Source organism: Psammomys obesus, unplaced genomic scaffold, assembly GCF_907164565.1.
Source record: "Psammomys obesus unplaced genomic scaffold, mPsaObe1.curated_primary_1811, whole genome shotgun sequence".
Taxonomy (NCBI): domain Eukaryota; kingdom Metazoa; phylum Chordata; class Mammalia; order Rodentia; family Muridae; genus Psammomys; species Psammomys obesus.
This window is the reverse complement of record NW_026590681.1, coordinates 338,038-458,524: the sequence shown is the minus strand read 5'-3', so window position 1 is coordinate 458,524 and position 120,487 is coordinate 338,038. Positions and strand designations below refer to the sequence as shown.

The window sequence follows — 120,487 nt, the reverse complement described above, 5'->3', positions numbered from 1 at the left end:
GCTGGACCACTCACACAATGCTGGTAGGCATGCCCACAGCTGGACCATTCACACAGAGTGATGGTGGGAATGCCCACAGCTGGATCAATTGATTATACAGACTGGAAAGTATCTTGGCTGCGTCTTGTGAAGCTCAACACAGATTTACCCAAATGCTCAGAATGTCTACTCAGACGTTACCTTTAAAAACAAAGTGTTAAGCATTTTAAAAGATGTTTTTTAAAAACCCCATGATCACGGTGTATTTATTCATTACTGCCCCCAACTCAGAAAGAGCAAATGAAGTTGCTCTACATTTACTACGCTTGGTGTCCTCTGGTGTCTGGCATTAATTTGGGGAGATTTTCAGTCATCAGCGCTCCCAACATTTCTCCCTCTCTTCTTCCTGGGGTTCTCATTTGTAGATTAACATCTCTCCAGGGTGACCCACAGTGTTCAATTGTTCTACCCCACTGATTCCCAGGTTTTTTTCTTCTTTGCTTTGGGTTGGGGAGTCCATAAACATACGCCAAAGCTCATTGACTCTTATACATCTTGTATACTAATGCTCCCATCAAAGGCAATCTTCATTCTTCAGAGCTGCTTCCCCTTCTGCTTCTTAGACTTTCCATCTCACTGATCACATTACCTACCCAACCCTGCATGTCTATGCTCCCCTCCCATGTGAATCACAATTATTTAAAATTCCTAGTCTGATCTCTTCAACACACATGCTGTATTCCAGCTGGAGTCTGATGCATGCCTGCTCTGTCTTTCTAAGCCTGTTTTGCTATGAATATAATATGCCTTGCTTTTGTTGTTATTGTTGTTACAAGCCAACTTTGATGTGTTCTGGTTAAAATAATTCCATTTTGATTTCCATGGAAGTTTCTACTCATGGGATTTTTGCTCCGCTAAATAGTGGTGCTGTTTTAATCTACCTGCCTGTCTCTCCAATTTGAGGTCAGCAACTGTGATCTCAGTTCCCTAGTGAATGCAAAGTGAAATATTTAACTCAAGTTGTCCAGCTTTTTATATGTTGTTAAGATGGAGTGTTAGATATCAGGGTAGAAGACCAATGGGCATGCAGTATGGCCACAGTGTAGCCACACAATCAAATCTACTCAGTAGTAAAAAGTAACACACCATGGATTCAGCAGCACGGGTAAGTCTCAAATGCACTATGTGCAGAGGAAGAAATCTGACATGAAAGACTGGCCTGTTGTATAATTTGATTTATATGACAATCTGGAAAGGTCAAAAGTTTGGGATAAAGAAAAAATTAGTAGTTACAAGTGATTAGGAGCAAAAGTAGATGTGACTATAAACAAAAGCACAGGACAGTCTAGGTTCATTAGAGGAACAGAACTGATATAATAAATATGAATATTCAAGGAAAGTTTGTTAGGTTGGCCTAATGATATGGTCCAGCATTCCAACAATGGCTGTCTCACACTAGAGAGATGGAGAATACAGTAGTTTCTCAGTCCACAGGCTCATTGCCTCAGTACTTCCAATCTGGTGCTGCTATCAGTACAGAAATGCAATATTGGCAGCCAACAGGATGGAAGAACTTGCCAGCAAAGAGAGAAGGAAGAAAAGCAAGTTTTCTGGTTCTATCTCCCTCTTATCTGGCAGAAGGGACCATCCACAACAAGGGTGGTTCTCACTCCAAACAATCCGATCTAGAAAATTCCTCACAGATGTTTCCAGCAGCTTCTGTTTTAGTTGATTCCAGATCTAGTCAAGTTGACAACCGAAGTTAACCATCACACGAGTGGTGGTGGTCATTTGAGTCTATGCATTCATTTAAACTCATAAAATAATACATCAAAAGGCATATGCGGTTAGATATATATTTTAGATTGCTGTTTCATACTCTATCTGCGTTGTTGCCAGACCTTACCTGCAGGTTTCCTCTGATGAAGAATTCACTGCTTTTGAAGATTGTAGATCCCACTAAAGTAGGTCTCCCCAATTGCACTGCTGGAAATGGGTTATAGATGCCAAGCTGTCCATCTTTTCAGCCTCAGGCAGGGGAGAGCCACTGCATTGCTCTCCCACAGTGGGCTTTAAAAAAATGTTCCATTTTTCTATCACTGTTACACAGTGGAAAATGAATCATTTCCCTGTACAATAGCTTAAAATTTTTCTTTTATGTTAAAATATAACCAACTCATCTCCTACTTACTGGTTTTAGTTTTGTTTTGTTTCCCCCCGGAAAGAGAGTTTCTCTGTGTAGGCCAGGCTGTCCTGGAACTCACTCTGTAGACCAGGCTGGCCTTGAACTCAGAAATATGCCTGCCTCTGCCTTCAAGTGTTGGGATTGAAGGTGTGTGCCACCACCACTTGCCAGTTTAATTTCTTTTCTTTTCTAGGTTTATTTGTCTATGTATTTCATGGATGAGTGATTGGTCCCCATATGCACCTGCACACCAGAAGAGGGCATCAATTCCCGTTTATAGATGGCTGTGAGCCACCATGTAGTTGCCGGGAATTGAACTCAGGACATCTGGGAGAGCAGTCAGTGCTCTTTATCACTCAGCTATTTTCTTTTAGTCAATTCTCTACAGTTCCACTTTCTTCCTTGAAAGAAATTTATTCCTTCCTTACATATGATGGTTCATTAAATCTTAGAAAATTTCCTGTAGGTTTCATCTCCACATCTTCTCTGAGTATACAAGTCTGGTTCTTTTTCTTCCATGTTAAGTGTCTAAGATTATCACTCCCCAGAGTATGGCCTTCATTTTCAACATTTCTTCTCAGTCACCATAACAGACTATGATACTTTATTTCCAATTAGCTTAATCTTTACAAAGATAGGTTTTGTTATTGAAATGGAGCTACAGTTTCTGATTTCACATGTCTAGCAAAGAACGCATAGTGAAATCTTTCTTTGCAGAAAGCCGACATTACTGTCAGCTTTTGTGGTCAGCCTCTACTGGCACCATAGGTTCTGGGCATTCTTAGAGAGCTTGGAAAGTCTAGGATTGGAAGACAATCCACAACCCAAAGGAATTCATAGACCTGAAACATTACCGAGTAAATCAACAATAACTACCACTCAGCTCCTACCACTGTATCTCAGCAGCTATAAAAGAATCCACAGCTATAAAAAGATAAGGCGGTTGTCACATGGCCTGCTCAACCTCTTCACCGAGTGATCCTGTGATCGTCATGACCACTTTCTCTCAAATAGGTGAAGGCAAACTCCTCTCCTCTTCCAGGAATCAATATGTCTTTCTTCTGTCTCAGCTAATCTCAGAACAGCATTCCTCACTCGCATAGCTTCTCACTGTCTTGGCAGTCACACCCCAACTGGTAGACATTGTACAGTCTATACACTCATTAAGAAATACACTTGACCTTCTTGGTTTACAGGCCATCTGTTGGAATCCTTTGGCCTGTGACATAATATATAATACAATAGATTATATATTATAGAAATAGGTTTAAAGTCTGCCAGCCCCAAGATATCTAATCTCAACAAACTTTTGAAACATATTCTAAATAATTGAATTTGATCACAAGTAATTTATGCCTTCTGCTTCCTAAGTCAAAGAAATATGAACAAAACAAAGTCGAATTTTAAAGTATGAGTGGTGGCTCACACCTTAGTCCTAGTGTCCAAGAGGCCAAAGTAGGAGGATTACAATAAAGTCAAGGCCAGCCTGAGCCATGTTTAAAGCAAACCTGAGCTACAAGATCAAGATTCTATCTCTAAAACAAAACAAAGAAGCAGTAAAACAATGGCTATATATGTGGTTCAGTTGGAAGAGCATACAAGGCGTCCTAGGCTTGATTCCTAGCACTGCATAAATTAAGAAATGGTGGCACATGTTGATGACCTCATTTTGAGGTCTTTTGAGGCAGAGGCAAGTGAATTAGCCATTCCAGGTTATCTTCAGCTACACAGTGGATTCCAGGATATCCTGGTCTACATGAGACCCTGTCTCCAAAGGAAAACTAACAAAACAAAAGAAAACAAAACTTATTTTAATAGGTTATGAGGATATTTCGGGGTGAGGTTTTTGCTAAGGGATAAAAGGGAAATTTTGCTCCGACATGTCCACTAAAGATGAGCAACTTTGTAGTGTTCTGCAGCAGATACTCGAGAAAACATGAAGACAACACAGCCTGGGCGAAAACGCTTCCAAAGCACAGCTTCCAAAGCACACCTGTGCTAAGTTCAAAATGTACAAACAAGTCTCAAAATTCAACAATAAAATGAACAGTCCAGTTTAAGGAGAACAGACAAAAGGCTAGAACAGACACTTCGAGAGAGAGATCAGACAAGAGCAAATGAGCACACAAGTAGAGGCCCTGCATCCCATGTCCTTAGAAAAGTACAAAGAAAACAACGTGAGATCCACTGCATAACTGTCAGAATGGATGAAAACGAAAAATGCCAGCAATGCCAAATGCTAGTGAGGATACGGCAGCAGCATCTTTTATTGATGGTGGGAATGCAAAATGGTACAGCCATTCTGAAGACAGTTTGACAGTTTCTTACAAAGCTAAATACAATATATTCTTACCATGTGATCCAGTGGGACTCTTTTGTATTTACCCAAATGAGTTAAAACTTGTGTCCACACAAAAACTTACGTTCGTACCAAATGAGTTGAAACTCATGTCCACACCAAAAAATATGATCAGTGTTTCTAGAAACCTTTTGCACGATTGCCAAAACTTAGAATCAACCAAGATGTCCTGCAGTAGTTTAATTGATCCATTATTTGCAGCACATGATTCAGCTTTTCAAAGAAATGGGCTATCACCACCTAAGAAGACTCAGGGAGCATTCAAAGTGCAATGCCAAGTAGAAGAGGCCAAGATGGCTGGGCTGCATGCCACGTGGCCAACCACAAGACACTCAGGGGAAGGAAACGCTGTGAAAACAGTACAAAAATCAGTGTTTTTCATGGGCTAGTGGGGTAGGCTTGGGTGGGATTAATAGAGCACAACAAATTTTAGAGTCAGAAAACTCTAACAATGAGGCTCACAGCAGAATTGAGTTGAAGTCACAGGATTTGTGTATGTCTCCTGTCTCTTCACTCATTCTCTCACATGGGGAAAAAGACATGAGTGTGTATCCACTCCTAGGCAGGGACGTATGGAAACCCTGAGACTTTACCCAGTTCTGCGGTGAACCTCAATATTTACTAAAACACAAGGACTACTTTGAAGAAACGGAAACACCAGGTATCTTCTTTCATGGGAAGGCTGTCACAGTGTCCATTTGGAGCCAGAGGCACAGTGACACTCACTGCTCTGAAGGTTTTGGCTTTAACTGGGCCCATGTCATTTTTGTGCAGCTTTTTAGAAGGATCTGAGTTTTAAACTCAGCATCTCATAATCTGTTTCATCATCAAGGGCTTGTCAGGTGTGACAAGTGTAGTCTATCCTCCATTTTGGACCTCATGGATCACCATATATGTACATATGTGTGTGTGTGTGTGTGTGTGTGTGTGTGTGCATCTATGAGAAAATACACAAACACACACACATACATACAAGTTTTACTAGGAAGTCCTGGCTGGCCTGGAACTCTCCTTGCTGGCATTAGGCTGGCATTGAACTTATGGTAATCCTCCTGCCTCTGCCCTCTACCCTCCCCACCCCCAAAAGCTGGTATAAGCCACACCCTCAGTTTAGCGGAACTATTTCTGAAGACTTCCTTTTCCTTGGATTGTTACCATCCAGTTCTAAAGCAGAAGCTGCTCTAGCAATACAGGAAATGGCTATTTGCTGGGGGCTCTTGCTTTTACTTCCATCCATATGAAGAGCTCTCACTCCATAAAATACTCTGTGCCTTTCCTAATACCACATCTTATTAATAGGGCCACCAAAGACACGGGTGTTTTTAATAACAATGTGGTCTGATTACCCCTGTTGAGAAAGGTCATTTACACTCCACAGGGGATAAAGGATTAGTTTATATCACTGAAAAATAAGGTTGATCAAATCATAGACTTAAAAGAAGCCTTGGACTTCTTCTCAGCGAGTGTGAACACCCCACAGATAGTGAAACTGGAAAGGTGCGAGGTTAATAGTAGCAAAACTTGGAAACCCATAGCTGAGGAGCTAGGAGTGTGGCTTAATGGCAGAGTACTTACCTAATCAATCCAAAGCTCTAGGTTCTGTTTCTAGCATGGAAAAAAATACACAAAATAGCTGTCCATTCTAGTTGAGAGTTTTTGCACCACCAGCACAGCACACACTTAAGTAAAGCCAATAAAAGACCTCCAGCTGTTGCGAAAGCTCACCACTTTGGTGTTTTAAGTGAGGTGACTATACCCGTAGGCAACGTTCTTGACTGAATTTCTACTTTATTGGTTACTGATTATCTTAGATATGGTGGGAATTTGGCTCCTTCAGGTCACTAAAAATCTGGCCCAGTGAGATGGCTCAGCATGTGAGGTGCTTGCTGTACAAGCCTTTTGAGCTGAGTTCCATCCCCAAACCCTGTGTAATGGTGGAGGGCGAGAACTGACTCCCCAAAAGTCCTCTGACCTTCACATGTACACATGTGTACCCCTATATATACCTCACACAGAAAATAATAATAAATTAAATTTATCAAAATCATTCAGTTTATATATATATATATATATATATATATATATATATATATATATATACACACTTATTGTGCCTTTTTGCAAGGGAGGTACAAAGTTTTTCTATGTAATATCTCAGGGTGGCCTCAAGTTCCTGATCCTTCGGCTTTGACCTCCTGAATGCTGAGGTTATAACAACAACAACAACAATTCAAATAAAAATTTCTAAATACATGCTAGGTATCAAAACCAAGGACTCTAAGATCACTAAGCTCCTCCTAGCCCTTAATAACCTCAGCTAAAAGTTCCTCATACTGAAAACCATACCAAAAGAGCACATCCCACCTGGAAAGGGGCTGTGAAGGCCCTGGGCAGAAGCACTACGTGAGTTACTTTCTGAAGGATGAGGAAGATTCCACTGGGGAGGACGTGAAGGTGCAGGACATTCCAGGCAGAGCACAGAACATGAGCAAAGCAGAGAGGCATGAAAGCCCTGGCTATTTTTGGAGAACTGCGATTAGACTGGAGAGGCTGGAAGATAGGGTAAAGGAACGATTGAGGAGAAGCTGGAAAGCTGGTTTGGAGTAAGATGAAGAAACTCAAATGCCATGTTAAATTTTTGAACATGATCTCACAGCAGCAGGGCACTAGCACAGGCCTTCCAGTTCAAGGCTGCCTTTGTCAGATCTGCTTCAAAGGACTCTGGTAGATGTGCCAGATGAGAGGGAGGTGGGAAAGCTCTGTGAGGGCTTCCAGAAAAGGCTAGCAAGACATCTGAATGATGGCGAGGAATACAGAAAGAGAAAGAAGGGATGGGTTCAAAAGACACTGAACATCTCTTGTTGACGTAAGTGACTAGAAAGTGTCTATTCAATCCACTAAAATATCTTCTAAGACAGTTTCATAGACTTAATGGTATTCCCTTGGTTTACCCTGGCCATTTGGCTAGCTTGTGGTAGACACATCAGGGACTGTATTGCTCAAAGATACTCTTAAGGATATCAATACAGGAGCATCCTCTCCTGACCCGGAAAGACTAAGCAACTGAGAATTGCTAATCTCTCAGCTTAAGGTGAAGTTGAGTTTGTACTTTCTCTGTGCAGGCATAACCCCTAGAGTCCTCTCTGACACCTGGATGATACCACTTAGTGAAAATTTCCACCAAGCCATGGCCTTTGGAATGGAAGACCTTTCTTTCAAGCCTTGATTTTGCCATTGATTAGCAGCATGATTGAACTTCTCAAGCCAGCTTCTTCATCTGCAGAAAGGGGGTAATTGCATCTACATTCTCCCTTTGCTTCAGAGAAAGAAAACCAGAGATAAAAGGACAGAGAGACAGAGATGAATCCCAGAAAACCACATGCAACAGAGAACTCTTGAGCTGAAGAACATTATGTAAGAACACTGTTATCACGGATTTTAAAATGTCCAGATAATGTGAACAGTTGAGCTATTTGCTTTATCCAGACTCAGGGCCTTTCAGTAAAAATGACAGCTTAGGTAGAAACAACCATAGTGACACATTCAGGTGTCCATCTGTCTACCTCTGTGCCTTTCACAGACAAGACATAGGACCAGGATCAACCTCTGAATGAGAGGTTAGAGTTAATTCTCTTTTGGAAATAAGGGCCAAAGATAAATGTCAGACCACTGGGCATAGAAATAGCAAAAATCCCTAGTTACTTAAAAAATGTGGCTGACACTTAATACATCAGTCCAATTACATTTCTTTTCAGAGGAGTTTGGATGAAAAGATGGAAGCAGTTTCCTAGGCTGAAGATTCTTATTTAAAATATTCCATCTTTTGATTTCTAAAGCCGGGAATGCTGAGCGGCAACCGGAGGAACGTGTGAGGTAATTGAGTACAAGAATAAGAATTAGAGATTTTAGTTTATGTTTTTCCATTTCAGTGCATAGCTTTAATGTGCCTCCTAATATGCATATTATGAGAGTGTGTTAATAACTTAGATATACATAATATATACATATGTAAATGTGAGAGTGCATACATGCACATGTGGTATGTTGCTGAAAAATGTTCACTGAACAGTTCATGATCAATCTAACCTAAGGAACACTGTGTGAAGGGTTTTGGAGTTAGAGCAGCATTTAAATGCCTTTGTCCCTTTGTGACCTGTGTGTTCCAATGATTTGCTAGGCAGTAGCTGCTCCAGGGCGCCCAGGAGGGGAAGGTATGGATTCTCAGCCCAAGGCTGCCAGACTCACATGTATGTTGGAGGACTGACTTAAGGAGCTGTATATTCACTGCTCACTAATTCAGTGCGAGGAATGCTTTTTCTTTCTTGGCATAGTTATTGCGAGGACTAAATAAAGATGTTATAACACAGTGCTCCTTCTTTTCTGATTTCAAGTAAGATGGTATTATTTAAGATATATGTCCTAGACTGTTCATTGTATCGTCCTCTCTCTGACTGACTCCCATCATAGCTTGTCTCCCTTATGGTGGCTTACTCTTACAGCTTACTCTCTTATGGTGGCTCTGGCGTATCAATGCAGCAGAAGCAGCAGCAGCGGGCTCCTGTCTTAGCCTTGCCATCCATTCACTACTGAGCGAACTTTCAGTTCCTGTTGTTCAGGCTTCCTGCTGTACATCCCAAGCATGCTGCATATTTTCCCCACAGCACCCCAAACAGGACGTGGGTCCTTCTGCAGTTTCCACATGGGAAAACTACAGCAGAAGAGCCAGTAGAACTTCCTGTAGTGGTGGGCCTCTCCCCATCCCTGATACCCTCCGTCTGCAGGCCTCGACCCGTGGCCACTGAACGCTGGCAATGACCAAGAAATCACACATTATTTTATCTTAAACTATTTTGATCTGAAGGCGGCTACCTGTTACTGGATCGATGAATATAATTTAAAGATTACCAGCAGGTTCCAGAATTCCAGAAGGAGATTTAGTAGGAAAAAAAAAAAAACATAAATAATAGTGAAAAACAGAGAGTTTCCATGAGACGGTAAGAAATAAATAGAAGTTGTGGATTCCTGAAAAAGGAGGGCCTAAGCATGTGGCAGAGCCCTGCACTGAGATGGTGGGTGCTCTGGGGACACTTTAAGATGGAAATCAGTAGAAACATGTGAGACTCTGAGGATCACCGTTATAATGAACAAGGAAACAGATCCAGGGCCAGTGGCCCAGGTCTACGGGTGTCAGGAAGAGTGAGAGAAGTTCGAAATGCCTACTCCATCCCTAGGTGACACAGCACAACAGTGTTCAGCACGATCCACCCCTACTCGACAATTGAAGGGAAATTTCATTCATTGCAAATGCTATCTACAAGGAGGTGAACAAACAGGAATTCTCAGAATTGTAAACAGACATCCAAGAACCCTGAATACATTAGAAAACCAGCACTACAAGGAACCCTAAAGTCAATACACATGAGAACCAATAACTAAGAAAATAGAATAGAGAAAATAGACTGGTCCTCACTAATATCTGTACAGATTCAGGATGATATGCCAACCATAAAGGGAGACTGGGCTGGGCAAACAAAAAGGTAGATGTGCTAAAAATTATATGGAGCAATTGTGGTGGTCCTCACCTGCAATCCCAGAAATCAGGAGCTTAGGGCAGGAAAAATTTGAGTTCAAGCCCAGTCTGGGCTACAGAGTGAGAGAAAACTTTGAAAAACTTAGTGACTGAATAAGTGGCTGAACATCCTCGGACGAAATGCAAATCCATTCCAGGCCAGAGGCTCTAAGCTCCCTAAGGATGCTGTAACCCTTTAGTTCAGATCCTCCTGTGCTGGTGAACCTAAGCATAAAATTAATCACTCTTATTTTGCTATAAATTATAATGTAAATGTCTTTGTTTTTTGATACTCTTAGGTGACCCCTTGGGTCAGAACCCACAGGTTAAGAACCACTTTTCTACCCAATGTTGAGCTAAGAACATTTTTGAATAAATAAAAAAAGAGAACATTCTAATTTCTAATTGTTATTAGAGGAAAAAATAATTTAAAACATTAAAAATAATTTAAATACATTATTTAAAAATAATTTAAAACATTGAAATTTCCTAAAGCTAAAAAAATCAAAACCAAGCAACCAGCCAACCAAGCAAACAAAAAACAAAATAAAACATGAGTTTTCAGGCTGAAATGACCCACTAAATGTCAAGTGATACAAATTTGAAGACAAAATTTTTTCTAGCACTCAGGAGGCAGAGGCAGGCAGATCTTTATAATTTCTAGGACAGTCTGGCTACAGACTGAGTTTCAGGACAGCCACGGTGGTTGTACAGAGAAACCCTGGGGTGGGGGTGGGGACAACAACAAAAATCATAAAATTTAAGAGATCATAAAAGTTTCTAGAGGGATCGAATTAAGTTAATAAAGGAACAAGAATAACCTGACACTCCTGGGTGATCAGAGACAGTTCCCTCCAAGTTCTGACTAAAGATGATTTGAATATGTAAGTATGATAATCACCCAAACAGAATGTAAAGTGAAAATTGAACCCGGTCCCTCTAAAGTTCACATCTGCATCCTAACCAACCCCAAAATCAGAATGTGGTACTGTCTTTGAAGAGAGGGGCTTCAAAGAAGAAACTGGATCATATTTGTAGACCCTAAACCAATATAACTAACTGGTGTCCTTATAAGAAAACATGGGACCACACATACACAGAAGGAAGATCATGCGAAGACATAAGACTTGTCTACATGCCCAGGGGTGTGGCTTCAGAGAAACCAGTGTCATGGAGTCATCACCTGGGACACTTAGCTTTGTCATAGCTGACACCCTTTCAGTTATGTAAGTCTTTAGAATGAATTCACCAGGAATATATTCTACTGCCTAGATTTTTAAATGTAACATTAAAAATTACACAAGCAGTGTGGAGCTCCTGTTTTATTGATTTTATGTGCTGACATCCCATTTAACATTAAGTATGATTAAAAAATGTTGGTGTCAAAGAACACAAAAGTTTAAAGGGTTTTATTATATTTAATTTTTTTTTGGTATGTTTGTTTTTTGAGACAGTCTTATGTAGCCCAGGATGACCTTGAACATGTTATATGGCTGAAAATAGTAACTTCTGATCCTTTAGCTGCCACCTTGTGGACTGAACACACACACACACACACACACACACACACACACACACACACACGCAACTTTAAAAGCTGCCATCCTGCAAGTATTCTTAAGATCCATTAACCCCGCAGGCAGTCATCATTGCCTTGTGCCTTGGATGAACAAGCTGTGCTGTTCTCTGTGATAACACAGATGGAGCATATTTCATTTAAAGTAATGCTATGCCCCTCTTTGTGAAATTACGCAAGCCTTGGTCTAAGCCACAGAATATTCCATTAATCAATAAAGTGACTCAAACCTTGAGAGAAAACGTTTCTCCACTAGATAAACAGGCCTCTGATGATCAGCTGATCAACTGCACCTCCTTTGCAAGCCTCCTTGAGGAGATTAGCTAAGTGTGTGCCAGACCCCCGTCACTCTAATTTTAGCTCTGAGTTCCTCTCACAAGTGCGGTGACCTGGGTCTCAGAATTCCAGAGGGCTCCAAGGCATGGCTCAGGATTCATTTGCAGGTACCCTGCTCTGGTTTTCAGAACAGGCAGGGTTGGGGGAGGGGATGGGGTGTTCAGAAATGGTTTAAAATATAAAACTGTTCTTCCAAATGTAAGTCTTTGGTCAGAAACTGTATACTTCACAAATGCATCCCTTGGTGCCTTAGGCAAATGGCAATTAAAATAGAACCCAACTGATATTGTTCTCCAAGAGGCTCCCGGCTGGCGTAGGGGGGAACACAACTAAAGCCTTTGGTCACGGGCTATTTTTGGCAATTGTGTTACTCATGTCTTATTCACCCCCTCCCCTCAGCCTCCCTTCTGCCCTTCTCTCAGTAAGCCAAGGCTGGTGACAGCCTCTATATATTTAAAGAGGGCAAGAGTCCCCTTACTCAGTTGAGCTGACAGAGACCACACAGGCAGGTAAGCGGATGGAAACAGGCCTTTGGGCTGGGGTGGTTGACTGATTGGGGGGCCAGACAGCACTATACGAAGTCCTACCAAGTAGTGGTATATTTTACAACTGAGTCTCAGCACCCACTCTGGCCATATATGAGGAGGGTCAAGTTATCTACTTGATCCACACGTGGATCTAGCAGTTGTTTTAAACTTCCTAAAAGCATGATTAGTATTGGGGGTTTGGGGGAGCATTATGAAAGTCTGGATTTGATTTTCTGGCATCATAAAAACAAAAAAAAAATTGGGAACCTCTCAGAAAGAGCAAAGAAGTAGGGATTAATCTGAGTCCAAATTCATTGTCTTAACGACATGGCCCAGTCCTTTGAGTCAGATGGCAGAAAAGAGGAAAACAGAGTTCAACACAGTGGAACTGCTGTCTCATAGCTGTCACATAAGAACCAGAGGAGTGGCTCTAAGGAAGTCCCTGCCCTTGGGGGTCTTGGTCTCTCATGCTTTGAGGGTTTGATACAAATATAGTGACGTTTCCCCAAAGCACTACACAGTTACAAAGCAGGCATCATAGATAGAATAGGACAGAGTAGAACCTTTCCTACCTCAAATATTTGTTGCTTTCAAATATTTGGTGTGGGTGGATGAATGAGATTTCAGGATTGTGGCTTTAAAGTAGGTGTTCAGCCACAGGCATGCTTCTTACTCATTTAAAATTAATCAAAACTGGTCCAAAAAATATAAAGACACTGATGCTGAAAATCCATTAAAGGCTCGCATTTGATGAGAAGATTAATTCCTTGCTTGTGGTGAGGGTGATTCCGCCAGCATTTCCTTCAGGTCTTAGTCAAGGATTTCCTTTCAATATCCAGTGAATGAGAATGAGAAGTGGTTTTAAGCAATGGCCTGGGCGAAAATGCTGTGCAGATCAAAGCTGCCACCTCTAATTTCTGTTCTGGCCCTCATCCAGGGTGATGACCCTCCACGGCAGAGCTGGGTGCCATTGGAGGGCTTGTCTAATTGCAGTGTGATGTGATGCCAGTTAATAGTGGCATGGCATGCCTCCTACCTCAGGGCTAGGGCAGATGGAGACATAAGCCATGAAAAAGAGTAGGGAAATGCGGGTAGTCTGTGTCCTCAGCTTACTTTGGGAACTAAATGTTAAGAGAAAGGATATAAGATGAGCATGCTATGCTGTTTGTTTGTTTGTTTGTTTGTTTGCTTTATAAAACAAGGACCAGGGGTATCTCATGGCCGCCTGTATGAAATTACCACACCCGTATCAACTATAAAACGCTCCATCACTCAACCAGTTTATTACAAAGTGTGCAAAGCTGTTTTATTTCCCAGAAAATGTGGAGATTTTCCTGATTTGGCTTTGGCTCCCTTCCGACTTCTCTCATTTGTGCTCAGTGTCAGCAGCCCCACAGTTGGGAGGAGGTATAGCTGAGCCAGGGCCTGGTGCCTGCCTGGACATATAAAATATCTCTCAGAGGCAAGAGAGCACACTGAACAAAGTGAGAGGCTGGGCAGGGTGCGAGGCAGCATGGGGGGGCAGGGCAAGAGGAGCAAGTAGCAGCACCCAAGAGCCTCACCCAGGAAATGGAGACAGAACCGTGGTAGATGCAAGTCCCTAACTCTGGGGAATCACGAAAAGTAAAACAAAGTCAACAGAATCATAGGTTCAAATCATAGCTCTGAATATCCTTTAGCTTGCCAGTTTTCAGTTTTGGAACAGTAAAATGCAGTGGTGCCCACTTGCCTCTAGGAGATTTGTGTGGACTTCATAAGATTCAGGGAAGCACTTTATGGGTTTAATACAATTGCATGCATAGATGAAGCCTTTCAGAAGGGGCACAGGGCCTTCTATGGGTTAGAAAGGATGCCTCGTGATGTCCAAGATGCTGACAGCAGTCCAGTGCTCAGAGTGGCTAACACACTGGCCAGTAGTGAAAGGTGATTGATGTGTTTGTCAAGAGGAAGGATACAGGCCTAGGAGTATAGTACACAGGAAATACAACTCCAGGAGGCAGGCTTCCAAGCACAAGTTTGCTGTCCAGATGTCTGTGAGTACTTACTGCATGGAGGGTTGGTAGTCATCTCCAAAGAGAAACCTGATAGGTGAAAACGGAGCATCTGTCCCAGGGCAGGAAACAGCGAGGGATGCAGGGGTTATTTAGGAGCCATGAAGCACAGGGCTCATGCAGAGCTCCCCTGAGGATATTGCTGAGCACAATGATCAGTATCTAAGGCTGCTTACACACTCGCTTGCAATCTCAGAGCAAGTGTGGGCTTATTTAGAGTCTCAGAACGTCCTGGAAAAGTCATTCTTTAGGAGAAGAAATTAAAGTTTAAGGGACTGCAGCCATCACACAGGGCCACATGGCCAGAAGGCAGCAGAGCCAGGGTGTGATCAGGGTACAATGTGGTCTTTAAAGCACAAAGGTCAAAGCAGAACCAAGAACGGCTTCCAAGAGCGGAAGTCAGCGATACTACAGAAATAAATTCAGAGCAGGGTACTGCAACTGTGTGCTACAGTCTCTCTAATCACATGTCCACTGTGCCTGAGAGGCAACATTCATAGTTATTTCTAAGGACTGAGTGCTTTCAAGGTTTTGTGAAAGGTGGTGGTGGAGAGATTTTTGTATACCTGGTTCATAAGATCAGGAGGAAAAAAAAAAAAAAAGCTCAGGAGGAAGCCACACACCGCCCATGACTCTTACTCTCAGAGCAAAATCGATGTGCCTTCCATCAGCCTCAGGGACTCTGTATGCTTCCCTTCAAAGCCCCAGTGATTGGCAAGGCAAGCTCAGTGAGGTCTTCAGAGAGGCAGGGCGGGCCTGAGGGCAACCCAGCCAATGGTTCAGGCTGCCTGAGATGGGTGCTGACCCTGCCTGTGCTGGCCACAAATGGGTGGCCATGATTCTAAAGAACAATTGAGGAACAATTGAGTTGTGGTCTGAAATGAAGATCCATGGAGAGGAAAAAAAGAGAGCTTTGCTTGCTTTGAAAAAATAGATTTAAAAACTGTACAGCAAATCATGCCATCATAATAACATAAAGGCAACAAAAAATATCATTGGATTCCTCTGTGCACCAAGAATGTATATGCAGTGCACGAACTGTTATTACCTTCAGCCTTCTGGGACAAACCTGCTCGTTTTGACATGCACTGGGCTGTACTCAGGAGTCTAAACCATGTCCGCCAGATCAGACTGTTAGTGTTCTGAATGTGGCTTTGGTCCTTTCCAAAGCCTGGGCCTTTTCACACTTTGTTGTCAGCCTTGCTGAATTAAGAGAGGAGATGGCACTTGAGAGGGGCCACTGCTGAGCAACATTTTCATAGAGAGGCTTCGATTGTTCAGGTCCTTGAGTTGGTCTCGGGGCTTGAAGGACTTTAGAAGATGCATTGCTGCGTTGCAGCCACTTAGGTGTTCATCCCCATAGGCGATCGAAGTCAACAGTGAAAGAGACTTCCAGCTCTAGAGGAGCCCATGTTTGAACACCACTGATTCCTGGGAGGACCCTTATGTTAATAAGCTGAAGTCCCCAGGACTCCTTTCATGAGTGCTCTCTGTGCTCCATGAAAAGGTGTTGGAGTTTTCAGATCTCAATTCCCACCAAATGAGACACTTGGTCACTGGAAATGCTCATTTATGTGTCTCCTGTAAGATATGTTTCTGTAGAAGCTTACTTAAGGGTCAAGTTAACTAGCTTCTGAAATGCAATTGTCCCATTTGCTGGCTCTGTGATCTTGGTCAAACTCTAGCTAGCTAGCTTTCTGGATAGTTTTCTCATCACCAACTTAGAAACAACACAATTTACTGTGTTGGACTGTTGTAAATATCAAAGATAATATATGAAATGTATTGCTGTAAACATGAGCAGTGGCTGGTATTAGTACGGGAACACAGCTCTGGAGTCAATTGGAGTTCCAGCCTAACTATGTGATCTAGAACAGGGATGTAAATTCCTTAAGTGCATGTTTCCCCCACCTAAAAAGCTGGTCTCAACAGCATTTGCCTGGAAGGGTTAGAATATTGAGTCCAGACATGAGAGTTTAGAGTGGTAGCAAAATCTCTGAAAACTTACATTCTGTAACTGAGTACCACACAGGTTACAGTGCAGCAGCTCCTGAGTAGAAGCAATTCTCTGAACAGGTGCTAAAGAGCACTCATTTTGGAAAGGATACTGAAGGTCAAAGAGGTTAATGGTTTTCCTGGACCACACAGCTTTAAGGGGGTTAAAGAGGACTAGATTGTAGGCCCAGATCACTGTCAAGATTTCCCACATAGTGGCAATTCTCTTTCATAGTACTATTATTAAGACGCTCATCCAAGGCCATTTCTCAGTGGGCTCAGGATAGCCAAGACTGTCCAGTATGGTCCCAGCTGGTATGGTAGGCCTCACCTTTAACCTCATCCTTATAAATTTTTGTCTCCCTTTTCAACCCTGACCTATGACTTGACTATGATAACAGCAACTTGAGGGATTATCCCAGAAAGCGGTGCCAGGTGGTGTGGTGGTGACCCAGATGATAGATAGCACTGACTGACAGTCAAGCCTATATTTGGTGTCCCACCTCCAATGACCCTTGACAGTCCCAAGCAACACTGATAAACAAATGGCCCATCTCTTGGTACTGTGCCAAAGCAAATACTCATCCTAAGCCCAGCTCTGGGTGTTGAAACACAGCTATTCCAAAACAATGCAGAAGCCAAAAAGGCTATTTGCAAGCCAGGACCGAAATGTACTTTCAAATTTCAGTGACTTAATTAGCACAGTGGTAGTGTTTGATTAACCTGCAATAAAGAAAACAAATAGCTCAAACTGCTATAAATTTCCACCATATTTCCATGACCTTCACAATGGTCCTGTGCACAAGACAATGTTAACATTTATTTTCTGCAAGTTCAAATGATAAATGACAGTCAGAACCCACGCTTTCTGGCCTGTGAGCACTGGAAGAGAAACCAAAGACTTTCCTTGCAGAGTTTCCGCTGCTGTGTTCCCTGCCTCAGGTAGGAATGCACAGATATTAGGCAAATTTTTGTGTGTTTCTATTTTGGGTTTTGAATCCTGATATATGTAAGGCATAGAGTTATGATCACTTACAAATGAGGTTGTTGAGATGCATTAGGTGATAAGGAGATATTATATATATGTAATCTTATCCTCATTTTGAAAAGTATGCTTAGGATATACATACATGCATACACGCATGCATGCGCACACATGCACACACACATACACACACACAGATGCACACACACACACACACACACACACACACACACACACACACCTATGCTCTCCCATTAAACTTTCTGGGCATGCCGATGAAATTACTGACAATATGAAATGAGAAATCTGACCCGAGGTTGTTTTCACTAAAAGTTTCCACATCATTAATTCCACAAGAGTCACTGTCGTGTTCTCAGTGGAAATGTATTATGTTTCTCCTGTTTGTATTATGTTGAAACTCAAGATCAAAATGACCATAAACAAAATTATGTGATTCCACTCTTTTCTGAAAATCATATTATCTTTTATAAGGGAAGGACAGAACTGGGAATAAGAAATTAGCTAAGAATTAACCCTAGATGTTTGCTTTTAATGTAGCCATAAAATGAATATGCTAGACAATTTGCAAAATTCATTCTAATGCAAGTCTATAGTTTGAATGGAATCCAATAGAACTATTTAGGCTGTTTTCTTGAGATATGAAGTTATTACGCCCTTTTGCTTACTTCTTTAATCTTCCTGAAATGTTCCCCCACCTTTTTTTTTTTTTTTTTTTTTTTGTATATGCTGGACTCCTGGACTCCTGCTCTCCTTTAAAAACTGTCTGAATATGGTCTCTTCTGTGACCTGCAGCTCACTGCTGTTCTCTTGTCTTAGTTACCAGAGCACTCTGGTCCATGGTGTTCTGGCTCCTGTCTGCTTTCCTCACTGGAACGTAGGCTTCTCAGTGCCGCGGACACAAGTCACTCATTCTTCTATGTTCTTGCCTTGATCCACTATTTGGTACTCAGTACAGTGTACCAGATAGGCAGGTAGTAAGCACTCCGGTGAGTGAGTGAGCGAGTGAGCGAGTGAGTGAGTGAATGAATGCAGAATTGATTTTACACTTTCATTCCACTCAGTAAACTGAATGGCAGAAGAGAAAGTTCTACAAAATCTTTCTTTGTTTTGAAGTTGTTTCCCAACATTTTTCTAAATAAACAGAGAAGACAGAAAGAAAGCATGGGCTGTTCAAGACGACCTCTGAAGGGAAAGGCATTTCAGGGGATGCTCAGATAGGCACAGTCCCTTCAGCCCAGTGTCAGGTTCAGTGGTATGTTTTCTGTTTACTTTTTGTTTCTAAGGAAAAACCATCCTTGTTATGAGACTGTGAGACTCAACTGGGAGAGCTGACCCAAGAGGGCTTAGTGCTAATTGCGACTGAGGGAAGGCCAGGACAGCTCTTAAGAGTGGCCTGATAGTGTTTAGTGTCCGTGATATCATGACGCATCAAGCTTCCAAAAAGCCAAAGGATCGTGGGTCCATGAAAACTGTGGCTTGCTCTTTATTAGCAGTTCTTAAACATCATCCTCCAGTGAAAAGCTGGGGGAAGAGAGGTGTGGCTGCAGGCAGAATGTGTCTCAAGGGTGCACGGGAACAGGTCAGCACTGTCTCTCATGAGCCCCCTGAGTTCTTAAGTCCCTTCCCACACACTGAAACATCTGGTGCCCTAAACAACACTGTGACACCCTGAGAAAAATGTGGGGGATGAGATGAGGTAGGAAAAAATTCTGCAGCTCCTCTACATGCTCATAGCATGCTGAGGGCAGCTGAGAGCACAGTCTATCTTCCCGGATTGCTGAACTGCTACAGTGCCGAACTATATGGCCCACAATGGTGTCCCTCAATGGCAGACATGAGGAGCAACACTCAGCAAGAGAATTTACATATTTTGCCAGCTGGATAAGCTAAAACTCTAAGCCACTATTCACAGCATCAATACTGCCTGCTCTGAGGTATTCCAAACCAGAACCTCACTGTATCCAGATCTGAGATGGGCTGGGGAAAGCTGAGCCAGACAAGAGCACATCATGTTCAGAAGCTAAGCCTACTTCCAATGAGATAACTTTCAAACTTTAGATGACAAAAAATAGTATTGGCATACAATTTTATGTACATAAGACTATTGATCTATTCCATCCAGGAACCCTGGGAGATACATAGGGACAGATATTGATGAAATTTAACTAAGCTGACTCAACAAATGGATTTCTCAAGACCTCCAGTGTCAGAGCTATTTGTAGAAGGTAGCCATTTGCTGAGTGAGTGAATGAGTGAGTGACCGAATGAATCAGGCTGTCCCTTGGTCCTCAGATCACTGTAGTTCTAGGTCAGTTTACCCTTAATGTCATCTAAACCTAAGGTATTTGCTTGATATCTTCTTAGATTGACCTTGGCCAGAGTCTTCACCATGCCGAACTGGGGCGGAGGTGCAAAATGTGGAGCCTGTGAAAAGACAGTTTACCATGCAGAAGAAATCCAGTGCAATGGGAGGAGTTTCCACAAGACCTGTTTCCACTGCAGTGAGTTGGACATATCCCCATGAGGGGACACTGGTGTCTCAGAGGTGGGGGCGGGATCTGAGTTCTCACGTAATCCTAATACTGCCTGTCAGTGTTTCTCACAGTGTGGCAGCATGAAGGAGCTTGATCAGGAAGCTGTGAGAAACAGTGCCTGTGGACTCTACTTGAAGAACAGTGCTCCCTTGAGCACTTTCTCAGCCATGCACCAACTTAGAGGTGCTTTCACCAAGCTCAAAGTGTGGACAAGTGGGCCTGGCCCTGATCTCTGAGACATTCGCAAAGTATGACTTGGCAGAGAAAGGAAACTAGCAGTTGTCTGGAGCCAAACTAGATTTGGCTTTGTGTGGCCCTGGTCTGTTGTCACTTATGCCAGCCGTGGCTGGTCTTCCTAAGGACTGAGGTCAGGCCTTGGGCAGCACATGCTATTTCTGTATGTTTCAGGCTTAGGCATCAGAACTTCATAAAGGAACTCTTTTACCATCAGGTGCCAGGCAGATCTGCAAATGCACAAATTGAGGGAGCTCTGCGCTAATGTGATCTTCCTGAGGGTCTGTTGCATGGCTTTGGTGAAGTCATTTCTCATCTCTAACTCCATGTGGCATGTACCTGCATCAGAGTGAGGGCTACATCCTGCACTTTGAGAATCCCACTCCAGTGCTCCTCGACATCACTTTCTGCAGTTTCCTAGCACGTAGTCCTTTTCTGGGAGAAATAGGCCATGGCTCTGAGATGGCTACTTCTCTGCTTCTAGGCTAAAGCAATGGCTCATAGGTTAGCTTTTATCAGCTACCTAGCTCTATCAGTTCTCACCCTCACGCCCCACCCTAGTGGTTGCAAACAGAATTTCAGTGCGCATGTTTCAAATGTGAGGGCTGAGTTGTAACTCCAATTGTATCTGTAGAAACAGTGACATGTTATTTTCTCAGTTGCAGTTTCTTGGTTCCTCCCCTCCTCAGCAAACATATTTATAGGGGAAAAAGTGACTCTTCTGGGTGATTAAGTTGACAAAATCACTGATGCTTTTGGTTTTAATGATGGTCAATATTTTTAAAGTCATCTTCTACATCCCTCATAGTCACCATTGTTCATTTATGATTATCTAGAACTTACTCTCCATTCCACAGCCTTTGGTGTTTCTCTAAAAATAGTCAGTGTTCTTTAAAGCGAATAGAATTTAGAAAGAATACTGGACTTAGACAAGAAGTAAGCTTTGAATCTAGGCTTTTCCATTCACTGTGTAACTTGGGAAGTTGTTTTACCATGGTGGGCTTCAGTTTCTCTATCCACAAGATGAGCATGGTTTGTTATAGGAGAAAACTGGGATCCCACACCTGGAAATCCAGTCTTCCAGCTTTGTCTTGCTTTTATTATTTAATGTTGATGTCTGTGTAGGACAGACATGGAAGTTTCCCACTGGGCGTTGTCTTGCCTTCCCAGTGGAAGACTCTGGCTGTGCTCAGTGGGGCCACAGAAGAGTTTTCCTGAGCACTTGGTAGCATATCCCATTTGACCCAGCTCATGAGTTGGATGAGAGCTCAGAGAACGGGCTTCAGTTGTGTGGACAGGGGCCTCTGGAGAGAGGAACACATTTATATATTTTCTCCACAAAATTTGCTGGACTCCAGCCAAGCTTCTGGTGGCAGGAAAGAGGGCCAAGCGGGGCAGCTCGATCCCAGTTTATTCTACCGGTGTTGTTCTGACTTTTAGATAAACTCCAGAGCTGATTGAGCTTTCCATTTCAGTCTATCCAGAAGAAATGCATGTAAAGCATACATGTAGCATTCCACGGAACTTTTCATCACACAAACCATCCATGTAACATTCCACAGAACTCTTCATCATGTAAAGCATACATGTAACATTCCACAGAACTCTTATCATACAAACCAGATTGTAACATTCCACAGAACTCTTCATCATGTAAAGTATACCAATAAGAGACTAGGTAAAATCATTTTTGAAATATCTCATTGAACGCAATATGTATGAGACACAGGTCCAATCGGTACGTCTCATTACTCATGAGATATTTTACATTCTCTTAGTGTTTGCACTGTTTGAAGTTGGGTATGATTTTGTGAACCTATAAGCATATCACATATGGCCGGCTGCCATGGTACTGGATAGCACAGTTCTCTACTGCTGTGAACAAAAGTTCCTTGGGTCCAGCAAGATGACCTGAGTTCAATTCCTGGGACTCATATGGAAGAGGGAAAGAAACATTTCCTGCAGGTTATCCTCTGACTTCCACTTACATGCTATCACACACACACACACACACACACACACACACACACACACACACACTCACTCACTCACTGAATAAAGTATAATTTTTTAATAAAAAGCTCTTTGGAAGCCAGAATTGGCCAGGACTTGTGAGGTATTCTTCACAAGCTGTCATGGTGAGCTGAGAGTGAGAACTAAGTCACAGGAACTGAGATCAGCGACAGCTCTGGAGCTCACAGCTGAGCAACAGAGGAAGTCACTGCTATTTAACAAACAGTAAATTCACTCAGCCAGTCATTCACCAGACTTTTGCAGCACCGGGCCCTCTGTTATGGTCTGGAGATATTAAGGTAGACTGTCTTAATATCTGGAACTCAGCATGTAAACCATCAGCAGATGTGTGAGCAACTGTGGAGGGTGCTAACTGAGGCCAACATGGGTGTCTGCCTCCTATGCCCAGGGTAAAGTGTTTCCCCTAAATTATTCTTCAAATAAAATTTTATTCTCCCCCCCCCCAAAGATTTATTTATTATTTATATAGTATTCTGCCTGTATGTGAGCCAGCAGGCCAGAAGAGGGCACTGGATCTCACTATAGATGGTTATAAGCCACCATGTGGTTGCTGGGAATTGAGTTCAGGACCTTTGGAAGAGCAGCCAGTGCTCTTAACTTCTGAGCCATCTCTACAGCTCCCAAAATTTTGTTCTTTCTTCAAAGCATTTTAAGGTTTCTTGTGCTATTGGACACCCTCTCAATGACTTAATTTGTTTTTGTTTTGTTTTTAGCCAAGAGTTAAAAAAATTATTTATTCACTTTATATCCTGATTGCAGCCCTCATCCTCTCCTTGCAGTCTTCTGCTCGCAGACTCCTTACTCTACTCTCCCTTCTTTTTATCCTCAGAGATCGGGGAGGTCCTCCATGGCTACCAACCTTCCTTGCACATTAAGTCTCTGCAGGCCTAGGTGCATCCTCTCCCATTGAGGAGCAAATGATTTTTAACCTTAGACACTTGAATAAATTCTCTCCCATACTTCTGTCTTCCAAGCTTCACAGCCATTAGCCTCTGGCTCATTCTACTTCATTCATAACCTCAGCTTCTTCTTTTACGCCTGTTCCAATTACCTTATTTTTTAACAACAAAACGCCACTTCAGAAGGCATGTTAACCTGCAGCAGTCTCATTTACGTCAGATCGCTTACACAGATTAATGGGTGCAACTGCTTTTTCTTTCTTTCTTTTTTTAAAGAAACAAATAAATTGAATGGACATGTCTTATTATTTCTGAGGCTATGCTCTCATTTAAAGATTACCAGTATAAACATGTAATTATCATGACTGTAAAGCACTACAGCATTTTGTTAAGTTGTGGAAACTCTTTACACTGTACACTGCCTTAGTGTTATGGTAGTTAATAGACTCTGTATTCTGAGACTGTTTTCATGTTGTAGCCTCCTTGTCAGGGACCAAACAAGGGCTTCCTGCTAGGGGCCCAGAACAGACCTAAGTGAACATGAGCTGTTCGGGGAAGCTAGTTACAATCAGCTGTCCCAAAAGGGAGTGGTTGGGAGTAGGATGCAAAGGAAGAATGGGATCCCCGAGTTTGTGTTAGATTATGAATAAATAGCATCTCCAAATTTTTGGTGTGTATTATTAAATATTATAAGATGATTTGACAGTTTAATTTACATCTTTTAAAGTTCCACCCTCAGGATTGCTTGTGTAACTCAGCAATAAGTAGCTTGGTTGGTATGACTAAGGCCCTGGTTTAAATTCCCATCCCCATCCCCATACACATGCAGGTACGCAGGTATGCATGCACAAAGCTTTTCCAAGTTTGAAAAACAAAACTTCTTGTAAACTTTATCTTTGATTAAGTTAGCTTATTTTTGGAGACAAATGACATGAGGTGAGTAGTATATAGTAGCAAGGCAGCTCGAGCCAATGGGAAACTAAGGGAAGCAGTGAGCCACTGTGCTCCTTCTGTTCCATCCGTGATTCCAGAACTGGACACAATATTGAAGTGCTCTTCCACAACTTTGATGAAGGGCAGTGGTGGCACATGCCTTTAATCCCAGCACTTGGTGGGCAGAGGCAGAGGCAGGAGTATTTCTGAGTTTGAAGCCAGTCTGGTCTACCGAGCTAGTTCTAGGACACCAAGGCTACACAAAGAAACCCTGTCTCACAAAACCACAAGCGAATAAACAGACACCTTGGCTGCCAGCCCAGACTTCCCTGATGCCATTCAGCATGATTCATTAGTTGGTCAGGAACACTGTTGCTAATCAGGCCCAAGACCGTGTACTTGGTTGCAGTGCTGACTGCCAGAGGTATACCCTCTTCCAGCTGGGTATACCAAACATACCACTTCTCTTCTCTGAGCCCCTTTCCTTATCTGCAAAATCAGGACTCTCCGGGAGTGACTCGAGACAGATGCTCCACGTATGCCAGTGATCATAGCCATGTCCTCGGCCGGGGGCTCTGAACATAGCATCAGGTGCAGAACAGAGAGATGGAGAGAGGTCGAGCCGGACTCTTTCTTTCTTCTGCAGTGGCCTGCAGGAAGGCTCTGGACAGCACCACTGTCGCAGCTCATGAGTCAGAGATCTACTGCAAGGTTTGCTACGGGCGCAGGTACGGCCCCAAGGGGATCGGGTTTGGACAAGGCGCCGGCTGCCTCAGCACCGACACTGGCGAGCACCTCGGCCTGCAGTTCCAACAGTAAGTTACCGCTGTGCTTCTTTCTTCTCTGCTCATCTCCAATTATTGAGACAGTTCATTCTGTTCCCATAGCAACATTTTCTGGAAGTGGGAGAATGGACTCCATTGTTGACTTGCCAACAATAGGAATATTCACCGACCAAGGTCCTAACAATGTATTGTCTCTGAAGACTTTCTTTAAATTATCCACCTTTCTAAAGGCAATTACTTTTACATGATAGTCCTCAGTTTGCATGTCAAGAGAAAACCAAGAATGTGCAGATGTTACATTATTTGACCTTTGCAAACTGTATGAACTCTCTTTTCTTCCCCTTCCAGAGCTTCTGTGTAAATCATATAAATGTGGCAGGAAAGCAATGGTCATTCTCTGCGTGCTTGTCATTAAAGATTTCTTTCCTAGGTTGTAAAAAGAGCAACATCTGCAATGCTCCGGGGAGGGTGTGAGGATGACGGTTTCGTGGGTTTCCCTGGCTGCCTGCTGCCCACACAGCATCCATCACAATCCTAAAGGTGTGGGAAATCACAGCGGCCACTGCCATCTCAGTCTGCTCCCCTGGCTTCACTGTTGATCACCACTGACCATGAGCCAGAACTGAAAGCAGTCTGACGGTGGCTGGTCCGCAGCTGCTGTCTGGCCAGCTGGTATCTGTCTGGACTCAGCCCTGTGGCGATTGGCCAGAAAGACTAGCTGAACTGAGCAAGTCCATCAGAGAGCAGTTTGTCATTTGGTCCCCTAAGAAGAAAGTCATCCACCACAGAGCCTGGACAGTTAAGGGATGTGTGCTCACATGTTAACTAGGGCGGGGGGGGGGGGCTTTCTGTTACTCTCCATCCCAGCAGGAGACCTTTTGTTACAGACAAGGAGGTGATGCCAACTGCACACTCTGACTTGCCTTACTTAAGGCCTACTTTCTGCCATTGGGAAAAGAGTGAAAAGCCCTTGGAGACCTGGGTTTCTTCCCAGCTCCACCAGCAGGAGATGCCTAGTCTTATTACTGTCTGGTTCTGTCTCTTTTCCCACTATCTATATCCACTTCAAACACTGGTAAGGTTTAGGAGATACCAAGTATAAGGGAACATCAAAGACTAAAAATGCAAGGAGCTGAGTCTTGGCCTCTATTTTGGATATTGCTCTTGAGGGGACAGGCGACTTTGGGAAGAATGACAAGGGGTAATAACAAGGCGTGGATGAATCTCCTACAGTTTTCACCACTCAGAAAATCATCTGGCTTCATGATAGTACAGAAAAATCTGAAAGAAAACAACAACAACAACAAATCAATAATAGCACAACCATAATGACACATGAATGTGTACAGAACTCTCACTAAGTTGTGGCAGCAAAGGCATAAAACCTTTAGAGTGAACACACTTTTGCCAGTCCACACTAACAGGTGCTAGATAAAGTGCTTTAACACAATCATCATACTTAACCCTCTCAACAACTGAGCCAGGCCCTGTGATTACCCCCATTTTCCCGATGAAGAGAAAGAGGCACAGTGGAGTGAGGTAAGTCATGTGAGATTCAATGTTCACAGTGTGTGCCAAGGTAAGTCTTCATATATGTGTCCACCAGATCCCCAAAGCCGGCACGCGCAGCCACCACGAGCAACCCTTCCAAGTTCTCTGCAAAGTTTGGAGAATCAGAGAAGTGCCCGAGGTGTGGGAAGTCGGTCTACGCTGCTGAGAAGGTTATGGGAGGTGGCAAGGTGAGGATGTCTGGTGAGCCAGATAGCAGATTCCCATCTCCACTGGGAGAAAGGAACACGGGGACTGTGGGTGGAGGTCAGACCCTTCATCCTCCTTAGCTCCCATGTGTTTAGAAACCACACATGACCTCCATTTCTCAATTTTGTGATTGTTACCTAGTGCCCTTTGACTACAACTAGTGCAGTTAGTCACAGTAAGAATTAATGTATTGGGGGGAAGGCATGCAGGATTCAAAAGTGTGTAAGTGCCTCTTCTGCCTTCCATAATTCTGTGTGAAATCCCTCTAGAGAGGTATCAGCTCTGGAAACCCATCACCCTTGAATAACTCAATCTGATTCTGCAACCACACAATTTTACTTGTATGTGTCCTGGCTCATGGGAAAGTCATCAAGTGTATACAGAAATGTGCAATGTGCTGATAATTCTGTTTCAAAAGTTCACCAAAGGGAACTGGACCCAGGCAAAGCAAAAATGTTTTAAATATGGAGAGGAGGAGCCTTGAAGAAATCTAACTTGAAACTATGTGTGGGCTGTGCCCACACATAGATCAGCCCTTTGTAGGAATACCAAAACCAACAGGCTGTGCTTAGAAGACAATGATGTGCAAGAGAGAGGTGGCTTTTTGAAAGCTAAGCCTGGCACCTCTGTGGCATCATAGTTTCAGAGAGTGGAAACAAGGCTGGTTTGCCTGGGTAATTGCCTACTTCCTCATCTTTTACCTTCTTGAATTTTGTATGCAGTATAAACACCACCACTAGCCTTTCTTGAGTAGTTTGTCCTCTGGATATTGTCACTCTGGGGAAGCCCTTTTCTGCTGAGTTTATTCTGAAGATAAACATACATGCAAATCATTATTATAAATCTATTAGCAGAGTTCTAAGAAGTGCCATTGCATCTTATTTTCTTGAAACCCTGCCATTATTAGTTGAGGGTCCTCTTACATAAGAGAAAGGCCAGGGTAATGGCATTGCTTTATGTGCTGCTAGTCAGTGGACTTGAAGTGGAACTACAAGGTGATGTTTGCCCCCCTGATAAGTAACCCTTTTGTGACTCCCAGCCTTGGCATAAGACCTGCTTCCGCTGCGCCATCTGTGGGAAGAGTCTGGAGTCTACAAACGTCACTGACAAGGATGGGGAGCTTTATTGCAAAGGTAAGTGGTTGCACAGACTTACTTGAAGCTTGTTTTCCCAAGGACCCAAGGGACAGTGAAGCTGTGCTTAGAGGCCTGCCTGTGTCTGCCAGGAGCCAGGGTGCTCAGCTTGGCAGACTAAGCTCTTGGAAGGAAGCAAAACTGCCCAAGGGTAACGGTGCAGCCACTGGCCTCAGCTCTGGGCTTCCCCATTGGAAGTTTGCAGATGCTCAGGAGGTTCAGGAGCACAGCTACCCTGAAGAGAGATGAGGAAGAATGGTGTCCTGTCTTAGGCCTAGATAAAGCATTATAGTCCTTTCTGAAAACCCAAACATCTCTCTTGTGGGAGGCGGATACCAGTGCCTGGCTGAGGGGAAGATCGCCCTAGCCTCATCTGTATGCCTCCCTCTATTCCTGATGTTGGCTTCTGATGTTACAAGTCACTTGGCAACCACAGGGACAGAACGGTCTTTTGTCCTGCCCTTGCAGCTCTGCCCCTCAGCTGCTTCCATAATCCTGGTCTTGTGTAGATGTCGAAGCCCAGCTCCCTCCTGACACCAAGAAAAGAAAGGACACACTAGGGAGCAATAGGTCCTCAACCCTGCAGCATCCCATCCCTATTCTGCAGCTCAGGGCAGTGTCATCATCTAATGACGGTGTTCAAAAAGCTTTAGATGCTTGTAGTGGAGGGGGATGAAAGAGGGACTGCTAATGTGGAAGCACACCTGCAATCCCCATCCCTGGCAGGCAGAAGCAAATAAACAGCAAGTTCAAGGCAGGTTTTTAAAACTGCTTCAAACAGACCCATAGACTAACAGATTGCCAAAGCTTTCCCCATGGTGACGCAGGACATGAATTCACTTGCTGTCTGATAGGCATAAGAGATATAGGCTTTCCATAGAGGAAAGGAATCAGTGGGGATGATTCTGAAGACATAGTCTTCTAGGCTTAAGGAGTGATGAAGGCTTGGGAAGGGTCATTCCAGGAACAACCTGGAGCAACCTCCTAGGAGGGACATTACAGGAACTTCAAGCACTTCTGAGTGCCTGGCAGGTATGGCAGGACTGAAGACTGGGCAGCAGCAGGGTGGAAGGCTGGGCAGCTGGCTTATGTGTACTATTTTACGAGAAAGCGTCAGTAAGACTGTGAAGTGCAAAGACATAAACAAAGATTATTAGCAAATCTAAGTACAGCTTTGTTTCTTTAAAAGTTAAATTTACCAAAAGGCTACCACTGGCAAGTAAAAGTATGATATTCAGGCAGGACCTAAAATAGCAATGCTAATCAATATATTCTATTTCATCTTCTCTTTCACAGTTTGCTATGCCAAAAATTTTGGCCCCACAGGCATTGGGTTTGGAGGCCTCACACAGCAAGTAGAGAAGAAAGAGTGAAAAGGTGTGCTTTCTCACAACCCTGCCAGCCAACACCAGTGCCAAGTAATCCCACAGATGTAGAGTTTGTCCCAAACAGCCTCCTTTGTAGCTGGACAGCATTTCTCTTCTGCAGTAGTCATAGGCTGCACTGAAGTAACAACAGACCTCTGGAAGAAAACATTGGAAATGTAACAGGCAACAGATGCTTCATTATTTACTGTCCTTGGGGTGGGGCAGGCAATAAATGTTGTAGTGGTGCTGTCTATCTCTGTCTTCTTTGCAGAGAGGGGAAGGTGAGAGAGAGAGAATTTCAGTATTAACCATGAAAAGAGGTAAAGGAAGTGTCTGGTATAGAAACATCTTCCTCATAACTGAGGATAGAGAAAAATAAACAAACAAACAAAAAAAACCCCCACAAAAACAAAAACCGGAGGTCTGAGAAAAGACAGCATGTAAGCAGATTCTAAGAGGAAAACCAAAATTAATAAATGACTGAGCAGTTGATCCTTTTGCCCCGTCATGGGCTTTGCAAAATTGTGGAAACTGAGAAATAACAAAAAGCTTGGCATATGGTTCTGTGTTACAGATGACAGGATGGTTTTCTCTTATTCTGCAATTCCTTGGGGCTTAGTGATTTTTAAAACTTTTCTTATATCAAATTGCTGGTCTCACTAATGAAACACAGTCAACTAGACACATTTTTCTTTACCTCTTTGGTGGCTTAAAAATATTTATCTTCTTTAAGCAACCACATCATTTTTTCTACCTCTCTGCAATTCCTTAATTACTGTCTGGAAAGCAAACAGAAATCTCTTGATTAAAGCTATGAACAAGTTCCAAGTTCCAAGAATGGCTACCTTTAAAACAAGCAGTTATGCCGTGGTGATGGTGGTGAGTCCCTTTAATTCCAGCACTTGGGAGGCAGAGGCGGGCAAATCTTTGAGTTCAAGGCCAGCCTGGTCTACAGATTGAGTTCCAGGACAGGCAAGGCTACACAAAGAAATGCTGTCTCGAGAAACACAACAAAGGCTCTTGCACTCTCTCTGCTTTGTTTTTTCTCCTGGGGGGACCACCACCATGCTACTCTTCTCTTTCTTCCTACTCTCTGTTTATCTCTGTCTTTTTCTCTCTCTATTCTCATGACCCACTCAGGCCCTAACTTCTCTTCCCTTTCCTCCCCCCAAATAAATCTCTTCATATATCTATATGAAGAGATATATATCTATATCTAAATCTAAAATCCCTCAAACTAAAACAACAATGAAAACCAAGCAGTCATTTACCTTGTGTGCTGCTTGTAGATTTTAAGAGCAATACACTATTTTAGCTTGTTATAGACTCCAGGCTTGCCCAGGAGTCAGTCACATGTATGCCATAATCACAGGAAAACACAACCTCCTCTTTTTCTGCTGCGTTTCAGATGCCAGCCCCACCAAGTATGTATCCAGGAGACAGAAGCTAAAACTCAGTCACCCATTAGTTTTGCCCTGTCCCTCATCCTCTTTCCCTACTCCTTAAGCCTCTTTGCTTCTGACTCAAGGGGACTTCTGGAACACATCACTCCATTTCCTTTTAGTCTATGTATTAGTTCACGAGGGCTGCTGTAATACAATCAAATAGACTAGGTGGCTCAAACAGAAATTTTCTCCTATGTTGGAGGCTGAAAGTCCATGATAAAGGGGTCAATATGCAAGGCTTGTTTTGGCTTACATCTCATTCCTTAGCTTATCCAGGCAACCTCATGTTTTCCCACAGTCTTTCCATCCAGCGTGTCCTATAGCTAGCTTTTAACTCTTAGGATAGTAGAGTAAATCAAGACCTATCCATATGATCTGCTCCAACCCTAGTTACTTCTTTAAAGGTTTTTTCTCCAAGTATAGTCATATTCTCAGGGACTAGACGAGAGAACATGTGAATTCTGGGGAGGCAAGTCCATCCATTAAAAACCCATTACATGAGGACTGTTACAAGCTGGCCTTGCTCTGGTCCTCCAGCTTAGCCTCCACATGCCCAGTATGCTATGTGCCCACTATGTCTTTGCTGATGCTCTTCTTTCTGCTTCACACTCCTGGAAAATGGAAAACCCTTCCATCTTTATTCTTTAACCTAACTCCTTAACTTGGTAAATGCCTATCCATTAAGGCCCAGGTCAAATGCTTTACAAAGTACTTTTTCCAAGTACTGGAGCAGATGAACCCACCTCTGTACTCCTGCAGCAGGCATATAATCTTCTTGCACCTAATTTTGAATTTCCATTTACATCCTTGTTACAGTGTAATGCCCTTCCATTTTTAACACACAACAAACAAAATGCATTCCAAAAACACTTATAGAATACAGTGGAAGAGAACAAAAACCAGACAAAATATAGGGTGTTCTAGAAGTGAAAAGACATGAAATTAAAGAAACCTAAAAAGAAAATAAAAGAACCTCATGGTGGATTGTAGTTTGCTACTTCCTGCGTACCCAAATCTACATTTCCCAGACTCCTCTGTTACTGTCTGGAACAGATGACAAGGTTCAGCCAATGGAGTCCTATCTGCCAAAGTTTCTTGGAGTCTTCATGCTCTCTCCACATCTCTAGACACAGAAAGTCCATTAGATATGAAAACACTCAGTAATGGTGAGTCTCTGAATGGACCCGCTGAGAGCTAGGTGGTGATACAAGAAATGAGCCTTAATGCTGTATTTAGACACCAGTACTGAGGATATTTAAAGCCATTGAAGAGATAGTTATTATCACATTCTCTTGACTAAGGCACACTTAAAGCACCAAATTTACTACAACCAAATTACCTTTCTTCCTGCTTGTTGCTTGGGTGCCCACCCTGTCCTTTGTAATTAGTATCACTCATAATCCCTTGATAGTATCCACTGAGCCTCATCTTGACCTCTGAACTCTAATGTCCTATTTGTATTCATCTGAATGGCTTTTAATGTTTTCTACCTTATTCTATAATTTCATTCATATTAGCTTTCTGTCTTTTACAAAGCTCATGATTATAATAGCTCAATAAATCACTGTGGAATAACCTAAAAAAAACATGAAATGCACTTTCCATCTGTAAGGACCTGGAATACAGTGGTGCCAAAGGTCTCAAGTGGAGAATTTGAATTTGAGTCCTGGCCTCTTACCTTTATTTATTACCTTTTATTCTGATCTAAATGGGCTGTGGACAATCTGGAAAAACTTATTCAGTAGATGTGGCGGCTTGAATGAAAATAGCCCCCATAGGCCCATAGGGAACGGTACTATTAGGAGGTGTGGCCTTGTTGTAGTAGGTGTAGCTTTGTTGGGGGTGGGCTTTAGGTCTCAGAAGCTCAAGCCAGGCCCAGTGGCTCAGTCTCTTTTTGCTGCCTGTGGATACATATATAGAACTCTTTGCTACCTCTCCAACAGCGTGTCTGCCTGCATGCTGGCATGCTTCCAGCCATGATAAATAATGGACTAAACCTCCAAACGCCAGCACCAATTAAATGCTCTCCTTTATAAGAATTGCCATGATCATGGCGTCTCTTCATAGAAATACAACCCTAACTAAGACAGTAGAGGCTAGTTAGAAAGACAGAGAATATAGTTTGGAGAGTCCGTTCTACCATCTGAGGATCTGAGTCTTCAAATGTGACTCTGATCATATCATGACTTGATTAAAAACTCCTTATTTCATTCAACAACTTAACTCAAATATTTATTGCATGAATACTGTATTAGACAATATTCTAGGTTATTTGCACTCTACAGGGCAACCACACTAAACATCCACGACTCACTTCATTTGCATTTAGTTCCTTCTTGGAGGAAGGAACAAAGATCCTTGAGGAACTGAACCGTAGCCCAGAGCAACACTGGTACAACAAAACAGCATTGTTCAGGGGTTTATAGGCCATGATGAGAAATTTAGCTTTCACCCCATGACAAGAACCTGAAGAAGGATTTAGTGAGAAAAGTAACTGGGAGAGCTGTGCAAACTATGCCAAGACTTATAAAGAATTGGCATTCCCTATAGAACAGATAAAATCAGTAGTTACAATCACTAAACAACTAACATTTTAATGGTACTGGGTTAAAAATCTAGATGAATATTTAAGACTTCATGTATTCAAATTCTAAGAAGAAAATTAAGTAAAATACTGCTTACTGGCATTAACAGTAACTCATTCTTAATTATGAATTAGTTTCACTGTATCTGTCAATCTATTTTCTCAAGATTCTAAAGATGTTAAGCAGCAGAAAGTAAGTCTCAAGTATAAAAAATGTTTTTATTAAGTGTGAAAGCAAAACAGGTACATCTATTTAAATATTCTTTACATATTTATAGATACAACAAAGACAAATAACTTATCAAAAATTACAAGTTTAAGAGTCCTATTTTTAAAAAGCCAATACAGTATCTGAAAATACTCTATTTGATCCATAATTAGTACTATTATGTTTTGTTTTGTTTCTTTAAAAAAGTAACTCATGTTCTTGGGGAAAATATGAAAGGTTTTTAAAGATGTCTGCCAGATTGCTCAGTAACAGACCTTTGTTCTAAGTCTGATAGAAGGTCCTCTTGCTGAAGACTGTGTTCCCATTGGGCTTTTGACTGTGAGGAGCTCAACGTGTCACTTCATTTTCAGATCTGAGAGTATCAGCATAAACAAAACCAAGTCAGGGTGTGTTGTGAGGTGCTCTTCTTCATACGGAGCGCAGAACCTTCTCTTTTGCCGGGTGGAAAACCATGGTGTACTGGGTTGTCCAATCTATGATGCAGGGCTTCACTAAGCCAAAGCAGCCACACTGAAAGAAATCTGCCAGGTTCTGTGTAAATCCAAGGCTGTCAAGAAAAGAAGAGAAGACAGCTCACCATACCTCCTATGCTGCTTGCTCCATGGAGACTTTTCCAGATCTCAGACTGCTCTTTTTCCCTGACATCTCCTCCACATTTTTATCACAAGACCTCTGTACTTTAAGGGTCCCCTCCCCCACTTTTGAGGCAGGATCTTACAAGCAAGCTGGCCTGGAATTCTCTAGATAGACCAGACTGGCCTCAAACTCAAGAGATTCATCTACCTCTGCCTCCTACGTATTGGGATTAAAGGTGTGTGTCACCACCTCTGGCCTGCCTCTAGCCTTCAATAAAGAAAATATAAGTATTAATTCCCCTAGCTAAGCCATCAAGATAGGGTCTTATGACTGCCAGGTGAAATGAGCATCACCAGCTTTGTACTACTCTCTAGACCTGGCTTACAGCTATCTCTCCTCTCCTCCATAAATCCACACTGTGATCTCAAACCAATCTTTGGTTCCCTTGTCTAACAGCCTAACACCAAGAGCGGACTATGAAACAGACTGCTCATGAGATACACAGTGAGTGCTTAGATCCCTCAAGGGCTCTGGGTCATCTCTGCCATATGACCAGCCTCCAAGACACTTCATGTAGGTGACAGGGAGATAAGCTTCAAAGCCTGGTCTTTCACATCACAAGATCAGAGTTCTTACAAAGCACTCTAATTTTCAAATTGGAGACTGGTTTTACAGGGTTGATGTTCTAAGGACACATATCCCAAATCTAAAACTCCAGCTTCTCCCCGACACAGGTGGGCAAGTTACAAAGAGAAATACAAGAATTTGTGGGTCTAGAAAAGCATGCTGAAGTTTAAGCAAAGCACACCACCTAATGCTTTCTACCAAGAACGGTGTGGCTGGCTTGTCAGCCACACGCTGATCTGTCTCATGCTGACCCCTTGCCAGCAACACACAGCCTTGTGATCACTTGGTCCAACAGGAGAGTCTCCACCTTGGCAAAACTTCAAAGTAACTTATATTTACACTGAGTCCAGTAGACTGAATTCCTTACGCCAATGGGCATATGATCTTATCACTTAAAACCTAACACTGAGACTTCCAAGAAAGATGGGCTCAGCTCCACCAGACAGTAGGTTACAAAATGGAACTAGGTCAAAAAAATCAGTTGCTGGGAATCTTCCAAAGACTTGGTGACCAGACCAGAACTCACTTACTTGTATGGTGTCTTCCTGAGGGACAATGTCTGTTTCATATGCCTGCTCTGCTTTAATAGGCTGATTCTCTCATGGGAAGTTAGGCCCAGAAATGCAATCTGAAAAAGATGAAGGAACATTAAGAACGAACACATCACCGCTCTACCTCTCTAAAAAGTGCACTCTAGGATTGTGGCAAACATTTAGAAGTCTACAAAGACAACATTCCCCCCAGACTTCTTGCTAAAGATCACATTGAAGACAAAGATTCACAACTTTAAACTCTTTTTAGCCAAGTAAATAAAAAAACAGCTAGACTTATTGTCTGAAGTTTATCAATACTCAAGAAAGCACTGCACATTGACTCAGAATTATAAAATAACTTTTCATTAATTCCAGCCATATCTTGTGGCCATATTTAGATTTCAACACAAGAACAAACATCTGTAGAACAACTGAAGCAGGGCAAGCAGTATCAGTACAATTCTGATACTTAGTTCCGAGCTTTTCTTTAAAAAGGTGCCAAATAAAAAGGTTAATAAACCAAAGGGAAGAACATCCAAACTCATAAATTTGAAGACTAAAGACTACAGTGATTAAGAAACTCTTAAATCAATATAGACCACAGCAGTTCATGAGGTTAGCTAATCTAAACCTCAAAACACACCAAATATCAATTTCTAGTCTGTAAAACTATATCTATCACACCACCCTCATCATACCATGTTAAGGACCTGAGATAACATACCTGAGATACCTGCTAAGGATTAGAGAGGTGAGGTAAGTGGTCCAAGGCCACAGAGCTGAGAGGCAGAGTTGGGACTGGCAGGTCATTGTGAGATACACAGCTGCTACTCCCAACCAGCAGCTTGTGTGCTCAGTTTGACAAAATGCAGTTAAAACTATCTTAAATCAGATCACCCAGGAAATCAAAGGTTTCAAATAACTGAGTTGTTTTGTTCCTTAAATAAACAATTGCGCAATTCTTGTTGGCAAAAATTACCTGAACCCTTTAGTCACTTTTCTTCCTTAGGACAATGTATCAATCTTTAAGTACTAACGCTATCATCTGTTTGTTTTGGATACAGTTTTGCTATGCAGCCCACCCGGCCTTGAACTTCTAATTTTCATGTTTTCAAGCTCTTGGGAGCTTGCATTACAGGTGTTATGACTCGACACATACCTTAGATATTAAAGATGTCTGAACCTCATACAGCACCTTATCACTAGAACAGAAGCAAGGCACTCTACCTTTGTTAGATGTTGTTTCCTAATCCATAAAATACAGCTACTATTCTGGTGTGTTCCCAGTCTCAAGTATGCATAATGTGTAAATGCTTTAGAAATGTACTTATATGTTAGCATTAAATATGTGATCACTCCCTGATAATATTGTTTCTTACTACCTGAGTTGCTGATGTCAGGAGAAAAAGGAACTCAGTTTTTTCAATAAACTCCTTTCCTCATCATTTTCCTAACCATTATTTCCCCCATAAAAGTGGAATCTGCTCTCCTTTTGCCAAGTGGTATTATAGAAACTTAGGTGTTTATTTTTATTCATTTTTTCTTTTTTGTGAAACAGGGTTTCTCTCTATAGACTTGGCTGTTTTGGACTCGCTTTATAGACCAGGCTGGCCTTGAACTCACAGAGATCTGTTTCCCTTTGCCTCCCTGAGTGCTGGGATAATAAGCATGTGCCACCACACCCAGCCTGCCAGTCTTATTAACTGGCTAAAAATGATCACTGTTGCCCACTCCACGCAGAAAGGCCATAGCAATGGGACATAGGACAGGGTAGAAAGCTCTGCAGAAAACGGAAGCTGTTACTGCCCTGGTGTGTGAACTTTCTCAACACATGGTCACCCCAGCACTACACCTACCTAAGCATTGTATAAGGTAATAGAATTGGAAGAACTGAAGGTAAATAACTATTTTGCATTTGTATAATAATTTTATACTTTGTAACATGTTTTCACACACTATATACCTTAAATATAAGATGAGAAGAAACTTGAACTGGACTGTTAGAAGAACTGAGTCTCCAGTTCTGATTTTGCTGCTTGCTGGGTAACTGAAGAATTCCATTCATTTCTCAGTATTATAAAATTAGAAGGCCAGATTAGACCATTCCTGAGTGGATAAAGCCTGAGCAAGCAAGTTATTAGTCTACCCTTTAAGCTGCCTGTGTGAACAGATGACATTATTATCCTCATCTTACAGACAAGGAAACTGAAGCTGAAGAGTGGGAGATAATATGCTAGACTAGAAGAGTGTGCTCTCTAGTCTTCTGATTTTAAAGTCAAGTCTTTCTATCCAACTATGACTCACTGAAAATTTCATTCAGAGCCATAATGAGAAATACCTGAAAGAGTTGATTTATTAATAAAAATGTTGACCATGAGAAATGGAAAGCTGCTAGCATGAAGATGTACAAAACCCAGGGTGAACAGGCCACTATCTGATTGAGGTAGGTCCATAGTCCATCTTCCTTGAATGTTGTTGTACAATGATTTGACCAGTCTGTAAATACAAAGGGTGGGGGGAAAGCATTATTAACAATAGCAAAAAATTATTTATCCTCCAAGAAAATAAAAATTATATAGTTCTATTTAGGGAGAAATGATAGACGACAGCATAGATCAGAATTCAATTTTAGGGATGGGGAGAGTAGCTCAGAGTGGAGAGTATCCTTAGTATGTGTGTGGTCCTCGGTTCAAGATACAAGCATCAAAAGTAAAGCAAAACAACAAAAGCAAAGCAGAAATCCCACTCAGGAGTTTACTTTCTAAACGCCAGCTCAGCTATCGGAGGCGAGAACAGGGGCCTTGGGCAGTGAGGATGTGATGGCACCACACTAGCAGTCGACATGAAAGGAATACAAATGAACAGGGCCCAAAAAAACTTTACAAAGAACAGCTCACTTAGCATAAAATGCACTGGCCAGAATTTTCCTGGGCTTGACAATTGAGGCTAATGACATCTAAGGTATCTCCTTCATTTTAAGGGGTTTTATGGATCACATACAGGATTGACTATCAACAATGAAGGTTCAGATGGCCAGGAATTGCTGTGGGCACAATATGTAATACAAGCACCCCAAATACCTTTAGGACACAACCTGTGGCAGGGAGCCAGGCCTAGTGTACTTCTGCAATTGCCTGATTCATAATCCTCTCAGGAAAAAAGGCCAGGATAAAGGGCATCACAAGACAGACCAGCTCATCATAATACAGAGCAAGATTCAAATAGTCACTACCCACTTCCTCCGTGGAGTCTACATGCCACTTAAAAGGGAGGCCATGCTTTCGACCCCTAACCCATAAGCTGAGAGTAACGCAAGGAGACAACAATAGGGAGCAGCAGAAACAAGAAAACAGATCTTCAAGGTCATGAGGCTCACAGGCACCATGATGGTACATAAGGGGTATATTATTTCTGAAGTGAGAATTCTATAGATTTGCACCTTGAGGTTTCACAAAATCCTCTGATAATCTGTAAGCAGTTGTAGACATTCCCTCAAATCCCAGTGAGCATCCCCTGGGACAGGAAGAAAGTGAGTCCAAGACTGCCCATTGTAGCCTTGAACATCTATTTTTCCTTTTTATTCCTAATCATCTTTCATGAATATATGCCTAAACCACCCTAAAAGCGAAAGAACAATCAAGGCAACACATTAAAGCAAATGATACATTTTAGAGTTTCTCATTAGGATAGCAAAGGAAGAGATATCCTATGCACCTGATGGAAAAAGAAAAAAAATGAATATAATTTCCACAGCAGGTGGAACAAACAGCTGTTGAATGGGGAGAACATCTAACTTCTTTTAACTTATGTATTTCTATTTGATAACAGCATCACCTACAGGTGAAGCACTCACACTGACTTTAGACTTAATATCAAAGATATGGCTGCAAATGGCCATCTACATTATCTTATTCAAGGTAACAATTTAGTCTGTATTAATGCAGCCTTCTCAAGTAGTCAATGGTTAATGACAGGATATTCCCCCTTTACTGGAAAGGGATTTTTTCCCCCCTCACTTAATATATCCTGATTATGGTTTCCCCTCCCTTTACTCTTCCCAATTTTTCCCTACTTCCTTTCCACCCAAACTTGCTCCCATTCAAGAAAGGAAGTTCTTTGTTCCACGACAGTCATTCTCATCTTTAGGTAGTGCTGACATTCACACACCACTTCCTGATATGATGTAATACCTTTCTCCCTGTAACTTGTAGAATGCTGACTTTCTGATTCCCTTCTTTCTACTCTTAAAATAGACCTTGTAAAAGATGAAAGCCAGATGCTGTGATGAGACAGAAACAGCTAACAGTGGGTCATATGAGGAGGGTACATAGCACAAGTCTAGTGATAACAACGTGAATGGAAAACAAAGGAGGTATGGCAATGAGGCCTTGTTAAGAGAAACAGAGCACAAACTCATGTTTACTGTCTGGAAAAAAAATGATAAATGAAACAATATCTTTGCCAGTGACAAAGTATGTTCAGCTGGTCTACAGAATTTTAATGCCTCACACACAAAATATATGAAAACTGGTCAAAGCCAGAAAAAGAAAACAAAGAAGGAAAATAATAACTGTGTCATAAAAATCCAACTTGGAAAGACTGTGATGGAAAATCACTGCTGTCCTTATCATTATGGTCTTATGCTAGACCTCTACACCAAATAACACAACTATTTTTAGTGAGGAGAGACAAGGGTGGTGCAAAGTTTGGCTCCTTTCTGCTAGGATCGAGCCCAAGAGACAAGCTGGTATGTGGGCCAATTTAGAAGGCTTCCAAGAACAGGCCTCATGGTCAAACCTAAGAGGCAGCTGTCAGAGAACCTCTGTTAAGATCTTTGCTGTACGACACAATCTAAGATGGTTTAAAATGCTCAGGGCTGCTGTGGATTTGGATAAGAATTGAGCTCCCTTCTGACTGTATTAGACCTGTGTGATCCGGTCATGGTTATGATTTATAAAGCACTCCCTAAATGTGTCAGGATGGAAAGGGTCTGAAGCCTACACTGTGCCATATCAGGGCACAAGGCAACCCAGTGCATGCACACACTAGCAACCTCCAGACACGAAAACTCAAATCAAATAGAACCTATAACCTTGGCTGCTTGTACAGAAGGAAGTGAGAGGCAGGGAATAAACACACAGAAAGCTGTCTTAGAGCTAGCGATTGGCTTAGTTGCTTAAGGCTGCTCCTGCCAAGCCTGATGACCCGAGGTCTGATCCCTGAAGCACACATGGTGGAAAGAGAGAACTGGTTCTTGTATGTTGTCTCCTCACTACCCCCACACAAACAAAAAAATAGATAAATGAACAAACAAATGAAAGACAACAAAAACAAGCCCCCCTCCTCTCCCAAAGAAACTCCTTACATTTACACAAGGAAGTGGGAATGATGCAAAGAGGAGACAGCAGGAAAGGACAAGAGTGCTAAGGTTTGGGATGTGGAGGCAAAAAGAAAATACTGTGTTTCTGAAGTCTTCAGCTCACAGCAATAAGCTAGGACACTAGTGGCCGCAAAACAGAGTGGGAGACTAGATGTGAAAAGCTTAGGAGTGAAGACCATGTCTAAATTTTCCCAGGCCTCAAAAATACATAAACTACAAATTGTTAAAGTCCAAAGTTCAAATAAATACATAGGTAAATAAATGCCAGCATCACTCCAGGTTCTTTCCCTAGGCCACCTATTTCAAGGTGTGAAGAGTGTAGTTCACAATTCTTAAGAGCTCACCACCATCCTTTAGGCTTCAGTTTAAACCCTGCCCTTCATCAGTTACCTCAGAACAGCCCTGCACGACACACCAGACTCCTGAAGGTTACTTTCTGCTCAACTACAGAGCAAGAGAGCCAGTATTTTCTTCCTAACTTCTCCACTGTGACAGTTTTCCCCTTGTTTCTCAGTTTCAACTCTATTCTCAAATGGCCTGCACTCTCACAGCTTTGCTCTTCCACTTTACTGTGACCCACCACCAGCCTCTTCTTTTCTGGTCTTACTCACGTCACTCAGCACCTCCGCCTTTGCCTTTGCCTTTGCCCTCAGGCTGTTGTTTTCTATTCACAGGAGGACAAGTCTACATCAACACACTGAGTTTCTATATGACCACTCAACTTTACCCAGGAGCTCTTCCTAAGTACTTGAGTTACCTTTTCTTGCTGTTTCCCACTGTGAAGATTTTAAAGGGGTCCACTTCATTCTTTCACTAGGGGCATGGTTACACGTTGGGCAGAGTGTGTCAGACAAGGGCTCACAAGGAAAAAACTGGGTACGGTGTACAAGCTTGTAAAAATCATTTATACTTACAGACGAAAGATCCATATATGATCCAGTCACATACCATGGAAAGGGAAAGCAAGAAGAAGATGTAATGATGATGATTGCCAAAACCTGAATCAGAAAGAAAGAAAACATACTTAATATTTTCTTTTCCTAATGATTCCCCAGACAAGACTACTTTACTGTAAAAAAACAAAACAACAAAACAAAAAAACCTATGTAAAACAGAAACAAGGTTTGCTTCATTTTTTTTTTAAACGAATCAAGACAGCTCTGAGGAAGACAGATGTACATATTTACTAATATTCCCTAAATATTCCCTAACCTAAAACAAGACATTTTGCATAGAGCAACATTACCTAGGCAAAAACAGCTTTGGGCTTGTCTACACTACTAGTGCAAAGTAGCAGGCAAACTTACATGTGGTCTCTTTCTCACGGAATATGTTTAGGTAAGTACAATCTACAGACATTAAAGACTAACTTGAAAGGGAACAGAAACCGCAAATGTGAGGAATGGCCAATCTTGGTGGACATGCCAACCTTGGTGGATACTAGAAAACAGCAGAGGGGAAACCACGGCCCACAAAAAGGTTGTATAAAGAAGTGGTGAGGGTTAAAGATAACCAAACCCCTTCCTATAATCTGTTAGCCGCCTGATGGTGGAGGTGGAAGCATTTTGGTGCTAACAACATATATGCTCTTCAATGACCACTACATCAGTCTCATTTTCTTCTACATCAACACACTGAGTTTCTATATGACCACTCAACTTTACCCAGGAGCTCTTCCCAAGTACTTGAGTTACCTCTTCTTGCTGTTTCCCACTGTGAAGATATTAAAGGGGTCCACTTCATTCTTTCACTAGGGGCATGGTTACACGTTGGGCAGAGTGTGTCAGAATATTCAGTAGAATATTCAACAGAAATATTCAGTAGCATCAATACATACTGTAACAAGTGACCCTTGTTTATGATTATTAGCTCTGTTACTACTGTAGCCAAAGTCACTGGATTTCTCTGATTCCATAGTCTCACTTATAATAGCAAGAGAAGATAAGACCTCTTTCACTTCATAGGCCTGTGGTAACCAAACAGGACTACGTAGTTGTGGAAACACTGTCAAAAACAATTTGATAAATGTAGATGATAGATGGGTCCCTTACAACTGTTTCCCTGATGTTCTTCAATCTGGCTAGCATGATGTCAATCATCTAATCTTTATGACAGAATGGTACCCAAGCATCATCCAGCCATCTTTCCCAGGAAGAAAAGAGAACATCAGAATGTATCCCTGGCCTGCATCCTTCAGTTTTTCAGGGGGATAAGTGCAAACCCCTACTGAAGATAGTCACAGCTCCTTCTGTTAACTTTGGTTCTGCCTCCCACCTGAGCATTAAGGGAGGCTGGTGAAGGTAAGAAAGGTAAGTCACAATGTAAGGCAAGAGTGTGATATCTGGAGTGAAAACTAATACTGCAGAGATGATCTGAATTATTTACACTCTTTGCTCTGAAATGCAGATAGTAATAACAACCTCACAGATGTGTTCTGATCAAATCAGACACCACATATATTTCATAAACTCTAAAATACTACACAAATGACAATAATGGGCATTAACAATCTATTAACTATCTTCCAAAAGTATTACTGTAAAGATTATTGAAGAGGAGCTACAAAATGGAGACCCTGGATGGCCTTTCATTTCTTTCTAAGTCACACACATAACTAAACATACGCTTAACTTCACCAATGAGGTAAGTGAAAAATTAAGTCTCTCACCTATACAGCGTCCAGTCCAAAAGCAGTGCTGATCAAATCGAGCCACACAAGAGTTACACACATGGCAATGGAGTGACCTTAAAGGCTTCCTTATCTGAGGAGAATTAAAAAAGTCCTAAGCAAAAATGGTCTTTGGTAAAAATAGATCGTAAGCAAAACTTTAATTTTATGTCATAGAAGACTGGCACAAATAATCGTATCTAGATGACTCTCCCACACAGAAGCTCTGAATGTTTATTTCTGTACATGATAGGAACAAGCCTTCACTCAGAAAGAGCTGAATTCAGAGACTATTCATGCTGGCTGAGAGAAACACAGGCAGTGACACATTCGGCCTAAAAACGGGAATGAGAAAAGGGAAATCTCAGCTCCATTTCAGGTTCATCCGAGCATATACTCCCTTCTCCTAAGCCTGAACCCAACTGCAAAACCAGAAGTTTCAGTATGTAGTTTTGATATAAGGTGTCTTGGATTTACAGTGAATTCTAACATACACATCATGACAGGAAACACAAATAAAAAGCACTACGGATGATTTACAGAGTGACTAACCACAGGGAGATATTCCTTCATATGCTCGTGATGGAAAACTGTCTCACAGAAATACAAAATCAGAAGCAGGTAAGAAGAAAAGTGTATACAAGTGCCATGAAGATCTGGCAAATGCTTCCTAAGCAAACAAAGTACTGACAGAAGAGACTCACAAGACACGATGTGCAAAATGTTCTCAAGTCCAGGCATCCAGTCTCTGCAAGGGTGACGATATTCTGAAAGAGAAAGCAGCTGGGTGCATCTGACTGGGCAATATTACATGTGGTTGTGTGCCGTTCTCACAGCTTTCACTCTACCTCCAGCTTCAGAAATAGTCAGGACATCAATCTGGAATACTCCCAACCCAATCGTTCTATTCTTGAAATAATGTGACTTTTCAAGGTGGTGTTTCAAGCAGTGGCTAAGAAATCTGACTGCATAAACATTATATTCCCATACCCCTTACCATCTTTTTACAAATGGCACACACTTCCCAGTTACGGCTTGCTAGGACAAAAACATAAACTCATGCATATATACACACCACTCATCAAAAAAGAAAAGATTTATGGATAAGCATCCAAACTGATTGCTGCAAGTAAGAGGCTTGGGTCTTTCAGGACAGACTGTAGGTAGTAGAAGAAAAGATTCTCCTTAACTTCCAAACCCCAACAGCAACTGCAAATAGACCATGTCTCTGGTAACTTTACATTTGAGGAAGGAAACGGTGTTATCTCCTCAGCTATTAGGAAGAAGGAACCCACTAAACTCTGGCATCATCACTCCTTCACGGAGGCAGCATTCAAGACTAAATTTGTAACAAAAAGGGAGCTCAAACAACAAACGTCCAGTTGAACAAAGTTTGATGGGGTATCACTTTTACAGGAATCAGATGTTTCTAAAAACCCTGTATACAAATAAACAAGTGTAATTGTGCAGAGACACCATTTTGATGATCTAATCAGCTCACATTTAAGCGGTACCTATTAAGTGGCAGACATTACAGATGCAGCTATGCCAAAGATCAACATGACTGGAACTCTCAGGGAAAAAAAAAAATTAAAAAATAAAATAAAATAAAATAAAAATAAAAATAAAATAAATAAAATAAAATAAAATAAAATACTCACCACTTTCCTCTCTTCCTCAGAAGCCTTAGTGAAGCCTGGATCTGTTGCCCAAGTCTTGTAGAAAAAATAGAGAAAGGCTATGATGCTGAAAATAAAAGCAAAATAGAAAGGGCTGCCTGATGCATGTTAAAACCTCGTTAAGGAATATAGCAGACCTCTATTGAGAAAAGCATCATATGTGATGTAAGCAAATGTTATCATTGTCCCTATGAACCTTTCTTTCCTGCATTCTGCCCCCAACCTCCCTATGTACACATACCACCCACAGGATCAATTTTCTAATCCTACAGAAGTCTGCTCCTAGTTAGTCAATAACTACTGCTTCTTCATTATTGAAGCCCATTTTAAATACTAACAAAAGCAGCCATCATTCTGAAGACTGGAAAACTTTTCACAGTATAGCTGTGATTTTCCTCAGATCATCCAGAAAAATATTCTCTGATCAGTCTCACAAGACCATTTGAAGAAATGCAAGACTTGGGTCAGAGATTTCAATGTACTTTCCCTGTAAAGAAGATGAATACCTGCATAAGTTTAACCAGAGCTTAGCAACTTGACCTTGTAACTGTTCTGAATTAAAATTTGCCCTCCCTGCAAAATGAGTGTACATTACACACTAATTGAGAAAGATAGGTAACACAGATGCTGAAAAAGATTACAAGGATTAAAAATTCTGTACTTTAAAATGTTTTTAAGTGGTACTTTTTAGAAATACAAGGTACCATTTTGCTCCAGAATAGAAATGAGTATGCAGTTAATAAACCACAAAGACAGTAGTAAGCTAGGCCTTGCCTAATGTAAATATTATTGGCCTGACACAGTAACTATTACAAGGTGTTACCAAGCTACTTTGCATTAACTTCAGAATAGAAAAGGAGACCATAAAACAGATGCTCAATTCTTATTCAAAGCATGGTTCAATGACCTTCAATACCAGCTTGTTGGAAAAACTGAACTCTGAGCTGATGCCAACACTGGGAAGGCTGAGGCAGGAGGGTTCTGAGTTGAAAACAACCTGGGCTACAGAGGTAGTTCTATGTTAGTCTGAGCTACTTAGTAATACTGTCTCAAAAAAAAATGAAATGAAACTAAATGCAAAGAAAGTGGGGAGGGAGGGAAAGAAAGAAAAAGAGAAAAAGGATGGACAGGAAGTGAGGGAAGGAAGGCGGGAAGGCAGGCAGCTAAGTTCAATTTCTGATCTCACACTACACCTACAGTACTAGACTAAATTTAAGGAGCTCTCCATGGATCTCATCCCACACCAAAGTTTGAGAAACACTGACCTAACCCAGAGACTAGAACAAACATATCTGGTTTAGAGAGGCAGAATGAAGCCTGCTGGCTAACTGTGCTAGCTAGTTTTATGTCAACTTGAGAAAAGTTACAATCATTTGGGAAGAGGGAACCTCAGTTAAGAAAATGGCCCACCAGACTGACCTATGGTATATTTTATTTCCTTGACTGATGATTGCTGTGGGAGGGCCCTGCCCTCTGTGGTGCTACCCAGAGGCACCTGGTTCTGGTGCTGTAGAAAAGCAGGTTGAGCAAGCCAATAAACAACACCCCTTCATGGCCTCTGGATCAGTTCCTGCCTCCAGGTTCCTGCCCTGACTTCCATGGAAGATGGACAACAAGCTAAAAGCTGAAATAAACCCTTTCCTCCTGAAGCTGCTTTTTTTTTTTCCTTTTTTGTGGTATTTTATCACAGTAACAGAAACTGTTTATCACAGCTAACATATAAAGGGGGCTAGTTTTAAGGAAGAGCTAGAGGCCAGATAAGTTACACAGAACTGAATTTTAGCAAAGCTTACTTTGAACGAAGTAAGAGGAACACTTGTAAAGGATATACGAGAAGACTTTTTGTTAAAAATTAGATCCAGTTTTTCTCCACCGTGTCCTGATAACTTACACATTACACTCTCAAAATTCATTTGGTTCAGTCATTGGGTAGTCCTATAGAGTAAGGCATCTGAACTTGGTGTCTCCACTGATTATCTTTAAGACAAACCCTAGGAGCATCAATATTTCCTCTCCCAAGTAACAGGAATTGTACTCTTAGCCATCACATGAAAGGCAAACAGACTGCTTACTTCCTCATAACTACACTTTCAACCACCTCTTCCAAAGCCAAACTTTTAGGATGCCTAAGTCCTAATGGCCTTCAAGACTCAATTTTTTGAGGATCTGACACCTTCACACTAATGCACATAACATAAAAATTAAATAAATTATTTAAAAAAAGACTCAATTTTTTCTCTTTCTTATCTTTTCAGATTTGTAGAAAGACTTAATTGTTTCCCAAACCCAGGAATGCTCTCTTTACGGCACTTAGACTTTAGAATACAGGCATTTGTAGATGTGTTGGCTTCCCTTGTAAGTTGGTGACTCTACTGAAAATGCAAGGCTAAAACCTGCTCTTCTAGAACATGACCAACTGACTTCATTCTTTGGATACTGTAGTCTACACTACTGCTCTCCTCTAGATTTGCTCTATATATTCCTGCACTTCTTCAATACATCTCATTTATCTCTCTATCTCGGGATTTTCAAGACAGGGTTTCTCCGTATAGCGCTGGCTCTCTCTGTAGACCAGGCTGGCCTCAAATGCAGAGATATACCTGTCTCTGCCTCCTGAGTACTAGCATTAAAGGCATGAGCCACCACAGCCTGGCTACATTTACTTTTGAATGGCTCTAGAGTGACAATGTCATTCCAAATGATCATTTTCCAGTATTTGAAATGGGGAAATAGTGATGCTATCTTCAGGGCAGCAGCAAAACCCTTCCCTACACAGTAGTTTACTAGCCATGCTCCTTTGCTTGTATTATCTACCATTTTTCCAAAAGAATAGAATTCAAGAGGGCAACATACTTTGGGTATATAGTGACAGGCTGCTGTCCTCTGCCTGGACACTCAAGTCCTTGTACTACAACTACATCAGAGTAGGACAGCTTTCTTGACTCCTTAGTCACCAGCCATACCAAACCTTCATTTAAAGCTCCCAAGTCTTTATTTATTCTTTTCTCTCTGTATGGTGCTAAGTATCAAACCCAGGGTTTGTGCTGGACCCGAGCTCACTGTGTAGCCCAGGCTAGTCTCAAGTTTCCCATTCTCCTTTGTCACCTTCCAAGCACGGTGTATATCAGCACAGCAAGCTCCTGATTCTCCACTACTTGATCTAAAAACTAAGCCATATCCACAGCTGACTCTGAAATCATATGGGCTTCATACATATCCAGCACTTAGACCTAAGTAGTGCCAGTATCATGAAGGAAACATTCAGTGGTTCATCATCTCTTTCCCAAGTCTTAATTGAAGCTTGAGTCATTATTAAGGTCCTCTTTCCTTTCATCCAGTCCCTTTCATAAACTTGAAATACATTACTTACTGAACACATAAAAGAACCCAAAGAAAGAGATTACTGAGTTATCCCAAACACAAAGTATTATTTACAAATACCAATTATGCAATGGGGACTATGTACGGCCCTGTAGACAGTATAGTAATCCTTGCAGGCATGCCAAAAGCTTGGTACTATATATGTCCCCAACTGACACAAAAAGAATTGGTCAAGTAACCTGCCCAACGGTACATTAACAACAACAACAACAACAAAAAGGTTACCTTTGTGAGTGATTACCTCTGCCTATCTTGTGGGAGACTGGGGTTCAAATCCCTGACAGGGAGGAAAGCTAGCCTTTACACTGGCTACAGTAATGCATGCCTATAATCACAACACTCAGGAGACATATCTCAGTGAGTCTGAGGCCAGACAAGTCAACACAGTGAATTCCAGGGAAGCCAGGACTACAAAGTGAGACCTCATGTGAAACAAACAAAAGAAATTTAGAACCGTGATGCCTGACAATAGACACTATTTTACAGTGTTCTTGACCCTTCTCCCATAACAGATCACGAGCTGTGGAACAGAAAGCCCAGGTTAATCCTAATTGGCAGCCCTAGCACAGCAAGTCTAAACATTTGGGCTATGTCTTTACAGGACAATCCCAGCAGCATGTAACACTCAGCCTGGAAAACAGTAATCTTGAGTGAGGTATGCCACCTACTGGCACACATGCCTTCACAGCAGCTTGTTCAAACTGGTGCCTCCATGCTCAGCATGTGAGTGACATATTCCATAGCATTCATCTTGACATCTTAAGATTCTATCTAGCTACGAAAATCAAATCTCCTAATACACCTTCACAAGTATCAAGCAGTTCCTAGGTACAGCCAAGTGCGAATTTCTGCAAATGAAATTAACTTAGATGGGATTATATGTCTTTTTATATTTTGATTCTGCAAAATCAAAATAATGTGACATGCAAAATCTGGAATAACTGGAGTTGCTTATACTTAAAAAAAATTAATCAAAAACCCCAATTTCAAAATTGTTCACTGTTACAAAAGTATCAGTCATGCCTTTTCAGCATAATGTCCACTGTCCTAACATCTGTGAACAGTGGGTCATCTGTAGATGATCTGGTAGGAGCTGTGCTGTGTGCTAAGAAAGCTCATATTAATTAAAATTCTCACCAAATCAGTAATTACAAGACAAAGGTAATTTTTTTAAAGCCCAGTGACATGTATGGTACTTACATTTTCATTTAGGTTAAAGGAAAACAATCCATATTAGAAATAAAGCTTAGAAACAGTAAAACAGCATTAAAGCAAAAACTTGGCAGAATGGCTGTAGAGTTCTGCACTCTGAAAACTCATTTGCCAATTCTATTTATTCCTAAGGGAAAGAGTCTTAAGTTTTCCTTATGTATTTCCTCAAGAAGCACCCTCTTCTTTCTTTTCAGAAATACAATTACCAGAAAGAGACAGCAAACACAGAATGCAAGACACTAAGATAAGGCACACTTCTTCCCACCACACTCCCTCTTGCCCTGTCACATTAGCAAAGCAGTACTACAATGCCTTCACAGGAAGAAGAGAAAGAAGGAAGTCTGTAAAGAGATGGGAGACTGCACATGTGTATGGGGTTACAAATGGATATAACCTAAATAGCATCCCCTCTTCAACTTCTGGGTGACTGGATCTGACCCATCAAGAGGACCTGAGGATCATATACCCCTGTACTGGACCTGGGATCCAATCCTCATGTAATTAAAAAATTCACTATACATAAGATGTTTTTGCCATTTTAAGCCACAGGCTGCCAGTCATGAGTAGACCGTAAAAGAATAAAATGTTCATGACTTGAATTTTTAAGAGAGACAAGAATGAAATATGGTAAACCATACGTTAGGAGTAGTTTTCTGAAATGTTTCCCATCTACTCAAAGCATGTTTAATGTTGCTGAGAATCCTTGCCTGAGATAATAGCTCTGTATTGCTTACCATTACCTAGGAAGCCATTTCCCCAGTCTCTCCCACACAGCCGATTTTGGTACCGAGAAGACATATCCATCAGTTGTAATTGCTGGCTAAGTTAAAAGAACTGCGTGACCTTGAAATCTCTCATAACATCAACATATTTTCACGAGCCCAAGTAAAACCACAGTGCACTCTACTCTCACTATATAAGAAGGGATACTGGAAACTACTGTCTGCAGAGCACCAGTTAGATATAACAGAATTAAGTATATTTAACAGTAAGTATTCAGCCAGAGTCAATAAATGAGTGTGCACATAAGTTGCATCGTTTTTTCAATAACAAAATCTGCTAACAATGGCATTACTGATTTTTTAAAGGAAATCAAGATATGCATTTCATTTAAGCTTAAAGGATATCAGGAAAGAATAAGAAGAACCAAGTCATAAATATCCAAAAAATGGAACTTAGCAGAAAGACTGTTGGTAAGTACACAAGGTTTTTATAGCCGACCAAAAACCTGAAAAAAAAAGGGTAAACATGTTAGCAAAGTAAGGTAATAGTATGACTTGTGCTAATCCAGTTCTAATTCCCCAATAACAACAAGAGTCACAGCAGCAGCAGCTTTCTTCCCTCTTATGTGTCAGTTTAACCTTTCACATGAGAAACTATACAAAAACCTTCCAAAAGTACATATTCTAGTTTTGCCAAGCTACTCATGACTACTTCATTCATAGCAACAATACATTTTCAATGAATAGGTTGTACTTTTATTGGGATATATCATTTTGTAGTTTTTTTCATATAATTTTTAAATACTCCAAAGTACAAAAATGTAAATACATGGAAATTCACCTTCATGTATAAGCAAGCTTTTGTTAAGAAGATAGCTCTGTATATGAAATAGCAGGTGAAGAAAACCTTTTTTTGTTTTTGTTTTTTTTTTTTTTTTTTTTGAGTTTTTTTTCAAGACAAGATTTCTCTGTGTATAGCCCTGGTTGTCCTGGATCTTGATTTGTAGATCAGGCTAGCCTTGAACTTACTGAAGCACTCTGACTCTGAGCTGGCTTGAGAAGAGGTCACAACCTGAAAATACTCAATGGCTAAAATGACAGTAGTCACCATAGCACTAACTCTCTCACTCCTATAACAGTCAACTTGATGTTCTTGTGTAATTTGTTCAAGAAGTCAGCACTGTAGTTTCAAAAGAAAAACATAAAAATGTCTTCCATATCAACCCAATATTCATAAACAAACATACTTTACCTAGATAGAACTTAAAATTTCTATCAGAAATGGCTAATGGTGGGCTACAAAAGGGGGTGGGGTGGGGGAAGAAGCAAGGGCTGGCAACTGGTACTTATGACAGGAACATTTGAAATATTTAGTTAAAAGAAAAAAAAATGCCCTAAGGACCATAGCTATAATTAAGGTAAAAGCATATCTGAGAAGAACCAAGGACCTCAACCTCAGACATCAGGTACATGCTGTTAGAATAGGTAAAAATGGAGTTTGCTGCAACCACCTCCACGTCTGAACTAAGATTTTACAAGGAAAAGGAGCATACTTGGTCTAACTAAATACTGCAATGAATTGTCAAATCTGCAAGTTTGTTATTTCTGACAGGTGTCACATAGCAGTCTGGATGAGGAAGTAACCAACTCTGCAGCCAAATAACAACAGAAGTATGCAGCTGCTTACCTCCATAAAACTGAAACTCTAGAGGAATATGAGAAAAATAAGGCAGGGTACCAACCTGCCATATGCATTTGACCCCTATCTGAAATATATTTACATGCCAATCATTGCAACTGAAGACCTCATGCAGTTATCAAACCAAAGCTATTCATATTATTATTCTTCAATAATTTGGATTTAAATAAAAACATACAAATAACTAAACAAAATGTTCCTGTTGTGGGTGATGACAAATTACTATCTAGCCTTTTACTGTGTCTTAAAAAACTAGAAAAACCTAATGACTGATTCCTGCTCGTTAGGCTTAAAATATACTCAAATATCCAATGGAAAAATCAGTATTTTTAAATCACGTTTTCTTAATCAGACACTTTTAGGTATATTGCTGTTTTTCAGAAATTTGGACTTTTAGTCCACATTTAAATTCTAATTTTTCTATACCTAGTGTTTGGGTTAATGACAAAAATTAGTGTGTGCTTATTCCAGAGAGTGCTGGTAGCAAAAGGCCTCTGGGATAAGCACTCACTGCCTCAGATGGCAGGCTGCTTCCTTCTAAATCTTCCCTAAGGATCATTATCATTGCACTGTGTCTCACTCGGTGAATGAGAATGTTCAGCAGCAGAAACAAGTCCTGCTTTTATGGGCTTTACATTATAGGAAGGTATGGTGAAGACAGTAAAGCATCAGGATGGCCTCACAAACGCTGGTTTGTGTCTGAACCCAGGCATGGGTGCCTTCTCCAGTTCCAAAAGGATCCAGTGTCATAACACTTGGGGCCAGGGCACCAGCAAGGTTAAGAGAATAAGGCTGTGTTTCAAAAGCACAAGAAGGTGGAGTACAATGTTGGGATGGAGAAAGGATGAGGGGCAGGGAGAGAATCTGGTTTTTATTCTGAGCATAACAACAAGCTTTAAGGATATTTTGACAAGAAAATGAGGCAGAAATGGATCTACTTTGACTGTTACATGGGGGTACATTACAGGGTTGAAGGCAGGAGACCAGCTAGGAAGCTTGGCAGGAAGTATTTATAAAGGGCTAAATGTTGGAAGTGAAGGCAAAGGGAGAATCAAGTATACAAGGAACTCAAGGATGACATCCACATTCATGTGAGGAACTGATGCCCTGTCACTCACGTGGGGAAGAGACTAGGATATGACATGACTGATTACAAGTATAGGTCATGTTCCAGATACTGTTCTAAGCATTTACATGCATTAGCCAGGAAGTGGGCATTATCATAATCATCCTCAGTTACAGATGAAGAAACTGAGGCACAGAGAAGGCGAATGGCTTGTTTGAGATCAGACTAAACCTGAATCCAGGCAATATGACTCATCAGTATAATCACGCATATTTCTCTGTGTGTTATTTTTAAAGAGAACTACAATGTATTTGCTACTTCATTACCTGTCCCATTATAATCAGGTTCCTTTAACTAAAAACCAGAAGCAGAAAAATAATTAGTGTAAAATTAATTTGAGTTAAAAGAGAAAAAAAATGGTGAAAAAAAGACATAAAATGGTTATAGAACTCTCTCCATCATTGACAAATTGAACGATAATGTATGACCCTCAATATTTATTTTCCAACAGTTGTCAGTTCAATCATATTACTGGGTTGAACAATTTGCTTTCAGCCCAAAGCTATGCTATTAAACCCTTTTTCTTCCACCATCTTGAGAATATTGTCACACAGTTTAGTAATATTTTTAGCTCAACATCAATCTGTGATACCAGCTGATCGAGAACAGAAATAAGCAGATACACTGGAAATGCAATAACCAGCCTTGCAAAGATTAATATACACACCTTGGAAACAAAGATGTCAGAAAAAACAATGCTACTAGAAGACATCCTTTTAAAAGCCAAGAATCTGAGTTGAAGTCCAGGATGTATCCAACAGCCCACAGGGTAATCATAGAGAGTATCAGCAACAGGAAAAGCTGTTGAGAGATTAGAGTTTTAGAACTTTATGGGTTATACCTCCTAATGATAATTAGTTCAGTACAAGAACTACTTTGTAAGTACAGAGTAACTTAACAGAAATAACAGATTTTTTTTCAAATTGCTGTCAAATTTAAAAATTATTGATTTATACACCTTAGAGACAACTTTATAAATTTGCTTAATGACATTTTGGTTTGTTTTTCTTTCCCTCAAAAATGACATTTTAAAAAGAAAACCGATAATTAAAAAATTCAAATTTTCAAAACTAATTGTTTATTTTTGAATAAAATAAATCAACTTAATAAACCAAGAATAAAGCAACTTAAGGGACTACCAAAATCAATATAATCAAGAATAAACTGAAGGGCTATAGTCACTGCATCTTGATCCCAACCTGGTATGACCCCTCACTAAGAATGCCAGAGAAACAGTTCTGAAAGGAGCAAGCTTGATTTGAAGGATGTGGACTTGTGAATGGCACCAGTGGAGATCCAGGAGGCAGTCTGTGCAGCAGGCTTACCATTTTTCAAGTCTTGAGAGTTATCTGCACATAGGTGGGAAAGTTGTAAATGAGCAACTTCCCCAAAACTGTGAGGGCAGAAGAAGAATCTTAGCCAACACAAATAGTCAAGGTTAAGAACAAAGCTGATTCCCCAAATGTAACCAAGAAAGACTGATTGGAAAGCCAGGCTGAAAACCTGGGAAAGAGGTTTCAGAGAAGCAGGAAAGAAAGAGGGGGTCATGGCGTTTGCTGGGGTGTGTGTGTGTCTCAAAGACTGAAATATTTCTTCAGGATGCTAATGACTGTGCTTACTCTGACAACTGAGCCAACAGGGCACTGGTACTGGGCTCCACATTTGAGCAACTCAATGCGCTGAGTTCAAGACTTCACAAAGCAAGGTGGGCTTTTGAGCAAAAAGGAAAAATGCACTTTGCCTTATTTGCTTCCATTTTTACTCCTATATCTGGGAGTAGATAATTTTAAATGGCATCAAGTCTTCAAAGTGTTTCCAGTTCTAACTTACTGACATAAAAATAAATTTAAAATCTATAATATAATTATAATCACAAAATAATTTTAGAAAATATTAATAATTAAATATAAACATCACAACTGTAAATCCTGGGACATAATCTTCTACAAGAGCCACACTATTCACTGCGGGACCCTGTAGCAAGGCTGTTCTACATATGGGAGACAATGAAGGGCTTTCTTTTTCTTTTTTAAAATATATTATTTATTTATTTATTATGTACACAGTGTTCTGTCTGCATGTACACCTGCACGCAAGAAAGAGACACCAGATCTCATTATAGATGGTTGTGAGCCACCATGTGGTTACTGGGAATTGAACTCAGGACCTTTGGAAGAGCAGCACTGAGCTTTAACCCCTGAGCTTTCTCTCCAGCCCCTTTCTTTCATGAAGCTGAAATTCCAGCTGGGAAGACAAATATCAAAGTACATAAAAAGATGAAATGTGTAGAGCTTAGCAGGTGTGCTAGCTAGTTCTAGGTCATCTTGACACAGGGTAGGTTATTTGGAAAGAGGGAACCTAAACTGAGAAAATGCCCTCACTAGATTGGCAGGTGGGAAGCCTGTGGAGCATTTTTAGTACTGATGACTGACATGGGAGGACCTAGACCACTGTGGGTGGTGCCAAAGCTGGGCAGGGGGTCCTGTAGGCCATAAGAGAGTAGGCTGCTCAAGTGAGGGATAACAAGCAAAATAAGCAGTACTCCTGCTGAGTACTACTTTGATAGCCTCTGCATCAGTTCCTACCTCGTTTCCCACCCTGAGTACCTGTCTGGACTTCTTTTGATGAAGGACTGTGAAGTGTAAGTTAAGTGAATAAACTTCTCTGCACCAATCTGCTTTGGTCATGGTGTTTTATTCCAGCAACAGAAACCCTAACCAAGACAGCAGGCGGCTGTCAGGAATTAGCACTTACTCTAGAATAACGGAGTCTGGGAGTCTGAGTCCATTTTCAAGGACTCATCTGATGGCCTAACATGGCATTGGTGACATGGTGAGAAGAGATCAAATTCTACATACAAATGAAAGGCAGGACCAAGCAGAACCATAGCAATATGAATATGGGGTCAGATAGTCAGAGCAGAAATTTGGAGTGCTACCTCCTGAGATGTGGAAGATGAGTGAAGGTGGGGAGGAAGAGAACAGGAATCCTGGTTTGAGCGTATTACACTACAGATGCTACTGTACACTTCCTGATGTGCTATACTGTGATGTCTACTGACAATGATTGCATGAGTCAAACAGGTGATTTAGTTTAGCAATCCAAATGGTCTATGCTGCAGAGAAGGTTGGGGGATGTCAAGATGCAGATGCCATTTAGGGGACGGATGGGTAGGAAAGAAGTTCTAGAAAAGAATCTTGGCATTCCTACTACTAAGAAGCTGGGGAGTAACCTCTCCCTCCTTCACCTCAACTGAAAACTATGCCTAGCACTCAGTGACTTTCGATGTAAAAATCTTGCATCTGCTAATCAAAATTATTCTGACAGTATAACTAGCATATTTGAGAATAAAAACATTATTTAACCCACTACCCATTTTATCAATGTGAATTACATTCATAACTATGGCTTAGTTTTCTTAGCCATTTATAAGAAAAAGCTGAAGTTCCTAGATCTTTTTTTTTTTAAATCTTTTATTTATTTTTTATTAATTACACTTTATTCATTTTGTATCCCCCCATAAGCCCCTCCCTCCTCCCCTGCTGATCCCACCCTCCCTCCCCTTTCTGCATGCATGCCACTCCCCAAGTCCACTGATAGGGGAGGTCCTCCTCTCCTTCTTTCTGATCTTAGTCTATCAGTTCTCATCAAAAGTGGCTGCATTGTCCTCTACTGTGGCCTGGTAAGGCTGCTCCCCCCTCAGGGGGAAGTGCCTAGATCTTTTTTTTTTAAATTGTTTAGCTTTAAGTTTAAACTTTAAATTCAGAACACTATAGAGAAGAATCGCTAAGTAAAAAAAAAAAAAAAAAAAAAAAAGTTACTTTCAATAGGAAAATAAATCTACAAGAAGACCAACAGGGCTGGACTAAAGTGGGATTAGTGAAATGATGAGGTCAGGTTCCAGACACAAATTGACTTTAGGACCAGCTGGAAGGAAACCAACATGGATACAGGGTAAGACTGACAGCATACACCACGACAAACAAGAAATATGCCACTATCTAAGGAGATTAGAAGGCTTAGTCACAGGTGGGCAGAACAAAAAGCCAGTTTTGATACCTCACATTGCAAATGTCTACTAGAGACTGAACTGGGCTCAAAAATCAAAGCCATTTTGCATTTCAATTCATTCCTTAAGTAATTAGCAAATATCCACCAGCTAACACACGGTGTGGTGCCTGAGAGTTAATGCTGAACAACCAGTGAAATGTTGTATTTCTTCCTTTGGGCTGGGGTACATGGGAATGATGCCATCAGCAGATCTACTGCAGCACAAAGTTTAATCTCTAGTCTTCTCTGTTGCCCTAACTGACAAAAGCTAACAGCTTCTGTCTGTTACATAGAATACCTCGCATTTGTGTAGCCATCTCCAAAGCCGAAGGTTTTTGTTGGCTCTCATCTTGGCTTCTGTTTTTAGCATGTGAATAATGAGCTGATTTTTACTTTGTATAGCCATATCAAGAGGTGTTTCTCCCTAAAAAAAAAATTATATTTACATTTTTGATACATTATAGGTATTAAAACTTTTCACCAGAATCATAGATTTGACACATTTATTCTAGGAGTAGCTATTATTGTTAATATTTATCTTGTGGCTTCTACAATTCAAATGAATAGCTACCATCCATTAAATATCCATCTGTTTTTGTTTTGTTTTTATTTTATTATTTTTTATTAATTACAATTTATTCACTTTGTATGCCAGCTGTAGCCCTCTCCTTTGCCCCTCCCAATCTCAACCTTCCTTCCTCTTCTCCTCCCTTGCCCCTCCCCCAGTCCACTGATAAGGGCGGTCCTCCTCCCCTTCCATCTGACCCTAGCCTATCATAAATATCCATCTTTTAACTGAAGATATAATAAACTAGAGAAGAAATACCAAGTCATACCTTAGCATTTCGGATGTCCAGGCTAGAACCAGCTTCCAAGAGCTTATCAACTGCACTGACATTTCCTGCTGTAACTGCCCAGTGAAGTGGAGTGTTCTGATGTGTTTTATCAACAACATTGAGAGAAGGATTAAACTTTAAAAGAAATCCAGTTGGTTCTGGCCTGTCTCAAAACAGTAAAAATAACACAAGGCATGAGTAGAGATGAAGATTTGAGGAGAAAATGCAAATACAGAAATTTTAAGGTTTGGGTATCATTTAACCAGTAAGCATTCTGAAGAACCAAGGGATTTCTCTTTAGAGTTCTATTCTAGTTATTAACATGAAAGATCAAATAAACAAGAAAGATAGTCCTTAAATGGCAGCCTGCTGTATCAATGCCATAATTTAGACAGCAATACTGGGGATAAAAAAAAATTTCTCTTCATGTTGTTGTTCTACTTAGTAATTAATATGTTTAAAAACTGTTAATTTAACCTTGGCCAAAATTAAATGCTATACAACTAAACACTAATTTTATCTTAAGCAGATAAACAAAAAGCTACCTTCACACTCTCTTTCTATCAACTACTAGGTACAGGTGTAAACATAGACTGGATATTCCTTTCCCAAATACTTGGGACCAGAAATATTTGTGCTTCCTTTAAAGGGTGCAGGTAGAGGAGATATTTTGTGATATCTGGTAGTCCTTAAGGACAAGTAGCAAATCTAAATTGAAATGTTTGCTTCATACATATAGCCTAAATTTATATTTTTAATGATGCTGTGTATTGTGTATGATGTGAAATTTCTATTAAAGATTTCATGTTGTCTAAAAGATTCCAATTTTGAACATTCAGGACTTAGGATTCTGAGATTAGAAGTGCTCAATTTTATGCTTTCCTGAAACTGATAAACTAAACTGGATATGGTGGTGCATGCCTTTAATCCCAGCACTTGGGAGGCAGAGTCAGGAAGACTTCTGAGTTTGAGGCCAGCCTGGTCTTCAGAGTGAATTTCAGGATAGCCAGGGCTACACAGAGAATCCCTGTCTCAAACAAAGAAACAAACAAAAGTGATAACCCAAAAAACAATGAATATTTTTTTCTTTACCATCAATACTTTCCCTTCCTTCAAGAGATCTACCCGATAAAAACAGTATCTGATTTCAACTACTCTATTAAGCTCTAACAAAATTCTGCCTACAGGGGCCCCTCTACATAAAAAGAAAACTGGGTTTTTACAACAAACCCTACTCCAACAAGAGGACTGTCAAGAAGACACAGACCTGGGGATTCAGTACAACGTTAGAAACAAATTGATAAAGAGAAAAGTGTAACATGCATGTGCGCACAAGGAATAATGACAGCTGGACCATATGGAGGGCATTAAGGACGTGTATTATGAGTATTATCTGATCGCATCCTGTAACAGACTCTTGTTACACACCAGGTCTATCAGTGTCTTCAGAGCAGTCAGCAAAAGCAGAGAACCTAAATTCACTGCTGTTAGAAAAGTGGGTTTATTATAGAGAGTTGTGATTATGAGGACACTTAAATGTGTCATCTTTTCAGGTACAAAAGAAGAATCAGTCAATTAATAAGCATACATTAAGGAATAGCAACTTTCAACCTTTCCATCAAAGCTACCAAGAGAAAAAGAAATGTAGTGCAATGGTACAACTCTTCAGCATGCACTAGCATCTCACAGACCAAGATACTTGCGATTATATTTACAGAAAACTCATAGGAACCAAGAAGCATACTGACAGGATCCATGACACTTACCCAATTACTTTGTAAGCTGATAACATGAGAGGTGTCTGTCCATTGACATCTGTCATATTCACACTCTAGTAAAAAAGGAATCAATTAGCAAAATTGTGAACATAATAAAGTTGCATTTCATAGTAGATAAATACGTTAACATATCCAGCCCCATCACTCTCTACAAAAAATGGTTCAAATATTATTTGTGTTAAAAAAAAGTGTTTTGCTTTTACAGGATAAAAATCCACAGATTGCTACAAAATATTTTAAAGGAGAATCAGAATATATGATATAGTGTGTCTATGATGTGAAAGGAAAATGGAATATAGTTGATAATCACCATCAAAAATGTCAGAGATCTTGAAGTCATCTAGTTTAAATCATGGACATGGATTCAAGCTCCCATTTATCCAGTAATAGTGCATTACCTATTTTCAAAATCACTTCTCTTTTTTGCACTTGCTTCAAATAGTTATTAAGCAAGAAAAATTCAACTCTTTATATTTTATAGGAGAGGACAATGGAAATCATGTTTCAATAAGGATATAGTACTTTCACAAAATAAGGCTATGTGTTCAGTGCAACAGTGCTCTGAAGTCAAAGTGTTTAAAAGCTTTTGACTTTTAAGTCCTGACAATTCTTAAGGCCATGAAGAAACAGAACTTGGGAAGAAGCACAAAGCTCTCCTTTCTCAACTATCTTCCTAAATGAAGCCAGGGGGTCATAATTATTTTACTTCACTGAGCTGTCTGAGACAAAGTGCTTTTAGAGGGAGAACAATCAATCCAATGGCATTTGTACAAATATGTTTCCAAACCCATTCCAAAGACTACTAATACACAAACCATCTTGCTGTCAGAACACACTCCAGCAAGCAGAGCTGACAGCAAAACTTCCACTGCTGATGGCCTATAATTTAACCTGTGCTCTGAAGGATGTCATTTTCATGGAATTACTAAGACAACAATAAATGAGACCCACACATTCAAACTGGCCTCCCATTTGAGCCCAAATAATGAAAGCAAATGATGGCTTAATAGTGATCTGACTACCATTTCTACACTCAAGCAGAAGAAAAATATAGGCTTTGAGGTCATGTTTTTGAAAAAACTCTGAAAATTACTGGTTTTGTAAGAAAAACTATTATAGGCTTACATGTTTCAGATACATTAAATGATGCTGAGCTAAAATAACCTGTCTTTCTCCCTCTAATGAAACAAAACCACCAGTGCTCAACAGCTACATTGGCTGTTAATTCTGAGTATATGGATATCCACTGACTTCCAGTTTAAAACTGAGGGTAAACTAGGGCCAATGATCTGCCTGATATTTTCAGATTACACTAACTGGAATATAAGGCACATTCAAACATACCTGTCCCTTTGAGATGAGATATGCTATGATGGGCATGTGCTGAAAGAGGACTGCCAGATGAATGCTGCTGAATCCCTCTCCATCAATCAGAGTGGGGTCTGCACCATGCTGGAGCAATAATATGACCATAGGCAAATGTCCTTGTCTATAAACAGAAAATTTCCCACAGTGTTATATTTTGTAGAAGTAGAATTCATGCAGAAAAACAGAAACTACCTAGGAAGAAGTTATACGACTGACTCTAAGACATGAAAGATTCTGGCTGGACAAAAGTACTTTTTTTTTTTTTTTCAATAGGAAGGTGTTTTAAATACTGGCAGTTGTACAAGTGTCTTTTATTCTTTTTTAAAAAAGTTATTCTTATTTATGTATAGGAGTGTATATGCACACATATGTGTGCATGCCAGAGGAGGCCAGAAGAGGGTGTCTGATTCCCTGGAGCAGGAGCTACAGGCGATTGTGAACTACGTCTAAGGTAGAGCTATGGTCTTCTGCAAGAACAGCAAGTGCTCTTTACCTCTGGGCCATCTCACCAGCCCCAAATGTCTTCTACTTAAATATTCCAACTCAGAATTACAGGATCATGCTTGGGGCAAATGATAAACTTGATAACTTTGCAATCTAAATGAAACCTTAGGCTGCTATAGTATGTGCAAGCAGTAATAGCAAATGACTAATGCTAACAATGATGACTTTAAAACTCTGCAGGCTTCACTGATGTTATTGAAACTAAAACATAATCATGAGCTACAAATATTATAGTATAATTTAAGACTATGGATATATCATGAAAATATTTAGAATCATATATAAATCCATATACCCAAACATAACTAATTTTCATGGAGAGTAACAACATCAGTAGCTTGAACCTAAATCCTTAGGTTCTTCAAAACTCTTGCAAATGGAGGAAAATTTAGCTCTCTGACTTTTAGTTATAATTAACTGTTTGCTTTAATTATAGCCTCACCAAGCAGAGTGAGTTAGGCAGAAAGATTTATTCCATTAGCTATTGAAGGTCAGTGCACCTCACTGCAAAGAAGAGGCTGATATCATAAGAGTTATGGTAAGCTGGCCTACTCAAGATTATCCTGCATCTACTTCAAAGGAATATACCAATTTGATATTAAAAGATAGAGATATAATTTACTTTTGAGAGAAAAATCAATCTCCTTAAAAGAGCACTACACTGAATTTCTAAATGAGCCACTAAGGTTGAAGATTTAGTTTACATTTGCACTACTGCTTCATTCATACAAACCAAACAGAAATGTTCATCCCAGTTTCAAAACAGAAATTCCAACACATTTGAGTCTGATCATCATAATGGAGCTCAGCACCAAATGTTAAAAACGACTCTTCTGGAAACCCTACAGCAGGACTTTACTTTGGGTTCAGGGGTGAGGGCAGAGGGAACAAAAGAAAAGCAACCCATTCCCTTGCCTGCAGCTGAGGTTATGGCTTGCTGCCAGCAGACACAAATGGCATAACTTCAGCTTTGAAAGACTTACCGGACAGCCCAGTGAAGAGGAGTTGAATTTAAGTCACCACCCAACTGATCTATCACAGCACCTTTGGAAATATAAAACCTGTTAAAAACAATGAAAATTAAGACGTGAAATTTAAGACTCATATTGAGAAAGAAAAAGCTTTCTTATCCCTTCCCCTCCCCTGCAAGACAAGGTCTCATGTATTCCAAGCTGACCTCAAACTTGCTAGGTAGCCAGAGATGAACTTGAACTACCTTCTGATCCTCTTGTCTCCACTTCCTGAATGCTGGGATTACCACACCTAATTTTTATGTGGGCCTGGGATCTAACCCAGGGCTCTGTGTCTGCTAGGCAACCAACCCAGTCCAACTTTTTCTTAGCACTACATGATAAAACAGAAATTATAGTAACTCTCCTGAAGGGCCCAAATGTAAAGAAGCCTCGTAACTATGTATGCATGACCGCAGTAGTCTAATCTCTGGTGAAACACTTAACAATATATACATAATTATTTCTGCTATAATTAGCATTTCACTACCACCCACAAACCCAGAACATCCTAATGACTATAGCACTCTTAAACAGCTTCAAAGTAGAAAGAGAAAGGTGAGATTATATCATTTTTAACAGTTCAAATTTAGAAGTAGTGTGTGGGAATGAATTCTTAAAGCAGTAGAAAGTGAATATAAAATCATTTTAGACAAATTAAAAATTATAAATGTTCTATTTTGGGAACACAGGGTATGAGATACTGTATACAGTGAACCTATAATGTAATGAGAACAATTTTCTTTTCTAATTTAGAGGTATACTTCCTTGCTTCAAAGGTGCTTCACATATTACACTCTCTAAAGAATATACCATGAATTTGCCTGTCAGCGTGATGTGTTTAAAGATTTTAAAGTAGTAATTTTTAATTTTTTAAGACTCAAGGATTTTACACATGCAGTCCTCTGAGATGAAACATACATGCAAATCCTTACAGCCACTATCATTTTATACAGTAAAGTAGAAACTGTTATGCCAAACAACAATGGGTAGGTAGCAGGGCTTTCTCTATGGAAAACTATACAAATCATTACATGCTCATTCCAAACTATATTCCACATTTAACTTTTTTCAAAGTCTAAGTGTCTTTCTATTTCTCCTGATGTTATAACACAAAACATTTCAATGCTTCTTTTAGAATTATCTGCAACTTTTATCCTGAGAAAGTTTGCAATGTTATTCTTTTCTTTTCAAAACACACCTCCTTCTACTTATTAGCCTTTATCTTTATGATGGGTTCCCTTTATGACTGGTCCTCTGCAACTCTCTGTTAACTGATGTGTGGCAAATTCTAGGTGCTCATTTACAATAGAAGACTACAGGTGGCCCAACACACACACACACACCAACACCAACACTAAAAAAACAAAACAAAAGAAAGTTCTAGAACCATAAAGACCAGTTCATGCACACATTCCACCTTACTTTACAAGCTCCAGCCTATTGTTAATAGCAGCCCAGTGAAGAAGAGACACATTTTCTCTGTCTGGTTGTCTAACATCATATCCTGCTTCTACCAGCTCTTTGCATCGTTCAAAAATTCCGTATCTTAAATAAGAAAAAGAGAAGCACAGTTAATACCATTACAATAATTTTGTATGTCAAAAATTTTCCCTTTTACCATAACCTTTTTAAAAAAAAAATATTTTAATACAAACAACTTTTTAGTTAACATGGAAATACAAAGCAGCTCTCCCTCCGTATCCCTGAAAAGTTGATTCCAGTATCCCTGCAGATGCCAACATCTGTGCATCTGTTCAAATACTTTACATGATACAGTGTCATATATAATTATGCTTATCTTACCACATACCTTAAGTCGATTATAGGTTACTTGTATAATATAGATGCCATGTAAACAACTATCATACCATATTGTAAAGGCAATCATAACAAAGTTTTAAAATTCTATGACTGTATAGTGCAAGTACAGGTGCAGTCAGTATTTCTTGAAAACATTTTGAACACAAGACTGGTTGAAACTGTGGCTGCTGAATTCCACAGTGGAGAATTCTTAGCAAGGTCTAACTCTAATTTGTGACAAAGGATCCACACTGTAAAGCCAAACAAAATTAAGCTCAGTGTACTAACGGATGGATTAATCCAGGTGGAGCTGAAGCAGACTTTCTTAAGCTTAATATTCACACCTGCCTTCCTTCGATAATTTCATTTGTCTAAGAACATATGGTCTTGGCTCTTGACTACAATCTTATCTCTAAAGCAAACTACACCTATGCAACTACTTTACAATGTAAGTGAAACCCTGAAAAAGCAAACTTGGAATGGGATAAATTCAACAAGAAATGGCCAGGATGTAGACCCAGGCAAGGAGGGAATGATGAGTCCTTCCTGGAGAAACAAAAACATGACAAAAATGCTGCATTTTAAGGAGGGAGGGCATTCTGGAAAGAAGCATGTACAAAAAGCGAGATATGAAATACTACATAGATGTCCAAAGACAGAATCAACTTAGCAATGATGAGCATAATACAATAGAGAGGGAAGGGTAGGAGGCAAGAGCATACAAGGTTGGGGAGACTGTAAGTTTATGTACAGTTCAGTGGGAAACCAAGAAAGTACCTTGAAAAGAAAATGGCAACATGGAAGCAGCTATATCAGTGTAAGAAGAGTTCAGAGACCAACATGGGAGTGGTAACAGTGAATACAGGTAAGAACCTAAAGTGTGAGGCAGACAACAGAAACAGAAAAGGTGAGTCTAGCAGATACTAAATCTGCTGAAGTATTTTTTCTAATGCTTCCATAACTTAAAAATCATTTATAAGCAACATTTGTTTTAACAGAAACTAACCATAACACATATTTTTATCACTTTCTCTGAAACGCATTTCTATTTAGAAGAACCTGAAAATTTCAGTTGGCCCTCAGAGGTCAAAACTCAAATCAACTGGCAGTACTTTTCTATGGTATTATATGAAAATGTTTCTTCTTGATAAAAATGTGCATGTGCCTCCATAGCTTTTTAAAGAGTAGAGGCACACACATGACACTGCTAAGTCCAAAGAATATGTGGAAGCTTCTGATGATGGCACAGCATCACAGCTATATAATCCATCCTTCTAAGGTCACCTTGGACATTTTACTGGGAAAGAGTATTCCTTTTATTTGAGAAACATAAGCAAACACATTATTGGTTATATAGAACGTTTGTCTCTCTGTTCCCTTCTCCTTCCCAAATATCTATCTAAAGCAGTGCTCAACCTGTGGGTCATGACCCCTTTGGGGAGGGACTCTTTTACAGGGGTCACCTAAACCATTATAAATATCAGATATTTAAATTACAACTCATAACAGTTGAAAATTACAGTTATGAAGTAGCAACAAAAATAATTTTATGGCTGGGGGTCACCACAACATGAGGAACTGTATTAAACAGTCTCAGCATTAGGAAGGTTGAGAACCACTGGTCTAAAGAGATCTATACAATGACTTGAGAAGGTCTAAGACCTAAGGGAAAGATAAGTTCTTACTGGCTTCCCTGATGTCTAGCATTTGGCACAACAGAGCTTTTCTGGTAACATAGACATTTTGATGTTTCTATTCTGATTAAAGCTAATGTTCCCATTAAGAACACTCATCTTAATGGGACAGCAATACAAACTATCAAATAATATTCACCCAAAGTAGTAGACCTGGGGTCTTTAAACTAACATTATATAAATTGGTAATCAGAATACTCAGGTAATTGTCAATATATGAATAAATATTACTTAGTGTTAAGGCTAAATAGGGTTTTACAAAAAATGATTCAAAGATAGTTTGGTAATACCAGTTCTTTCATAGTGATTAGATAAGTGTGACTTAAAATTTTCAAATTCATTTCTATTTTCAACACAAGAAACAGACCCATTATTTGTTTCAGGTGTAGAGTGAAAATTTTGGTTTCTTTAAAAACTAAGGTATGTTATGTGACTATGTTTTGTGTGTGTGTGTGTGTGTGTGTGTGTGTGACTATGTTTTTGTTTTAATCTCAGGTGTGGGATATGGGGCCACTTCAGATTGTCTACAGCAGCTGACTATAATGTGTCTCATGCTCTGGTAGGAGCATGCTTTGTGCCAGCTGCAGGTACAGATAGTTTGATTCTGGGACCTCTTGAGAGGGTATAAATGGGAGAGCCCCAAGAGGGCCTGTAGTGGCTGCTACTCCCCCGGCTGTTGCCAGTTTCTGCTATAATTGGTTCCTGCCACTGCACTGGCTATTGCTGGACTGCCAGATATTCTGACAAAGATTAGACTTGCCTCTAGGAAACAACAACCCTGATCAGCAAGAAGTAATTTAAAGAGGTCTACATTCCCTTTCCTCTCTAATCTTCTTTCTTGACTACCTAGTATTGGGGGTTGGAAGGGATTAGAGTGCAAAAGGTTGGTAGATGCAACAACCCAAATAAAATAGCTGAAAAGTACACCTGTACAAGTGGTTAGAGAATATTCTTCTGATTACCTGTCCTCCAGTGCCAGCAAACAAAAATGTAGGAAATACATGATAATTAACAATTAATATTCACAAACCTAGCTGGTATTTCCCATTTTATTTTTGTAATAGGTTACAGCACACTTTAAATTCAAATTAGTCTGGTTTTAATCTTGTTCCAAATCATTCATTTGTTCAGTAAACATTTTACCAGGCACCAAGAAAAGACAGAAACTATGCAAAAGGTCTAGGGTTACAAAGATAAAGGAGATAAGTTTTTACTAAAAAGCTGTTCACAATCTAATGACAGTACCTGATACAGAAATAGCCAAGGTATACTGCACTAAGTGCTCTGATGCTGGAATGGCAAAATACACTTGGTGCTGGTATGGAGCTGTTAGGATACAATGAGGAAGTCCCCATAGGGTACCATCAACTGTACACATTATCATAACTGAACAGGCTCTAAGGATAAAACAGAACATCTAGTAGACTCACTGTGTAGCTTTCACAATGTCACAGTTACTGGAGTCCTCTATAAGAGGAAGAATTTCTTTTGCTTTCGCAAGTTCTTTGTTTTCGTGTGCACAGATGCCATGTCGACCAAATCCTGGATGGTGGGAGCCATGGTTGTGATTCCTGCACTGAAGAGTAACAACAATTGACAAAGCAGGTGAAAGAATCAGTATCATAATTCAATTATGTAATGCAGCATTTGATATCACCAACAATACCCATGCTAACAAATTAAATTGCTTTAATCTCTTACAGGAATATCCTAGAGAAGATTTTATCTTAAAAGATACTTAATATTAGAAACATCCAAATTATGTCAACATAAAACAGGTCATCTGAAAAGGCACAAATGTGCCTTGGTAGTTGTAGTACTAGACAGTCATGGCTACTGATATTGTAGGAACATTACCAGGTTCTTATTTTCAGAGTTGTGGTGGGCACACCCTAAAAAATATTCTCACTTCCTAATGATCAAGCTCTTGCATTTTCCTTTCCCCCTGAAGATGGAAACACTCTGTGGCAAGGAATATGACAAAGTTTGTGGGATAATGTCTTCTCTGACAAGGTTAATAAGACTGTCTTAGCAGAGGCTCCTACTGGTTTTGCAAAAGTAGGCTGCAGTGGAACAAAAAAAGACTGCAAAAAGCCCAGGTGGCAAGGACTGAGGGTAGCTTCTAGAAGTGAAAGTGCCTCTGGGTGACAGTCATCAAGAAAATGAAAATGTTTATCAAATATCCACAAAAAGTTGAATTGTACTACTAACCACACAAGCTTGAGAAAGAACTCTAGGTTCCATAAGAGTACACAGATCAGCCATAACACCAGCTTGTCAGACCCTGGGCAAAGGATCCAGCTAAGCTGTGTCTGGACCTCTGACAAGCAGAAACACAGAGCTAATAAACAGGCACTCCAAGCTACTACATGTGTGGTCATCTGTGATGCAGCAACAGATCGCAAGTAGAGAAGTGACCAGAGTTCAGGAAGGGAATCTGGGTTCAGGCCAGTTACCAAACAATCAGCAATAGTGACAAATGTTAACAACTTCATTAAAATATCAAGTGAACAAGCATCAGGAAATGGGTTGAAAAGGATTAAAATCCTCAGGTCAAACAAAGCCCACTGAGTCACTTTAATGCCTCCCAAGCAAAGATTACAAAAAGATATTATGTGCTTATATTCTGAAATTTAAAAAATAAAAACATACTCTAAAGTTCAGCTCCAATGGTAGAAGACCTAACACTCATCATTGTATGAAAACCAATCAAAGTAATCTCTCAAACTGTTGAAATTCCCAAGCAGAAATAGTACTCAAAGTCAATAAATGCATTATTGCTTTTGTTAAGAAATGGTACTGAGAGTGGACTAGAGGCTACATGTCAGTAATAGAATGCTTACCTAGCATATATGAGGCCATAGGTTCAAGCATCAGAGACTGAGGCAACACTGAAGTAGAGGATAATTTCCTAAATTATTTTTAAGAAAACTAAGATGTACTTATCTACAATTTAAAGTTGATTTAAAAACCAGTAGCACTTACACCTTCAAAATAGCTTCCTTAGATGATTACTAGTTATTGCAATTATATTACATGGAAATGTTTAGCATTTTCTTCCTGAAACTGTCCAGAGCTATATGAAAAATCTAATGATGCATTTCCTGGTCCTTCTGTCTTCTCCACCTCCAAAGTGCTGGGACTACAGGAATGTATCCCCTATTTGGCCTTGACTGCTTCTTTTATACAATGTACAGAATAAGTAATTAAACGAACCACCAAAACTATCACCAAAGCTAAGAAACCACATTGCTGGCACCCTATTACACTGCCCCCAACACACAATTTCCACACGAGAGAAAGCTTCCTCATATTAGGAGTAACTGCTTTTGCTTTTCTTTACAGTATCATCCTTTATATATGCAATCCTAAAACTAGCTGTTTCGCTCCTTTAATCTGGTGAGGAATCATATTTGTAACCTTTGTTTTACTTAACATTAGACTTACAAGTCAATGTAAGAAGCTACATTTAGTTTATTCCTACTGATGTAAAATGAGCCAACATTAACATGCCACCATCAATTTACTTGCTTGGCCACTTACTCGGACCTTCCCAGTTGTAGCGACTGCAAACAATACTTACTGCTGTGCACGTTCTTGTGTATGCTTCTGGCGATCCATGCATAAATAACTTTTAACACTATGTACCCAGAAGTGTAACTGTCTGGCAATTAAGGTATGCTTAGCCCATCTTAAAATGGCTACGTCAATTAAGATTACCAGACCAGGGCATGGGAACTTTAATGGCTCTCATCCTCACAAACTGTTGGTGCCATCAGACTCGACTGTTGCTTTATGGGACTTCTATCTTGTCTTAGATGGCAGCACTGATGCATCTGAGTACAAGTTCTTTTCTTAGACATTTATAAAATAAAGTAGAGCCTTCTACTTTTGTGCACAATGCAATGACCAGGATTAGAAATCAGCACTGGCAGTCAGCCTGCTCTTTTAGAGAAGGCCTGGAAAACTAGACAAAATGCCTGAAATAAACGATTTTAACTATGAACAATAGTTTAACAGAAGTCAGAATATGAGAAAGAAAGTCTGTTTGTAAAGAGAGAGTGAATGAAAGGGCCTGGGTAGGTACGGAGGTAGGGAGGATCTGGGGGGAGTTGAGACAAAGAAAACCATGATCAGAACATAGTGTGTTAAAAAAGCATTTTTTTCAATTAAAAAAAAAAAGTAAGGAAGGTGGGTGAACTTTATCATGGACCCAAAACTTTCAGAATTATGGATACTTTTAGAAAAAATACTTGTGATATATCCAACCTGTGGCCCACCAGCCTCATGCACAGCAAGATACCTATGAATACCACTAAATGCACGCCAACAGGACATAGTAAACTTACTTAATACGTTGAGATTGGGGGTGATTATTTTAGGCAATGCTGTAACAACATTGGGTTGCAATGTTAAAAGGCCTGCTAGAGCTTCAGGGATTCTTTATAAACCAGAAGTCAGAAATAATACATGCAATAAGCTGAGGTGGCTCAAGGTAAGAACAGATTTCAAGAGAGAAATAAGCTAAGAAGGTAAGAAAGTATGAATGTGTGGGGGGTGGAATGCTGAGGCTTCAGCTTTGTTTTCTGCATATCTTCTAGAAAGTTTCTGTTCGAGTCTTTTCCACTCTCCCTTTTTTGATACAGGGTTTCACTACATACAGTTCAGCCTCCAACCTGTGATGATCTTACTGCTTCAGCTTCCTAACAACAGGGATAACAGTCATGTGCTAACATGTCCACTTTCCATTTTTTGTGCGATTTATTTTCTTACTGTTAAGTTTTAAGAGTTCTTGATGCTAAACAATCTAGATTAGTACTGCAAATATTTTCTCCTAGGCTTTCCTTTCCTTAAAAGAATCATTCATAGGGTGTTAAAAATATTGATGTCCAGTTTGTCAACTTGTTATTTCAGAGATGGATTTTGATTTTACACTCAATACAAGGAACTACTCTGAAATCACAATTATTCTGGCTACGGAGGAAAGTTCTAGTACCCATGCTGCCAGAAGATCTCTTTCTTGCTTTTTAAGTGAACTAGATTGCTCATGGTGCTGTCTACAGAGATGCCCTTTTCATGGCTCAAGACTACAACATGGGCAAACCAGAGGTGAGAAAGGTAAAATATCTGCTGGGCTCGCTGAATTTGATTTCTGTCATCTTCAATCTGACTTATCATTTACTTTTTCGGAGTCCTTAAGGAGATGTTATGTAGTCTTTCAGACTTTACATCTATATTTAATGGAGAAAGAGGTGTGCTTTTATCCCTTCATGTTACCCAGAACCATAATGCTCTTTTGAATATATCTGCTAAATAATCAAACGTAGAGTGATTCATAAGAAACAAACCAACCTGAAATTTCCGATGCACAGATCCATGAGTTAACATTAGCTGAAAAATACCACTATGTTTTTGAGTGGTCTGTTAGACCACAACAGATAACGAGAGCATCTTTAAGCTATAGGAGAATTATTATACAGTCAAATTATTTTTTAAAATAGTAAGTACTCTTGAAGTTACAGTTTACTCTGAAAGAAAATCACAATCTGGAAAACTCCATGAAGGTCATTAACTTACTAGCAAATAAAATGGAGGTAGGGAGGTATGATAGAAAACCATTAAAATTTATCACAGTATTAACAGACGTATCAGAATTAAGTTTCTAAATTTACTATTGGTTGAACACCAGTATTAGACTCTCATTTTTAATGCATGACACAAAGCAATGAATGTATCCACTACAAATCACTTCCCTCACAGCACTTATATACAGAGGAAAGAGAGCATCATCAGGATCAACAGCATATGACATAATTTAAATGCTGGGAGAATTATGAAACTGGGAGGTCAGGGACTACTGTTGTTAGTGATAACAACAGCAAAGACCTGTAATTTTAAGTATAAGGGGACTTAAAATGCTACATGGAGGTGAGATTTGTCTGAAGGCATTACAGAAATAGAGGAATAAGCTACATTAATACACAACAGAGTGCATTCCAGACAGAGCAAATCAATATAAAGGCCTGGAGTGCAGTGGAGATGGGAGTTTCCTGAGGAAACAAAACTGTAAAAGATGAGGTCTTTAAACTTAACTGAGCACCAGATCGTGTAGGAAAATTCTGGCAAAAAAAAACAATCAGCACTAAGAACCAAATTCAACAAAAGGAATGGTTTTGTCTGTTTTGTTCATGAAAAATAGAGCGTAACTTCTCAGAGATATTCAAAACACATTTTCTAGATTAATGAATGGAATCTCGGCTGTGCCACTTAGCTGCTCTTGCAGCATGTGACTACGCTTTCTTAAGTCTCAGTTCTCACTTTTAAAATTAGAAAGAATTACTTTTACTTAGCTCACAGGTGAGTAGTGAGGACCAAGAATGGGGTATTTCTAAGAATTGTAAATTCTTCTCATTATAACCGAAGAAAGTAACAATACCAATTATAATTAACTACACTCTATCTTGTCCCATCAACTTCAACCTCTAAAATCATCCTCTCCCTTCTGATGTCATGGAAACTTGAGTAGGGTTAATTTTCCTTCAGCATGAGGGAGTAAACTTAAGCGTTACAGGCTTTTATTAATGAGTGACAGTAATTAAGAAATGATGGCTACTCTTACCAACTTTGGAGCCTGAGAAAAACAATGAAACATAGTTTCATGTAAAGAGCCTACACCCTTTGGTAAAAACCCAGTCTCCCTACACATAATTTTATTTCTTTTAAAATGTGAAAACTCCCAATAAAAACACCTCAGTATGTTATTTTCTACTTAAAAGTTTCCACATCAAACTGGCTGAAGAATTAAAATAGAAATGTGACGCAGACTCTTGAGATTGGGAAAAAAAAATTTTTTTAAAGGAGTCCAAGCAAAGTGATTACCTCAAACTGCTTTAAAATTTACTTTTAGCTTAACTTGAATTAGAGCTGCTTCAGTTTTCTCACCTGTCAATGGGGGGGGGGGTTGCTTTTGATTAAGGACTTTGATGCTGGGATAAAAATATGCACATAAAAGCATGTGGCAACGCTAAACATTTGCTAGAATTGAAGAAGCTTGGAAATATTAAGAGTCTACTACATGCCAGTTATTAGACTTTAGAGGTCACACTCAAAATGGATAAATTCTTAGTTGTCTTGGCTTGTGTAGCCTTCTCTATGGCCTCCTTTGTCTTCTGGGACTAAGCTAGCCCTCTTCAGAGTGGAATCCTTTGGGATTTTGCGGATGGTACCAAGGAGCTTCCTTCTTCCTGTCTCCACAGCCTCAATGCTTTTCAAGGAGTAGGAAGGATGTGGGTGGGAACAGGAGCTAGGGCAGCAAAGGATGGAGAGAAGGCAGCAGCCTAGGCGCCAGGGCTGAAAATTACTCAACAGAACCCCTCAGACTCCAGGCCAAGGTCTAAGGCTGGCTGGGCCACTTGAGGTGTGTCACCTGACACCCTCCAGGTCCCAGCTGACTTAGGCGCCGGGGCGTGATGCCCTGCCGCCGAATGGAGGCTGCCAGAGCGCCCGCCCTTGCCTTGCGGCCGCCGCAGAAAACAAGCAGCATCTCTTTTAGTGTAGCCAAGGCCTAGGACCCGCCGTCCTCGCGGGGCCGCCTCACCCGGCCGCGGCTCGCGTCCCCACCGATGTACCCGCCCCGCCGCGCTCACCTGCGAGGCCAGCCCGGGTCCCTCCATCACGACCGGCGCCCGCCCGGCCGCGGCTCCTGCGCAGAGTGGCGGCCGCCGCCCGCCGGCCAGCACGCCTCGGCCGCTTGTCCCACTTCCGGCTCGAGCCCCGCCCCCGTAGCTGCGCGCGTTCCAGCGCTGCCAATCCGCCACCTGGAACCAATCCCCGCCCTCTCTGTCATGGGGGCGGGACCTTCTCACCGCTAGAGAACTGAGGGTTGTGTCCCGCCCTCTGCCCCGCCCCCGCTATCCTCTTTCCCTCAGCCCCACCCTTGGCAACGCCTCAGGTTCCCAATCTGGTGGCTTTACAGGTGCTTGTTCAGGCTGTTATTCCAAAGGCCTGGAGTGGGTTACCCTAAAGTTAGATGTTCTTATGGAAATCTCTCCCTCACCTCAGCCTTCCTCACCTGTGAAACAGAGTCAAGAACAACTTCATGTAAGCTATTGGAGATTGAGGGAAAGTATTCACAGTTCCTCAGCAGGGGTTTGGCAGATGAAGAACATCCTGTCTTGTCAACCTCCACAAGATGTTGACTGTTAAAATATCTGCTGCTCTTCAGTCCTGAGCTATTGAGCAACATCACGGCCTGTTTCCTCACAGAAAGCAGAAGCTGTGAGCAGTTGGGATTGCTCAGTGGGCAACGCCCTTGCCAACTAGTCTCATGACCTGAGTTTGTTCCCCAGGATCATGGCAGGAGGGGAAAAGTCTCAGTATTTTTCACTGATCTCTCTCCCTCCCTCCCTCCCTCCCTCCCTCCCTCCCTCCCTCCCTCCTTCTCTGTCTCTCACACACACACTACACAGAAACTTGCTCAATGCCACCCAATAAATTAATAAATGCAACAAAGTAAGTTCTTTTAAAAATAAAACAAGATATGTTAGTTCCACAGGGAAGGTAGCGATAAACTGGGCAAGCCTCACCCTGCCCCTTTTGGTGGACTGCATGAAAGTGCTGGCATGTAAGTCTTGTGCATATTGGTGGGATATGAAACAAAGATTCATGGTTCTTATCAGCGGGGAGCTCTCTCCTACCTCAGCATCCAGAAAACAATGGGCTTTCCTAGGCCAGCATTCAACACAGTTCTTTGTGGTAATTCCTTGATGTGTCTGTTATGAAGCCCAGCTGGGTTAGATCCTTAGAAGCTAATTCAGACTGGAATTAAAAATATTATGACTCTCCATCCTATAAACCATGAAATAAGTGTCTGGAAATAAAGTTCTGGGTTTACCCATGAAAAAAAATATTACTGTGAAACCATCAAATTCTAAGTGTATTGTTAATATTGTCAGCGGCCCTGTTGGGCACACCATCGGTTACCCACAAAGCCTATACGCACTGAGGATGGCATACATATTGTATTTGTCTCAGAACTCCCAGTGTTCAGAACAGTACTGAGACCTAGAAAATACCTATTATAATTACAATGAGTAGATGGGTGGATGAATGAATGTGTCATCAACTTTTATGATGCTACGCAGAGCAAACTGAATGACAAATAGAAGGAAGGGCAAGTAACTTCCTTGAGAGCCAGGGGAAAATGCAGTTAATTTGGATAGGGTAGGATGAAGCCTGGGGAGGGTTTCAAAGAGGAGAGAATATTGTGGTGTGGTCACTTCCTAATCATTACCTAATCAGATGTCTGTTTATTGATCACTTAGCGTGTTTTAGCAACTGTACCAGTGTTCTGCATATTATATTTAATCCATAGGATTGTGTTGACCGATTCCATAAACTCTAAACCAGCTAATGAGTGGTAGAGAGAGGATTTAATCCCATTTCTTTTATTAGTTAGGGCTTCGGCCAATGGAGTTTGGTTCTTTTTGTCTTAAAGGACTTACGATGCTGTTAAGCTTGACAGAGACTTGAAAGCTATTCCATGCCTTTGTTTTGATGACCAAGCATACTGGGAAAGTCTGCACTGAATAAATTTTAACACCCCACTTCTTAGCCAGGCTTCTGATTCTACTCTGCTCATTAGCTTTATCCCTCCAACAAGCTACTCCAGTTTAAGACAAGCATACCTTTGTCTAATTCCTCTATGACACTGAGCCTAGGGATGCTGCTAAATGCTGTCACTGACTCTTACCTTTGAAAATACCTTTGAAGACATGCCCCAGTAGAAAAACATGAATGTGTGTGCATGCTCCTGAAAGTGCCTGGGCTTGAATCATAGCTTCAGCCTTTAGTAGCTCTGTCATTTTCAAAATGTTGCTGTATCTTTGTCCTTCAGTTTCCTCATCTACTAATAGGGCACCAAATGATATTTACTTCATAGTACTGTTGAAAGAATTAAATGAACTGATGTGTGTGAAGTGCTTAGAGGACAGCTTGGTACATGGCTTTGTAAATAGGTTAGTTATTATCATAGCTGCCATGTTCCTCCACAGAAGTGGGATTGGGAGTACACTGAATGGGACCAGCTGCGTGCTGTTGTGTGAAGGGGAATAATAGAAATTCAGCAAGCCTGGTTTAAGTTTACACTCACGGTGTGTATCAGATTCCCGGAGTTGCCATTTAAAAGCAGCACTGACTGAGTGACCAATGTGCGGTGGAATTATTGTCACATAGATCTGAATGCTGGAAGCCTGAGGTCTTAGCAGGCTTGGGTTTTTCTGAGGCTGGTCTCATTAGCTTGCAGATGGTCATGCTTTCCATGTGCCTTCACATGATCTCCTTTACAGGTGTTTGTCTCCTAATTCCTTCTTCTTGTATGGGCAGGAGTTAAATTGTATTAGAGCCCACCCTGACCATATTTACCATTATTACTTCATATAAAAAACCCTATGGGCAAATACACTCACATTCTGAAGTACTGGGGTCCAAGATTTTGGTATATGAAGGGGGAGAGGCAGGGCATCCTTTTACCCACAACACTGTGTGGTTCTGAGCAAGCCGTTCCTCCTTTTTGTAAGGGTCCTCATAAAAAAATCTAATGATGCATTTCTTCTCCCCCTCCAAAGTGCTGCAACTACAGGAATGTACCCCATGAACATTCACCCTGTTTTTCTGTCTCTGCACTGTTCTTCCCTTCTTGTAAGGGTAGCAGTCACTGGTTTAGATCCCACCCTTACTCAATGTAAATTTGTCTTTACTTGATTATCTCTACAAAACCTAATTTCCAAATATAGCCCCTCTCACAAGTACCAGGACTTAAAACTTGAACATCTGCTTTTGGAGGGCACAATTCAGCCCACAACAGAAAGGGAGGGGAGGAAGGGGGAGTTCTCCCAATTCATATCTATCTGAGAGGTATGATGTTGGAATAGTGAGAAATGAGCTAAAAATAGATCTGAGATGAGAAGCATTTTCTAGAAAGAGAGGCCAAGGCAGAATGGGATAATGAGGGGCTTTGGATACCCGAGAGATAGTTAAGGCCACTGTGATCTTGGAGGGTTAGGGAAAAAAACAACAACAGGAAATTGAGATAAAAAGGATTCTACTATCTTGGCCAAGCATATACTATGTGATTCACAAGAATCCAGAGTAAATTTTCACATTATCTAGGAGAGTAGAAAATAATAAATATTTAGATGGAAGAGAGCAAGAATGAATGAGAGGGATGGGAAATAGCGAGACTGAGAGGGAGCAAGAGAGAGATAACTGGGGCCTGGATGACTGTTGGCCTCTGCCCCACAGCACAGCACTGCAGCAATATGCTTCTCTCACTGTATTGTAACTGTCTGTCTCTGCCTCCAATCAGTGGCTAGGAGAGCCTAGCTTTGAAGAAATGTTTTCTGGGTGAAAGGGGAAAACTTGTCAGAAACTCTACCCTGAAGACATGGTTGTGGAGGAACGGTAGAGGCAGATGTATAAGCTAGAAGTTAGCCTGGAGTTCCCAATTCAGCTGCTCACATGGCTCCTTTTCAAGTTCTGCATAGGTCCCTACCCCTCATATGACTGGTCAGCACCTGTTCAATGGGCTTCCACCAGAGGCCCATAGGGCTGTACAGGTGCTAACCAGTCATATGAGGAACTCAAATGTCTGGGAGCTTCATATAACACAACCACGAAGAGCTCACAGGACTAGTATGTCCCCAGGGTAGAGTAGTTCAGAACAGAGAAAGACACCTGTCACCGTGTCACCTGGTAGGAAACTTGAATGGAAGATGCTATAGGCCAGACTTCCAATTGTGATCAGAGGTGGGCCAATTCACAGAGTCAGAGCTTCTTTTTCCGGGTCAGTTTCTTCCTCCATTAGAGCTGCAGAAATTGAACCTGGTGATGAAGCTTTGTGGGACAGAGGAAGAAACACTGGGCAATATTCCCAATGTCCTTCAGGTCTACACAGCCATGACCAGTACAGGGCCTCAGGAAAGACAGCCAGTCTCTGGTTTTAATTTCCTTTCTTACAAAATGGCTCTGTGGATGCAGCACATCTAAGTTCACTTTGGAATGTGGTACCATGGGAAATCTTCCTGTGTTGTTCATCTTCTGGAACAGACAAGAAAGAGAGAATTATCAGTTACAAGGCCAAGATGGTTTGAGCCCAGCCCCAAACACCTGTAGACACCTATGGGAGATTGTCCACCAATGAAGGACAAGGTGGAGTTCTGCCTCCAAAAGAGAGAAACACTTTCATGATGGTATTTTGTACAGAATCTCTGGTGAGGGACACATCAGCAAGGCAGAGGAAGACAGAAGGAAGTGCCCATGGAATACCGCAGGAGTGAGCTTCTCCCTCACTTCCTTTAGGTAACTCACTTATACTGTGAGGAAGAATATTAAAATTGGTGAAAATATTTCCAAATTAGCAGAATTATCCTAACTGTATAAAATGGAGTATTTTGAGTAAAAGCATGAAACTAAGAATTCTGGAACCTCTGGGGTGGATTAGAACAGTTACAGGTATGATGATGTTTACAAAAGTAATCAGCACAAATGATATAATTTTCAACCAATGGGTAATTTTGATTTACATGTTTATTTATTTATTATGTATTTTATTTATTTATTTTTGATCAATTTACCAGCTGGGATTGACTCTGACTTAGAAGGACTCTAACTTCAGGGAACTCAAGGCAGACAGAACTCAAGAAGTAATTTCAGGGTCAGTGTGATACCTAAGTGGTTAGTTCCTCCTGCCAAGCTTAAACACTTTAGTTCAATCTCTGGAAACCACGTGGTGAATGGAAAGAACTGATTCCTGCAAGTTGTTCTCTGATTTCCAAATGTGCGCTGTGGCACAGGCCCCCACTCCTGCATTCATTCATTCATTCATTCATTCATTCATTCATTCATTCATTCAATATAAAAACCCGAAATCTTAAAAAAGAATAATTTTGTAGCCATATACAAAATCCTGTACCCAGAGCCTGCAAGATGGTTTAGTAGGTAAAGGAGCTTACTGTACAAGGGACATGATCTAAGTTCAATCTCCTGAGTACATGTAAGTGCAGAAAAAAGCAAACAGCTCTACAAGATTGCACTCTGACCTCTACACACATGTGCATGTGTGCATGAACTAACAAATTTTTAAACTATGCTAAAAGTCCTCTACTTAATGTGTTCTCTGAGTTAAGGTTCTTTTTCTCCGTCACATCCATTCATAACTACCATCATCTCAGAACACCCACAGTAATGTGTGTGCACTCTCTACCATCCACCATTTCATTATGTCAAGCAGAGCTCTCTATCACTATGGGTTCTGTTTGTCGTCAATGGGCCACGTACATTTTCAGTGAAGTTTCTCTTTTGCAATGAAGCCCACTGATAATTGAATGAATGATGGCACCACCCCTTTCCAGTACTTTGTCTTCCTGGTTAAATATCTTCAGTCATCTCAGTTGGTATGGAGACAAAGCTATGGGGGCTGCTGATCTGGGAGACAGATGGAGCTAGCTCTTTATCAGGGACTCTTGCCCAGTCGCTGGGTCCCCTTAGCCAAGTCACACAATCATTTGCAGGTCTGCTCCCATTTTGTGAGGGTTAAGTGAGAGACCCATATGGCATGGTATGGTACTTGGATTGAGGAATGAATGTTTTGGGTGATGGATGGTGCCAGATTCAGGATTGGATAAAAGATATGTTAGTTGAAATTATTTATTTTTTCAGGAGAATTCTACATAAAAATTAAAATCTGAGAATTAAAAAAAAAAAAAGTTGAGGTTAGTGTGACCTGGGCAGGAAGACCAAGAGGAAGGATACTAGACTCACAGTGAGGAAATACAAGTCATGGAGACCAATGGAGTCTGTGAAGGGGGAACAAATTATGTGGTCTTTGTGATTTGCAGAATGAACACTCCTCCTGCTCCCAGCTAGCTAGGATTCCCCACATTCACGCTCATATTCTGCATTATAGACACATGTGTATTCCAGCTGATGAAGAGGAATCCACATGTACATGTGATCGTTAACCTAGCATACACTGTTACCAGTTAGGTTGTTCTGAATTAACCTTCTCCCAGTTCACATGCCCTAGGAGGGAGTACAAGGCCAATACCAGCAGGAACTAACTTCATTCAGGCTTTCCAGAATTGCCAGAGCCTAAACATTTACAGAATGTGGAAAGAACAAGATGGTAACTTGAGAATCATAGATTTCACAAGTCCCAGAAACACGGCTGATCACCTCACCAGCTCTAGAATGACTGACTGCCTTAGCTCCCTGCCCCCAACATAACCTGTCACCTACAGATTAGATGAAGACAGGTTTCTAGGATGTGAACCCACGCTTTCTTACAGTCCTGTCTCTGCTTGCTGGCGTGAGTGACAGGCCGCAGTGAACTCTCCTAGTTACATGGTCACAATTTGTCAATGTGTCTGTTTCTTCTTTCTCTTTCCTCTCATTTTATTATTCTTATTTACAATTTATTCACTTTGTATCTCAGCTGTAGCCCCCTCCCTCATCTTTTCCTGGTCCCACTCTCCCTCCCTTCTTCCCTCCCCTGTTTCTCTTCCTTAGTCCACTGATAAGGGAAGTCCTCCTCTCCTACTATCTGACCCGAGCCTATTAGGTCCTTTCAGGACTGTCTGGATCCTCTTCCTCTGTGGGCTGGCTAGGTCACCCCCATCAACTCCCCAGGGAGATATGATCAAGAAGCAGGCAACAAGAGTTCACGTCAGAGAAGGTCTCTTCTTCTCTTAGTAGGGAACCCACATGGAGACTGAGCTGTCTATGGGCTACATCTGGGCAGGGGGTCTGGGTCCTCTCTATATATGGTCTTTGGTTGATCATCAGTCTCTGCAGTCCTCCCTGGGCTCTGTTTCTTCCTTCCTTCCTTCCTTCCTTCCTTCCTTCCTTCCTTCCTTCCTTCCTTCCTTCTTTCTTTTTTTTCTTTCTTTCTTCTTTCTTTTTGGCTTTGTTGGTCTCCTTGCTGCGGAGCTATCTCTCCAACCCTATTTTCAAATTTTGATACTGAAAATGAAAAAAAAAATCACAGTTATCACACACATTTCAAAGATAACATAAATTGAATAAATCTCTAAGGTGATTATTATGATTTCATTTATTTTACTTCACTTCATCATATTATTTACTTAGAGTATTTAAAATTTTTATTTATTATTTATTGCAATTTGTTCTCTTTGTATCTCAGCTGTGGCCCCCTCCCTCATCTCCCAATCCTTCCCTCCCTCTTCTCCTTCTATGCCCCTCCCCCAGTCCATTGATAGGGGAGATCCTCCTCCCTTTCCATCTGACCCTAGCCTTTCAAGTCTCATCCATCAGGACTGGCTGCTTTATCTTCCTCTCTGCCCTGGTAAGGCTGCCCCACCTCCTGGGGGAGGTGATCAGAGAGCCTGCCACTGAGTTCATGGCAGAGAAAGTCCTTGTTCCCCTTACTAGGGTCTTCACTGGATACTGAGTCAATGGGTTACATTTGAGCGGGGGTTTTAGGTCTTCTCCTTGCATGGTCCTTGGTTGGATTTTCAGTCTCTGCAAGGTCCCCAAGGCCCTCTGTTTCTTCTGTAAGTCACTGTGTTGGGGAAGTGTTGATTCTGCCTATCAGCTCTCCCTGTCCATGGACAAGGATCTTCACTTTATCCCCAGGGGTTTCAGTAGACTGCAGTTCTCATTCAGTATATGCCTGTTGTGAGCCCTGGCCTGAGTCAATGAGCTAGGCCTGATCAGTGAGGGTTATCTATGCCTTTTTGGTCAAAGCAAACTCATCAGAGAGAGTCCTGCCACTTAACTAACTCTAAGACTCTTGAAAAGAGGTGTTTCTTTCTTTTGAGTTAAAAATTTTGAGAATACAAGCTTGGAACAAAATTTATTTTGATAGTATGTTTTGAGAATCTAAATATAATGGACTGGCAGGACTCGTCATGTCAGCATATGCCTCTTTAGATATTTTCAACCCAGTGAATTTAACACAAGTAAATGGTTTATGTGGTATTAGAAGGTCTGAGAGGAAAACCAATACTGGGTTGATCTCGAGCTTACTAACTGCTGGAGAAGCTGTCATCCTGAAGGCTGGGAGATGAAGGGCTGAAAGAAATGTTAGCAGATCCTGAACCCCAGGAAAGAAAGGTTGGGCTGGACCCTCAGATAGAGTTATCCCAGAGGAGGCCAGTGCTGAGACCACAGTGGGCACTGTAAGCTGGCGGGAGACTTGCTTAGGCTCTGATTAAGTAGCTTCATATGAAGGTACTAGAAAAGCCTGTTGCTCCTTGCATCTATAGGAGGGATGCTAAAAGAAGCCAAAGTGTTATTCCTGAAGGAAGCCTCTTCTTTCTTCCCTTCTTCCAATTCCACCAAAGCCGTACTGGCAGAGACTCTCCGAAGGCTATTTAATGAGAAAGTGTGGGGGTTGAATGAAATTTGAGAGTCCAAGCCTCCTCTAAACCTGATAGTAATCAGGCAAAAGACCATGCCAGTGTGAGATGCACTAGGCCTTGATCTAGCCACTGGTAGAGCAGTAAGCATGATTTTGATTTCTAGAAATCAAAATCTTGACTTTGATTTCTAGAAACCGAATGTGGAATGGAGGCTACCTGTAAAAGAGTGAAACTGATTGTTGATTTTATGTTCCCAGGGCGGGACTATGGTGATCAATTGCATAATCAGACACCAATCTAGATATTGCTATAAAGTTACTTTTAAGATGTAGCTAACATTTAAAACCAGCAGACTTTAAGCATTTTCTCATATGTGGTGTGGAAAGGCTTCATTCAATCAGTTGAAGGACTTAAGAGCAAAGACTAAAGTTCCCGCATCCAAACAGAGCAGATTCCCCCAGAAATATAGAAATCCTACTTTTTGGATTCAAGACTGTGTGACATCAGTTTTTACCCAGATCTCTTTCCAGTCTGCTGACTTATGCATGACTTTTAGATTTGTCATTCCCAAACTGCATGAGCCAATCCCTTAAAAACCTCCAAGCTACTACACAGAGACCCTGTCTCAGGAAGTGGAGGGTGAATACTTAAGTTTAGCTTTTCCTGTGCTCATCATCCTCATCAGTCTTCTGCTTCTTGATGTCAACATCATCATCCTCATCATCTTCAGCTACCTGCTTGCCCGTAGAAGCCTCAGTTTCCTCATCTTCATCTCCATCCTCTTCCTTACCCTCACCTTCTTCCTCCCCACCTTCATCTTCTTCATCTACCTCATTGCCAGCCTCCTACACCCCACTTTCCTCATTAGCCTTCCCATTGGCAGGCATGTCTCTTCCATTCTCTGCCTCCTCCACAACTTCCTTCTTCTCCTGAAAGTCCTTGGTGGTGATCCCAGAGCTGGTGGCCATTGCTGTGCCTGACTTGGTGGGGCATGCCGGTGGTCCGATGCAGCTGAGTGGGAGAGCTCCTGGAGTTGGAGTCTGCAGTGGAGGAAGAGGTGACCTGCAAAGGTGGCTGCAGTGAGCATGGAGCAGGACCTGGGAACAAAGCAAAGACTGCTTTTCAGAACAGCCAGTCTGCTCTCTATATTTTTAAGATGTGGTATTTTCGTTTCAGGATGTTACAAATACTTCAGGGAGAAAATAAAACAAAAATAATACAGAATGCCTTTATCATCTATAGATAAATTGGAGGGTTATTTCTTTACTTAGAAAACAGCTTCAGGGCTTAAATTAAGAACATGGGGTCCATTTTAAGGTTCTGGGCTGGTAACTTATCAAGAGACTTTAAAAAAGTGTATGCCTACTTTGAACTTTACTTCCTGGATATTCTAGAGAACTAGTCAAGGAAGTAACTCACTCAGTTCCATACACTTTTACTTTTGCCTCTACCCCCCTGCCCTTGATTACCAGGTAAGCAGCACTTGCTCTCCAAGTTATCTGTTTTTCCCAGGAAGCACAGCTTTCTTTGTGTTCCCCTTTAGGAGGTAGTGTGCCTCTTTTTGATTGCAATATTGCCAGAGAGCCTTCACTTTGAGATGAATAAGCACCCAGTTTTCCCCAGGACTGAGAGTCTTCCTGGCAGGCTAATGCGAGTAGCTTGCTTTTCTGTTGTGATGAATACCAGGAACACACAGAAACTTGGGGAGAAAAACATTCATTTTATAGCTTTTGGTCTCTCATGAAGAATTCCATGAGGACTTCTGCTTACTGGCTTGCTCTTTTTTTTTTTTTAAATCTTTTATTTATTTTTTATTAATTACACTTTATTCATTTTGTATCCCCCCATAAGCCCCTCCCTCCTCCCCTGCCAATCCCACCCTCCCTCCCCTTTCTGCATGCATGCCACTCCCCAAGTCCACTGATAGGGGAGGTCCTCCTCTCCTTCTTTCTGATCTTAGTCTATCAGTTCTCATCAAAAGTGGCTGCATTGTCCTCTACTGTGGCCTGGGAAGGCTGCTCCCCCCCAGGGGGAAGTGATCAAAGAGCAGGCCAATCAGATTATGTCAGAGGCAGTCCCTCTTCCCATTACTATGTAACCCACTTGGACACTGAACTGCCATGGGCTACACCTGTGCAGGGGTTCCAGGTCATCTCCACAAATAGTCCTTGGTTGGAGTAGGAGTCTCTGGGAAGTTCCCTGTGTTCAAATTATCTTGTTCTGTTGCTCTGCTTGTGGAGTTCCCGTTCCCTCCAGCTCTTACTATTTCCCACTTCTTACATAAAATTCCATTCACTCTGCCCATCAGTTGGCCATCAGGCTCAGCATCTGCTTTGACAGTCTATACTGCAGAAGCTTTCAGAGGCCCTCTGTGGCAGGTTTCAAGGTGGTTTCCTGTTTTCTTCTGGCTTTCAGAGGCCCTCTGTAGAGGGTTCCGAGGTTGTTTCCTATTTTCGTTTTCTTCTGATGTACATCATCTTTGCCTTTCAGGATGGGGATTGAACATTTTAGTTAGGGTCCTCTCTTTTGCTTAGTTTGTTTAGATGTACAGCTTTTAGTGGGTTTATTCTATATTGTATGTTTATATGAGTGAGTATATACCGTGAGTGTCTTTTTGCTTCTGGGTCAACTCACTCAGGATGATCCTTTCCAGGTCCCACCATTTACCTGCAAATTTCATGATTTCCTTATTTTTCATTGCTGAGTAATACTCCATTGTATAGATGTACCACAGTTTCTGCATCCATTCTTCAGTTGAGGGGCATCTGGGTTGTTTCCAGCTTCTGGCTATTACAAATAAAGCTGCTACAAACATGGTTGAACAAATGTCCTTGTTGTGTACTTGCGCCTCTTTTGGGTATATGCCTAGGAGTGGTATGGCTGGATCTTGAGGAAGTGCTATTCCTAGTTGTCTGAGAAAGCGCCAGATTGATTTCCAGAGTGGTTGTACCAGTTTACATTCCCACCAGCAGTGGAGAAGCGTTCCCCTTTCTCCACAACCTCTCCAGCATGTGTTGTCCCTTGAGATTTTCATCTTGGCCATTCTGATGGGTGTAAGGTGAAATCTCAGGGTTGTTTTGATTTGCATTTCCCTAATGGCTAATGAGGTTGAGCATTTCTTTAAGTGCTTCTCTGCCATTCGATATTCCTCTGCAGAGAATTCTCTCTTTAGCTCTGTTCCCCATTTTTTAAGTGGATTACTTGGTTTGTTGCTTTTCAGCTTGTTTAGTTCTTTATATATATTGGATATGAGTCCTCTGTCAGATAGAGGGTTGGTGATGATTCTTTCCCAATCTGTAGGCAGTCGCTTTGTTTTGATGACGGTGTCCTTTGCTTTACAGAAGCTTTTCAATTTCATGAGGTCCCATTTATTGATTGTTGCTCTTAGAGCCTGTGCTGTTGGTGTTCTGTTCAGGAAGTTTTCTCCTGTACCAATGAGTTCTAGGGTATTCCCCACTTTTTTTTCTAGCCGATTTAATGTGTCTGGTTTTATGTTGAGGTCTTTGATCCACTTGGACTTCAGTTTTGTGCAGGGTGATAAGTATGGATCTATTTGCATTTTTCTACATGTAGACATCCAGTTGGACCAGCACCATTTGTTGAAGATGCTATCATTTTTCCATTGTATGGTTTTGGCATCTTTGTCAAAAATCAGGTGTCCGTAAGTGTGTGGGTTTATTTCTGGGTCTTCTGTTCGATTCCATTGATCCACCATTCTGTTTCTATGCCAGTACCATGCAGTTTTTATAACTGTTGCTCTATAGTACAGCTTGAGATCAGGGATGGAGATACCTCCAGAAGATCTTTTATTGTAGAGGATTGTTTTAGCAATTCTCGGTTTCTTGTTATTCCATACAAAGTTGAGAATTTTTCTTTCCAGGTCTGTAAAGAATTGTGTTGGCAATTTGATGGGAATTGCATTAAATCTGTAGATTGCTTTTGGTAAGATGGCCATTTTTACTATGTTAATCCTGCCAAGCCATGAGCATGGGAGATCTTTCCATCTTCTCATATCTTCCTCTAATTCTTTCTTCAGAGACTTGAAATTTTTTTCATACAAGTCTTTGACTTCCTTGGTTAGGGTTACGCCAAGGTACTTGCTCTTTTTAAAACACAACCCAAGACCACCTGACCAGTAGTGACACCATCTACAATGGCCTGGGATGCCACCATCCACAATGGGCTGGGCCCTTCCACCTCAATCGTCAATAAAAAATGCCGCATAGATTTTGACTACAGACCAATCTGATAGAGGGATTTTTTTTTCAACTGAGGTTCCCTCTTCCCAAATTACAAGTTCATGTCAAGTTGATAAAGTACATACCAGTACAAGTGGACTTTTATTACTAAAACTAGGACAAATCATCTTTTTTTTTTCTTTGTCCTGTCCTGTGAGTGAGCTGTTGGGGACAAATGTTATCATCCTACTCAGTCTGCTATTTGTACTTGCTCAGTTCATAAATAGTTAAAAGATCAACTGTCACTTGAGTTGGGGACGTCAGGAAACACTATCTGCTTTTCTACATACAGATTCAGAGCTTATTAAGATAGATGCTCAGAAAGGTCAGATGGACAGAGATAGACAGATGGTCTGGCTTTATTCATGATAAAAACTGATAATAGTAGAAAAGGAGCTTAGGTCTTCTGACCAATAACTTAATACCTTACCTCTTCAATTATAAGTTTATAATAGAATTCAATTGCAATTCTCATTTCTCCATGACCACTGAGAGCATCTGGGATGCAGAGAAAAAGATGCTTCATGGAATCAGGCAAATCCAAAAGGGAAGAACAAGAGACTGGGTAAAGTATGCAAAGCTTGTCTCTTAAACTCTTCTACTAGGTAAGTCAATTTTATATTTGAGATAAGGTGAGAGAGGAGATGGAGGAGAGGGAGACTGAAATTAGGGAGCAGTGTTATTACATGCTTCCGCCACAAGAAAGGATGAAGCCAAGGAGAGGAAAAGTACCAGAGCTGTTTGAGTAAATGAATGAATCAGCGGGTAACACAGATGGTGTCATCCTTCACTGCCCATTTGTTGGGAAGACGGGAGCCTGCCCACTGCAGTCACCATCCTTTGCATGTCTCCAGGTAGGACAGCCTTAGCTAAACGCTCTGCACTGCCTGGCAAAGCCTTCCTTAGCTAGTGCAGCGCCACACTGAGAAAGCCACTGTTGTTTTCAGAATTGTGAAGCTACTCACTTCATTTCATTTAAAAAATGGAGCACTCATCTGTTTGCCAGATCATTTTTCTTCGCCCAGGCTGGAGGGGTTTGGTCTTCTGGAGTAGTTAGTAAAGTTGCATGAAGTTTTGCCTCACATGAGTTTCTTGTATAGTTTACCAATGGAGACAACAGTGATTTGAGGTTATGTTAGGCCAGAGATTTGCTTTGACTGAGGACTGTAGTTGTCCCGCTTCCTTTCCTGTATTCAGGTGCCCCAACTCAAGAGGAACCTCATTTTCCAACAGTAATCAGTAGGACCAGGCACAATGAGGCCAGGATCTCATAAATACAAGCTGTAGATGAATTTGATCCATCTAGGATCTTCCATTTAGGAAGGCTGGTGCTGAGGCACGGCGTGGATCTGATGAGCAGTGTGGCTCATATTCATGGTGACCTAGGAGACAGTATGACAGATCAAAGGGTAGAGGCCAGGAGTAGGAGCCTATTTATGTATTTGTTATTTGACACAGGACATTGCATAGCCTAGACTGGCCTTGGATGACCTTGTGATCTGCCTGAGTGCCAGTGTTAAAGGTGTGCACCACTACACGGCTCAACGTAAAAATTTTATCTCAGTTTAGTTCATTGTAGTTCATCTAATGTAGGTCTTCTGAGTCTTAGGACATTCACCTGTGAAATAAGGTGAGAAGTTTAATTACCTGAATCTTTTCCACAGCAAAGCATCAGACACCAGGCACCTCTACCCTAGTGTAATCTTTATTGAGTGAAGAGGTTTTTATATGGCTTTATATCCTACATATCTTCCTGAAGCAGATGTATTCCGAGTGTGATATGTGAAGAATATTAATAAAACACGGTGGCACACTGACTTGAGATGTTATATTTGCACTGTGGTTATTGTGATGGCCAGCTCCTAGACCCTGGATATTAGCATTCCAAATATGACTTGAAGTCACATTCCATGATGTCTCCAAACACATGCATCCAGGAGGAACTCATTGTGAAGAATTCCACTTCTCATAATGGCTTTCTATTCTAACTGGACTCTGAAGGCAAGGAGCTGATATCGGATGGTTTGTTGCCTCTGTTTTGCTGGCCTTGGACTCTCTGCCTGCTTACTGATTTTATATCAGACCAAACTTCTGATTCCTAGCCAACTTCTTCCCAGAGGACAAACAAACCCTGCATCCCTAACATCTTCAGAAACCAAACCAACCCAAACAAACAAACCAAAAAAAAAAAAAAAAAATCTGCTATGATGCAGAGACAATTGCTTTTAGGAAAGTGCCATTGGGTGGAAATGATATCATTGTATCCGTGATCTGAAAGAAATGCCAGACAAAACACTGTACTGACAGGAAGTAGACCAAGAGGATTAATTATTAATTAGCAACTATGCACAGTAATATATGGTACAGTATTAATAAGCTCTACAGTATGTTTAGCATATCTGCTCAAAATAGAGACCTTTTTGTTGGCAATGGAATGTGCATGAAAAATCCATATTGTTGTTGTGTAATGTGTATGCATACATGTGTAGGTCTGTGTATGTGTTTTGATCTCGAAGGAAAAGAAAGAAATTAACATTAGTTAATTAGTATTAGTTTTTGTGGTTTCTGTAACAGTTACCATCAACTTGATGTACTCTTCATTGCTGTGACCACGTATCTGACAAAACACAACAAATATTTTTCTGGGCTCACAGATTGAAGGTACAGTCCTTCCTGGTGGGAAAGCATGGCCACAGGAGCCAGAGGCAGCTGCTCACATTGTATTCATAATGAGGAAACAGAGAGAGATGAATGCTACTGATCAGTCAGCTAGCTTGCTCCTTTTCAGACCTGGACCCCTGCCGGCAGGGATAGTGCACTCACATTCAGGGTGGATAATCCCTTCTCAACTAAATGTCTCTGAAAACACCCTCGTATACATGCCCAGGTATCTCCTAAGTGATTTCAGATCCAGTCAAGTTGACATGAAAATGAAAATTCTTCATCATAGTTGATTAAATACTTAAATAATTAAAAATAACAGAAATTCCTTCTCTTAGTCCTAGAGAGCAGTCAGTGTCCACGTGTCAAAATCAAGGTGTCAGCAAGGCACAAGCCTTCTGAAGGCTCTGAAAATCAGCTTTTCCAACATTCCTTGTCTCTTCTTTGGCTCTTGGATGCAATGATTTTTGTTCCATCAACACACTACTTTCTCCTGTGTATGTAGAACCCCTTTGTCTGCCTTTTACAAGTATGCACATGACTGCTTTTATGGAGCATTTTCTATAGTTCAGAATAATAGTCCCATCTCAATAGCCCCAGTTTAAGCACAGCTGCAAAGACCCAGCTCCTTCCTTTACCATAGAAGGTAATGGTTGCAGATCTCAGGATTAGGACTAGAATTCGTGTCAGAGTCACATTTTACTCCAGCATGTGCTTTGCTGGCCTGTAACTCCTCCAAGAGCTTTCTGTGAGGAATGTGTAGTAAGAAAAGACCTTGGGCTGGACATCAGGAGGCCTGAATCTTTAGGTCACCAGCATAGGTGCCAGTGTCCTTCCTTTTCTGTGCCTCTCAAAGATACTGGTAATTGATCACAGTGTGAATTTTTGCTCACCCTCTGGTTTTGAACTCAGAATTCTCAACAGGATCTTCTAGTAAGTCAGTATGGATTGAAGCCTGTCTGATACCTCTGTTTTGAATTCTGTTTCCTCATCTATAAAATTCCATGCATACTACCTCTACATACTATAGGGTACAAAAATGTAATAAGTTGGGAAACAGTTTATGAATGCTAAACATAAGCAAACACAGACTAAGCATTCAGTAACAATAGCTTAAAAATATCATCATCAGGCCTGGAAAATGCGTGCTATTGTCTTGCCTGGCTCACAGCAGCCATCTGTATGTGTTAATTTGAAGATAGTACTGTACACTTGCCAGGCTTCCAGCTGTCAGCAACTCTGTCAAGGGCTGATAGCTATGTATCCTACTACCTAGCCTTCCTGCATGTGACAGCAAGTGCTGTCTCACTCAGCTCCAGCATCACTTTGCATATCCACTTTAAAGTTCCACAGGATAGACCCAGGGACAAGTTCTTCTCTGTCTCTGCAGATGAATACTGTAACCACTTCTTCAAGTTTCCAGGGGCCTCATTTTTTTTCTTCCCTTCCTATACCTCAACATTTTGTAGTCTCAAAATGGCTTTGATAGGGCTTGTATTGAGATCCAGCTCATAGCTTGCTTCTATTGCAGACCAACTTGCTGTGTGATCCCCACATGCACTGACATTAAGCTTTCTTTGCTATAAAACAAGAAAGGTGTAGAACACCTGTCTTTTCTGGCTTCTAGGGATGTTGGCAAACACCAAGAACACAGACTTGTAAACTGTTTCAAATGCTGGCTCATTCATGGTTTAGTTGAATGACCATGGCGAAGTCGTTGAAACTTGCTGGTCCAGTTGTTGGTTTTTGTTCCCTGTAACACTAGGAGGTTAATACCCAGCTTCTAAAATGGCCAGTGGAGGCAGTACATGTTGAACACATAATACATCTATTGAATGCATTAAAGCTCTGTTGAATGCATAATATCTAATGAGGCTGAGGTCTATAAGAGCTCATAGGTTAAAGGGATTACTTTAATCAAAAGAGATTATATGGTCAAGTAGGAGGCATAAGTGGGCAGGACAAGGAACTGGGATCATACAGAAAAGCCAGGAGCAATCACATGTAAAATCTTGGCAGTTGGCCCAGGAAGTTAAAACTTGCTGCATGAGGGTCAAGGCCAGGCGGATGGTATCATGATAATCCCAGTGACTACAGTTACCACATAGGACCGAATCATTCTGTGTGTTTGCATGCACAAATGTACATTATGACCCTATTGGTAAAGTATTATTTCCCTTTAAAGACATGGAATAAGAAGCCCAGAGATGTTAAATAATGTCCCTTAGATGTTAAATAATGTCCCTTAGCCATGATCATGTAGAAGACCGGGGCCTTGAAACCTGGCTTGACTGTTGTCCATGGCCTTTGCTCTTGACTGCAAGGGTAAGGTATGTGTGGAAGTCCCTGCACTGTGCTGGCCACAATGTGTGCAATCCTGCAGGCTTCTCTGCTACAAGAGCTAGAAGATCCCTGGGTCTAGTGCTGGGTAGGCCAAGCAGGAGATTGGAAACTGCTTCTCCAAGTTCCTGCTTCCAGTTCCAATCTGTTCCAGACTGTCAGTGCTCAAGTGTCCCTGGGTTAGGAACTAAAAAGGATGAAAGAGATTGGGAGTCTGGGCTTGTTGGAGAGGATTTCTGATGTAGTAGCCCCTAAAGACTACAGTATGCTTTGGCCCTGCAGGCAAAGAAGCTGTCTGTCGAGGTAGCTTCATCTGGAAAGGGCTCTGCTCTCTCACTAATACCTTGTGTTCTATAGCCTTATTTTAAATGATTCCTTCCACCCTTACCACCATGGATTTAAACACCATCCTGTCATCATAACACCTCCATTATTTGGGAAGCAATTCTGTCTCAGTTCCCTGTATGCCTGATCTTGTCCACAAGCTGTGTTCATGGTGACAGCCTCATGCAAATTTAAAGTATGGGAAATGTGATTGTTAAATGTAAGATGAGGCCAACTATTTTGGAAAGAGTCGTTCAGAGAAGCTAAGCAGGACCTGTCTTATGAGAGTAGAAACCCAAGGTCGGAGTCTTTCCTGTCGTAAGGCAACAGTTACTTGGCGAGAATCAGGCTGGAACATGCCTAACTGCTGTGCAAAGCAAACAGATTAACAGCTACCAGAAGATGCTGCTATTTTATAAAGGAAGAACAGGCTCGGGTACATTAAGAGCCCTGCCTAAAGGGCGCATGTCTGTAAACAACAGAGCCATTCATCACACCCAGGCCATTAGAGTTGTCTTCTGTGGTCTCTCTACCACATTGTGCTGTGCGGCAGTCTGACTCCACTTCTCTTTGATGGGTTTAGCACCTTGCTATTACTGTTCAGCCCATTTGCTGTCTCTAAGGAGAAGCCTTGTTTTCCCTCCTGGAGTTCTCATGCCCACCAGGAAGCTGGCTGAGGTGAGGCACAGGGTTCAACAGGGATGTATAAATTGTTACATATCTTCCAGGGAGTTGATAATATAGATCAAAAGACTTAATAGCATAGGTGCCCTGTAATGCAGAAATTCCAGGACTATAATATTATTCTGTGGAACAATCACACAAGCATTGTAAGAATACAGACAACCCCAAAACAACAAAATCTGAGGGGTCTGGGAAGGGACAATGTAAAGACAATTTGCTCATAATACGGGATACTGGGCTGTCATTCACAGAAATGATGTCGGTCTACATTTATTATGCAGAGATAAGTTACGTGATAAATAGAGAAATAGAATGTATCTCTAGTATGATCCTATCTTCTGTAAACAAACTATGCTGGGGTGTGAATGTGTTTATAGACTGTGAGCTCTGCTACTCAACTGCCAGCCACCCAGTTAACTGACAGATGAGTCAGTCCTTCCCTCCCCGCATGGGAAGCCTCAGGGCTGGTGCTCAGGTTGGCTGAGACTTCTGGGTGGAAGGCGCCGAGACTTTGAACCCTACCACCCGCCTTTGCTCCTCGCGGACAGCTTGTGCGCTTAGCAGGAGTCAGTTGTGTAGATGTCTGTAGTTATCTGCATGCCAATTCACTTTTATTGCAATTTCATAATTTAATATTAGGTAAATAGAAAGACACAAGAAGGTACTTAAAAAAAAATGAAGATGTATAATCAAGAGAACACAAAGGCTATTTTGTTGTGGGTTGGTAAGGTAACTATGAAGGGGTCAGGGCAGTCCTGGAGAGCCCAGGTCATCATTTAGGAATTCTTCACAAACACTTTAGATTCCCTTTCTTTTTGCTTTGGTATATGATGACTAAAAGAAAGACAGCTGTAGTCCTTTCAGCAGTCACTCAAGCAGCAACACTGAAACATCAGCCTGCTAAGGTAACATTAAATATGCTAATATGTTTTTTATTATTTTTATGTTTTATTTCAATTAAATGTTTACTTTGTTAATGTTTTCAACTAATTTGTTTGCTTAGCTAACTGATTACTGACCTCAGCATAGTTAGATTCTGTGTATTCCTAGGAAAGTCAAGAAATTGGCCTCTTTAGAAGAAAACAGATGACAGTTGAGTTTTACTGTTGTATATCTCTCTATAATTTTTTAAAGGATTAGGCTTTCAGTTATTTTAAGGATCAGAAGATGCCACCACTGAGGACAGGGAAAGCAGAAAGAACTCCAGGGTTGAAGGAATGACATGTTTAGTTTCCGGGATGCTCTAAGGAGACCCTGCCCATCTTGGCGGGCCACTGGCATGGTTGGGATTATTTTGTGATGCATTCAAGCTGTGATTATAAGCTTGGCTCTTTGGTTCTGCCCTATCCTGAGGGCTAGGTGATGTCAACACTCAGACATTTCAGCACTCTTAATTATGGGAAGAGGGTATCGGAGTGATGGATATTCCTAGGTAACAATACACCAGGGGAGCCATGAGTCAGTGAGGCCACAACCAGTTGACAATGGAGGACAACCATGTAAGTGACTCAAATTATCCTCTTTTCTCATAGATTGGTGTAAGGTGTCAAAAGGTCATATTCATTTAAAAACACATATCTGTTTTAAATTTTTTTTTAATTTCCCCCGGGAAATTTAAAGTAATACATTCCCTTTTGACTTAAAAGTACTTACTGAAAACTAACTTTCAACTGTAATCAGTAGTGCTAAAATGTAATAAAACTGTTCAAACTGTTGGAAAAAAACAAACAAATTGGAGTTGGGAAATGATTCGATGAGGAAAGAATGAGGACCTGAGTTCAGATCCCGGCACCTATGAAAGTTGTGTTTGAAAGTAGAAGTGAGTGATCCTAGTGCTGGGAAAGTGGACCAGAGGGCCTCAGGAGCTGGCTGGACACCTAGTTTAACAAACTGGTGAGCTCCCAGTTAAGTGTGGGACCCTGCCTCAAAAACAAGGTAGAGAAGAGTAGAGGAAGACAGCCAGCGTCAGCCGTGTCCGCCACCTGGGCACACATGCATGTGTGCACATACACATAGAAACACACACACACACACACACACACAGCACCTACTCCCGCACAACTGGGGAAAGACTAAGCCAACTAGTCCAGTGCCTTCCCGTGATACCCACTGCTTCAGGTCTGGAAAGACTGGGCAGCAAAACAAAACAGAGGCAACCCCTTCTTCTCTCACTCAGAGATCCACATGGAGACTGAGCTGCCAACCAGCCATATCTGAGCAGGGGATCTAGGTCATCTCCATGCACTGGAGATCCTCCATTGGTGCATCAATGACTCCTGGACTCAGATCTTTTAGTTTGTTGGTCTCCTTGTGGGGCTCCTGTCCCGCCCAGGTCCCTCTATCCCCACCCCTCTCTTCCTCCACGAGACTTCCTGCGCTCAGCTCAGAATTTGGCCCTGAGTCTCAGCATCTGCTTTGATGCCCTGTTGGATGAATCCTTTTGGGAGGACTCTCTATAGTAGACTCCCATCTTGTTTCCTCTCTTCCACTGCTTCTGGTGTCTATCCTGTTTGCCATTCTGAATGAGATTTAAGCATCCTCCCTAGGGTCCTCCTTAATGTTTAGGTTCTTTAGGTCTGTAGATGTCTGTCCTATATTATACGGTTAATATCTACTTATTAGTGAGAGTATAGCATGCCTGTGTTTCTGTTTCTGGGTTACCTCACTCAGGACGATCACTTCTAGTCCCATCCATTTGCCTGCAAATTTCATAATTTCCCTGTTTTCAATAGCTGAGTAATATTCCATTGTGTACATGTACAACAATTTCTGTATCCATTTCTCTATGAACTTAGTTGACTGCTCTCTGATCACTCGCCCCTGATGATGCAGCCTTGCCAGGCCATGGAGGAAGAGTATTCAAGCAGTCCTGATGATCCTTAATAAGCTATGGGCAGGTAGATGGCAATAATGGAGAACTCCCCCATTCAGTGGACTAGGGGAAGGGAATGAAGGGAAGAGGGAAGGAGGGTGGGACTGGGGGAGTTGAGGAAAGGGACTTCAATTGGGATACATAATGAAGAAATTTTGAAGAAAAAATAAAAATTAAAAAATTAAAAACATAATAAAAAAACAACAACAAACAAAACAAAACCCTAATAAGGTTGAAGTCCTACCCTTGAAAGGATTGTTAATTATTTAAGGACATTTTGGGGTTTCTGGAATTGGGAGCAGCTAAAAGGGAAAAAGGAAAGAAGAGCTGTGGGGCTATACTGTATTTGAAAAGTTCTAGTTACCATTTCTTTCTGAGGGCAGGGCCACAGGACTGATTCCCATTTGCTTAACCTTTGTCAGCTAGGCTGTAAGAGAGAAAAGGCTGTAACCATTTGCTTGCTTTTGTATTCCCAGGCATAGTGCTTTGTATAGACAAGGCAGTAAATAAACTGAGTAAGTGAACAAGCTAAAAGCACTTAGTGCAAGTTAGATGTTTAATGAGTACAAGGCTACTTTACTTCTGCCGTCTCAGTCCATTTTGTTATGTACTATTTACCATATGATGCTGGGGTTGGAGATTTAGCTCAGTGGTAGACTGGGTTCGGTCCTCAGCTCTGGAAAAAAAAAATAACAAAAAGACCAAAACAAAAACAAGGTAACTAACACATCATGCTGAAATAACCGCGTACTCATGGGAAATTTTGAAAATAATATAGGGAAGTTCCTTAGGCCTATTGCTCCGTCAACTGCAATAGTGACATCACTTGTATTTACTTGTTTATGCCTTTGCACGATCAACACAGAACTATCACCACAAAGGATCTCCCTGGTACTACCCTTTAACTCACACCCCATTCCTGTTTCTCTCACCCCGAAGGCAATTCCCTATCTGTATATATCATCGTTTTGTAAAAGGCTTCATATTGTTTCTCACTTTTTGAGACTGGATTTTCCCAGTTGTTAAGGTGTTTTTGTGACCCATCCAAGTTGTTTGGTTTATCAATAATTCAATCCTTCTCATTGTTGGGTCATAATCATGGTGCAGCTCTGCCATGTTAACCTCCATTCCCTGAAACACATCTAGGTTGTTTGTAATGTTTCTCTGTTATAAACAATGCTGTTATGAATGTTGTTTATCAGATTTTATGTGAAGACTCATTTCTCTAAGATGAATATCCAAAATTGTGGTTGGCAAGTCATATGGTAAAAACATTATTAGCATTTTAAGAAACTGCTGCACATTTTCAGAGTGGATCTACCATGCTACGTGTTCACCAAGAATCTTCAAGGTCCAGGATCTCTTGTTGGCATTTGCTTTCTCAGTATTTTTGCAACTGCCATCCTAACAAGCATTAGAGTGTGGCATTTCCAATTTGCATTTCTCTGGGAGCTAGCAAAGCTGGTCAACCACATACCTTCTGTAGGGCAGCATCCATGTCCTTCTCTTATTTTCTAATTGCATTGTTTCTTGAGTTTGGAAGGTCTTTATCTTGGAAATGGGCCCATTGTCATATATACCACTTGCAAATAATTTTCTTCAGTTAGTATTTTTCTTCAGTTAGTATTTTTCATCCAATCTTCTTAATGTTTTTTTTTTTTTAACAGAGCATATGAATCTAGTTTTAATGAAATATAACTGACTTCCCCTTATTTTGTGCTGTGATTTGGGGCTGTCTAAGAACTTTTTTCCTGACTAAAGATTACAAACATTGTTTTGTATGTTGTCATTTAAAAGCTTCATGGTGTTACCTTTCCATTTAGAAATGTGATCTTCCGGAGTCCATGTACAACGTGTGAGAGAAGGCCAAGCCTCATCATATTGACTGTTGACTTTCTGCCAAGAGAGGTGGTGACACCATTTTTACAAGAGTCACAGAAGAAAGATAATATGTGGAGAGACAAGTTATGTAAACTGCCCCTCACAAGAATTTAAGTGCCTTCCCATGTTCTAGAAGGCGCTGGATGCTATAGAAACCAAACAAACAGGTGAGTCTTTCTTCTGTCATCCCATTGTGCAACCAATGCTGTCAATCCTGGGTGCCCAGGAAACTCCTGCTTCCTGTTGCATCATGGTGCAGTCTAAGAAAAACTTCAGTTGGAAATAGAATCAACATTGGAAATTCCTGTTATACTTGATAGCATACCATTTAAGGTTAGGAAAGGGTCACTCTGCAGGTAATTACAGACACATGCATTATTGAAGCCCAAAACTTGTGCTCTATGATAGGATGCTGAGAGATGTGATAGGATGCCTCATCCAATGTTGGATCCAGGAATGCTTCCTGGAGAAGTGGCGTAGAATCTGAAGCCTAGTAGATAAGTAGCAGAAAGGTCAGTTGACTGGAGGAGGAACTGGGACAGTAGGAAGAAGACCCCTCCAGGGTGGTGAAGGCGGCACAAACAAAAGCTCAGAGGTCAGAGGTCAGAGCAAGCATGGTGGGCATAGGATCTTAATTATTCAGAGTTGCTAGCGTATAAAGTGTAAGGGAGTTGGAGTCAAAACACAAAGACCCTTAAAGGTCACAATATCCCATTACTTGGGAAACCAACGCTCCACTGGATGGTGTCTAGATTTGTAACCACGGACGCAGACTAATGAAATTCTGCATAGCAGTCCTGGGTAATACTTAAGAACCAGTTACCAGAGGCGATTGAACCCGCTGGGACACTGGGGATGGAGCACAGCTAACAGATTTACAACAAAGTAAGATCCAGTTCACGAAGAAGGAACATTTAGTGAGTGTTTTGAGAAATGAAAAGCAGGAGTCACGCTGAGAACTAGATCCCAGATGCTGTGTTGGAGGACAAACTGAGGTTGGAGGTTCTGATTGGACATTCCCAGTGAGAAAAAGTCATCTCATCCTATATTGTTGTATGGTCCTACTGAGTAGATCTCTGCTTTCCATAAATTCTTAGCCTGACCACACAGAGCAGCCCCCTCCACCTGTCCATAGCAGCCACATTCTCCAAGTTCCCCTTCCCCTCATCCCTACAGCCTCTGCCAGTTGGCATGGCTTCCTGAGCCCTGCCCTTGCCAGTAGCCTTTCATTTCTTTTGTTTGATTTAATCATGTCATAGCCAAACTCTAGATAAAGTCTAACTAGTTTCAGAAAGACCCCTTTCTGTAGTCTAGAACTTGGTCTAAGTGTTCATACACAATTTGGATGTTACCTCCTCTGCAAGCATCTGGGCCACCAACACAGTGTTATCCCTCCAGTGAGATCTCTGGTCACCCTGGACAGTGGGAACAAGCCTGGGCCAAGAGCCTCAGCCAGGGAAACAGGTTTAACAAGGCTCCCTCTGACTCACTCTCCAACACCAGCCAAGCTGGATTTGGGAACCTGTGACCCAGTCACATCAAGAAGGATTTCCTGCCTCTTCTCCTCCAGTGAGAATCAAGGCATCAGTAACTTATCACTGATCATCGCTAGGTGTGTGTTTTTGAGTGGGGTATGGAGAACGCAAGGTGGGATACTAGTTGTCTTCAAGAAGTAGGCACCCTTGCGAGGGGTGGATGAGGGGAAATACAGAAGGGCAATCAGAGAGGATGAGGCCACAAGCAGACCTCAAAGCATGAGGAAATATCAATTTATCAGTAGGGTAAGGACTTAATATTGGGGTAGGAAATGGATACCAGCTAGCTCTATAGGCTGGATTCTGATGGTGGCTGGGAGAGCCATGCAGGGCTCATGAACCAGAGGAGAAAACATACAGTGGTGAATGTTTTGGTGTCTGGGTCTGATATCCTCTGTCATTTCTAGGAGAATGGTTCTCCATGATGTCTAGAAAGGTAAAAGCCTTCCAAGAAATGATTCAGGAAATCCAGAGAGGCCTTGCTTTGGCTCATTCCCGAGTCATCTTTTCCATAGCCTTTGTAGAGAGATATAGAAAAACTCAATCTAGTCAAATTTATAAACTGGGATGTTTTGAGTAGCACCAATAAAACCTTGAAACCTTGAATTTGGGAAACAGAACTGACTACATAATTTGCAGGGCCACTTATTGACCAGTAAGTATTTTAAATTGGCCCAACTTTGAAAAGGATGAACACGGTTCCTATCTAAATGCTAATGATGGGTTCAGAGCAGGGTCTGGCATCAGTAGGTCACAGCAAAAGTTTTAGCTCTCTGTTCTGGGCAGGTGAGAGCTCAGCATTACAACTCCCAGGGTTCAAGAATAGAACAAGAGACAGGACAGGGAGCCTGCATTCTAATCCTGGCTTAGTGTCTACCTTTCTGAGACATTTAACTTTTGTGTCGTGGTTTTCCGACTCAGTGCAAGGGTTCAGGGGTTGTCCCTGATGTATTTTCCATAATGAAGGGTAGCTCTAGAAACCACAGCAGGGTGTGCTATTGTGCTATCTGCAGGAACACAGGCTTTCAATTGCAGAGTGGGCTGAGTGAAATGTATTTGTACTCCAGAGCAACTGCTCCCCTAAACCACCAAATATGTTTTTTCTTTTTCTTTCTAAAGTCATAAGAAAAGTCATCTTTGGCCATTCTCAGAAGAATGTATTTAAAGAGAGCTCATGCCCGTTTTTAACTTTTCAGCTAACTCTCTGTAGACTATGGGTAACTAACTTTCTCTCTTTCTGTACAATGTTAGACCTAGACTTGGATATTGCCAAGGTTGTTTTGTCTCTCAGTTCTGTGTTTCCTTGCAACTATGGTCCAGCACTTAGCATCACATGGGGTTGGGATGCACTTAACTGTCTATGTCAACCAATCATAAGCTCGCTGAGTTAAAAAATGACATGTGAGCCCTATCTACGTCTTCACTTCCTGGCACAGAACCTATGCTTAATTAAGTGTTGAATGGACAGATCAAGGCATATACAGGGTCTCCGGGAGGAGAAACTAAAAGCAAATAAACCACAGAAACAAAAACAAATATAACACCTCAATATCAAAGAATAAAAAAGTTTCTGGCTAAGCAAAGACCCAAGGCTTCATTATTAATTCATTATGACCACTGGGAAAAGTTATCCTGCTAAAGGCCGAGGGTGGGTGTATCATAATGAAGGGTGGGCAGCTGGCACAAATGGAGCTTTCAAGTAATCTGTGTCAGGATGTACTGTAAGAAGCTTGCTAGACATATGGTAGAATTAAAAAAAAAAAGACTATTTATTAGTATAATTGCTCTAAGGAGTTACTGTATTTACTAGCTTAGAAGAAGGGGTGCTAGCATGTATTTTTTAATCTACTTTATTGGAGTTTCTTATACCTCTACTTTCTTTCACACCAATCTCTTCCAATACCACAACGCTAGGTAGGAGAGAAAGGTTAGTGGGGAGAAGGGTCATAGTTCTCTTTTGGCTCTTTAGGATCATTGGGTTCTTTGGGGAAAGTCCAGTCTTCATAGTATTTACCTCCTTCTTCTTGTCAAACTACAACAACAGCAGCAGGAGCAGCAGGAGGAGCAGCAGGGGGAGCAGCAGCTGCCTCTTTCTTTGAGCACCCCCAGCCCTCTCTGCATTTATACCTTCTCAGAGTCCCCAGAATGAAACTATCTGCAGCTGAAAAAGATCATGCCCCTCTCAGAGCCTACACCAGGCAAATAGTCTGCTGCTCTGGACAATTGAAGCAGTGCCATACCCCAGACCTGGGATTAAAACAAAATATAAGGTAACTGAGTTTTATATAAGATAACTGAGTTTTTAAGAAATCAAAACTCCTACTACAAGGTGTCAGGGAGGAAAAGGCTGGAGATTTTATAGAGGGAGGGAGGAAGCAGCTGGTGTATTCATGTCCTACAGGAGTCAGGAAGGCGAGGGAACCAAAAATGTAGCTCCTTGTCCCTGCTAGTCTCTTTCACCTGAAAATCTGATGAATGTGCTCTGTGATATACAGAGGGAACTCAGACATCAGACAGGGGTTGGACAAGATGGAATTTAAGTTTCCTTCCCACAAATTCTGTGACCACCTTGTCAGCGAGGCACAGACTTCACAAGCAGATGATGGCAGACAACATAAACAGTGAGGCAGACCAGTAGCCTCAGCATATACCACCAGCTTCACTAGTAACTTGTCAGAGAAGAGGGACCATTTGAGACCAGACTCCTCTTGTTTTGTATGGCAGCCCTAGGAGGGAGTGACATATCCAGAGTGCCTCAGATAGGGGGATTCTCTTCTTGGAATTCTTATGTGACCTCAGGTATAACCCTTCTTCTCTGTGAGTTGCAAATTTCCTTGGAAGAGCAAGAATATGAACAGGGTGACTGTGATAGCTCTACACACTCTGGTTCTTGGGTACCGCAGAACCATTCTGGAGGAATTTGCATTCAACTCACATCTGTACCTCCTGGGCAGCTCCATGCTTACCCCAGTACAAGGAGAAAAACAGGTCCTTGGCAAGTCTCACCCTTGTCACCAGGGAGTCACAGCATCAGCACCAGCTCCAACAGGAAGCCCCACATGCCTGCCAGTGGCATCTAGATCCTCCCATTTGGTCAATAGTATGACAGAGTCATGTTTGGTAAAGAAAGGCTTATGTCTGTATGACTCTATGTGCAGATGACACCAGTGAAACTTAGCTTTTCAAGGGAGAGTAGATCCTGACTCAGCTCCAAATTCTCAATTTATAATTTGCCTTACAATTTATCAACTAATATCCATATAGGATTATAGGAGGTGAGTGAGCTTTGTCATTGAATCTGACATGGTAAAGTAGCCATGATTTATCAATTTAACAGTGCACATTGAACTTTTATATATATCAAATGTGCTATAGTAAATGGATGCATGGATGGATGGTGGATGAGGAAAATCATTAGGAGGGAGTCAGGCAATGCCCTAGCAGACCCAAGTTACAAGTGTAAGAAATTTACATCAAAGTGATGCATGAGTGGATGAAAAAGAAATGTGTTGAATCAAGTAACAGCTAAAAGTAACGAGTTTGCACAAAGCCTGCTTTTATCCCGATGCTCTGCTTTCATTATCCTTAGTCTTTCCCATCCAGGGGCAAAAAAGGGTCCCATATTTGTACTCTTTTAGCTTGGTAACCCCAAAGAAAAGGTCGTTCTCCTCATAGGAGTTCTAAAAAAGCCAAGAAACTTTTTACTGGGCCATATGTAGACAAATCTTATGGCTAGGAGGGTTTGGGTGCTGACTGGTTGGTCTTGTCATGGATGCACACAAAGTCTGGAGATGACATCATGTACACTGAAGCTCAGGGATTGAGCATGAGTGCAAGGTGTAGAAAAGAAAGGGCTGCATGCTGGGTAGGAACAGCCTCTACATGTCCTTTCCTTGTGTGACTTTCCATCCGCTGTCCCTTTGTTTTCTGCCTGCACACAAGTCCCTCCCCTGTGTTCACTGTATAGCCCTCTGGCGATGGGAAGCTTTTCTGATGTGGAGGTTAGGCTATTTTACTCACTTGTGGCTTTTGGATTGCCCACCATAGGTCTATCTGCTGGAGACCACCACAAAGCCCAGCTGAGAACTGAGGTGAGGTAAAACTGTTGAATGGAACCAGGCTGAATCACTGCCTCCTAAGCAGCTGGCTAAAAAGGAGGCACACTTCCCTACCCAAAAACCCCTCCTGAAAGTCCCATGAGCTAGCAGTAGGGTCTCAACGCACAGGTCTGCTTTTCTCTTCTTTGAACACCAAGGTAAGATCACTCCAGTGGTTGAAGCCCCTCCCCTTCCCACCTCTTATTTCTGATATTAAAAATCAGTCTCTGCCTTTCGCATCTACACGGAAGGGTGGGACTTGAGTAATGAATGTTTGAGAAGTCCTTTGAGATCTTGGATGAAAGGTACCTTGTAAAATACAATTAAAAATAATAGGGGTAATTATTAGCCAGTTTGGTCCCTGTAGGATAATTATAGAGCTTTTGCCTGCCAAATCTTGGATTCATGCAGAAAAACATGGGTTCAAGGAAGAAGACTGATTTGAGATTTAGGGTCTCTGGCTTCAAGGGTGGAACTCCCTGAGTCCTTTCTGAAATCTGAGAAGCATGGCAGCAGGTCAGAGCTGGGACAGGCTGTAGGGACTATCTCACCATCATATGTGAATGGCAGATGAAACCACCGGGGCCCAGGGAAGAGATGTGATGCCTCGAAGCTGCACAATAACCATCAAAGAGCTCTATATCTGGAGGCTTAGGTCTAGGTCACCTCAGGTCAGGGTTTTTGTCACTATGTCCCATTCAGTCCTTGTAGACAGGTGACTTTCAGTGACATAGAAGAGTCTTACACAAGAGTCATCCACTGTTGCTATGTGTGGAATATGGTAGTTGGCAATCACCTCATGGTGACAATACCAGCCTCACTAGGCTGCCATGGGGAGCTAAGGAGTGCTATACAGAAAAGAATCCCTGGGATATGGCCAGTCTATGTTTAGTGAGCACCTCCCACGTCTCAAACATTTTGCTAAGCTCTCCAGAGTTGTGATTTCATCCAACTATCATCAAATCTCCCCAAGGTCAACTGTTCAAAACTCAGGTTCAGGTTGATTAGTGAAGTTATCCAGGGACATGTAGCTGAAGAGGGAGGTGGGGCCTGGACATGGGTCACATGCCACAATGCTCTCTCTTGTGAAATGAGAACATTACAAGGATTATCGGCTGGGTAAAACTGGGGAACAAGGTACAGTATTGATTTATGACGACTTCATGATTATTTGATTATTCTCGGGTCTGTTTTGATGAAATAAGTGAAAAGACTCCCTCAAGAAGGTCATTGAGTTCCTATCATTAGCTTTAGATTCAAGAATTCTAGATCAGGGTCTAGAGAAAGGGTTTAGTGGTTAAGAATACTTGCTGCTTTTTCAGAGAACCTAGGTTCAATTGCCAGTTTCCACAACCGTCTCTAATTCTAAGTCCAGGGCATCTGATGCCCTCTTCTGGATTCTAGAGGCACTGAGAACACATAACACTCAGGTCTAGGTCAGCTCATACAAGTAAAACACTCATATAAGAAAATACAAATAAAGAAATCCTTTAAAAAAGAAATCTAGATCTGGGGTTGAGATAATTGCTAAAGTTTGTGCTATATAAGCCTAAGGAACTAAATCAAATTCCTGGTATCCTCATAGAAATCGAGGCATGGTGGTGCCGGCTTGTAATCCCAGCAATGTGGAGGCGTGGAGAGGTGGCTCCCCGAGGCTCACCAGCCTAGATAATTGGCAATTTCCAAGTGACTAGATGGATGGATTGTGAGGAATGATACCCTAGGTTGATCTCTGGCCTCCAAATGCACAGATGGGTATTTGCACATGAACACTTAAAAAAATCTGGAAGGGACTCTGGATGAGCTTCTTAGAAACCAATAGCCGCTATGGTGTCAGGGCCTTGACCTTCCACCAGTATCTTAAAACATGATACATGGGTGGTGGGTGAGGGGCCTCCATTGATACGTAGGTAGTAGGTGAGGAGCCTTCAGATCTGCCTCCATATGGAGCCTCCCAGGGTCAACGGGGCAACTCTGGAAGTATCTTGCCAACTGCGATTCTGTACCAGGATAAATCGTTACTCTTGATGTTCCAGCCTGAGAAGATTCTAGCATGAAAAGGAGATGGCTGTGCTTCAGGCTTGTGAATCTTGGCTCAACTCACCACATTTGGCAGAGGCCAAACACACCATTTCCTTTCCAAGCAAAGGCCAGAGCATCAACGACTCCAAGCTTGCTTGATGAGAAGATGGGATTTTAGGGGAACAGACCTTTGACATTCACTTGTAAACCTCAGTGGGTTCCATTTATTTCAGGGTGCCTTCTACAGATGAAAGTGAAGATCAGAACCTACTGGCTCTACCACATTTATGTACCTCTTATACATGGAGGAGGCCAGGCCCTTCAACTGAGGCTGGCACAGGAGGAAAGCTGAGTGGAGAGTCACTAAGTACTCCCTGCACATCTCCTCCGCACCTCAGACTTTTCGCAGTACCCTCTAGGAACCTGGAGAGCAAACCTGTGCTTCTGAACCACTGAGCTTAGCTGGATGGTTAAGCCATTCTTAGGACATGTCCAGAGTTCACCAAAAGAATGGCAGCATCTGACACAACCAATGCCAAAGGTGACACAGGGGTCACTGGGCCAGCTGCCCCAGGCAGGAATTTCTTTGGGGTTTCCTGGTGACATGACACCCTGGGTTAAGAGCTCTCATCTTCCTATCACTGGTCACTCGCCACAGAGTACTACCTCTTGTCTCCAGCCGTCATTCATCTCTGAATAAATCTCATCCTCTGCTAAAGGGTGCATCCCCTGGAACCGCAGGGACATATGTGCCTCTCCTCAGAGACACATATGTGTCTCTGTAATGTGTCAGCTCCGAAGCAGCATATCCAAGAAGAAATCCTCTACAGTAGAGGGAAGGGGAGGACAGGAGGGAGTACACAGTTTTAGGCATTAGAAAGACTTAGCTTTAAACCTTACCTCAACAACTCATTCACTCTGTGACTGATAAATTAGAGACTCTGAACTTTAGTATAGCTATCGGTAAAACAAATACAGACCTTTGTGGTATTATGAAACTATTAATACACGGAAAAACCTTTTTGCCTATCATAGGCACTCAAAACCAAAGCAAAAACCCATGTAATCTTCAGATGTCAAGATTCATTCATTTTCAGACATTTATTTAGTGCTTGTTTATTTGTTTTGCCAAGTACTTTGCTTCGTGCTGAGGACTGTCTGAGAAAATGAACTGTGGTGTCGTGAACATCTGCATTATCACTCGACCTCTCCACTGACTAGCCACCTGAGTGAGACAGTGGACTCACTGTGCTTCCCCAGGATCCTGCCTCTCCAAGCCTTGCGCCTGATCATCACCCCGCCTCTCCTCATTACAGGGATGTTGCGGGACAGCATGAGTTGAGGTGCATGGGGGTGTTAGTCCAGTTCCTTCCTAGTGCAGCTTGAGCATGCTGGAAGAAGCTGCCACACTTCAGTGGTCAGGGATGCCGAGTACAAAATGAACCTCATGTGAGGAGCATAAGGTGGGACATTTCACCAAGGGAATTGAAAGCAATCTTACCTAATTTTATAGTCCTAAATGCTGGACTCTAGATGGCTACCTTCATTCACTTTCTTCCCAGTGAAGTAGACTTTGTATGTAGAGGGAGTCCTGTTCCTTGAGCTCTGTGGTGGATACTTATGAATGTCTTCCACATTGGGGATGAAGACAGTACCAGTCAGAAATTCTTATGCAGCCAAGGAATGTCTAGTCCTGTCTTTGGCTTTAAGGACGTTTCTTTAGATCCATGTTTCTAGTAGCTGATAGCTCCGAGAGCGCAGGCACTCAGCCTGCAGTTGGGAGATAGGGAGTGTGTCTTACCTGCCTTGAGGTTAAGATGGACAGGACTAATGCATCTTCTCTTCTCAGCATAAATCTAAGGGAGTCACAGAGGCCAGGAGGGTGTAAAGGAAGCTGGTTGCAGGAGAAGGCTAGGGGCACCTTGAAAGCTCCAGGCAGAACAGCACTAGGGCCTCAGCCCATTTCCTGGTGGCCATGCCTGGCTCAGGAACTGCCCAGAACTGACTCTGGTTGTGCTCTCTGAAGGACTGAAAGGCAACAGCTGACAGAGATGTAAAAATGAATCCTTATGTTTCTCTTTGAGCAACTGGACCTGGAGAGAAGCAGTTCCAGCATCAAACATCACACAAACTCTTACCCCATTGCTGCTCTAGATCATATGGAAAGACAAAGCTATGCTTTGCTACATGGGTAAGTCCCAGAGCACTGAGAAGGCTGCAGAGTCTGATTCAGGGATGTGGAAAGGCAAGAAATGGAAATGCTGTATGAATTCCTGAGCAATGTTGAAGCTGTCTCTTTTTCATCTTTTTAAAATTAATTTATTTTTGGTTTATTCACTTTGTATCCCAGCTATAGCCCTGTCCCTCATCCCTTTCCAATCCCACCCTGCCTCCCTCATCTCCTCCCATGTCTCTCCCCAAGTCCACTGATAGGGGAGGTCCTCCTCCCCTTCCCTCTGACCCTAGACTATCAGGTCTCATCAGGACCAGCTGCATTGTCTTCTTCTGTGGTCTGGTAAGGCTGCTCCCCGCTCAGAAGGAGGTGATCAAAGAGCAGGCCACTGAGTTCATGTCAAAGACAGTCCCTGTTTCCATTACTAGGGAACCCATTTGGAGACCGAGCTGTCATGGGCTACATCTGAGCAGGGATTCTAGGTTATCTCCATGCATTGTCCTTGGTTGGACCATCAGTCTCAGAAAAGACCCCTTTGCTCAGATTTTTTAGTTCTGTTGCTCTCCTTGTGGAGCTCCTGTCCCCTCCAGGTCTTTCTACCTCCTCCTTCTTTCATAAGATTTTCTGCAATCTGCCCAATGTTTGGTTATGAGTCTGAGCATCTGCTTTGATACCTTGCTGGGTAGAGTCTTTCAGAGCCCCTCTATTGGTAGGCTCCTGTCCTGTTTCCTCTTTTTTCTCTCTTCCGTTATCTGTCCCATTTGCCTTTCTGAGTGAGGATTGATCATCTTACCCAGGGTCCTCCTTCTTGCTTAGCTTCTTTAGATGTATAAATTTTAGTATGTTTATCCTATATTATATTTCCAATATCCGCTTATAAGTGAGTATATACCATGTGTGTCTTTCTGCCTCTAGGATACCTCACTCAGGATGATCTTTTCTAGTGCCTGCAGATTTCATGATTTTCTTGTTTTTAATTCCCTTTTCCTTGTTTTAATTCCATTGTGTAAATTTACCATGATTTTTGTATCCATTCCTCCATTGATGGACATTTGGGTTGTTTCCAGGTTCTGGCTATTATGAATAAGGCTGCTATGAACATGGTTGAGCAAATGTCCTTGTTGTATACTTGAGCATATTTTGGACATATGCCTTATAGTGGTATAGCTAGACTCGTAAAGAACCTTAACCAACCCTATATCTGACAGAGGGCTAAGATCCAGAATATATAAAGAACTTAAGAAGTTAAAAAACAACATATCAAGTAATCCAATTAAAAATGGGTACAGAGATAAACAGAGAGTTCTCAATAGAGGAGTATCGAATAGCAGAAAAACACTTAAAGAATTGCTCAACATCCTTAGTCAGCAGGGAAATGAAAATAAAAACAACTCTGAGATTTCACCTTACACCCATCAAAATGGCTAAGATCAAAAACTCAAGTGACAACACATGCTGGAGAGGATGTGGAGAAAGGGGAACCCTCCTCCATTGTTGGTGCGAATGTAAACTTGTACAGTCACTTTGGAAATCAATCTGGTGCTTTCTCAGACAATTGGGAATAGTGCTTCCTGAAGCTGTCTCTTAACTCCCAGTCCACGAAACACAGACACACAAGAAGAACATCTTTAGAAACAACCTTTCCAATACACAGGACTGGGCAGACTACACTAGACTCTAAGGCAGAAGAGCTATGCCAGCATGAAGACAGATCCAAGTATACATGTGTGAAGAAACTAGCAAACACTGAGGAGTTTTATGACATTGCATGGCATAGAGATGTTAAGCCAAAGAATTTGCTAGGTGGAGAGGGAGAGCTGACACTGTCCATTGATCGCCTTACCCAGGCAGGGCATACAATCGCATTGACGATGCCCGTGCATAAAGCAATCCTTGGGAGTAGCTATGCCCCGAGAGGAGTAGCTATGCCCTGAGAAAAAAAAGAGTGGCTAAGAAAAAAGAAAATAAAAATCCATGTCTGCCATGATTTGGGGTAGGTGGGGGAAAAAGGCTCTGTGAGGTTTCAGCTGAGTAGGTCAAACATTCATGGTTAGGGACTGTAAAATAGTACTCAGTTAAGCATGGTGTTAAAGCCCCTAAGACCGTTAGTTAAAAATAACAAGTGGGGCCTGGCTGTTGTTAGCGTGTCCTGATGTCTGGCAGAGGCAATTTTAACCCTCTGTGTAGGAATGTGCCTTCAAGCTAGCCCTATAAATCGCCAACTATAGAGGCTCACAGTGACAACCACAGCACACAAAGACACATCCTATGAGCCAGTAAGGACAGAAACAGCAAACGAGTGTGATGGGAGATAGCTCAGTTGGATAAGGTGCCTACAGTGCAAGCAAGAATACTTAAGTTTGATTCCTAGGACCAACTCCAGAGCTAGGTGTGGTGGAATGCCTTTCTAACCCAATGCTGGGGAGGGAGAGGCAAGAAGATCTTCAGAACTCACTGGCCGGCCAGCCCCGCAAAGTTAGGGAGCTCTGAACCAAGAGAGAGACCTGCGTCAAAAGCAATGGCAGCAAAGATAATACTGGAGATTGACTTCTGGCCTCTACACAGAGGCAGGGGCCATGAAGTTGGACTGGTAGGGACACGCACACACACAGATTGAGAGAGAGTGTGTGAGAACAAAGAACAAAGTTGGGTGGTTGGGAGGTGGGGGAGAGGCTGGGAGGAGTTGAGAGAGGGGAAAAGACAATCAAAATATATTGTGTCAAAAAAAAAAGTTGGGGGTGGTAGTGCATGCCTTTATTCCCAGCACTCAGGCGGTAGAAGCAGGTGGATGTCTGAGTTCAAGGCCAGCTCCTTCTACAGAGTGAACTCTAGCCTAGCCAGGACTACCAAGAGAAAACAGGTCTCAGCTCCCCACCCCCAATAAGAACATGCAAAGATGTCTACCTGAGGAGGGAGTAGTCATCACAGACGGATGATCCTTCAGAGACACCCCTCTGCCTAGCCCTCCCATCCAGTGTGCCCCATCTTGCTCACAGTTCCCTGGCTCCTTCCCCAGCTCCCAGTGCTGACTTCTGGTCCTCTTCATATAAGGGACACATTCAGGCACTTCCCAGCGCCTCTCTCAACTCCACATTGCACAGGGTGACGTGGGGGTCTTAAGCCACCCACACTGGCAACAGTTAGAACCACACCCCATTTTACTACTGCTCTCTGCGTGCTCTGCCTGCCACTCAGCTACAAACTCTTGGAGCCAGGGCTTAACACCCTGTTGTCTGAGGCTGCCCTTTCCTCACTATGCCACAGCTACCACTAATTAAAGCCAAGTTAATGACCAACCTGGCCTTCCTTTTATTGTTTTAAGCCCTGGCCAGCCGCTTTCAATCTTCCAACCTTAATTTTATTCAGTTGTCTGGGAAATTTCTGGGGACATTGCCAAGTGCAATCTTAGGATCAAGGAAATATTAATGTGTGTTCCCTTAGTTCAAAGGTCAGTGGAGACAAAAGTCAACTCAACACAGCTAGGTACAGGGTGCCAGGTACCGGGAGAGACAGGGTCCCTGTGAGTGCCACCTTCTTCCATCCCCATATTCGAGCAATAGGAAAATACTCCTTTAAACTCGAAGTGCAAACACAAAAGGCCCTCGCAAACATGACCATAGGCATACACAGCTGGGCAGAGTGAAGTGTAAGGTAGATCCTCGTGAAAAAGTCTGTTGGCGCCCTCTTGTGGGAAAGTGTAACACTGCAGGGGCACAGAGCCCATCCCTGCCCGTCAGAGCAGCAACACAAGACAGGGGGCTGCCTGCTCAGGGACTCATCCTTATGGGCCTTCAGTGGCTTTGCCCTAATGCCTTTCTTGCTCACTCTGGTCCAATTAGAACAGGGTGCTGAAGTCCTGAGGCAGGAATGAGCTGAGGGCATCTGGTCACAGAGAAGTCCACATGGTAGGTGACAGGAGCAGTAGAGGTGTTCCAGTAAGAGGTGGATCAGGGAGTCATCCCTAGAAACGCCCACATTATACTAGTGGGAAGCAGGCCTCGCTTACACTGTCTGCACCTTTGTTTTATACCCTTTGTTTTTTACTTTCACATCTATTTCTTCAGTAAATGCATTCAGATCTGAGGCCATCCATGTCCCTCAGAGCCATGTCCTCCTGCCGTAGCTTCATAATGCTAAACCCTTACAAGGCGTTTTCTTCTCAGCCTAAAGATGACCCAATCCTTGTGGACCAGATTGGGTCTCATCCTTATAGCTCTTCACTGCCTTTGCCCTTAGAAACCCACAAGCCCTTCGTCTCCCTTGCTCACCCTGGTTCTGCTTCAGAGCCTCTGAACCTGTGGTTCCCTACATCAAGATGTTCTTCCTTGGTTCTTGACAAGGCTCTTCCTTTTCATTCTCCGGGGATTGGCTTCAGTTGCTCAGCTGTTGGGGAAGAGAGTCAGAGACCCTTATAGCCAAAAGATCCTGGCACCCTCCCCATGCATAGGCCAGCCTCTAACTACCTGTCAGCTGGAGGAGCAAGCTAGCCCCAAACTGTTTTTCTAAACTCAGGGTAAAGTCTGAGGCCACTTCAAGAAATACAACAAGAAAATACACAGAGTGGCTGGGAGTTAGTCATTCACTTCCTGAGCAGTGAGCCTAAGTGGAACCCAGATCTGTGCCTGAACCTGAACCTTGGTTGTCCCCCCTGCCCTCCCAACCCTCCAGTCACCCATCCCTGTGCCAAAGAGACAGACACACCCTGCCCTACCCTGGCAGCCACTTGAACCTCTCTCTGACCCACCCAGGGGCCACAAACACTCTCCATGCTCCACCCTGGCCACACACTGGCTCATGAAAACTAGGCTGGCAGGCCTCAGTGGGTGGAGTCGCTTCTGAAGGCTTCTGGGAAGAAGGGAGTGACATGGAAGTCCCTAAGGCTCCCCGAAATTCAGAGATATCCTATGGTGAGCCATCTGCTCAGACCTATGGGGCAGCTAGTCTCCTTATTTTCATTCCCATGAGGAGACAATTATTAAGGCTGTGATGATCCTCTCTGACTGGATAGGTTTCCAGCAGTGGGCACTGTTCACAAGAGACACGTGTCCTAACAGAGAAGTGTTGGCAGGGGTGCGGCCTGGTGCGCCCCTCAGTCGCAGGCCAGCTTGCGAGCCGTGCCTCACTTTGCCTCTGACGTCAGCCCTCTCCCCTGCTTCACCCTCGTCAGGAGTGTTAGCTGTGTGCACAAGATTTTTAGCACCATTGACTGCCATCTAGCGTTCAAATGTGCTAATGTCACATTTCTTTTACATGCTTTATTTATTTATTTTTATTTTTTATCTTTATTTATTTTTTCTTTCTTTATTAATTACACCTTATTCACTTTGTATCCCCCCATGGTTCCCTCTCTCCTCCCGTCCCAATCCCTCCAGTTTGATGTGATTCCTTTTGAGAATCTGAAGCCAACATGTTAAAGAGCTTGCTCTTTGTTCTCCTAGTGTCAGGACCCTAAAAGTAATAATCAGGTTAATCAGTCCAATCAACCAATCAATTCTTATTCAAATAAAACAGACAGAAACACAAACAGTACATGGTCTCATAGCTAATCTTTTATACATTGAGAGTCAAATGGTAGTTTGGCTGGGAACGCAGCAAGGGTGGGAAACTATGGCCCTTGCATACTAAGTTTCAGTTAGATAGAGTGAGTGTGGGTGTGTCAGCACACAGTAGGGTGGTTATAGAGAGATAATGTATTTTCCAAAAACCTAAAGGAAATTTTTTTTCATGAAGATATTGTGTGTTAGAAAATGTGTTATCCGGACTATTTCTAACAGGATTTCAAGGGCAGGCTGTTTGACACCCCCCCCCCCCCCGGGGAGGAGCAGTCTGTTAGGCCACAGAGGAGGACTTTGCAGCCAGCCCTGAAGATACCTGATAAAACAGGGTCAGCTGAAAGGGGAGGAGGTCCTCCCCTATCAGTGGACTTGGAAAGGGGCAGGGAGGAGACCAGGGAGGGAGTGTGGGGTTGGGGAGGGAATGAGGGAGCGGGATACAGCTGGGACACAGAGTTAACAAAATGTAACTAAAAAGAAAAAAATAATAATAATAAAAAAAAAAGAAAATGTGTTATCCTAATTTGGGTATGATAAAACATATCCATATATTGGGGTGTCATATGGTACCATATAAATATGTACAATTTTTATATGTCAATTAAAATATAATAAAATGAGTTTCTCAGTAAGCTCTATACATGTTGGTGAAACTTTTGGTGAGGGCACTAAATTTAGCTTGAAACTTGGCAATGAAGTTTGAGGCAACATAACAATACTTATTGAGCATCTGTGAATCAACTGTTGTACCTGTTTTATTGTATCACTTACATTTTAATTTGACAATTCTGAAAGGCACAAATAGTGCTTAATACAGTTCGCAGTCAGGGCTTACTCAGAGAGCTAATACACAGGACTTATGGAAAGCCTATATTGTGAAGCATAAGACTTTACTAAATGTCACAGTTTACATATGTCACAGTTGGGGAACTATAGGGACATTAGTCCTATTTTCTGAGGGAGAAAGGGTAAGGGAACCGAGTCCCGAGAGGACACCCAATGCACTGAGAGCTATGCAGTGCTGGGCTTTCTGTTTGGGTCCTGAGTTTTGTTGTGCTAAAAGCGTGACCACAGGAAAAACCTCTTTGCAATTTGTTTCTAGCTGAATATCTCCCCAGAATATTATTTTTTTTCTTGGCTTTAACAAAGTCTCTCCTTTTTGCTTCGTCATGCAGGCTGGCTGTCTCACACGCTGAAGCTTGGTGCATGAGTGGCCTGTTTGTTTCCCCTGCCAATGTGCTGCTTAACATGTCTTAGCCCGGATCTCTACCACAAATTCATCTTAAACTTTTAAATTAAATTTATTTTTACTTTTTAGACAGGATGTGTCACTCTGGCTGGCCTGGAGCTCTCCGTGTGGAGCAGGCTGGCTTTGAACTCATAGAGATCTGCCTGCCTCTGCCTCTAGTGGATTTAAGGCATGCATCACCATGTGCGCGTGGCCTTGTTCTTACAATTACAGTTTCAGGAGAGAGTGTGGGCCTTTCTTTCCAGGATTCTCTTGAATCATTTTTTTTTTTTTCTCTATCTGAGGATTCTTTTTAATTCTAAAGTCAGCTTGTCAAACTTGTGCAAACATCCCCTGGAGTAACACTGATTATACAATGAAAAAAAAATTGGAGAAATTTTAATTTTCAGAATGTTTTTCTCCGAATGAACGTATGCTATTTATTTAGATATTCCTATAATTCATTACTTTTCATTTGATTGATTGATTTGTGTGTGCATGCTGTATGTGCTGTGTATACATGTAGAGGCCTTACACTTTTAATTATTATCTCATGCATGTACATGTGTGCACGATGTCTGCAGAGACCAGCAGAGGGCATCAGATCCCCTGGAATAGGGGTTACAGATGGTTGTGAGCTGCCATGTAGATACTGGGAATTGAACCCAGGTCCTCTGGAAAAGCAGCCAGCACACTTAGCCACTGAGCCAGCTCTCCCATCTTTAAGTAGGTTTGGGGTGTTGAACTCACATCATTAGGCTACCAGCCTTTGCCTAACAAGAAATTATGTGGGTTCACTTTCATTTTTTAAAAGATGGGTCCTTACTCTATATCCAAGGTTGGTCTAAAACTCGCTATGTAATCCAGATTTGCTTTAAACTCATGGTAATTCAGGTTCATTTTTAATACATTTATATTGTCTTCTTAAATTATACTTTTGATAGTTTTCTTATATAGAAAATGAAATTAGTTTTTAAAATAAGAATAACTGTGTATCCATCTTACAGCTGCATATTATCAATACAACTTAATAATCTCCATTTAACATGTACCTCAGGGTTGTAGTTACACGACAACTGGTTTCACTTTACTTCTGATCTTTCTGTTTTAAATCAATGTCTCATACACAGCGTATAATTAAATTAAAAAAACTATTTATTTGCTTACTTTACATCCTTTCCAGCCTCTCTCCTCTCCTCTCAGCCCCCCTCTTCACACACACCTCCTCCCATTCTCCCCTCTCCTTCTCCTCAGAGAAGGGGCAGGTTTCCTATGCTTACCAACTCACCCTGGCATAACAAGTCATTGCAGGACTAGGCACATTCTCTCCCACTGAGGCCAGGCAAGGCAGCCCAGTTAGGGGAATGGAGTCCAATGGCAGGCCCTCAGAGTCAGAGAGGCTCTGCTTGTTTGGGGGACCCATATTGAAGACCAAGCTGAGCATCTCCTACCTATGTGCTGGGGCCTAGGACCAGCCCATGAGTGCTCTTTGGTCTGTAGTACAGTCTCTGTGAGCCCCCATTGGCCTAGTTAGCTGACTCAGTAGGTCTTCTTGTGAAGACCTACTAGCTGCCCAACCATTCCCCCAGCTCTTGCATAGGACTCTGACTAATATTTGGTTCTGTCTAATATTTGGCTGTAGGTCTCTGCATCTGTTTCCATCAGCTGCTGAATGAAGGCTCTCAGGGGAGTTATGCTAGGCTCCTATCTACAAGTATAGCAAAATAACATTAATAATGTTGGGGAATGGTTCTCTCCCATGGCATGGGTCTCAAGTAGGGCCAGTCTTTGGTTGGCCATGCCCAATCTTTGCTCCATCTTTGTCCCCGCACATCTCGTAGTCAGGACAGATTTTGGGTTGAAAGGTTTGTGAGAGGGTTGGTGTCCCTATCCCTCCACTGGAAGACCTGCCTGGCTACTGGCTGCTCTTCCACATGTCCTGAGTTCAATCCCCCGCAACCACGTGGTAACTCATGACCATCTATAAAAAAGGGATCTGGTGACCTCTTCTGGCATGCAGGTGTACATGCAGACAGGACTCTCATATAATTAAACTTTAACCCAAGATTGCGTGGGCTTTCTCCTTTTTTTTTTTCCATACATTTTTATTCTTGCTTTATTTTTTGAGAGCAGTTTTTATTTTTTTATTTTTGAGTACAGGTTTTAAATGGTGAATTTAATTAATTTAACCTTGAACTTTTTCTATACTTTAATAATTTCAAACATTTCACTTATTTTAATTTCTTAGTTTTTTCTTTTTGGCTCATTTTCTTTTTCTTTTTTTTTTTTCCCCACTGGGATAGAGTTGGGAGTAAAGGCTACATCTCTAAACTCAGTGACATTAGCACACTCTAATACAGCCTTTCCCCTCTCTACTTAATATTGCTACTGTCCAGAATTTGTTCAGTTCAGGCAACATGAGGTGTGGGCCTGGAGGAATTCAGGAATGGAAAAGTAGGGGAGACAATGCTATCTTTGTCCTAGGTGGACTATTTTTTTAAACAAGCATCACATATATCCATTTACACATTCTTATTGTATACACTTAATGCCAGTGTGCCAGGCTCTTTCCTAAGCCATGGACATTAAAAGTGAATTTGTCAGCTATCCTCTGCTTAGTGGGAGGGACTTTGCACTTACCTCCCCTCTTCATGCTGTGATTTTTGTTCTCCTGGAGCTTGCAGAGGTCGAGTGTGTGCTGTCACAGCTGCTGTGAGTTTATACAAACAATTGTCCTGCTGTGTCTGGAAAACATCATTTCCTTGTAGTCACCCACTGCCTCTGCCTCCTAAAATCTTTCTGCGTCCTCCCTGCAATGACCCTCAAACTTCTCTTTAAGAGTGTAGTCCTGATTTCCTTGTTTTTAATTGCTGAGTAGTATTCCATTGTGTAAATGTACCACTGTTTCTGTATCCATTCCTCTGCAGAGGGACATCTGGGTTTTTTCCAGGTTCTGGCTATTGCAAATAAAGCTGCTATAAACATGGTTGAACAAATGTCCTTGTTGTGTACTTGAGCATATTTTGGATACATACCTAGGAGGGAAACTGATTCTCTAACCAAGGACCATGCATGGATATAACCTAGAAGCCCTGCTCAGACGTAGCCCATGGCAGTTCAGCATCCAAGTGGGTTTCCCTAGTAAGGGGAACAGGGACTGTCTCGACATGAACTCAGTGGCGGGCTCTTTGACCTCCCCCTACCCCCTGAGAGAGGAGCAGCCTTGCTAGGCTACAGAGGAGGACATTGTAGCCAGTCTTGATGAGACCTGATAAACTAGGGTCAGATGGAAGGGGAGGAGGACCTCCCTATCAGTGGACTTAGAGAGGGGCAGGGAGGAAATGAGTGCATGAAAGTGGAGGGGGTTACAGCTGGGATACAAAGTAAATAACCTATAATTAATATAAAAAAATAAAAATTATATAAAAAAGAGTATAGTCCCTAGAAGCATGTCCAGATACTCGAGAATATATGGGCAGCACAAATTAGACTCAATGGGTTAAAGAGAATAGAGTACAGAAAATTGTGTGGATAGGGAAGGGGAGTAAAGCTACAAGGAGTTGAGGGGCTTGGGTGTGGTCAAAATGCATTGTATGAAATTTTAAAAATTAAATAAAGAAATAAATGCAAACCAAAACAACAAAGAATAAGCGTGACAGATTAAAATCCAAGGGCCTGTCATACTGACATCTACTAAACACAGATCTGCACATACAGTTAGGAAACAGGGCTTGGTTTAGGTGAGTGAAATTCCAGTTGATTTTTCTGCTTAGTAGGTTTATATTAAATTCAAATGCCTCCATTTTCAACACAGTCAGCACCGCTTCTCTCTGCTTCCAGATTACTGATGACCCAGAGAAGTCCAAGCACCTATTTCATTCCTGTGCATGTGTAACATGGGTCTTAACCATCTCGTAATCATTTGTCTACAGTGCAGGCTGTAACGTGCTCAGTGCCAATGCCTCTGGGCACTGCATACCCATCTAGTGACACACCTGCTTCTTCCTCTTCCTTCTTTTTTCCCCTCTTCCTTCTCCTCTTTCCTTTCCTTCTCCTTCTTTCTTTTCCTCTCCCTCTCCCTCTTTCTCTCTCTCTCTCTCTTTTTTTTTATTGGGAATCTTCAATTTTATTACCAGGTTTTCATAGAGCAACTACAGCTCATAACCAAGAAAAAAATCAAATATGCCTCAGAAAAGCAAAATAAAGATTCTCTTTTATATGATCAGGGCAAGAAGTTTTGAGAGAGACAGCAGGGAAATATCTAGGATCTATGGAAAAGCAGAGAAATCCAATATGTAGCTGCAAAATATGACAGGTTACCTGCTGACCTTGTACCTGGAGAGAGCAGCCTCCATCTACAGGCAGAGAATCAGGCCGAAAATATTTGCACACAAATCCCCCTCTATCGCTAGGGTTGTCTCAGATACATTTAATAATGGGTTTTTTTTTTTGGGTTTTCTTCTAAAAATTTTTTTTAATTTTTTTTTTATTAATTACACTTTATTCATTTTGTATCCCCCCATGAGCCCCTCCCTCCTCCCCTGCCGATCCCACCCTCCCTCCCCTTTCTGCATTCATGCCACTCCCCAAGTCCACTGATAGGGGAGGTCCTCCTCTCCTTCTTTCTGATCTTAGTCTATCAGTTCTCATCAAAAGTGGCTGCATTGTCCTCTACTGTGTCCTGGTAAGGCTGCTCCCCCCTCAGGGGGAAGTGATCAACGAGCAGGCCAATCAGATTATGTCAGAGGCAGTCCCTCTTCCCATTACTATGGAACCCACTTGGACACTGAACTGCCATGGGCTACACCTGTGCAGGGGTTCCAGGTCATCTCCACAAATAGTCCTTGGTTGGAGTATGAGTCTCTGGGAAGTTCCCTGTGTTCAAATTATCTTGTTCTGTTGCTCTGCTTGTGGAGTTCCCGTTCCCTCCAGCTCTTACTATTTCCCACTTCTTACATAAAATTCCATTCACTCTGCCCATCAGTTGGCCATCAGGCTCAGCATCTGCTTTGACAGTCTATACTGCAGAAGCTTTCAGAGGCCCTCTGTGGCAGGTTTCAAGGTTGTTTCCTGTTTTCTTCTGGCTTTCAGAGGCCCTCTGCAGTGGGTTCCGAGGTTGTTTCCTATTTTCGTTTTCTTCTGATGTACATCCTCTTTGCCTTTCAGGATGGGAATTGAACATTTTAGTTAGGGTCCTCTCTTTTGCTTAGTTTGTTTAGATGTACAGCTTTTAGTGGGTTTATTCTATATTGTATGTTTATATGAGTGAGTATATACCGTGAGTGTCTTTTTGCTTCTGGGTCAACTCACTCAGGATGATCCTTTCCAGGTCCCACCATTTACCTGCAAATTTCATGATTTCCTTATTTTTCATTGCTGAGTAATACTCCATTGTATAGATGTACCACAGTTTCTGCATCCATTCTTCAGTTGAGGGGCATCTGGGTTGTTTCCAGCTTCTGGCTATTACAAATAAAGCTGCTACAAACATGGTTGAACAAATGTCCTTGTTGTGTACTTGCGCCTCTTTTGGGTATATGCCTAGGAGTGGTATGGCTGGATCTTGAGGAAGCGCTATTCCTAGTTGTCTGAGAAAGCGCCAGATTGATTTCCAGAGTGGTTGTACCAGTTTACATTCCCACCAGCAGTGGAGAAGCGTTCCCCTTTCTCCACAACCTCTCCAGCATGTGTTGTCCCTTGAGATTTTCATCTTGGCCATTCTGATGGGTGTAAGGTGAAATCTCAGGGTTGTTTTGATTTGCATTTCCCTAATGGCTAATGAGGTTGAGCATTTCTTTAAGTGCTTCTCTGCCATTCGATATTCCTCTGCAGAGAATTCTCTCTTTAGCTCTGTTCCCCATTTTTTAAGTGGATTACTTGGTTTGTTGCTTTTCAGCTTGTTTAGTTCTTTATATATATTGGATATGAGTCCTCTGTCAGATAGAGGGTTGGTGATGATTCTTTCCCAATCTGTAGGCAGTCGCTTTGTTTTGATGACGGTGTCCTTTGCTTTACAGAAGCTTTTCAATTTCATGAGGTCCCATTTATTGATTGTTGCTCTTAGAGCCTGTGCTGTTGGTGTTCTGTTCAGGAAGTTTTCTCCTGTACCAATGAGTTCTAGGGTATTCCCCACTTTTTTTTCTAGCCGATTTAATGTGTCTGGTTTTATGTTGAGGTCTTTGATCCACTTGGACTTCAGTTTTGTGCAGGGTGATAAGTATGGATCTATTTGCATTTTTCTACATGTAGACATCCAGTTGGACCAGCACCATTTGTTAAAGATGCTATCTTTTTTCCATTGTATGGTTTTGGCATCTTTGTCAAAAATCAGGTGTCC

The 120,487-nt window shown here is 41.6% G+C and overlaps 2 protein-coding genes across 5 annotated transcripts; one reads left to right on the top strand and one right to left on the bottom strand.

Annotated features, from left to right (window-relative positions):
• Positions 1–19,972: 19,972 nt before the first annotated feature.
• Positions 19,973–29,494, top strand: Csrp3 (cysteine and glycine rich protein 3). 4 transcript variants are annotated; one of them, XM_055608353.1, is made up of 6 exons: positions 19,973–20,084; positions 24,864–25,023; positions 25,254–25,259; positions 26,609–26,741; positions 27,800–27,893; positions 29,190–29,494. In XM_055608353.1, exons 1-6 carry the CDS (start codon positions 19,973–19,975, stop codon positions 29,264–29,266), a joined length of 582 nt encoding a protein of 193 aa, XP_055464328.1. In that variant the 3' UTR covers positions 29,267–29,494. The 4 variants fall into 4 exon arrangements, with proteins under 4 accessions (XP_055464328.1, XP_055464327.1, XP_055464326.1 ...); XM_055608352.1 differs by lacking the exon at positions 25,254–25,259 and having other exon boundaries at positions 24,864–25,032; positions 26,609–26,723; XM_055608351.1 differs by lacking the exon at positions 25,254–25,259 and having other exon boundaries at positions 24,864–25,032.
• A 3,828-nt stretch (positions 29,495–33,322) lies between these two features.
• Positions 33,323–73,884, bottom strand: Zdhhc13 (zinc finger DHHC-type palmitoyltransferase 13). Its single transcript, XM_055608366.1, has 17 exons — positions 73,811–73,884; positions 67,595–67,740; positions 64,093–64,215; positions 62,641–62,718; positions 61,130–61,274; positions 59,774–59,838; positions 58,008–58,170; positions 57,470–57,595; positions 53,789–53,922; positions 50,702–50,802; positions 44,964–45,088; positions 44,007–44,069; positions 43,303–43,396; positions 41,549–41,632; positions 37,593–37,750; positions 35,252–35,349; positions 33,323–34,065 (listed from the first exon to the last, which is right to left on the bottom strand). The coding sequence occupies exons 1-17, from the start codon at positions 73,835–73,837 to the stop codon at positions 33,927–33,929; spliced, it is 1,869 nt and encodes a 622-aa protein (XP_055464341.1). The 5' UTR covers positions 73,838–73,884; the 3' UTR covers positions 33,323–33,926.
• Between the last annotated feature and the right edge of the window lie 46,603 nt (positions 73,885–120,487).

What these genes read in the sequence shown, in the direction of transcription:
- Csrp3 (XM_055608351.1), top strand. Translation starts at nt 19,973, where the DNA reads ATGCCGAACTGGGGCGGAGGTGCAAAATGTGGAGCCTGTGAAAAGACA. An exon ending in CAAGACCTGTTTCCACTGCA is followed by an intron (nt 20,085 to 24,863) that starts GTGAGTTGGACA and finishes TTTCTTCTGCAG; the next exon opens with TGGCCTGCAGGAAGGCTCTG. An exon ending in CTCGGCCTGCAGTTCCAACA is followed by an intron (nt 25,033 to 26,608) that starts GTAAGTTACCGC and finishes TGTGTCCACCAG; the next exon opens with ATCCCCAAAGCCGGCACGCG.
- Zdhhc13 (XM_055608366.1), bottom strand. Translation starts at nt 73,837, where the DNA reads ATGGAGGGACCCGGGCTGGCCTCGCAG. An exon ending in GTTCTTCTTATTCTTTCCTG is followed by an intron (nt 45,089 to 50,701) that starts ATATCCTTTAAG and finishes CGAGGTTTTAAC; the next exon opens with ATGCATCAGGCAGCCCTTTC. An exon ending in CATATATGGATCTTTCGTCT is followed by an intron (nt 37,751 to 41,548) that starts GTAAGTATAAAT and finishes TTGTATTTACAG; the next exon opens with ACTGGTCAAATCATTGTACA.